The following is a 144,179-nucleotide window of genomic DNA, read 5'->3' as shown; positions in this document are numbered from 1 at the left end:
ACAAAGCCCCCCATTGAGCCAGGTGGGTAAATGTTACAAACAAGGACAGAGTGGGAATGCAGACGCAGCGAGAGAGACAGGAGGACAGGGGAGGAGTGTCTGTTGAGAAGGTCACACTATATTGGATGTCTCCTTGCATTTAGACTTCGTTACGTGCAAATGCTGCAGACCTGAAAAATAATAACTTGACAGGGAGCCATCCATCCACACAGCGCTGGATGGGCTAAAAAAGAGACCAAGCTGGTCTGCAACTCTTAGGGATGGTTTCTCAAGCAAATAGGAATTAAACGTGTACATGAACAGAGTTTCAACATTGTGTTTGAGCAATAAGCCTGCAAAATACATTAGTATAGCACCATGTGTGAGGAGAAATAATGGATTTCAGATTTCATAAATGCAGAGAGACAAAGGAAGCGGCAGGGCGTTTTTTCCAATAAAAGCTTTAATACATACGCAGGTTCAAAGAGGCGAGAATGGACAAGACACATGTGTTTTTTATTCGCCCATCCTTTGATCATTATTCCCGCAGTAAATAGATGCATTATGGTGTTGCATCCACAACAACATGCAGGAAAAACGAATAGCAATCTTTACCTTCAAATTCTGTATGACATGTTTGAAAGAAAAGCCTGATCTTCATGAGCATCCTGATGAGTGTACTTCGAAGACACTCAAGTCTTGCTGTCAACAGTTGTGCTGGATCAACTGTCAGTATTAGCTAGCATGAACATTTCTAAGGGCAGTGGAGAAGTCCTTTTTTATTATCATGGATTTAGCCAGGTGGGGTTGGGGATACGCAGGAAGATTTTTTTCTTAATCCGACATACAAAGCTCTGGTTGTTTGTCAAACTTGCGAATACATCTATAAATGGGGCTGTAACTTAACACATTCAGCATGGATGTAAAAGAATAGCTACATGTAATTGTTTTAATCAAAGTTATAATTGTTTACTGTAAGGTATTAGCTAAATAAACCTAAAAACAAATAGCAGTGCAGTATCGCATTGAGTCCACAAAAAGGCCTTGATAAACAATCGATCACTCCACAGAACGGTCAGTTTTGCCCATGGCTTTAAGCATGCTGGATTAGTTGTATATCCTTCAACAACCTGTGCTCTAAAAAGGCAAACACTTCCTTTACTTTGAAGCTTTTGAGAGAGCTGCCTTTCCAACTGCTGTCTGGCAGCTTCCTTTAATAGAGTGTACCGCAGAGGCCTTGACTCCATCACCGTCATGCACAACCAAGAAACATCTGCAACTGCCAAAACATTTACCCTATAAAGAAGGTGTAGGGTTCCCACTGTAAAATCCAAAGTTGTGATTCCTAGATCACACACATCCTTTACCTGGAACTGCTTCAGGGGAAAGCTCAGCAGCCAAATGAGGCAGAGAGTGGGAGGACTGGGCAGCTTCCAACTGCCAGGCTTTCCTTGGCATGTTGAAACCAGACAATATTTTCAACGTTGGATCACAGATCTGCTGCCCAAAATCAGCATATCGGGAGAACAGGTGTTCTTTATCTGGCACAAAGGCAACAGCATGCAGGCAACCGTAATGAATGTCATTGCACAATGTTTCCACTTGTGGAACTCTTTTTGTCGCAGGTGAATCTCGCTAATAGTACCATGGACTATAAAAGAGAAGTGATTTGTCGACCACTATTTTGAATGGTATTTTGATGGCACCATCTTGGATTAGAGGTAATGAGCTGGAAAGAATAGAGGCCTGAAAACTTTGAATGTAATGCTAGCTTTTTTAGCAAGTTGTATCAATTATTAATATATGGGACCATCATTTACAAAAGTAACACCAGGCTGTATTGAAGAAAACTTGAAAGTAGGGATGATTGAGACTATAAAATCACTGTTAAATGTTTACTGAGGTATCAAAACAAGTAGGAACTTGGGTAATTTTCTCATCGACGTCGATACAATCAGACTCCGATACAAGTCACCCCCTGTTGGCAGTTAGAAAGAATGCAAGTTAAAGGCACCTTCACATTGGCTCTAGTTTTTGCCGCCGAGATAATAGTATTTTGCTATATGCCTATATGTGTCATATAATACATTTACTTCCTCCTTGCCCACACACTAGGACAATATTACAACATTTACAACTATGCATTTGCACAGCAACCTAACTGAAGCCTACAAGCCAAGGTGGAATGTACTTTTATGCCTTTAAATGTTGTTTTCCCGGTATTGCAGAGAGACGGATGAAAGAGGCTGTTTCTTAGAAAGAATGGACTCAAGGTGGCTTTGTCTATTCCACTTAAGTCACATTTTCTATGAGGGTAATTACACCTGAAATTGGAGGAGCCATGAACACCTCCTGTCACACACACTCCAATGTCTTATGTGGACACAGACACATAATACAATCGCACATGCATCGATACACTGTGACACATGTGCACAAAAACTCACACATTAACTTAAATAGACCTTTTTTTTCTCCTCTTTTCTGGCCATTCCTCTTCCCTCCCCTTTCCTTTTCTATTTCCTGAGACCCTCTCTGTGTCTATTAGGTGTGACATTCCATTCGGCTTTTTAATCACCTCTTTCGGCTTTGTCCTCCTGGAGCCAAATAACTTCATATGAAGGTGGTCATAAAGCCCATACATTCCCTGTCAAGAATGTGTTCATGCCCAAATACAAATGCATGGTCCTGGAGTTCACGTGTCACCTGCGCCATCTTTAACCATATTTCTACCTTTCAGAGGCACGACTTTTAGATGTGTATTTTTTTTTCTCACACAAAATACGGGTTCATACATTAGTTCCAGAAGATATTCTATTAAGCAAGTTGAATGGTGAGAAGCTAGGATGTATGTCTACTGGTGATCCCTAATTGTTTTGGCAGGAAGGAATACTTTACCTCAAGCAGCATGTGCATCACAACTCATAACTTATTTGTTACCAAATTTGACCTTTTTGTGCATCACAACATAAATTGATCAACCATTTTAAATATTAAAGATCCCTGTTATGGGGTAGAAACAACCAGCAACCCTTTTGGTTCTGAAAAGTGAATATGGAAGAATGAAACCCACATGTTTTCGAATGGCCAAGTAGAGGACACATCTAGTGGTTGCAAAAGATAAGGAAATGCAAATTAACATTATCTCTGTTTCTTATCCTATATCTAATAGAACTGCTCGGGTCTTGATAGATTGAGGGGGAAGTTCATGAGATCTTTCTAGAGGGTTATCAAGAATAACTTTTATCCAATGACCTTTCCCTTCTCTGTCTGTGTCTGTGTATTCTCTTGTTCCGATTAACCCAGCCAAATCTTTCTTATTGTTTTGTATCTATATCTACGCCGGGATCCGGAGTCGAGGCTGATCCTCTTGCTGTAGTCCTGTGTCTTGGATCCTCTATCCTGAGTTCTGGATTAAGTCGTGGACTTCGGGTCGTGGCTGAACCTGTCTCTGCGGTCCTGCCTTGGGTCTTGTCATGCTGCTTCCCTGATGGCTTCCTCAGGATTGTAGCTGACACCCTCGTGGATTCATCTTCTTATTACAGACACATGCATTTCCTGACATTCGGTCTATATGCAGTAAAATGTATTATCTCTTCGATTTACACACGGCATCTATTGCACGTCTGTCCGTCCTGACAGAGGGATCCCTCCTCTTTTGCTCTCCCTGAGGTTTCTCCCATTTTCCCCTTTAAACTGTGGGTTTTCTCTGGAAGTTTTTCCTTGTACGATGTGAGGGTCTAAGGACAGAGGGTCTAAGGACAGAGGGTCTAAGGACAGAGGGTGTCGTTTTTCTCATACTGATATTCTGAACAATATGTGCTGTTGTATTTGCTGTAAAGTGTCTCTACTGTAGGCTATTTTTATTTTATGTACAGCACTTTGGCTCGACCAAAACTCGTTTATAAATGTGCTATATAAATAAAACTTGATTTGATTTGAAATTACCTTTCCAGATTTCTTACCTGAACAATAAAGTGTGGTCTCAATCCTAGTTTAAAGTCTTCTTTGATAAGACATAATGTTCAGTTCGTCAAAAATTGTCCAATTCAGAGTCAAATACAAATCAAAGTAGGATATGCTTCAAGGCGGAACTAACCGGCAAACAGCGTTGTCTGATTTGTTTGTTGTCGCCTGTGTAATCGTCTTAGACCTTGACTCTTCACAGTTTTTTTTTCAGTTCTCCATAATTAATAAAAATGTCTTGTTAGGTGGTGGATGGTCTGTTCTCCACCCTCTTGTGTCACTTCTGGTTAAAAAAACAAAACAAGGTGGTTACGGCTGAGATCCTATACAATCGAGAATAGAAATGGTAGTCCACGGAGAAATGGGCTATTTCACAGAGTCTACGTCCAATTCTTCATCTCTGGATAAAAAGCTAAATAAAAGAAGACCCTGACACACAACATGCCTCCTTGGGTATCTTTGCTGACGGTTACAAATTATCCCATTCATTCATAATTCATGCCGCATCTTACAGGCCTTGGCTTTCTAACCCGTGTCACATGTTAGTGTATCTGTAACATGACAAGTGGTCTCATGCTTTGTAAGGCGGCGTTATTCAGAGCTTTCTGTCACGGATGAAGAAAGACAAATATAAATGCTTTTGCACTGTGACACCTCACATATGAATTCAAAGTCTCAATCTCAGTGTGGCTGCACCAGTAACACCCGCAGGCGGACGCCACAAACGGCCATGCGAGCACTGCCATGTTGTGTCGAATGAAATCACTCTTATCTCACTCAGGAAAATGTCTTTGGCTGTCCTTGGAGGGCAGCAGTCAGGGATGGAGGGAGGCAGGCAGGGGGTGGTGTGGATGTGAGAGAGGAGGGATGCAGCAGTGGGAGAAGAGGGAGGGTATGCGGGGGCTTCAGGGGATGCATGCATTTGTATTCCTCTCTCATCTGTGACGGGGTTGGATAGGTGGGGAGACGCGGGAGCAGAGCACAGCAGGGGCTTTGGCAGGACTGTGGCAGAGTTTCAGGAATCAAAGATGCAATGTTACAAGGTCTTTCCATCACTCCTCGCTGCCTGGCCTCTGAGGGCAGGGATGGAGATACTGAAATAAACAATGGGATGTCAAATTCAAGCAGAGGGAATATTTAAAAGGAAGGAGCAGTAAACACACTGGAGAGCATGATCCTTCTTGGATTGCTTTTTAGATAGAAGTTTTTTTCGATTGCTGGCGAACCAAATATCTACCAAATATTGAATGTGTGTTTCTCTGTTATTTTGGCACAATGTTAATCATATTCTTCTGCGGTCTTATTTGTAACCCTGTCTGTTGAAGTTATAAACAGAAACTAATCAATATCTCACATCAAAGCATTACATAACTTAACCATCATGCACTCATATGACCTGCATTCAGCTGGATCGCTTTTCCAAGTGTTTCCTCTACGAACCGAGTCTTCAACAGCGTAAGCAAACATTTGTGAGAACCCCATTTTGCTGTTTCTGTTTGGTATTTATATAGAGACTTGATCAGTGTAAATAATACATATTGACCTCAGCAAGAGGACAGAGCCAGCTGTAAATGTGAGCATGCACTTCTCATTTACCTCAATGGTCAATAAATCCTGTGCAGATTCAGGTCTATGACCAGTTCTTTGTGTCACTCCACTTAGCTGATGATCTCAACCAGAATGACTCAGAAATCAATCCTCTAATAGACACACACTTATCCTAATCAGGTTCTTCCAAATGGTTGTTTGACCCAAACTGCTCTTTTCAGCTGCCTGCTTCTAAAACAAACATGTATCTGTGAGGGATGAACAGAACGTAACCCTAAATTGAGACGAGGACGGTGTAAATAATCCCAAAGCTACATTATTGATCTGGTTATACAGCTAAGTGGCTCAAAAAGCCTTTCTGACATCATTTGAACCATTAGTAAACATAATGGCTTTTCCTGAGTGCGCGCTTTTCATCATATAAATTATGATATCATGCATGCACACTAACATATATATATGTTTATAGGCATAGTAAAACCCTGCTCTTGTTACACTGTAGACGTTAATAGAAAAGGAGGAAAACTTCCTTAACCTCAACAAGAGCAAGACCGGTCATCTTTTTTGGACCCCAACCTCCAGCCTCTCCGGTAGATATGCTGGGCTCTCTCAATGAAAACATCCTCCCCTCTGTCATGGACCTTTTTGGAGTGACCTTCAGTAGTACCTTCGACAAGCAGGTCAGCACCGTAGTCAAATCCTGCTTTTTCTAAATAAGACTATTGGCCAAAACCAAGTCGTATTTATCTTTTAAAGACCTATAGAAAGGATTATTGTTACATCAAGACTGGACTATTACAACGCTCTGTATGTGGGTATGGACCAGGCCACAATTAGACGCCTGCAGCTTGTCCAAAATGCAGCTGCACGTCTTCTGGCCTCACTACACTGACTTCCAATTCAGTTCCGAATTGATTTTAAAATGTTTTTATTTGTTTTCAAAGCCCTAAATGGGCTGGCTCCTGCCTATATAGCCAAACTCCTCCATCGCTACACCCCAGCCAGAGCTTTAAGGTCTGCTGACCAGCTGTTCCTGATAGTGCCCAAGACCAGGCTCAAAACCCGAGGTCACCGAGCCTTCGCAGCAGCGGGCCCCAGGCTCTGGAACACTCCATGTGAGGTCAATCGAGACTAGGGTTTTTAAAATCCTCACTAAAAACACACTTCTTCTCCCTGGCCTTCTAGTCAGAGCAGAACACGACTCCTGACATTTCCCTGTGTTTTTTATATTTCTGTTGTAAATTATTGTCTTTTGTTGTGAATGTAGTATTCTGTTTTTATTACATGTACAGCACTTTGGCTCGACCAAAAATCACTTTTAAATGTGCTATATAACTAAAACTTGATTTGATTTGAGGAAGTAGTAACACAATAGCAGATCATTTCTGTAACTCGATAGGGTTTTTTAAATATTCACACAAATTAATTAGTCATTCAACAGAAAATCTACTTTCAATTTGTTGATTCATTGTTTGATTCATTTTATGTGTCAGAAGTCTTTACATTTTCTGGTCCCACATTCTCAAACATAAAGATTTATTCGCTTTTCTTTATTTCATAATACAATGATTTCCAAGTTCTTTGATAGATCTTTTGACAACTAATGAAAAAACAGTATAGCTTGGCTTTTGGCTAACGCTAATTTTAATGCTGATGCTCATTGTTAGCATGTTTAGTAAAGCAGGTACGATGTTTACCATTTCAACCCTTTTAGTTGGCATCATTAGCATGCTAAAATGTGCTTTTTATCATAATTAACAGCTGGGATTGATGGGAATGTCATCGGTACGGCAGGCTACTTGGATAACTAATAGCACCGCTAATACAGTACTTAGATGACTTATTATTGGAAACTATTATAGGTTGTAGACAACATGGTTCATTTAAATAAATCTGATGATGCCCCAAAGGGAGAATATCATTGGAAAGCAGGTACTGCTAAAGCCTAGCTGCACAGACTGCTGAAGCTCTTTCTTTCCGCACTTAGACAGGATTTACTGTCATCCAAATGTCACGGTGAAATATTGGAGTCACGTGTGAAAGTGGCCTTTAACACGCCATTGGCTCTTACCTGCTCCCTCTTTGTATGTCATTCCTGATAACTGCACAAGCTGAATTCCACATTATAATAAAATCCCACTGGGAATTTAAATGAGCCAGATAATATTCTTTTAATAAAGCTTTTGTGAATATTTCTTTCTTTCATGTTTCCCCTTTTGCTCTTTTACTACTGAATCTCAACCTGCTGTCATTCTTCGTTCATAAATGTTCCGAACCTGCGCTCTGTGCTCATTCACAGATTCCATTTGTAAAATACATTTTGTGCCCACATTATGTTCTATGAATGAGCCCACATATTTCAGTCTCTTTCGAGTAGAACAAAGTGCTGCACATCCCCCCCCTGTCTAAATTGTGATCTTCAGATTATCTTGAGACATTAATCTGACAAAATCTTCTCTTGACTTTAGCGAGAACCCTGTCCATGACTAACTCAGAGGGCCACATACGAAGATGAAAACATTAACTGCAATGTAAGCCGACTGCCCACATTTTTTACACATCTATTCATATTAAATCACAGTTATTTAACCCGCCTGTTGTCTTCGGGGCAAATCTGACCGATTTCAATCCATCATAACTTTTTTGTTTTACATTCGATTGCATTTAGGCTTTATGATATCCTTCACAGCAGACATTTGAACATATACAATTGCTGATCACTGCATTTTGGATGATTTAGTCAACTTTGTAACACCCATGGTGTTCTCGGTCTCTCTCTCTCTCTCACTCTCTCTCTCACTCACTCCCTCACACACACACACACACACACACACACACACACACACACACACACACACACACACACACACACACACACACACACACACACACACACACACACACACACACACACACACACACACACACACACACACACACACACTGTCGATATGTCCCCCCCATTATGTCCCCATCCTCCCCCATGGATCACACCTGGCACACACAATACATGTTCAGTGTCTGTTCTTTGTATATTTACTGCAGTTGTTCATGTGTACCAGTAGTCTGATACAATATGTACAGTTTGAAAGGGCGTTAAATGAAATGTGGTGCTGATTAATGTTTTTTGTGTTAATGTAATAGCAGTTAAAACAGGACCGGTCAAATTTGACCGCGAACACCAAAGTAAGGGGGAAACGAAAGACAATAGGAGGGTTAAGTTGTCCTCTGCTGATTTAACAATGTTGAACAGCTTGCATTGAGGATTTAAAACAGTCAGTGATCAAAAGACAGGGAGAGCCATTACTGCTTGAAATCACTTTGTTTTGTACTGTAGCTGTGATTGCTGACAAAAACAGATGAATGTATTAAAATCTGAATTACCTGGAAAGAAAAATGTTTGTCTGGAAAGAAAGAAAGATGTAATTGTGAAATATTTGTTTGTTTCATTACATTACATTACATTGCATTTAGCTGACGCTTTTATCCAAAGCGACTTACAATAAGTACATTCGACCAGGAAGACACAACCTTGAAGAAAACAGAATCATATAAGAACATCAGGTTTCAAAGAGCCAATCGTTTCAAGTGCTACTCATCTGGCTTTAGATAAGCCAGTCCTTTATTAGTATATAAGTGCTCTGTTAGCAGTTCTTTGTTAGTCATTCGATCGCTCGAAGTGGAGTCGAAAGAGATGAGTTTTCAGTCTGCGCCGGAAGGTGTGTAAGCTTTCTGCGGTCCTGATTTCAATGGGGAGCTCATTCCACCATTTTGGAGCCAGGATAGCAAACCCACGTGTTTTTGCTGATGGGAACTTGGGTCCCCCTCGCAGCGAGGGTGCAGCGAGCCGTTTGGCTGATGCAGAGCGTAGAGCACGTGCTGGGGTGTACGGTTTAACCATGTCCTGGATGTAGGAAGGGCCAGATCCATTCGCAGCATGGTACGCAAGTACCAGTGTCTTGAAGTGGATTCTAGCAGTTACCGGAAGCCACTGGAGGGAGCGGAGGAGCGGCGTGGTGTGGGAAAATGTTGGAAGGTTGAAGACCAGACGAGCCGCTGCATTCTGGATGAGCTGCAGAGGTCGGATGGCACATGCAGGTAGACCAGCCAGGAGGGAGTTGCAGTAGTCTAGGCGTGAGGTGACGAGAGCCTGGACCAGAACCTGCGTCGATTTCTGGGTCAGCTGTGGGCGTATCTTCCTGATGTTGTAAAGCGTGTATCTGCAGCAGCGGGTTGTAGCAGCGATGTTTGCAGTAAACGACAGGTTGTTATCTAGGATAACACCCAGATTCCTTGCAGTCTGAGTCGGGGAAACAACAGAGGGGCCGATGTTGATAGTTAGGTCAAGAGAGGGACAATCTTTTCCCGGAAGGAAAAGCACTTCAGTTTTGTCAAGGTTGAGCTTGAGGTGATGAGCAGACATCCACTGAGAGATGTCAGCTAGACAAGCAGAGATGCGTGCGACCACCTGGGTCTCTGAGCGGGGAAAGGACAGAATTAATTGGGTGTCGTCAGCGTAGCAGTGGTATGAAAAACCATGCGGGCTAATGACAGATCCGAGCGAGTTTGTGTACAGGGAGAAGAGGAGAGGACCAAGAACAGAGCCCTGAGGGACCCCTGTAGTTAATTGACAAGGGTCGGACTCCGACCCTCTCCAAGTAACCCTGTAGGTGCGGTCTTTGAGGTATGAGGTGAGGAGGGAAAGTGCAGAGCCTGAAACTCCAAGTTCTTGGAGAGTGTGAAGGAGGATCTGATGGTTCACCGTGTCGAATGCAGCAGACAGGTCCAACAGGATGAGGACAGAGGAGAGGGAGGCTGCTTTAGCAGTGTGCAGTTCCTCAGTGACAGCAATGAGAGCAGTTTCGGTGGAGTGACCTGCCTTGAAACCAGACTGGTGCGGATCCAGAAGGTTGTTCTGATGGAGATAACAGGAGAGTTGTTTAAAGACAGCGCGTTCAAGTGTTTTAGACAGGAACGGGAGGAGAGAGACAGGCCTGTAGTTTATAACATCAGACGGGTCGAGAGTGGGTTTCTTTAGGAGAGGGTTTACTCTTGCCTCCTTGAGACTGTTTGGAAAGTGACCAGAAGTTAGAGAAGTGTTGATGAAATGGGTGAGAAACGGTAGAATATCAGGAGCGATAGTCTGAAGGAGGTTTGAAGGGATAGGGTCCAGAGGACAGGTGGTAGGGCGGGTAGAGGTAATGAGGGTAAGAACCTCACTTGGAGAGAGAGGGGAAAAGGAGGTTAGTGTGCCGGTTGAAGGTGGCTCAGGTGATCCGGCGGTGAGTAGGGGTGAGTCAGAAAAAGAAGAGCGAATGTCGTAAACCTTTTTTTCAAAGTGGTTAACAAAGTCGCTTGACAGAAGGGAGGAGGGGGAAGGGGCTTTGGGGGGGTCCAAGAGGGTGGAGAAGATGGAAAATAGTTTTTTAGGATTGGAATAGGAAGATTGGATCTTATCTTGAAAGAAAGTGCTTTTTGCCTGAGAGATCAAAGCAGAGAAAGAGGAGAGGAGAGCCTGATAGGTTAGGAGGTCGTCACGGTGTTTGGATTTCCACCATTTCCGCTCTGCTGCCCTAAGGACGGTTCTATTAGCACGCAGTGCGTCATTAAGCCAGGGAGCAGGAGGGGACTGGCGAGCCTGCCGAGATGTGAGAGGACAGAGAGAGTCCAGAGAGGATGAGAGAGTAGAGAGGAGAGTTTCTGCAGCAGAGTTTGGAGGCAGGAGTTGGAACGAGTCAGAGGAAGGGAGGGCTGAGAGCACCGAGGAGGCAAAGGTAGAGGGGGAGAGGGAACGGAGGTTACGGCGGACAAGTGCAGGATGCGAAGAGATTAGTTTGTTATGTTTGGAAAGGGGTAGAGAGAATGAAATGAAGAAGTGATCGGAGGTGTGGAGCGGGTTTACAGAGAGGTTAGAAGTAGAGCAGTGCCTTGAGAATATGAGATCAAGGACATTGCCAGCTTTATGAGTCGGTGGAGACGGAGATAGTGAGAAAGCAAAGGCGGTTAACAGAGATGTTAGTTCGTCTATCTTCCCCATCTGGAGGTTGAAGTCTCAACCAATTGTTTCAAATACAAAGTGTTGAGTGGGCTGTCAACTCGAATGAAGTGCGTGTGTGCGAGTATGCATTGTATAGTTATAGTGATTGTGGGTTTGTACGTCGATCAACATCAGTTATTTTCTTTTGTATGGAAATTGTTCACTTGAATTTGCATGCATTTGTGTGCGTACTGTGTGCATGCTGATGAAGTCAGTGGATCAGAAACCCAGCAGCCTGTCTGGAGAAGCCCTGACCTCTGATTCATTGTCAGAGGGCTAAACAGACCAGGGCAACAAGGTGAGTGAACACCATTGGCTTATTAGCATAAAGAAGTACTGCACACAGACACACAAAATACACATCCACACATTTTCCCACAAACAGTATTGTTAGGAAAGAGAAGGATGGGATGAGTGAGCACCACTGGAACCATTTTATTTAATAAATGCTCTAAAGAAAATGACTGTGCCTTGTAAAATACTTTATAGCTGACCCTCTGGTCAAGGCAGCTCAATATCGCAATTTATCCTTTTATATAATTTACTTCAATTAAATATATTGTGAGTGAACAGCTCCCCCGGGCTCCGTTTTTATCACCGGGTGTTAATTATGCTCACTCAGATGGGACATGGCTTTCATCCATTCAAGGGACTGAACAAAATGAAGCTCTGCGAGGGAAGAAGAGGCTGATTCATGTATGCATTGGTCGTTGGATATGCTCCATTGTGGTGCTTTAGCATATTGTCTGGTCACAATTCTACTTGTAGTCTTCTAATAGCAGCAAATGACATGTCTTTTTTGAATAAAGTGTCTATAAACGAAAAAGAAAATATGACGATAAAACATCCCCCATGCAATAAAAGCTGTACAAATGTTCATCTTGAGAGGCTAAGGAAGGCTTGAATGGAAGTGTATGCCAGTTTTAATTCAATCCATTAATAAAATGTCAAAGGTCATGACCTCAGTGCAAAGAAGACTATCTTGGTGCATATCATTTTTATATTTTTAGCCCAGAACACCTAGTTTTCTTTCTTTTTCTGTTCCCAGAACTTTCTCACAGCGAGCACACAGACGGTTCCCTCTGGGGAGGAGCTGTCACATGGATTGCACCCTGAGGGAAACAGAAGAAGTGTGCAGCGCTCCATTTATAACTCAATATCTGTCATGTTAAAGACATTGTATTTTTTGCACACTAAGCACTGCTGGGTTTAATGATTTCCTATTTTTATCCTAAAGGCTTCTTCAGTTTTGCGATAATTTGTCTCTTAGTAAGTTAAAGCAACTGTCAAAGTCTATACAAATCAGGGATGTCTGTATCAGTGGCGTCTTTATATGTACAAAAGTGGTGGGGCACAAAAAACGTAGATTTTTATATCGACAGTCTCCGAGCGACGCTTGGTCAGGTCCTTTGGCGTGCAGTTGTGACTCGCCGAGTCTCCTTCAGCTTCATAAACGGACGCAAAGAGCTTTCAACTGATTGCAATGCATTTCCATCGGCGGAGATATTTGACGCTCGGGGAGCGCTCCAGCTGTCCACTGCAGTTAAGGCGCTGAGCGACCCTTCCCATTGGATAAGGGAGAATGTTACACCTGGAAGTGAGTATTCTCCTTATTGTTTATTGATTTTACAGTGATGTCTGCACAGCTCATTAACTCAAAAACACAAGATTATCCTTGTTAATTAAAGGACATTGATAGGTTTAAATAGTCTACAATGCTTTTTTGTTTCTCCCCTTCAATTCTGAGAAACAAGTAGTTTTCTATGAGTTTTGGATGGCCAAAGACACTACACTACCCATAATCCCCAGCTATCGTCGTAAAGACCTGTACCTTTGCACTTTACAAAAACCTGAATGACGCGCAGTCGCAGTTCTTCCGAATCAAGGTAACAGCATGGGTAACATAGCTATAGCAAATACGATACATTTAGCCACGAATAATAATAATAATCTAATCGGCGCCAATGTTGTTTCTGGCACCTTTCTGAGGGGTATAGTAACACAATAATATAGGGTATTATCCAAATATAACAAATTAACTTAAACTAGTACTCGCTATGAGCTAGCTAGCTAGCTACCAAACTGAAGTTGAACAGCAGAAGGTCAACTTTATTTTGGTGGTATTTTATTTGAAGGGGATATGGATAAAACAATTTGACACAAACAGTTGCCATGAAGATGAACTGGTGTTACTAACTGTTGTTAACTATGTCAAGATGACATCATTTGGTTTGTGAAAACTGACCAAATTATACCTGAGGAAGAGGCCTTTTCACAAGGGCCTAACAGCAAAGATTGGTTTCTGTCATAAAAATAATTACTTTAGAAAATTATTTAAGCTTCAACCCTTGCTTACATAATTTAAAGTTCAAGTATATATATATTTGTATTAACAATTAGGCTACTAATATTAACAAATACTGGTGGTTATACATTATTAATAATTATTAATAATACTTTGTATACATGTGTTTTTATTATTAATAGTAATAATAGTTTTATAATTTGTGTACACATTACTTATTTAAATGACAGGTGGCAGTGAATTTGGGATGGTGTGAAAATACCTTTAATGACAACAGTAGTAAGCATTAATGCACATTCTTTCATGGCAGCCATCTGTCTTCGAAAATGTAGTCTTACTAGTCTCCTTTCAAATACAATTTGATTCAATGGATTCTTGGTTATTAGCCAAGTAGGGAAGTTGTAAACAACAGCAATTGCACTGGTGTTGTTTAGTTTTGAGTTTCTAAATGGTGTTGTTTTCTCTCAACAGATCCTGCCATTTGTTCCCCAAAAAACAACCCTTGGTTTTTCCAAACTCAAAGCAACCCAACGGCACTTTTAAGAGCCAAGTCTCTCTTGTTAAACTGTCCTTGCTGTGTTGTACTTGATAGTCTCTTCCTATCTCTCTCTCTTTCTCTGTCTAACTTCTTCTGTGTCTGTGTCTGTGTCTCTTCACCATAATGAGTGATTCTGATCTCGAGGATCTCCTGAGAAGCGCAGATGAGCTGGTTGAGCAGAAAGAGTTAAGGGATGACCTACGGAGTGCTGATGATTTGCTTTGTAAACTGGAAGCAGCAGCAGCAGCAGCAGCAGCAGCAGCAGCAGCAGCAGCAGCAGCAGCAGCAGCAGCAGCAGCAGCAGTGCCAATGGTGTGCTGGAAGAAGAGAGACAGTGAGGGAAACTTGATCTTTGCAAGACCACGTTCAACCCTGAATGACTCCAATCAGGGTCAGTATAAGATATATATTTCTAGGCACTTGAGTATATTAAATCAATGAAAACATAACTCTTGGTAAGGGAAAAGTAGTACAATTTAAATGGTATATATTTTTTTTCTGATACAGCTGGCAGCAGTCGTAACACTGATCCCCCCGTTGATGCTCCTGACCCTGACTGTGATCTGGTCTTTGCTCCAGCTATCGCTCCAGAGGCTGTTGGTATGTACTTTATTTGGTCTGGTTAGCCCGAAACATATATTCATACTTGTATCTTTATGTGATACGTACTTCATTTCTAAACTTCATCATTTTCTAGAATTAAGAACACAGTAGTTACAGCTTTCAAAACCACTCCATACAGTATGTTTTAAAGACAAATAATCATTGTGCTTTGGACTTTATTGTACCATTTGAACAGAGGGGTTTCTAAGAGATCTCCAGCAGTCTGAGCGATACTACAGGAGATGAGGTGGTAGCACAAACCCCAAGTGGCGTCGACCAACTGGAGCACTCGAAAAAGAGAGCTGGAGGGCAGCGAGATCACATCTGGTTAACACTGACCGTAGTGGCCCAAGCAAATGTGGGAACACACATTTGCCAACAGTGTTGGAGCAAAACGTCTGTTGTCCGTTGCCGGGATTGCCGACCACATCCCTTCTTCTGTGCTGACTGTGATGTCAGCATGCACACCAGACACCCCCTCCACAACAGAGATGTATACCACTGCAGGTTACTTCCAGCCATTGGCCCCAACAACACATATACTAAATATGGCCCTTTGCTCCTGTGGTAAGTTCTGGTTTGTGAATGTACATCTTCTTGCTGGACTTGTTGAGAACTTCATATTGAACATGTGAGCTTCCTCAAGATCTCTGTGATAATTCCCAGCAGTGTGCTTAAGTCTCTTTTTAATGTTCTGATGTAAAGTTAAATCTTAAGTTAAATCCTAAATCTGTCACATAACAATGTTGTATTTCTCAAAAGAGAGAAATTATTTTTAATTCCCATTTAAAAAAAAAAAAGATCCCTGTGTTACACGATTTGTATTTTGAAAAGTATTTTTACTTTTTTTTTTATTATACATTTTATTATATCATAACCTAGTACTTTGTTTAACATATGTAACATTAAGCTGTCTGTGGCTCTTTCCTGCTGTAACGATGCAAATTTCCCCTCTGTGGGACTAATAAAGGTATTCTGATTCTGACACTACACTTTTCGCGGCACACGTACCTACAGCCAATCAGCTCTGAATGATGTGAGATGACGTTTGGTGGGTATGTCAGCACAGTGCCCCCATGGTGATTATTTTTTTGCCGCACACATTGAATAGAAAAAGACTCTGAGCATGGCAGTGTAGTTTTTACAGCACCCATTCACTTAGACAGTGAGAGACAGGGGGTGTTTCTCAATGTCGAGGAAGGCTGCTCCAGGGCCACTGGCCGTTTCTCAATCGCGAGGATGCTGGCTTGGTAGTCGCGTACTTCCAAGTCACTTCCTTCAGAAATGAAGCAAGTATGCTTCCAAGCCACGGCTTCGGAAAACGAAGAAGAATGGAACAGGCTAACAAGTGTGCCACTCTCTCTAACTGTTTCAACATAAACTGTACTGAAAATAAATACCTCACGATGTCTATCTAATTATGAACTTGCTTTACTTTCACGGAACACATTTATGGTGGTAACAAATTTAACAAAGTAACACATTTACCAACACTACATATTTTCTACGCCACTACATACTTACATTTAAATGTGTGCTGCGTCGGTTCAGCCATTCTCCGCAAGGGTTTTTGATCCGTGCGCAAAGCATTGTGGGGATTTTAAGGACACGAAGTCTACCCATGTGCAGCCTCGAAATTTCCCCCAAACCAAGGACTCGGCCTTGGTGGAATTCCAAGTATGCTGGAGATTGGAACAGTACTTCGGCGGCACTCGTTGATGTAGCATCCTTGAAATATTGGCTTGGAAGCCAGTATCCTCGAGATTGAGAAACGGCCACTATTTCAAGCATACTACGTCATCGAGTCCCGCCGAAGGACTGTTCCAATGTCCAGGATACTTGAATTCTACCGAGGCCGGCGTACTTCGTAGCGAGACATTTCGAGGCTGCACATGTGTAGACTCTGCGGTCTTAAAATCCCCACAATGCTTTGCGCACAGTCCAATTTCCAAATCTTTGGAGGAAATCGCGCTCCATTTAAGGCGGGGCCTCGCATATGACGCACACCTGCACACCTGTTAGCCTGTTCCACCATTCTTCGTTTTCCGAGGCTAGGAAGGATTCTTGCCTCGCTTCTGAAGCAACTGACTCGGAGGTACATGTGCTACCAAGCAAGCCTCCTCGACATTGAGAAGCACCCAGGGGCTTGATCGGGGCTTGGCCCACATCGATCAAAACGGCTCAATAGGCACACTGTAGACACTAATTAGAAGAACACAGACTAAAACAGCAATGATGAATCAGATGATTAAACATGATCGTAAAATATATTTTAAGATGTATTTTATTTTGCATTTCTTTGTAATTATTATTTTAATACTTTCTGCTGACACTAGGTGGGGCTGTGCCAGAGATGGGGACTCGAGTCTGCGACTCGGACTCGCACACACAGAGACTTCAGACTTGACTTGGACTCGTGACCAAAAGACTTCAGACTCGACTTGGACTCGTGTGTTGGGACTCGTGAACAATCATTGTGTTTTCTATTTTTGGCGTATTAAAGGTGGGGTAGGTACATTTGAGAGAAACCGGCTCGAGATCGCTAGAATTTGAAAATACACAACCGGAGATAATCTGCTAGAGGCTGCTACTTCCTTATAGAGCCCGCCTCCTCCAACACACACGAACGCGCACATGACCAATGAGGGCACGAGATAAATGGGTGCCCAGATGGAAGGCTGACAGGCAGGTAGGCCATCCAGTTATTTTAGCCGGGCTCATTACGCAGACGTGCGCGCCTCTGTTACTACCTCGTAGTAACACAATAGCGACCGGCGGCACACCTGCGGCTGTACCGCTTGTAATTAGGTTCAACTACAACAACTTCGAACAAAACGCCGGCGGCACCAACAAAAGGAGCGCACACTGCAAAGTCTGCAATATCAAAATCAAGGATGCTGGCGCAACAACGTCACATTTCATCAGGCACTTGAAAAGTCACCCGGAGAGGTCAGTCACATTAACGCATATGGACGGTTAGCAAACATGTTTAGCTCAGCATCAGCTATGTAATGTTAACTTAGCTTGCTACTAGCTTTGTAACTGAATATTTGAAAAGATGAGTGAATGTTTGCTTGTCACACTTGTTTGAGTTGAGTGGCGTTGACATCCAACTCTTGACATGACATAAAAAAGGTCGGTAACGTTAATCATTACCCGCTTTTAAGTACTTTTAACAGTTTCCCTGCGGGGGATTAATAAAGTATTTGTGATACTGATTTCTGATTCTGAAGTGTTTTGCTTATAAGTTGTTTGCATTTAGCTAAAGTGTGATGTTCTTCCTCATATTGCATTGCAATAGCCTGTTTAAAGTCATCATATAACAAACAACTAATCAGTACTGATACTGTATGCTAATAGATATAGGAGTGATAATAACACAGTAAATGCTTTGCATTTCTTAGATATAGCTGTGCAGTATTCTTAACAGACTGGATAGCAGCAGACAATAGAAGGCTTATTACAACCAGAAGAGACATGAGACTTTTATTTTTTTAGAGGCTTGACTTGGACTCGTGACCAAAGACTTGAGACTTGATCAAGTCTCACCCCACACAGACTTGAGACTTGACTTGGACTTGCAAAAAAAGACTTGTGAACATCTCTGGGCTGTGCCACCTGCCCCTAATGACCAGTCGCCACTGTCTGTAATCATAAAGCATTAATATATTCAAGGTTGGTTTTTTGATTTTTTTTTGATTTTGATATACTTTATTAATCCCCGTGGGGAAATTGTTTCTCTGCATTTGACCCATCCTAGTGTTAGGAGCAGTGGGCAGCCATTTTGAACAGCGCCCGGGGAGCAGTGTAGGGAACGGTGCCTTGCTCAGGGACACCTCGGTAGCACTTGGTCTTGCCGGGACTTGAACTGGTGACCTTCCAATTGCCAAGCCAAGTCCCTATCGACTTCGCCACCCCCGCCGGTTTTCATCAGAAATCATCACACTTGAGGCAACTGAGAGCCTGTCGTGTTGACTGTTTTTTTTTTACAGTAAGCATTACTCGTTCATTTAACCAGTCAGTATTGGCTTCATAAACATCTGATAACAAACTCAATTGTATCGCCATTACTGCCAAACTGAACCTGATTAAAGCCCTCATCTGAGAATAGTGAGTAACCATGTAGACATGCAGGATGTGAATAATTTATCACAATCCCTGCACAGAAATCTTCAGATTCCATATCAGGACAACGAAGACTGTATATTGTTGCACTAAGTAGAGAAATGGGGCGAATCATAAACTCATTTGAACTCATATTCTGTACATCGGTCCTCCAGATAATCAAAATTGGATTTTCTTTTAACATTTCATAACAAATGTTTACCATAAAATGTGGCAAGGTTGCTATACTCTTGCAAGAGCACAGAAGGTATAGTTGCAACTGTATTGCTTCTACTTTTTAAGTCCATTACTCAGAGGTATGGTGCGAGACCAAGCTTGGTTCAAATATGAATATGCAGGAACATAAATCTAATTCTAGTCAAATACAGCACAAATCTCATGGTCATGCTGAATTCCCCAGAATTGTGTCTTTGCTATGGACATAAAAATTGCATTATGGATTTAAAATGTTCATACAATCAAAGCACTGGATGTTAAATGAAGACATAAAACAAAGCAGATGTGAACATGTTGAAAAAATGAACAAGGTGTGGAATTTATGTTCGAACATCCGAGGTCAAAGGGTTAAAAAAGATATAACATTTTACTGCAAGGATGTAGAACAGCATAATAACTGCTCGTAATCACGCCACCTGTCAGAAATGAACGGGTGGAATTGTTCCTTTCTCCACGTTGCTCAGAGCTTTGTGCTCAATGTGAGGCTTTCCGATGGCTGCTATCAGCCAAACACAGAGACAAGGAAGGGAAAGACAACTACCTGGAGCTCTCCCAGCTTTCACAGACCATAAAGATACATCTAATAAACTACTGCTGGTTATTGCCAAGGTGGCTGTTTCCCAGAGAAAACACATCTGGGTCTTTCAGTGGGAAATATATGTTTGTCTGGTGTGTGCTTTGCCATCAGGTTAACAGACTAACTGATTTAATCAGTGGAGGGGTGGACACCGGGGAGGTGCATGTACATAGTGAATGCAACACCTACACGGTTTTTCCAAACATATAACGGTATCTCACAGAGTACATTTTAGAATAAGATCCTTGAGAGGGAAATAAAACACAAAGCCCTGCCAGTAAGGATGAATTCAGCTCAATGTTGTATACATGGATGACAATGTTGTTCGATCAAAACAACACTGCAGGCTGATATGTTGACAATGATGGATTGCCATGGAAATGTGTACAGAATTGTAAGTTTAATGATTCCCTAAATGGATCTGTTTTCACCATCAGGTTAAATTTGAATGTGTCAATTACTTTGGTTTATGAACAAATGTATGAAAAACCATCGGTCTCAGCTGCAGTCGGTGTTGATTAGCACATTTACCCCAGACGGGCCACATGGTGAACAGCATATCCGCTAAACACAAGTTAACACTGTCACCGTGAGCATGTTGGCAGATTATGTTAGCATTAAGCTCAAAGCACCTCTGTGCCTAAGTATAGCCTCACAGAGCCACTAGCCTATTTTCTTAAAGGTCAGAAGAAACTTAGTAATACCCATCACAGTTATTTCCTCAAATTGCTTCCCATATCCAAACCTGTACAGATAAATGTCTAACATAGAAAACATGGGACATAAGTAAATCATTACGTTTACAGAATCTCTCGTTGTGGCAGCAGAAAAACTGTCCTCTTCTGATTGACAAATGTCAAAGGAGTACTTCCGAATATTTTCATCCATTACATAAATATATCTATCCATATACAGGTATATTATTTTCTCTTCTGCTCAACAGTAAACATTTAGTTTTTACAGGCAGTCCTCAGACTGTCTCTTCATCCTCTCACTGAACCGTAGTAACTGAGGCGATGTGCTCTGGATTGTTTGGGTCAACAGCTTGAAACAGGTCAGTGCGTCTGAATAACAGGGCCGGCGCTGTATGCCTTCTCCGTTCCAGAATCATATGCAAATAAGACCTTTGTAAGCTCACACCAAGGATGAGCTGCAAGAGAATATCCCGCAAAGTAAGACGAGACCCACTTTTGGATGTGTTGAATATCATTTCATCATTTTGACAACCCCAATGGAGGAAAGTCATCTTCTTTTGCACCTCAAAGTGTGGTGTTAGCTGCAATAGATTATCTTCTTTTTTATGATATGCTCATTTGGAAGTCTTTAACAGACTCCAGCCCCGAAGGACAAGGGTATGAATCCTGCAGCTTAATTGAGCAAGACTATTGAGATCACCTGTCTACTGTTCACGCCACAGGATAAATAGTTTAGCTCGTGCTATGTGTGTAATGAGGCTGTGGTTATAGCTGCCAGTGGCAAGTCATCAACCATTGAGCAGCCTGGACACCCTCCTGTCTCCAACATTACCCAGGACACATCCATCATCTTCAGGATGTAATCATCCCTCTGAAAACCCCACTTATATGGAGTGTGAGGGATCCGCTTCTGTGCGTTGACAAATCCACGAGGAGATTACTTATCATTCACAGCTCCCTGATTGTCAAGTACTGCCAGTCTCTCCTGTTTTTTAAAGGAAAGTCGAGGAACTCTTTTTATACCCGTTTCCCACCTCAGAACATAAAGGAAGATGAAAGCCCATTGTCTTGTGATAATTTCCCAGGGGTAAAGCCCATTGAGTGCTACTGAGCTTTGTCTAATTTGTCTGGGAAGGTGTTAGAAGTACTCAAATGCTGGATGTTCATGTTTAGTGGCATTAGAATCTCACAGCAGATTTTTCCACAACTCAGGCATTGTTTTTCGCGTGTTAACGGTAAACTGTCTGTGTCTCCCAGTGCTGCGCAATATGCTGAAGATAGTAATTAAGCACCTGGAAGAAGAATAATGTTTTCGTACAACTCTAAAGAGAAAATGAAGATTGTATCATGCTGGGGGATTTGTTGTTTCTTAAAGGGAATTTAGCCTAAACAAAGTTACACTAACAGCACCATTGAATTCCCCAATCAATACGCAATTACAAGACAAACAAGTTATTGATATACTAAAGATTCAGGGGAGCAAGCCAAGCGCAACATTAATCCACGAGTCGATTTATAATTTATACAATCACAGAAACACAGTTTTTATATCTCACACATTCACATAACTCAAAACAAAGAATACGTATCATCGTACTATGAACCTTTTCACAACTTTACATCTCAAGAGGTTTGTCAAGTGTTTTCGTTTGCACATTCTAGGAGTAGTATTTAATGGTGAAAATAGCTTTTTCATAAATATTTGGATACTCTAAAACAGGGGTGTCAAACTAAATTGTATCGCGGGCCACATTAGAATTATGGTTGCACTCAAAGGGCCGGTGATAATTAACTTTAAGACTATATAAATATACATAGATAAATATATATAAAATAATGTATTATTTTACAATATTTCCTCTGCATTGGATTATTATCGGATAGGGTAATAACTTCATAATTAACTACGTCTGAAAGCAGAAGTCTAGGGAAAATAATTGCAAGTCTCTTCAGTGGCATCTCACAAAATAAGATGCATTGTGGGACATGTAGTTTATGGGCAACGTGCTCATGTAAAGCGGCACGTAACCTTATAATAAATGTATTATATTCTTTGCAAGCTCTTGTGGGCCACATAAAATGAAGTGGCGGGCCGGATTTGACCCCCGGGCCTTGAGTTTGACACCCCTGCTCTAAAAGGTGTAATACAACATCCTAGTGGAGTAGCTATTGATGACCATACACTTTAAACACATCACAGCAGTATCTATTTGACAATTAATTACCAAGCAGGCCTATCCATGTTCTTCATCTTCAGTTGCTTCCTGGCTGCCTACATCCATATTTGGGAAAACAGTGGATGGGCACATATTGCCCTCCTTTTTAATACTCTGTTTAGAGTGGTGCACTTACCACACAGGAAGGAACATGCTATAAGCAACCATTAGGGTGAAAAGATGTCAGTCAAGACAGAATTGAGGGCACACTTCATCCATTTTGCCTCTGACAAGGCAAGGAACCCCAATCAGCCTGTAGCTATGTGATGCCACATTCCCTGCTAGCATTGCTGAGGCATTAGCATGATAATAGCAGTAATGAAAGAAGTCGCCGGGAAACATTTATCATATTTTACAGCCCTCCGAATATGCAGCACAGAGTATTTTAGTGTGAAACACCCCAGAGACTCACTACGGCTCTTTATAGTTCTCTGCAGCTCCACCATTAAGCTAATTCCCCCCCTACAGTAGATGCCCAGAGCCTTCAGCATCAGCCAGAAGGCGGGCACTAATAGGTTGCAATGAGACCCACTTTTAAGATTGCAAAACTCACCTTATCGTACACCAGACACAGTTTACCCTCACAGTTGGAGACTATGCTCATCTAAGAAACACATTACAAAATAAAAATTAAAACTAAAAATGATATGTGTGTGGGTGCGATGAGGGGGTATCCAAGCACTGTGCCCTCCAGCAAGGCAATCAATAGGAGTTTAACTGTTGGCAATTCTCACCTTGGTGATTGTGTTTTGGAGTAATTAAATCGTATTCAAGGTGAAGCATGACCGACATAATAATAGTTGTGTTGATGCGAGAGCCGGAGGGAGAGTGAGAGGGAAAAAACAAGACATTTAGATGAGTATCACTACTGGCTGTTGCAACACAACAACTACCTTAATCTTAGGCATAGGGTTTGGGAAATGTATGATGTATATTGAAACAACTTCATGTAACAATAACAACATTTGACTTTCAATTGTTTTCTCTAAACAATAGCATTATTCAGATCTATTAAGAACACTCTATTAGCAAGGGTCTGAGGATTCTAACAGACGGGGGGTCTGTTAGAATCCTCAGACCCTTGCCAATAGAGTGGTATGGTGCCTATAAGTATGGTCTTGAATACCAGCAGTCCATTATAAAATAAGACAGTGAGGAGAGACGAGCGCTACGAGTAAATGTTCATTCGTCAGAGGCCATTGACTGAGAGAAGATGCAGGCTTGTGAACCGTGCTGCTCTGATTCCTCACAGTCTCACATCCATAACTACGGTACTTAACAACTGCCGCTCTTGAAACCCACAAAGAGTCAACTTCAAGAACACAACTTAGAACGCACAGAAAGAAACATTACATCTGCGTTATTGTTTCTGACAAATGTTTGCAGGGTTGGTAAAAGTACCTAGATCTTTCAGTACGGATGCCACAGTGTACTCTGTTACAAGTAAAAGTCTTGCATTCAGAATGTAAGTTATGTAAAAGTACAAAACTATAAGCATCAAAATATACCAACATTAAATGCAGATTTTCTGAATAAAATATAATATATCAACGGATTAGAATTATTAATCCAATGTGACATTTTACACTGCAAGTTATCTTATTCCATAATTGTACATCATTCTTATTTAGTTGATTAGTATAGTCTTAAAGTAGCATTAAATGGAAATACTCAAGTTAAATACCTCAGAATTGTACTTATGAACAGTAGGGTGAAAAGTACTCACGTTTCCCCACTGGATTTATGTTGGTCAGAAATTGCACATCAGCAATTCCCATGTGCTTCATCCTTTCATGTTCTCCGTCAAGGCCATACTTCACTCAAGATATATGCCATATATTTCCCTTCAATGCAACTTCAGCAAGGGTTTGGCAGCATCTTAAGCATTCCACACTCGGATCCCAGTTAATAGGCAGTAAATCCTTATTTTGCACGGGTTGACAGTGTGGATTTTATCAATCACTGGGTGATATACTTACTTGAGTTCAAAAGGTAACATGTCGACTGGAGTGCTTCTCTTGCCAGCACATATTAGTCTTCCACTAGAGAGTGACAGAAGGATCACTAAATTAAGACTAGCAGAAAATATGGTTTCAGATATGCATCATCTAAATAATTTACAAGGCTGCAATTTCACTGCTGTTAGATCTGCAAAAAGCAAATACAGTCCGATGAGACATGATTGGATGAGAGGGCCGCCTGCATCTATGACTACCAAAAGAGAAAGAGGCTTCAATTGAGGAAGGGGTTACTCTCGGCCAACATCAAACACTTGAAATTAAATCTATTTCCCTCACCGAGCATACTCGGTTTACTCTGCAATAAAAGCTTTTCATTATTTGTGCAAGTGCGTGAGGAATGATCTTTTAGGACTACTAGAGAAATGCCTGGAATAATTCCCCAAAAAGTAGGCCATCTCAGCCTGGATGCAATAAGTCTGATACATGAGTCAAAAAGTAACTATCCAAATAGTCCAGGTCGCAGCCACCCCAGTCCACTATTGCCGTATACTTGCTATTGCTTTTATACAGCTTTCCCACTTCCACCTCTGACTGTCAGCACAGTGAAAGTATTGCTGTTTTAATGAATTTCTTGGCCAAACAGGACAACCACTTCAGTGAGAAGACACATACAGAGCTCCTCTAGACGGAGGGCAAGCTTCACTACACTGCAATATACTGCACCTGTTACCACTGTCGCCATCAAAGTCTGTAATAAAACAGCCAAACTACGTTTAGCTCATATCTATGCACACCTGCAGCCGGGCAAATGGGGAGACCACACACATAAATCAGATTAGTAATCTGTCCTTGTCCTCCTTCACAGCAGAGGCACACATTAATACTTCATTTCATCTCTGCAGTGAGGAGGCTTTCGGGAAGAAAACAAAGGTGAGAGCCAGTTGCTGGATCAGAAGCTGAAGGAGCTCCAGTAGCTCTTAAAGGGCCAGTTCAACCATATTTAAAAATGGATTATAATGGAACTAGATAGCGCTTGTCTTGTGGTGATCATAGGGGCTAAAAAATACTTTTGAAAACGCCTCTACAGAAATCATGACCTGGTTAATCAAGATGATCCATATACCTTGTTGTGAGTATTTTATTGTAAGAACTATTTTATTTTTACCATATCTATGCAACTCCTCATGGACTAGTGGCTGTCCTGATTGAACTTCGTGAGGTACTGAAGTGGGTCGGTCGGACGATGTGGGCTGGTCGGATAAGTCACTAGCACCCCGCCGTCGACAATTTACTAGCGGTATTTACTTGCGGCACCGAGGTGGCTGTCGGAAAATCACTAGCACCCCCCCCTTGACAATTTACTAGCAGTAATTACTTGCAATACCGAGGTGGGCCGGCGGTACCAAAGTGGGCCGGTCGAGAGTCCCGGGCTGATTTGTAGTCCCAGTCCGCCCCTGATCCCAAGCCTCTCATGCAGTAGTAGATGCATGCTTCCTCCTGATGCTGTAGAAATAACACAGTTCCTTCATGAAACCTCTGAGATCAATGTCTGGTTTATTTTGAGTAGATATCTGGAGAGAGAAAATGCTGTGGAGTTGTTCAGGCACTGGCACTTTGGACACCAAGCCCAGAGGGATCTGGTTCCATTTATTACATCTCCATTGCCCATATTTTCAGCACTCTGCAACTCATACCAACACAATGTAAATTAATAGATGCTCTACAGGTAAGACTAAAAATGAACTCTGCTATTAAGATACCAGCAGGCATTTTGATTGACAGGCATGGTAGAGCAAACAAAGCTGCACAGTCAGACTGAAGACATGGAGGATTGATACCTGCAGGCTGGATGGAGTCCCACGGGGTAAAACGACTTTGTGATGGAGCAGAAATATAACAGTGCCTAAACCTCTACTGTGAATGTGTTGTGTTGTTATCATGCAAATGAATGTTGTCTCAACTTCCTTGGTTTGCTTGCGTGATGGTGTATACTTATTTGAATTGAGAATTCCTTTGATAACAGAAGTGTGTATCACTTGTCAAAGTAAATGCTAAAAAAATCCATTCTCCAAACAAGGTGGAAGCAACAAAGACAGGTTCACTGTCAACAGACTGGACCGGTGTAGGTGGATGCAAACACGATGTCAGTGTCCTTGATGTTTATTCTACTTAGAGTAACCTGGAAACACAATCTTTGTGATGTTCAATAGAAGCCATGAGAGATGAAACTGCTGGCTACATGAACGAAATGAGACAAAAGGATGGTAAATTATTCTTTATTCAGAGTTCATTCATTCAGGAAGTTTTGTTAAGCGTGCTTCCTGTTTACTAGCACTGCTATGCTAGACTCGCAGAGCATCCAGAGTCTTCCGCTGTCTACTTGAGCAATTAGATATTGATTTCCTTGCTTAAGGACCTTGATGAAACAGTTGTTGACGGACAGGACATGGTTACACCTTCACAGATGCTCCAGTCGGGAGAATAACATAAAAAGAATCCTGCTTGATGGCAGCAGGCGTCTGTAGCAAAGCACACATCTGTCTATAGCCTTGACTACATGTCTAGCTACTTCAATCACTTTAGTATGTTTCAACAAAGACCACTGGAGTGTGATAAACGGTATGTTTACCAGGAAATGTCTGGATAAATAATGTATGTGTAAGATAAAGCACCCTATAGGAAAACACATTTGGATGACTTGCATGACTTGATTCTTAAAATATGATGCACTAAAACAACCCATGGCGGTGAGGATATAGGAGTGATGAGAGGCAAGAGGGAAAGGAAAGAGTGAGGGACAGCAATTCAGAGAAAGTCATGTAGAAAAATATATGATTACTTGCTGCCACCACACACTTAATACTCCTTTTTTCTTCCCTCCCCGCATTATTTTCTCAATTAATTGTAGGTAAGGGGCGGGCTTTGTATACATAGGAAATTAACATACACTTCAGAATATGTACAGAGATTCCTTTCTTTATAATACATTTTCAAATGCGGTAAGTCACTTTTCAAATGTCTCCCTTTTGCACAGATATATCCCAACACAATCTAAAGTGAGAGGCTCCATCACTTTCAAATCCTTCAAAGAAACACTTTAATGTTAAAAAGAAAGCTATTAAATCACAAGCTGGCACTTCCACAGTAGCCTGGCACATGTCCCGATGCATCAATACAGTATGAATACTTTTGCTGAAGTACTTTGCCATTCAGAAGCATTTTGCTGTGGGGTGCAGTTAAAGCGGAATTGCTGTGAACAAGGCAATACATAAAGATGTGTAGCAAAACTGAAAAGCACAGTGATGTAGTGATATCACATTTAGAACAAAATAGAGCCTTACAAATTAAATCCAACTTCAGAGGAGGGATGAAAAGACAAATGTTGGTTAAAAAACATTTATATCACGAAAGATGGTCTAAAATATAGTGTATATGTTTTGATAAATTATTCTCTGATGTCTAACCCTCACAGCATTACCTGGCTCTGCGGTGGCATCATCTCCAGCAGCGACTGAGAAACCCGGAGCAAACAGACTTACAAATAAAGTTGTCCCACGTATTGCACACCACGTCAAATGTTTGAGCTGCAGCACATGTCGAAGACATTCAAGTGCACCCAAAGCAAACCTCAGCTTATCTTCTTTGAAAATGTCATGCAAACCTCTCTATCACTGAAAAACATATGGAAATACATTTTATCTAGAATGTGAGCCTTAAAAGTTGTTTAGACTTAAGCAATGCAGCTTGGAGCAAGAGCGGGTAACAGGTTGCATGACACAGTTGAGTTGATAGGGTCAGATAAAGGTTGTAATTACTTAAATTATAAATACCATATTTATTCATTTTTTCTTTTGCTTATTTATTCCTGCTTAATTATTCTTGTATTTTTGTATTCCTGTATTTATAATTTTTTTTACCTATATCATATTCTCCCCTCCTACCAGTGTGCTCGTTGTGTGCACAAAGGTACACGTTCACTCCAAATCACATCACAGCCAGACGTTGGGCGTTCATTTTTTTAAATCCAGAGATCTAGGCATTGGTTTTTCATGCAGGTGCCAAAGGTTCAACCTCACCCACGGGAAGAACATCTTTCGCCTTCTGCTGCTGTATGTTGATGTGAAATCTGGAGAAATTGTCCCCACTTTTTCTAACAAAGTGAAGCCCATGATACATTATATACAGTACAGTTCTCACGGCAAGCGATCTGCCTGCGTGGGCTACTTAGGAGACTATTTGTATTCTTTGAGGTGTTGGATTACAGGATTTGCATTTTAAAGGGTGGCAGCTGGAGGAAATGGGTGAATGCATGCAATTGTAAGCAATGCAATAAAGGATCTGTGATGTGAGGCAACCTAAATGACACACCTGCTCCTGCCCACCAGATCCTCCAATACCCATAGCATGAGTCAGGCTATAAATTGTGTAACCGGCAAAATATATATATATATATCACATACTGGGGTACATGCAGCACTGATGTTACTGTATGTAAAGATTACAGCCCTACAAATGTGATCTGCAACAAGCTTTTTTCTTCTATTAAATAGTTGTTTCCAGAGCTGGCAACAAAAACAAAATGTTGCAGTAAACAACGGACCATCTGAACCCATTGTGCTTGTTTTTTTCTTTTAAAGCTTTTAGGTTTAATGCATTTGTTAAACAGATTAATGTCCCCGCTGGCGTTTGGGTGCAATTATTCCTATTAAGTGCATGGAAATTGCACAGGTACAATTTCTCTCTGTGTGCCCAAAGTGCAGCGATGGCAGGATTTCAGGACAGAAATAATAGATTTTGTTTTGATCTCTGGAGCATGGAGTTGTGTCTCCCAGGAGCCTGCCAGGGTTAAACTGTGATCTGTACACTGTGACTTGCTCAAGGCTGAGTGTGTGTGTGTGTGTGTGTGTGTGTGTGTGTGTGTGTGTGTGTGTGTGTGTGTGTGTGTGTGTGTGTGTGTGTGTGTGTGTGTGTGTGTGGTGTTATTAAAAAGAAATGTTGCTTCATAAAAACCCACCGCGCTGCAGCCATGACTCGTGTTAATGCAGACTGTTGCTGGAGTATGTCTCTGTGAGGGACAATTGGATTATTTTTCATCTGTCCTTTGATTGCAAAGGCAGTTAGTGTTTAGCGGGTGAACCTATGCTCTGCGTCAGAGAGATTGAAAGACACCTTGGAGAGAACTGTTCACTTGAATTGTTGCTTTGAACAATTCACCTCAGCGGATGGTGTAATGAATTTAGCAAGAACAGTGCCCCGAGTTAATATAGGTACAGCATGCCTCTCTATTGTTCATTTGCAATGCAATTTGCAATTAAAACAGTCTGCAGTGGCCATCTGGACATGAGCACACTGATAATGATATAGGACTTTACCCTTGAGGTGAAACACAACATGTAGACCTGCAGTCTTTGAGGTAAACAGTTGTATTACTTAGGTATTTCTGTAAAACAATAATATTGTAGAGTTAAGTTAACTCTGGAGAGAAAGTGGGAATATATTTAAAACACATTTTATTGAAATCCCAAAGTGATCTATACCTGAAATGACTCCCCCACATTTAAGTAAGGGGCCAAAATGGTTCCAAGAAACACCATGTCATGTATAGGCTAATCGTTTTTTTATTTTTCTATATCGGCCCAGATACATCAAGTCCACATCCGGGGATTCCTGAAGACTCTTCTCAGAGGGTGCTCGGAGCTGTGGGTTTTGTAAAACTCTCCAAACTTTCATGCAGCGGTGACTGGTATTCTCAGTAGTCAACAGTCAGCGGGGCTTCACAAGTCCGGTAGGTGGCAGTGAATGTTCTCAGGTAGGGAGGGCAGGTTGTGGGGGGGGCGTGTGTTCCTCTTGCACAAGCGCTCCCATGTTGCGTAGTCTGGAAACCTGACGTGGAGAGCAGCCGAGCGGAGCGGACTGAGTTGCAGCAGGGCAGATCAGAAAGTGCCTGTGGCCGCGCTCACATTTCCTCGCGCACTCCTCTCCGGACCTAGAGTCGCACGAGACTGGCAACACGCTCAGACACCGGTGTGCTGGCCGCGCGTGACCCGAGGAGCCCACTTTTGACGAACACACTCGGGCTCCGCTGGCAGGAAAGCTGGAACTAAACTACATTCATTGACTTGAGAGCGATGCACTGGCAGCATGGCCAAGTGGTTCAAGGAGCACCTAGGATTCAAAACTACCAAAGCACCCCCTCCGGCGCCTCCGAAACCGGACTACAGACACTGTCACACCGGTGTGCCCGGTGCGCCTGGCTACCAACAAACAATCTGCGGGGTCACCTTCCCGAGCCCCGCGCAACCGGACATCCTCGCTGCTTACAAACTACAAAAGGAGCTGGACTTCGAGGACCCGTACACTCCAGGTGGAAATATTTCATTCGGCTCGAGCTTGAACAGCGTGGGGTCGCCGGATATCAAGTATGTGTCACCAAAACACCGACTTATCAAGGTGGAAACTATCGAAAAGCCCAGCCCAGCTCCAGGCGGAGGTGTCACAGTCACCCAAGCTGTTGCTCTGGGGAGTGTTAAATCTCCCACTTCACCTCCCTCGGACCACGACAACAAGGAGAAGGTGGGTGAAATAAGTCCAAACATTAGTCTGTGGACAAGTTTGGAGCTACAACTAAACTTTTAAACATTTTGTAATCTTTCAATTACAACCCCAAATTAACAATTCTTAGTAAACTCCCATATTTAAGTATAGCTTTCTCTCTGAAATCACAAAATATTATTTTTTTCCCCCCTACAAAATGTTTGAAACATGGCCTGTTTATGGAGAAATTGACCTAGAAATGCATCGTTACAACCGGCAGAACTTGTTATCACAACGGCTGTCCACACGAGTTGCGACATCCACCTCTTGTCTAATAACTAACCTGCACTACAGGGAGTGCTGTGGGGGGAGCAGTCTGTCATGTGTTGACACACAGCTCAATGTATCAGAGCTGGCTTGCATTAATACTGACAATTATGATCTTTTGTTACTCTGTGTGTGAAAGTCAACTTGCTGTAAAGTGCATGCAAACTCTGCTCTGCTGGGTGAGCAGCTTATTCTCATGCTACAATGTAATCTGCTTGTTCAACTTGAATATATATATATATATATATATATATATATTCAATGTTATTGAACTAGAAGGATCAATTTAGTTAATGTTATTTTTGCCATGCATGGAAATTATTAGTAGATAGATGGCTCTGATTTGAAACTCTCTTGACACATTTATCTGCATTTACAGCACAAGCCTTACACTTTTTTTTTACCTTGAAGTTGTGGCTATCGCAAGGAGCTGTTTGCACTCATCACCACAACATGAATGTGGAGAACACTGTCATGTCAGGCCTCTCAGGAATTCACACACACTGGGTTCATTTGGAGAAGCCTGAGATGTGTCGGTGAGGACCTTATGATGAGTGTGATCCCACGGAGGAATGTTTCAGTGCGTAGTTCTGTACAGAGGAGGAAGCATGGCTCTGTGAAAATACACACTGTACACACCACTGTTTCCTCTCTCAATACTTGACATTTTTGCGGTCATCTTGATCGCACCTTCACGTTACTTCCTCCTACTCTTGTGTTTGCTTTCGCACCTGTCTTTGGACGTGTGGCGAGTTCACAGTTGGTTTTGGTTTGGCACTTTTATTTATATTGCACAGTGTCTTCAACCTGTCACAAGAGTGTTGTGTACGGGAAGACACAACAAGTGAAACTCTTACAAACACCTTTTATTTCCCACACGCCCTCAACACAGACACATAGAGGCTCGGAAACTATCTTCTATTCCAATGTTTATTTTCCAAAGCCATGTTTTCAGCAGCCCTCATGCACTTAGTATGCAGGTTTAATACTCATACGGCGATGTGTTATCAGTAACACAAGCAGAAAAGCAGAATTTTCACCCAGCCACTGCAGCTGTTCAAGCTGATTAAACAGATTATAGTTGTCTCATGTTAATTGAAGCTTATTTGCTTTTCCCCTGTCAGGAATACAGTTGCCAATGCCCATCTTATTTCCCTCTCCGTGTGCACATATGGCTTAAACAGACAGGCAGATGATTGTTCAGTATGGTTTAAATACCTCACACCTACCAGTATAAATGTTATGGACGATCTCAATCAGTACTGACAGCTGCTGGGCTTAAGCAATATGTCGAGAGAGGGGGTTAAGGGTTTTCTTGCTAAGATGCTGAAGTGTTGAAGTGAACATAGGGGTGGGCGATATTGAAAAATATGTTATCACGATATTTTCAGGCAGTATCACGATAGACGATGTATATCACGATATTTTTTCATGTCGGTTATTATGGTTATTTTTCAAGTTACTTAACAGTACAAGCACCTACAAGGTAACAGAAACTAAAACAAAAAGGAGTAACAGACCAAAATAGCATTTCAAGCTGGTTTTATTTCAGAAATGAATCCCTGAATGAACAAGTGAGCAGTGAACATCAATAAACATGAAAAGGAGGGTAAAACATAACTAAGTAAAACATAAAACATCAATGAGGAAAAGTCAGTGCCAAATAATTAAAATGTAAACTTTAGACTAGACTTGAAGTGTAATAAAAGACTTTAGCATAACTGAAGGGAAAAACATAAAACGCCACAGCGTCAGTTATGTCTTTCCACCGTTTGCTAGTCTTTTCATAAGGAGCCCCTTGATGAAATGCCTGCCCGTTGCTCGCTGCAAAGAAAGGGGGCGGGGACTTTGGGAGCGTGTCAAACAACTCGGACTGAACGCAAGCAGAGGTGCGCTGACATTGTGAAATCGATCGGGCTTGATATATGGTGAAATTAAAATCAGTAGGTGAGGCTGGGGGAGGGGAAGAGGCTCTCCGTCCGCTCTCATAGCCCCCTGCGCCGCGCACGGAGAGCCTCTTCCCCTCCCGCTATTTTTTTTTTTTCAATTTTTTTTTACATTTTTTCAAAAAAAATTTTTTTTTATCACGATAGGACGATATCTCTGAAAAAGCATATCGTGGAGACCTAATATCGTCACGACGATATATATTGTCATATCGCCCACCCCTAAGTGAACATATTAAATATTGGCAGTTTTTTTTTGCATCTGTAGTACATGGTGTACCTCCTCTTCCACGGTGGTGGAAACTATTAAACTGGGCATATCTGGAAGTGTTTTACCACATTAGAGTGTGTTTACATCTATGTCTGAGGAATACAAAAAGCTTCATAATTAATGAATATTTTGCAGAAAAAGCCTGGTCACTAAGAGTTTTGTGAGGCTCTGTGTTTACACTTTTTTGAGGATTACAGTTTGTCCTGAAGCCTGAAGGCATGATAATTGTTTATATATCCTTTTTTTTGAGAGACTCTCCTCTCGAGTTGACAAAGTCCGATTTATAAAGACACTTGTTTCAATGGTAGGAAGCGCTGTTTGCAGTTGGTTTTCACACACTCTCCCTTCAGGCTATACTTTAAAGAGTATTGAACAGACAATGTGTTCTGACGTCTGGACAATGATAACACAATTAATTAGTGGATTACTGATTTATACATAGACACTTTTTTATTATTATTATTTTTTTTAAATGTATTTATTTATTGGTTTTTCAGTTGAATTATACTTAAAGTTCAGGGTAACCAACTGTTAAAAACATATACTGTTCACATTTATTTTTCAATAAATGGATGGTTTCAAAGTAAATGGATAATCGTTTTTAATAATCGTGATATCAATTATTGACCCAAATAATCGAGATTATGATTTTTGCCATAATCGAGCAGCCCTACCTCGCGCCATCAGTGGATAGTGAATGGAGTCCGTTGCATTAGAGAAACTGTCTTTTTAACTGCACTGACTGTTGGAGGCTGAGCAAATAAGTGTCTTAACAGCACTGCGTGGTTACATTGATGTTTTAATTACTTGATTCATGAATGCTAATTATATCACTGCTTACCTAATGCCTGAAACGCCAATAGTGGCTTCAAGTGCATTTTCCTCAGTCTATTTCTATTAAACAGGCTTCTATGTAGGGGGAAAAAGCAAGATGAGAAACATGCTATATTTTCACAGACATTTCATCGCCCAGTTTTCCTATTCTGTGTTGTTTTTGAGTGCAAATCATTATCTAAGAAGAGTCCATTTATTCAGCGGATTTCAGTGTTGGTTTGAAGTTGCACTCTTTGTGCGGAGCGGTCTTTGATCCAACTTGTGGTTTTGAGTTTTCAAGGTATTGTGATGTGTTTTGTTTTTAATGGCGTTAAGCCCTTCATGGAAGAACGAGTTGAAGGAGATGATCAATTATCATCCCGCCTTGGAGCTAATTAAAGGCCTCATCTCCCAGCTCATCACTCTACTCAGCACTAACCTAACTTCTCTCAAGGACACGCTAAAGTGGTAATGGTCTCCACTCTGAAGTGTGTAAACAAAAGCAGTAGTGCGGAGCTGACAGGCTGCGGCATCATTATGAAGTGCAGTCCGCCAGCGTCAGTACCGGTCTTAGCACCTGGGGAAACATCCTCTTCCAATCTAACTTCGGCTCCTTTTATGGCTCGGGGTCTTTTCAATGCAGGGATCCGATCAGAGCCAGCATGCATATTATCTATCTATACCGTTTTGGATCAGATGCCAAGACAGTTGTTGTGAGTCAACAGGGGCATCTGGATGGACAGATTTCCTCTGTGCTTATGCTGCTTAATCCTTTCCACACACCTTATTTATTACAAGACCTGGCTCGGCTTTTTAAGAGAGTAGGCTGGAGGTTGAAAACAATAGAGTGGTGCAGTGACGAGTCCTAAAACCCGGAAGTGAGTTAGCATTTTACCACTACCGGTTCCCTCGTCTCAGTCAATGGGATTTCTCCATAGGGTTTTGGAAAATAGCTCAAAATAAGGTCTGTAGTTGACACACATTTAAGAGACAGATCACGTTTTGTTCTACGACATTAAATACATCAGCAGTAACCCAGCTGGTGATTTCTGAAGAGTTTACGTGTCTGAAAAACGATGGTTGTTACCAAGTGGCTGAATAGGACTAGAGAAGTTGTCGAGGCCGTTGTACGTCATTACATCGAACACATACACATTCCCGCTAAGTTTGTTTTTCCCCGTGTTCCGCTTGAAAGCAAGTCCCTGCCTCCTGCAAACTGTTCAAACAAACGCTTCAACTTGAACAATTTAGAATCTGTAGTTTTGAATATGGATCTTAAGTCGGCGTGACGTTGAAGCAGCGACCCTGCTGTAGTTCGTTTATAGAATAACGTTAGCATTTTGCTTCTGGCGACTAGATTTACGATTAGAAAATGATAAAAGTAGGGTAGACATGTGGAGATTATCCGGCTGAACAAAACGTGCATTTATCAAACAGGTTCGTTTTCCACGTTATTTCGAGCTATTTTCCAAAATGCTATGGAGAAATCCCATTGCTTCTTGTCGAGGGAACCCATGCGCAGTTAATCTCCGGGTAAATACGTCATCCCTGCACCACTCTATTGGCATCACCTCAAAGAGTTAACAGAGTTTAGTGAAAGCAGGTGGAAAGTTAGGCCATAATATAGAAAGTTAAAAGTTATTTTTGACTTCTGTTGCTGGTAGAAACAGCTGCTTGAACCTTTTGGCCTTAAGTAATAGTTTAAGGGTTCAGAAGATATGCTTAGTTAGTTTGTGTGATTGATTGATACCACTCTCATATCTGTTTGTGAACACCAGCAATCATTTTGTATGGCTAAACGTTATCTTAGCTTTCAAATGTACGCACCTTAACTTGTTTGTTTTATCCGTACAAAACCCAAAGTTTAAAAAATAACATTTGTGGTTCTAGAAAGGTTTATGTGTTTATCATTTAATGAATTAAAAAACATGAATGGTTTCAGTCTTGTGTAGTTCCCGGGCTTGAGGTTATGATCGGATGTTTTCATAGTAAATAACACCCTCCCCTACTTGCTTAGTCTGGCTTTATTTGTTTGTGGAAACTGGAAAGGGTGTCAGCTTCCTTCCATTCACCTTTAGCATATGTTTAAATCCATTTGGATGTGTAATGATCACACTTTATTTAAGATGCAGCATTTGAAAAAGCTGAATGACGTCCTCACCTGACACCGTCAAGCTACTATCTTCTGGCGTGGGTAGAACGTGTTGGATCGGCCCGCAGATTACATTGCCTGTAGAGTACAGTTTCATTTCCCCAAAACCTGAATATCTTCCCCTGGCCTTTCACCCTAGCACTCCAGACATCTTTGGGATTTCATAAATGCATCCCAGCGGCCTTTTACGCTTTCATCTCTGCCAGTGATAGGAGAAATGTCGAGCACAAACGTCAATATCACCTGGGTCTGCGAGAGTGGTTTTCTTCAGGGAGCCAGAAAATGGATGAAAACATCAGAGCCCATCATGTTTTCTTATAGCACACCTTTTAAGTGCGGCTCTCTACCAATCATATCAGACGGAGGCCGGTCGGGTTGATGGCCGGCCTGGCTGGATGTCAGTGTGAAACAGGATGTGCCCTTGTTGCTCTACAATTACACAAACCTGTTTTCATGCTCATTGGCTGAGTAAAAGTCTTTGTGTTGGACAATGGGATATTTTCGTACTCGGATTATATAGAATTAATTATCGGCCCGATAATTATCGGTCCGATATTAGGAATTATGACGTCATCCCGATAAACCCTGGAGCTATGTGCAACTCAAGGCATATGCTCGAACCGGAGCTGCCTGGACGCTGCAATCATGTTGCGCACTATCCGTGCTGAGTGTGCTGACTTTTCGTACAATGTCCCACTGTCTGGCTTCCTGCATAAAGTCAAGTGCTCGGCGCAGTTGTGGCGAAATGTCGCTCCTCTGTTTTCATTTAAACAGCTCCTTATATCTGTTAGCGCAGCTAGCTAGCACCAGATGCTAACAACAACAATGCACATAAGGTCTCTCTCTCGCTCGCTTGGGCCACACATACACACACCCTCCCGGTCCTCCAGATGGCCAGTCGGTGCCTGCCGGTGAGCGTGGAAGTGTGGTCTGCCACAAGCGGGCGGCAGGAGTGGGGCTGCTGGTATTTTAAACTCAATGCGCTCTGAAACTACGGGGCGGCCAAGGAAAAAAAATACACATGCGTTAATCGCGTTGAAATAATTAGTGGCGGAATTTTTTGTTTTGATATCGGTATCGGTCTTGAGAAGCAGGAAGTTATCGGTATCGGTTTCAAAAACCCAATATCGTGCATCCCTAATAAAGACTATTTAATACCTCCGGACTTCCAAGCCGTATGAATACATAATGAAAATAATAATAATTTAAAGTCATTTTCCACTGTTGTTAAATGTGATAGTTAAAAACAAATCAACAGATTGGTGTAAAAGCTGTGATTTGCATGTCTTGGATTTTGCAGCTGTTGTTTGTTAATTAAAAAAGAGTTAGTCAGAAGTGGGCCGAGTAGATCATTATTTTTATAATCATGAACAATTGTGTAAATAAATACCTAAGAACATATAATAGCTGACTCATAGTACAACAGTAAAGTCTAGACTGTGATATCGTTCGCATGGAGTGGCAGGTAGGATTGTGAGCTTTCTGTTTCCCGCTTGACCTTCTGTTCACTGAGGTGTGAAGAATGCCATGTATTTCCTGAACTATATTAAGCATCTAAGGCATTTTCTCAAAGTCACATCCACTAGTTCCGGATTACAAGAGACTCAACTCTCATTACCCACAGCTCAGAATAAAACACATTTTACTTTCATGTAAAACACTTTTTAAACTCACTTTTTTTTTTTTACTTTACAATGAATTCCTGGGACCTCAACAAGAATCCTGGAAGGGCACTTTGAGAGGAAGGAAGCAACTCGGAGCCGAACAGCATGTGGGCAGGATGAAGTCATCCTGTAGTGGAGCATGCGCTGGAAGCCTTAATGTCATGGTTATTCAATTGAGCATTGGCTTTTCATCGATATATCATTTTGGTGAATCCACAAATCCTATTACATTGACACGATGGCACTGTAAGCCTGCTTCGCTGAGTGTAATAGCTACTCACGGTTAGGTTTTATATACGGCCATCCCGCCACATGTGCTTGAAAGTTATTGGTCTTGGAAATGATGCCCTTTAGCAATTGTTTGCTTTTTATTTTTCTTTCCCTCCATCTGGGAGTCTTCATCAAGGATTTAAAGAGTCCCGATAGAGTCTCTTGTGTTTGATGCTCGAATCGCTTTTTCTAGCTTTGCACCGGAACATCAGTCACACGATTCCACCAGGTCACAATTAGCCTGCAGAGGGCTGCGCTCTGGCCGCCTGGGAGTTATAGACACATGGCTCTGTTTTGTTTAATGACAGTGTGTGTGTGTACACATGGGTAGCTGAGTCTAGTGGGAAGGCAGATCTTCACGCACTAATCTAAAAAAGAAACAATTGAGCCTGAAGTAGGGGTGGGCGATATTGAAAAAAATATTATCACGATACTTTTCAAGCAGTATCACGATAGACGATATATATCACGATATTTTTTCATGTAGGTTATTATGGTTATTTTTCAAGTTACTTAACAGTACAAGCACCTACAAGGTAACAAACTAAAACAAAAAGGAGTAACAGACCAAAATAGCATTTCAAGCTGGTTTTATTTCTGAAATGAATCCCTGAATGAACAATTCAACATTTTGATGTGGCTTCAAGGCACAGTTTCTCAGTATAAAATGAACTTTCTGAGGTAGCACGAGCAGTGAACATCAATAAACATGAAAAGGAGGGTAAAACATAACTAAGTAAAACATAAAACATCAATGAGGAAAAGTCAGTGCCAAACAATTACAATGTAAACTTTAGACTTGAAGTGCAATAAAATACTTTAGCATAACGGAAGGGAAAAGTTTATTTTTTTATAGTTTTTTTTCAAATGATTTTTTTTTTTCAATTTTTTTTTTTTTTTATCACAATAGATACGATATCTCTGAAAAAGCATATCGTCGAGACCTAATATCGTCACGACGATATATATCATCATATCGCCCACCCCTAGCCCGTCTGAGGCACAAAGGGAGAACCAATATGAAGAATACATTTTTGTAAAATCAGTAGCTCGGCCCTACAAGCAAATTAGATGGAGTAAAATTGCAACCGTAACCAAGTCGCTTTCTTGCATCAAGATACCGTATACTGTAGAGGTCATGGAGATGTGCCTTTTATCCCGTGCATGTGAGTACAGGCTGTTGTTTTTGTGTCACACTGCAGGAGGCAGCCAGACTTCCGTCTTGCAAACAGAGCTGCCCCGTGATCCGGCAGCCCACCAGGAAGCTGTGCACTTCCATTTATTTCTTAGTGGGATTCTAGACTTTTGTTTTATTCTGTGAATGGGAAACACGTCCACTAAACGGCTTTTGAGTGTGCTGCTCACATGAGGTCACATTTTAATGTCTTTTTTTGTCACAGTTCAAATGAACTGTTTGTGATATGAACGCATGTAGAGAATGAAAGCCACTGTCTGCAGTTTGTTTGGTGGAAAATAAGGAATGGCTGCTTGGTTGCTCCAGGATTAAGGAAGTGCTCCCTTCCTGTCAGGAAGTGTTTACAACTTGGTGACATTCCCTTTTTAACTTGACAAGTCTGTGCTCGCCCCTGTGTGTAGGCTGAGTGTTCTGGCTGCCGCTTGCTTGCTAAACCAGAACCAGGGTTTATGTTATCGGCTTCTTCGACATGCGCTATCTGGATGTCGGGAAAGGTGACAAATGGTGACGGCACATAGCTGCTGCATGCCCCACTGAGGGCTCTCTGTGGAAACATGCTGGTGGTGGTTGTCCCTCACCCCTCCTAATATAGCTTCTCTAGCCCTTTGCTCCAGCTCTGAGAGGTGGGAAGCCACGTAGCGATGGCAGCAGTATCGGACTCCACCCTGTGCTTTCGCTCGATTGTCAGTGTAGGCGACGCAGGGCCCTCCGTGCATCCTCCCCACACAGAGGCTATCTGAGGCCACAGAGCTTCCAGACACAATCACAACGTCCTCAAATCACAATCTGTAGCTTTGGCCTGACTGCGGCTTGTTTTTCCCCGGTGGATCTCCTCATGTTGTTTCATGAAGCCCTACTTTCCTAATCGTGTCAGTTCCTATCTTATAGGAGCCGCGATACATAAAAGTGCTTTTGTGTGCGTTGTGGTAACAGCATCTCATGGGAGTTAACTGCATGTCCACAGTTCTTGTCAGCATACCTTTGTGGTTTAAACAACTTTATTATTATTCTTTAAGCCTACTACTTCATCCTGTCATTAAAAAAGAAATGGGTGTTTGCATAATAATTGAACCCGTGTTGATTAAGGAGTTTAGTGTAGCCCACGTTGAGGACAAATTGCTCATTCAAAGGGCGACTATTTTAGGGATTATCATATTTTATAAAATACCAACATTCTTTTGTAGCACCAGAATTATTATAGACTCTTGTGCCGCACACTAACCGTACGTACGGCGCAGAAACACTGCCAATAAATCTATCACAGAGGGTTGGGAGCAGAGGAAGGAAATTGGATTTTGTGAAGCGTGTCGTCGAGTGCTTAATCTTGAATATCTGTAGCATATTAAGAGCACCTTCATACTGTAGGGTGCAACCCACGGCCTCCTCCACTTCTCCTCTGGAGGTCTTAAGTGGCAGTGTGGAGTGGGTTCCAATGAAAGAGGTCCTTAGGGACAAGCTGGGGTGCTTTTTGTGCTTCACTGCCTCAGTGCTAACGTTAGATACATCATTCATTTGGAGAGGAGGGCGGCTAGAGTAGGATTTGATTGAGAAGTAGAGTTATCTAGCTACTTAAAAGTGTGAATGCTGCTAGGCAATTTGTCCTGGTAAATAAAGGAATGGATGGGGAATGCATGCAGGGCACAGAGTTTTCTCCAAGTGCAGTTTAGCCGTTTGTTTGAGGGATCACGTCGACTTCCTTTATAGCCTGAATGATTGATGGTACGGAGGGGGCTTGTAGATCCTTCAGCAGCTCATGTGGATGTAGATACATAAGTAATTCAATTGAAAACTATAGTTGTGACCTTTGACCTTTTAAAAATACACACAGCATTTGTCTTTCAGGGTTTTTCAGGTTACATTTGGCACAAGAAATCCTAAAGAAAGAAAAGGGCTCTGCGCCAATATCTGTTGCAGTAGCCACATTTGATTGATTTTAATTTTATACAAAACAAACGTTTGCATCAGAATGCAAGAAGTTCATTTTGTGGACACCAAGAGTAGAAAACACATCACTATTAACACTTAGAAGTTGTGTATAAGGGCGTTCTTAGATGCGAGAAATGTACTCCTAAAGGTTTTGAAATATATTTTGGGGCAGAAAATAACATCTGCAACTTCTTTATTTTTACCTTTAAAGGGGACCTATCATGCAAAATGCACTTTGTGATGTCTTTTTTACATAAATATGTGTCCCCGGTGCGTCGGGGAACTCACACAGCGTCAGAAAATAAAACCCTCTCTCTTTTCCTCCGTACCCAAATCTTTTAAAAACGGGGGTACAACGAGCTGATACAGATTTGCTGCCGATCTGACGTCAAATCGGCGGCGGACCCACAGAAAGTTGCTATCAGAAACAATGCCTGACGTGTTTTGGACGTAATCTCATCTTTGTTTACATTAGCAAGCCTCGCTAACACTCAGAGCTAACCTGTACTGGAGAGCACATGTGTTTTTAAGGCGAGACACAGCAGGCAAAAACATCATTTTTCAAGTACTGGTCAATTTTGAGATTTTGTGCTATTTTGATTCTATAACATGTTTTCTTTCAGGCTTTTGGAAGGAAAACGTACAAAATACACATTTAAGTGTTTATTTTACTATAGTTTGTCTATTTTCGTCTGTAGATTTCTCCTCAATGCACCAAAAGTTAGCATTCTAACGTAACATAAAGTACCGCGACCGCTGTGTGCACCATGTCAACAGAGATATTGTTGGAAAGCTGTGTCTCTCCTGCACAATCTCATCGGATCCAAATATGGTCATTTCCTTTGTATCAGCAACCAATCGTGAAAGCACAAAGGGGTCTTAAACCAAGAAACAAAATCTCATTGGCTGGTGTCAATTTCTGACAACGTGATTCGTTCAGATGCGTCACGTGGTGTGCTAAAACACTTCCTGGTTAGCTTTCCGCTAGAAATTGAAATCTCAAAATGGCAAAAGAATGGCGAAAAAAACGTTCACAGAGAACACGACAACAATTGTCACTTGCACGAAGCAAGGTTATACAAAAAATAAATGACCCCGAACATGAAATACCTTCACGGAGTGCGTCGAGGCGCAAACTATCATCCAGAGAACAGGAGGGTTCAGCTAGCGCCTCACTGCAATCTTTAAAGGTCGTTTTCTCAAAATGAGGTTTTTCTCCTACTCTTGAGTTCGAAATTTCAACTTCAGTAGCACGTAGAGACACCAAACCTTCCAGTTATATTCCTATCAATATTATGAAGGCTTTTACAGAAGGGTTTGTTCATATATCATTCATAGCATGAATTATACAACATTGTATACCTAAAAACATGGCGGAAATTGATATTTTAGGGCTGTTGACAGTATTTTCTGATTTATGGAGTGATAAAAAGAGATATCCAATATCCCTTCTGTAAAAGCCATAGATACTAATATGGCTACAAAATGAAACAAGAATTTTGAATCTGGCTTTATCCAAAGTTCAGATTTCGATTCCTGAAATGTGTTAAAAAATGTGCATATTCAATGAGATAATGCATAATTTGGATATTTAAACATGCTATTTCAGAAAACTTGTAATACAAAAAACAATTGCCTTATTGTAAGTAATTAACTGGAGAAATGTCTAGCTGATACCTTTAAGTTAAAACAATTACCCTATTCACCTGGGGTGTCTCGCCTTAAAAAGCAGGAAATAAAAAAAGGAACCCACCTTGTGATAAACCCGCAAGAGAAAAAGCATTTGAGCTCCATACTGTTTCAGAAATAATCCTTGATGTGGTTTAGAACAGGATGTCGTTTTATCACAGCAGAATTTAACTTTATCTCCGGTAGAATTCTGATCAGGCATTAGCTCCGCCTCCTCCTCTTTTTTTTTTTTTTTTTCAAGCTAATGACCCAAAATCCGCGTTTCTCTAACAGGGCTTCAAAAGAGGGGTGTGAGCAGCATGAGGCATGGCTACAATGGGTGATCTGTTTTGGTATTTGAGGCAAAAAACTTCACAGACATGTTTTGTATAGGTATGGCCTTACAAAATATGTTTCCAATATAGCATAATAGGTCCACTTTAAGTAACATTTCATTGTGATCGACTGGGACCTCTTGAGTAATAATTTGTTCAGACTGAATGTCTTTAGTAGGTCTGATTAGAAAGAGCACTGATAATGAACACTAGACATCCTATCCTGCTTAAGCCTTGATGGAGAATGTGTGTGTGTGTGTGTGTGTGTGTGTGTGTGTGTGTGTGTGTGTGTGTGTGTGGTGTGTGTGTGTGTGTGTGTGTGTGTGTGTGTGTGTGTGGTGTGTGTGTGTGTGTGTGTGTGTGTGTGTGTGTGTGTGTGTGTGTGGTGTGTGTGTGTGTGTGTGTGTGTGTGTGTGTGTGTGTGTGTGTGTGTGTGTGTGTGTGTGTGTGTGTGGTGTGTGTGTGTGTGTGTGTGTGTGTGTGTGTGTGTGTGTGTGTGTGTGTGTGTGTGTGACCTGATTTGAGAGTTCATGTGCTTTAAAAGCCCCATAATGCACAGAAACCTATACTTACAGTGTTGATGTGGGTACTCTCCAGGTGTACATTATGTTTAACATCCCTTTCCATTCAACGCTGCTCTGATCTCTTTCCCACACGTGTGTTGTATGTTATCAGTGTCGCTGTTTCTGCATCTGGAAGCATTCCCATGCACACCATGATCAACAGCAGGACTAAAGAAAAGACTTTACCCCAACTGCCGTGCGAAAGCCACCCCACATGGGTAGAAGTGCAGAGATCTGAAGAACCAACAACTGAATCCTAAAGGGGAGGGTGTGTGTAATACATAAGTCTGCAGCCAGAAGTGAGTCGTTCTTTGAACATCGCACATGTCGCTGAGGGAGGTGGACACATGTGAAACTGATGGTTGAGTACATTGATGTGCAAAGAATCTTAAAAGCATATCCATTAAAGAATATGTTGCAGAGATAGACTGTAAACCCTGAGCGTGCTTAAGGTAGCTGTTATGGTCAAGAAAATGCACTTTGCGGCTTGAGGCTCAGTGGTAGAAAATAAACATAGAAGGGATGTTTTTAATTAGTTTGTTTCACCTAATTATCGGGTCCTACATTCTGAAGCGATGTGGGAATTGTTGTGTGTGAAAGCTAGGTATTTTGTTGTGCTGATCCGCAAACAAGAGCATGCTTTCAAACACTGAACTGCTTCTCGTGATTGATTCTCCAATTAGATTAAAAGCAAAGCAAATGAATACACCTGGACATAAACCGAATGTTTGATTATCTTCAGTGGTGTGTGGACTGCAGCGGCTTGTGACTGATTGGGAAAAAGCTACTTTATAGCAAATATAGTAATTTGATTAGCTGCCTCTGCAGACTCCTAAGTAGGCCTTTAGAGGAGGAGACACATTACTCTTCCAAGCTCCCAGAGGCAGGACCTCAAGCAGCAACCGTGTCTCGTTGGAAACATTTCAATAACGTTTCATTAATGTCAGGCCTGTATGGTGGGAAATGCACTCCTGCACTGTCTCTCCTTTCGAGGCAGAGCCAATTTTCCATCTGCCTAGTCTGCTTGGTAGATACAGAACCCAACAGTCGCTCTTCACAAGGGGCCTTCAATGGATTGAAACCAGATTTGCGCTTGCTTCTTAGAAACAACAAAGTATTGATAGTAATTGCATTTTGTCAATGCAGCAGTGATCACGCTTGCTTAAACACACTGCCTTTAGGGAGTGTTTCGTGTGCCAATATGTTCTGAAAGATGGTGGCCAAGTTATTGTAGAACGACTGCACTGTCTTACAGCATGCGTCCTATGTTTACAGACAGAGATAAGGTGGAGGAGCTATCAGCGTGCAGAGTTTGGGTTTTACATTTGAACAGTTCTCCATCCAACAGTAAGTAAACATACTGTGTGCATGGCAGCAATTATCTGTAGAACGAAAACAACAAATAGTGTCCCATCGTCGTTCGTCTCCTTCTTCTTTCTAGTGGCTTTCTGTCTTTACAATAGTGGCATTCTTTTTTTTTTTGTATACACTAAAGAACAAAAGAGCAATAGCAGCAAAGAAAAAAGCCTTTCGAAATGCCTTAATGCAATTGAGCTGCTAAGCACTGAGTTGTATGAGGTTATCAGTGGAATCCCTCGTGGCGTGAGACATAAATCACACACGTCAGTCCTCTTTCTATTTTTTTTCTTTCTTCCTCCTTCATTCTGCAGCCTGCTGACTTTTCTGTCTCAAGGGGGCTTCAACCTTGACTAGCCCGTGACGCATACACTCCTTCCTGGACCAGCCATGACATTAATATCATATTCCTGTCTGCACTCATTCAGCCTGAGTGGTGTTTACATTCATCCATGTAAATGTCTAAAGGTGTTTATCTAGTTATCTCTGGCAGCATCGTCAATCTGCTTTTATACCGCGTCTGATTCCGCCTCTAAAATGTGAACACCAGACATGTGATTTGCTCAAAATGCACACAGCAATGTAGCAAAAGCCACTTCCATTATTATATCGAATATTCTCAATTTCCACCCATGCTCAAATTTCAACTCATTTGATTTTTTCTTTTGCTCCGAATTACCCAACGTGTCAGTCGAAACTCTCCATTAACACTGCAGAAGGAAAATTGTTGTATATGTTCTCCCTTCTAATGGAAGACTGGGACCCAATCGAATTGCAATCCCGCTAGCCCCGGCTTCATCAAGATCTATTATTGAGCCAAAGTGGCAGGTGCCTGTTATAGCCTCCCTCCTCTGCTAATGTTCCCCCTCTGTTCCCACTGATTTGAAGTCGGCTTCATCGCCTCAGAGCTGCAGTGCATTTCAAAAAGTCTGCTCTCCTTTGCGAGCTGCCAGAGCTGTGGCAGGTGTAAGACATGGCCAACCTGGGATCTGAGTTGAGTGAATTCTCTCGCTATGCTGCAGACCAGTAAAAGACCCAGCTACCATCCGGGACTCGGCCGAAGCCTGCGAGCTGGCTTTGTGGAATTCATTTGGGCGTACAGCGCGGCTTAGCAAAGACCTGATATATTGAGGCGCTGCAGTCTTGTGCTGAGGGGGAATTTTGCTTTCATGACAAGTGTGGCTTGGCTGCAGTCCTGACACACCCTGGCACGCCACAAGGCAGATGGCGGTTCCCCCGGCGGCGACGCTGCCGCTCTCTAGCACCCCTCTCCTCACTTCCCTATGCTCCTCCTGCTGTCGAGGATAGTACAGTGGGACAGGAAGGACACATTGGAACAATTTGGAAATATGAACCACCTCCTCCAACCAAACATGAACTACGCTGCAGGGGCCGGGTGACGGAGCCTTAGATCATCTTGTTGATGGTTCAAATCCCCAAATGCAAAGAAAGGATCCTTGTGGGCTAAAGTTAATGACATTCTTGCTAATGGTTGAGAATAAAAGAATGTATCTGTTCACAACAAAGCTGCACAATTTGGAAATAATAACTAATTGCGATTGGATATTAGATGGAATTATACTTTTGGAAGCATTATTCACTGTAGCAACGACAAATATATTAAATTGATCGTGGTGTTCTGTAACAAACAAGACTTCTCACAATACTTCATTTAGATATTTTCACATCATTTGCTTATACAATACAATATTGCGCTAACTGCGATGACGATGCCTAAACAGTGAGAGAAATTCCCCATTCATTCAAAGATTCCTTAGTTCCCACACAACTCCTTGATGTTGTAACACAGTTTCCCAACAATTCAAATTGAAAGTAAGAATTGCAAAAGGACGGATGACTAATTTGTATCCAAGGGCACTCAGGCTGGTGACTGGTTTGTCATCAGCTTAAAGTGGCTTTTTATGGGACACCTTGACTCAGCCAGGTGCTGGAATGAGCTTAACTGCCTGCTCTGAGCTAATTATACACATGCCTGTAAAATGTAAATGCTATTTTTGTAGTGTTAGCTGTTACAAGACGAGCCTTCACAACCATATTTAAGTACATAAGGACAAAGGAGGTATCACCATTAAGACATTGTTAGAATATGTTTTCCTTTTAAATCAGTCAAATCTTGAGTGGAGATATTCTCATGTTTTCAAATTGCATATTTCTTTAGGTCATTTTAAAAGAGCAGAACAACCAAGAGCCTGATTGTGATTCCTACTGTTCTTGATAATACATTACAAACCTGTTATACTTTTGTTTAGCCCGATCATGATTGTTTGAGATGGATAAAGAACACATACTTAGACTTTAATTGAAGTGATTTACATATAATTGTCTATCTATTATAACGCTTCTTTACCTATTACCAAACCAACATTTCCAAGCCACAACTATGTACCACTCTCGGACAGGAAATGATATCATGCATACACAAGCATGGCGTTTGATGTTTGATTACGAAATCCAAGCTTTGTTTGCATTTTCTTCTTAATTACACTGAACTCAGTCTGATGCAATCAACATTTTCTTTTCACATCACACCCTGCCCTTTTAATGTCCAACATTATGTCAACAGGAAAGGCAAAAGATGATGTCATGTGTTTGGAGTGGCTCTCCGCACGTAACTCAATAAGTGATTGCAATTATGTCCTGAGATATGCCCAAACATTGGCTCATTGATGTGCATGAAGCGGTAAGGCGGTCTAAGTTGAAGGTGTAATCTATCTGTTTCGTCCAATGCTTCTGGAGCGAATGTGAGATGAAGCGTTTGGAGTGTTTTATCACATTTGTGGGCTATGGTCTCAAACCTCGAGCCACTCTGCTACAGTCTGTGGACCGCAGTCAAATGGCCACTGGCCGTCATCCCACCCATTTAGGTGATTCATATGTTTTTTTAGTGAGGGTGACTTATTCTTAGGTCTGGGCTGTGTTTGCAGTGACTGTATCATAGGTGGGTTCGGCACACGCCATGCTTACTGAGTTACTATGCAACAAGGTGCAACACTGTGGCTTCAACGCATAACATGCACAGAGTTTTGGGGTCTCTGGGGAGGCAAACATGTTGCTTCTCTGAATTGTAATTACATTTCGAGGGAATTATGTATATTGCTGTGGCACAAAAACAAACTAGGACAATGTTTGTATTGGATTTTTCTCTCTGCTTGAATTCACAGAAGCAAAACATTTGAGGAACCCATAATTATGCTGTGGCGGAAACAAGTCCTAGTTATTTCCCCCAAAACAGATGGATAGGGAGTATCGAAGAAGGTGGATGTATCACACAGTAGCCGCTATGAAACACATCCGTGGTGCTTACCTCCGTGCTATTCTTGCCTAATCCATGTATAGTGGAGGTGATCTGCGCAGGACTATACCTGCCAGCATTCCTCTGCCACTAAGCGGCTCATGCTAGCTAGTGAACTTTTTAGCATGTTTTGACACTTCACCTTGATCACTACTGTAAACAAGGTTGATGCTTTCCCAACTGAAGTAAAATACCAGAGCTGGAGGGGTACATCTGTACATTTCACGTGTGTGCGTGTGTGTGTGTGTGTCCTAGCATTACTATACTTGTGGGGACCTACATCTGTTTACAACGTCACGTGTGGGGACTCGCCTCCCTTATGGGGACAAATTGGAGGTCCCCATAAGGGGAATCATTCATTTTAGGGTGAAGACTTGGTTAGGATTAGGGTTAGGCATGTGTTGGTTATGGTTAAGGTTAGGATAAGTCTCCAGGACATGTCCATGTCCCCTGAAGTGATGTATACATGGTGTGTGTGTGTGTGTGTGTGTGTGTGTGTGTGTGTGTGTGTGTGTGTGTGTGTGTGTGTGTGTGTGTGTGTGTGGTGTGTGTGTGTGTGTGTGTGTGTGTGTGTGTGTGTGTGTGTGTGTGTGTGTGTGTGTGTGTGTGTGTGTGTGTGTGTGTGTGTGTGTGTGTGTGTGTGTGTGTGTGTGTGTGTGTGTGTGTGTGTGTGTGTGTGTGTGTGTGTGTGGTGTGTGTGTGTGTGTGTGTGTGTGTGTGTGTGTGTGTGTGTGTGTCCCTCCTGGGTGGCCAGCATAAGGGGTTAACTTCTGGGAAGTGTGCTCCCTCTGTGGCAGAGATGGACAGTGGTTGGTCTCTAGAAAGCTGGCTCTGTTTGACAAACAGCCCGACGGGCACGAAGCACGGTCCAGTTTACCCTGCCCGGCCGCCAACCACCAGATGTGTGATGATGACCTTATGTATACGAGAACAAATCCCTGCCCCTTACACATGACTCATAGGGTGTAATCCAGGCATTTAGCCGACATGCTCTCTTAGGTGTTTGTATAAGAATTTGAAATGTTTCCAAGTTACAGAACATGCGGTGCCCTACACGTCTGTCCACCGACTGGCAGGACCAGACTCTCCGGAGCCTCAACAGAGAAAAAGTACATTTTCTATCAGCAGGCCCAAACCCCTACAGGCACTCCCCCTCATTAGACGGACGGATGGCTCAGATGGGAGTCTGTTTCCCTTCAAATGCTAGATCTTGACTTTTGAAGCAGTGTCCTGGTAGATGACGCAAACATTTAAAGGAAACAAATATCCCCCCAAGGCACTATATCGGCGGACTGTTCCTCTGCTCCCTAAAGGCTTCAGCTGTATTTCTGGGTCCCGGGACGTCCACCTAATTGCCATCTACTGCACAAACTGCTCAGCAAAAGAGCAAGACTGCAATTAGCCATGGCTCGCCGCCAGCTCGGTAAAAATCTGCCAAATTGTTTCTCTTCAGAAAGTTGAGCAGTTGTGGTCTTCCTTTCCTCTACTTTTAAAATGTAGGCCTGTCACTGTGCTATCGTATAATTAGGAAGACCAGCAGTAGCAGAGAGCCGGCTGTAAGGCTTAAAGCCGAGGCATTGTGGTGGTGTGCAGAGCTCTACAGACGCAGGGTATAATTTATGTATGCGTTTCCTCCTTTGTTTCCGGAGCATGGACATGACTTGGTCCTCTCCTGGGCCGCAGCATTATCTGTCAGGCAACTCTCCTGACACCTATCTACAGTTGCAAGAAAAAGTATGTGAACCCTTTGGAATGACCTGGATTTCTGCATAAGTTGGTCATAAAATGTGTTCTGATCTTCGTCTAAGTCACAACAATAGACAAACACAGTCTGCTTAAACTAATACCACACACACAATTATATGTGTTGATGTTTTTATTGAACACACCATGTAAACATTCACAGTGCAGGGTGGAACAAGTGTGTGAACCCCTAGGCTAAAGACTTCTTCAAGAGCTACTTGGAGTCAGGAGTCAGCCAACCTGGAGTCCATCAATGAGACGAGATTGGAGGTGTTGGTTAAAGCTGCCCTGCCCTATAAAAAATACACCACTTTTGAATTTGCTATTCTGAAGAAGCATTGCCAGATGTGAACCATGCCTCGCACAAAAGAGCTCTCAGAAGACCTACCATTAAGAAGTGTTGACTTGCATAAAGCTGGAAAGGGTTATAAAAGTATCTCTGGAAGCCTTGATGGTCATCAGTCCACGGTAAGACAAGTTGTCTATAAATGGAGAAAGTTCAGCACTGTTGCTACTCTCCCTAGGAGTGGCCGTCCTGTAAAGATGACTGCAAGAGCACAGCGCAGAATGCTCAATGAGGTGAAGAAGAATCCTCGAGTGTCAGCGAGAGACTTAAAGAAATCTCTGGCACATGCTAACATCTCTGTTGACGAATCTACGATACGCAAAACACTGAACAAGAATGGAGTTCATGGGAGGACACCGCGGAGGAAGCCACTGCTGTCCAGAAGAAACATTGCTGCACGTTTGAAGTTTGCAAAAGAGCACCTGGATGTTCCACAGCACGACTGGCAAAGTATTCTGTGGACAGATGAAACCAAAGCTGAGTTGTTTGGAAGGAACACACAACGCTATGTGGAGAATCCAAAGGGTTCACTTTCTCTTGCAACTGTATGTTGTACTGTTCAACAGAGCAAATATTCCCGTCCTGCTGTTTCACTTCTCCCTCCATTTCACCTTTCCTTGTTTTTCCCCCTTTTCTTCTGCAGCTCATTATCCTCGAAGACTACGCGGACCCTTTCGATGCCGAGCAGGCTGGTGGCACTCAGACCAGCACGGAGAAAGTGACGACCACGGAGAATGACGGCTACATGGAGCCATACGAGGCCCAGAAGATGATGGCAGGTAGGTTTTCAGTTCTCTTAGATCTCCAGCTGCTTCCGTCACCTTGTGCCTTTGATGCTTTCATACTGTAAATCACAGTGGAGCATTCATTAGTATGCAGTGAGATTTGAGCACATGTCCCCAACATGGGAATATATAAAGAGGCTCAGGTGGCCTAATGCAGGATTACATGACAGGTGCAGCAGAGCATAAATGACCCGCATGTGGTGAAAGTTGTCAAAACATTTCCAGAAGCCAGAATGACTTTGTCCCTAGAAACCATACAAGCCGGAAAGTGTATTTAAATACACACTTCAGAGGTCCAATGAAGAGAGAACTTTTTTTGTTTTTTAATATGCTTTCCCCCCCGCTGATCTGTTTGCATGTTGAGACAGCTACATGCTGGGATTTCCAGGAAGGCCCAACAATAGCTGGGTGCTAACATAAGAATTTCAGCCGAGCCACATTCCCCACACGGCTTTGTCACAGCGCACATTCATTCTGTGGCAAAGTTAGCACAGCGATGACAAAGAACAAAGAATGTGCAGGAAGAAAAAGAGGAGAAATGATGAAAAATATAGAGAGAACAGAACATGCTGCTTTTCCTCTCCCTAAAAAGCATTCGTACCCAGGAAAGGAATGTTTGTGTGACTGTCAAACCTCAAGTGGATGTTTGTGGATGACACGGAGATATCAACACCTATACCTCGATACACCGATACACTCATATCACCTACAATGGGTACCACGTAGCCTCCTGCACATACTGTACTCTTACACACACACGCACGCACGCACGCGCACACACACTCTCTCCCATAAAGGCAGGACATGAATGTCTCTGTCCCTCTTCAGCAATTTTCATTTAATAGGCCTCCAGACAATCTCTTGTTTTCATCTGTCTTACTGGTTTGACCTCTGGCCCAGTCATTGCCTCAGCAGAGTAAAAAAAAACCTCAAGATTTATCGCTTCTCTCGGAGGTTGAGGAAGCTATAGAGAAAAGCACACTCTGAACAAGGCTTTTGTTCTATCACTTTGAATCTTGAACTGATTCCAGGTTTTTTGTGTTTTTTAAGTTCAACTTGATATAGTTTTACACATGGCAAGCTAAACTATGCTGGCAGCAGTTGTCTGTTTGATCTGATGAAGTCTTCACTTGGGTTCCTGTTGTTGCTTCCGTCTTTAAAACCTGAAGCGGTGTTGTTGTCACGCTGGATGCTTTTATCTATCATATCTATTGATTGCCATTTTTAGTTTTTCATGTCTGCTCTTTTGACTGAGCTGGCAGGGCGTTGTTTTAAATAGAGCCGTTGGATTTATTTGGCTCTATCCTGTCATCCTTTTCATTTTCATAATGATCCATGGATTAATTTAATAGATTGCTGATTTCACAAGCACTAAATAATACATGAAATTCCAACATGCTGGCACAAAGGTAGGAATGCCATTACTTGAAGAGGGTATAATTTCACAATGTTTGATATACTCACCTGCAGGGCATTATGGGAAATGTCCACATAATAAATCAAATGTCTGAAAGAACGTCAGACAGGCCATATTGATGACTGTGGGTTTGAATGTTCTGTAATATGAATCATGCATATAACCATATATACATAATAATGGTAGTTGAAAATCTAAAAGTATAATCATGGTTAACTGCGCCTAAACCAAAATGCTATGTTTCTCTGGCTCCCGGTAGCATATGAAGTGTTGCTGATTTTTACTCAACATTTCTGTATCCAAGCACTGCTTTTTTTCAGCAACACCTGGCTCCAGATTCACAAAGTTTCCCACAGTTACACACCACCACCCATGTAAATGTAAAGATTAAGTGCCCAAGGATGTACAGTGTTTCCCACAGATCTGAAATATACTTGGGCGGGTGGTGGCGGGGGGGGGCCAGCATGTTTTTTAACAACATGTTTATTTATTGACTTTTCATTGCTGTATAATCATTTTGCGCAAAGATGGCACTGTTTGTCAGAGCACTTCATCCTTCTGGGATTTCATGAAGAACAGCTCCAACGCCTGTGTGTATGGGAACGCCTCTGGTGCTGGTCCATTAACTGCCAGTGTTTCCCACAGATCTGAAATATACTTGGGGGGTGGTGGGGGGGGGGTTGAGGTGACATGCAACAACATTAACATTAAACTTTCTGTTGGTCGCTTGTTAGCAGACCCTTCACGCGATGGCAGACCCTTCACGCGATGGCAGAGCGAACAGGTACAGGCAGGGCCCATAATGATAGCCCTATAGTTTAAATCTACTACCCACACATGAACATATGGAAATGGGTTACTATTTAAAAAAATAAATGTATTTAAATGTATTTAGGAACCTATCCATGTGATTTTTAGTGGGGGTCGACCTCAAATCCTCTAGGGGGGTCCAGGGGCATGCCCCCCCCCCGGTAAGATTTTTTATTTTATTTTGGAGTTAAATGCATCAATCTGGTGCACTTTGAGGGGAAAATAAAGAGACTAGATCTATGGAAACACCTATATTAAACAGAACTGTATACATTTCAATAATCATAAAATATTGGCCATAACCAATAACATACCATTTCCAATATGAAAAAAAACACTGAAACTTGTTGTTGGTTCATTTATAGTTGTGAGTGTGTCTGTGCTCCTGAATCAGCGTCTCCTGTCTCCCTCCTCTCCCCCTGCTCCTCTTTGAGGCAGCAGCAAAGACTAGTTTTCTCTCAACAAGTTTTAAAAGTGTATCTTACCTTTTTTCACCTAGTTAACTTTTTATTTATTTATTCATGCATATTTTACTAATCACATTACATTTCATTTAGCTGACGCTTTTATCCAAAGTGACTTATAATGACCGATTACAGGGACATTCTCCCTGGAGTAACTAAGGGCTAAGTGCCTTACTCAAGGGCACACTAGTGGTGGTGTTCCTGGCGGGATTTGAACTCACAGCCTTCCGATCTTCAGCCCACCTCACTATCCATTAGACCAATCACTACCCTCTCAAATCGAAATATGTGTTTTCCATACATTTGAGACCCACTGAGAACTTAGACTAAGTTAACTATCTAAACACTCAGAGAGTCCTTTACCTCACCTGAGCTGAGGTTATCCCGAGCTTGAATGACACACAGAGACCAATCAAGGGCTTTGATTTATGATCTGTATGACGGTGGCCATGTCGGCAGGCCACATCATGTAGACAGCCAGTCACCCTGTGTGAGGCAGGCCACTTAACAGGCCAGAAGGAGGCGAGATCAGAGCAAGGGAGCGAGGGATCATTGTCCACAAGTGAATCGATCGCAGATGGCGTCGTGGTCACGGACGAATAAAAAAAAAAATTATAAAAAAAAAAAAAACCTAAATGGGTCGCGAAATATACTTGGGCGGCCGTTAATATACCTGGGCGGCCCGCCCAAGTATAGTCTATGTGTGGGAAACCCTGATGTATAATCTCCAGTGGGAAGGTCATTTATTGTTTCCACACACATTACAAATACACACATGCATAAATCCGTTACGGATTAAGTCTGAATACAGATATGTACAGATACATGCATTTGAGAGGTGTCAGAGCCGAGAGACTGCTAGGTTGTTTGGCTCTATAGAGAGCAGTTGGGGGTTCAGTGCCTTGCTCAAGGACATATTGTCAGTGCCAATAAGGCTAAGTGTCTGGCACCTTTCCCCCCAGTCCAGACTCCATACCGGCTACCTTTCGGTTCCTAAGCCAAGTCCCTACAGACTCAGCTCCTGCCGCCCCCAAATAAGGGTCAGGCAATACATCAATGTAATATCCGAACCGCGATATGAGTCTAGATATCACCTTCGGATATTCTAGATCGTATCATTGCATACGTTTCTTTTTACGGGATATGCAGGCTGCATTACAGTTAAGTGATGTACTAAAATTACGGACTGTCCCATCTTTTTCAATTTATATCCACATCTAGAATGTACAGTATCTTTGCAATATTGATATCAATGTATTTAGTTATAAATATTGTTACGTTTTCTCTCCCTATCTCCCTTCACTCCAATCTCCAATATTTGTTGGTATACTCACAGTGAATAAAAGTAATTGCTGCATCTTCCTCTCTGGCGGCGTATTGGTCAGGCAACACAAACTGCACTCTCAGACCTTAGTAGGTGAAAAAGGGTAGAAAGAATCCTTGGGCTGCTGCACTGAAGTAAATAAATGACCAAACCGCTCATGTGAAGTAAGAGGCGTTCATGTCTCTCTCTTTCTCATTCTGTCACTGTTGCTCTCTCTCATCTATTTCTCTTTCCCTTCCCAGGCACTTTGGTTCTCAATGACAACCTGCAATGTTGGCAATACCTGCATTTCCCTCTTCTCAGACTGTGGGTTGCAGATAACCGTTTCTCTTCCAGCCTTCCTCTTCTCACAACTTTCTTTCACAGATGGGTGTAGATGGACACAAAAGCCCCAAACATGCCAACACAAGACACGTTTTTATTTATGGCTGTCGGAGCAAGTTTTTAATTTACCACCAGCCAATTTCATATCATCTATAAAACGCTAAGTCTAACTCCTCATAAAAAGGCCTGTCTGAACGTGTAAAATTCAAAGGTGTGTAACCCATTATGTCTCGTAAAAAGTGTTTCGAATTAATTCTAACAAGTAGCCTGAAGATAAACCGCCTGACGTTTTTAGTTTGTCTTCACAGACGACCTTTACGTTTCAAGTTTCAATACAAGCTTTACTTTGAGCTGCTGTCGGTCTGGATCTCACACACAGTCACTCAGTTACACAAAAACACACTCCGATCAATCTCAGTAATTGAATACTCCTACTATACATTATCATTTCCTACATACAGTAAGAGGCCCCACGTATATCCTTGTTAATCTTACATATTATCTAGGGAACTGCCTTGTTTATAGCTCATATTTCTCATGCAGAAGCCTTTGCATGTCTTAACCCTTTGGAAGTGGACGCCTCAGATTAGCATCTTTAGTGTTGAGTAATCACTTGTGGTTTTTGCCCTGCACTTACCAGAGATCAGGGGGTGTCAGCAGGTACTCTGCAAAGTAACACTGTGACTAAAGCTGTACCATGAATGCTTAAAAATAAGTCTTCATTACCATCTCATTTACATTTCAGAATCAGAATCACACACATACGAGGAATTTGACTTGATGTCATGGCGCATACATAAAATATAAAACAAGAAATCTAATGTAAAACAAAAAATCTTTAAGGACACCGTAATAAAATAAAGCAGTAATTTACATGGAAATGCTATGAATGAATTATAGGATATGAAACGAGACATATGTTCAGTAAGCAGTATGAACATTGTGTGCATTAATGTAATGCATATAGAGTGTACGTTGTGTCAGTGGGGGGGCCGGGCCTTGTTTAATTAAGAGGCCGGTAGCGGAGGGGAAGAAACTGTTCAGGTGGCGAGAGGTTTTGGTCCTGATGGAGCGCAGCCTCCTGCCAGAGGGGAGGGGGGTGAACAGTTTGTGTCCAGAGTGGGAGGGGTCGGCCACTGGCCTGGCCGCTTGAGGACGATTAAGGACGCTTAGACGGGGCTACCCGCTGCAGTGGAAATGTGCCAATCTTCCCTACCCGCCTCAGGGTCCTGGAGGCGTGCAGGTCGTGGAGGCATGGCAGATTACAGCCGAAAAAGTGGGAATTCTGCTTGTAAAAACATAACGTTTCATGTGTTAAGTTGCAGTGAGTGAGTATGGATTAGAGCCTCTATATTTTCATGCTATTACTGCAATGGCTTTCCATAAATATGTTGAATACAGAGACCTTTCTTCCAAACCTAAAGGTTAATGAGCTCAATTCAATTCGTACATGATGCGTGATTAGCAAGTATGAGGTCAGCCTGAACTCATATGCTGATTAAAAAAGGCTTTTGTTTTCTCAGTCCTCTGCTCTGTTGCATTTAGCTTTTTATGAACCATCACTCGATTGATTATTATGCTTTACAATGTGCTCTCATCTCAAATTATATACAAGCTACAGGAAGGCCATTCATTTTATATGGAGAACAAAAAGCTTGTAGCGCTATAATCTCCACTCCCCATAAACGTCCAATCAGATGTCGGCGTGTCCTATTTTTTTCCCTGCTGATTTGATTCCATTCACTGAAGGGTGAATCCTTAAGGGACATCCCCACAGTCTTTCAAAGCTACTGATCCTATATCACTCTATTGTCCACTAGAGAGGACATTTCAAGGCACAGTGTTGTTTAGTTACACCTGCGTTTGTTCCATGTTCCTCCATCCTTTTTTCTCCACAACTTGAATTTGAAAGCGTACAGACTAGAGCTGAAAGGATCAGTTTAGCTTCTAATCGTTGAGTTGATCGACTGACAAAAAATGGCAGCAATTTTCACGTATTGGCTGCAAAAAAATATCTAATGATTACTATTTTCTTTGAGGTAATAAAAAGGAGTATCCAACTATCCATACTTTTTACAACAGGGTTATTATGCTCAGAACCTAAAAAGGTATCAATAACCGATACCCAGCCCTATTGCAGTCTGTATGTTTTTGTATATTTAGACGTTAGACATTTTAAGGTGTCATGTTTGGCACTGTAAATATGTTTTGGCCATTAGTTGATGTTCGCAGACTGAACATTTATTGTTGAATTGAAAGAAATCATCATCAGATCATTCATAAATGCACCAAGCATTGAGACTCCGCCCACAGTGGATTAAAAACAAAATGACCGATTAACAGTGTGCCATTGTTTTCAAGCAACTGGTGTTACTAGTGGAAGTACAATTCAGTTGAAACCGGATGTGTTACTTATTTCACAAATACAATTATAGTTCCTTCATTACACACACTATTCACACCTTCAACACACAAACACACAAATAGACCACATAGTGGGAGGTGTGGCATGTAAGGCCTGAGGGCGGAAAGTGCCACAGCCGTTTACATAACAGAGTGCAATCCTGTGTGTTTGAATGTGTGTGTTTGCTGGCACACAAACCGTTGTGGATGTGTGGGTGACTTTGTATGTGTGTGAGCTGAAATTGCAAATGATAATTCATCTGTGTGTGTGTGTGTGTGTGTGTGTGTGTGTGTGTGTGTGTGTGTGTGTGTGTGTGTGTGTGTGTGTGTGTGTGTGTGTGTGTGTGTGTGTGTGTGTGTGTGTGTGTGTGTGTGTGTGTGTGTGTGTGTGTGTGTGTGTGTGTGTGTGTGTGTGTGTGTGTGTGTGTGTGTGTGTGTGTGTGTGTGTGTGTGTGTGTGTGTGTGTGGTGTGTGTGTGTGTGTGTGTGTGTGTGTGTGTGTGTGTGTGTGTGTGTGTGTGTGTGTGTGTGTGTGTGTGTGTGTGTGTGTGTGTGTGTGTGTGTGTGTGTGTGTGTGTGTGTGTGTGTGTGTGTGTGTGTGTGTGTGTGTGACATGTCTCCCGCTCCCAAGAGCCATCCTTAGTGAGGTTGAGCCGGCTGATTTATGGGTCTGTTGGAGGGGCATGTCACGACTTCCTTAACCTGAAAAGCCAGCCCCACCCCCGCTAAGCTACTCCGCTCTGGCCCCAGCTCCACCTGCAGTAATGTGTGAAGACATGTGCACAGCCACTCCGTCTTCACAACGTTTCCTGCGTGTGTGTTTCCTGAGTGCCTCGAATGTTTGTCATGTCTACACGCGTCAGCTACTGCATGTATCCTTGTTAGTGTGTCGAACGTGTGTGTGAGGACCTTTTCCCCCCCTCATAGTCAGATGGTCTTCTGGCATGTTGAGTTATTGTACTGAAGAAGTATATGTTGCATGTAGGGCTGGGCGATATGGCCTATGAATAGAATCATATCGAAATGTTGCGGTATTAACGGTATATCGCAATATTTTATAATCCCTTTCCTTCCCTTTCACACCAGTATGATGATTGTTATACTAAGATATCTGGGGATATTCATGATGCCTAACCCCTGCCCTGCTGTGTATAAGATAACATGAAAAGGGATGATAAAATATTGGATACACTTTTATTGACCCCAGAAATTCAGTGGTCATACAGCAGAAGAGAGAAAACCACACAGGCTAGAGCAGGTAAGAGTACACATATACAGTAGATAATAAGGACAATACATAAACAATGGTGAGTAACAATATACATTACAAATGATAACTATTATATGTATCAAATATAATAACCATTTTAATAACACACTAATTTCACACAAGCACATCATTTTCTTATTGTATATTTTTTTCCCACAAATAAATACTCACAGATGTATTCAAGATACACACACACACACAGACAGACAGACAGACAGACAGACAGACAGACAGACAGACAGACAGACAGACAGACAGACAGACAGACAGACAGACAGACAGACAGACAGACAGACAGACAGACAGACAGACAGACAGACAGACAGACAGACAGACAGACAGACAGACAGACAGACAGACAGACACCTCTTCATTCAGCTGTCAGCATGGCCATTCGTTGCATACCTCAACACAAGCAGCGAAACTAAATCACAAGCAAAGCTGTCGGAAGAAAAAGCTCAAATTGACTTTGAATGTGACTTTATCTCCTCTGCTTTGCGTGTCTTTGAGTTCATGGCTTGTTGTAGCTGTTGAGACTTGTTGCACTGACATGTACAAGAAGGGGTTGGGCTAGTAATGCACTCTGCGTCAAGGCATTTCTCCATGAGCACACTCTCGTCACCCTTCCCCGTCAGACGACCATGTGAGAGATTTCCCACAGTGCAGAGGAGGCCTGTTGTGCAAACATCTTGTATGATTGAGCCCCCACGAACACGACCGCCGAGTCTTCAAGCCATAGCCACAATGCTGCATCGAGTGTGATGATGTCTGTGAATGTGCGTGGGGGAATTAGACAGAAACAACGCCTCTGGTGCGAAATACTTTACGTCAGTGGTGAATTTATTACAACCGGTGTCAAAGTTGTAACTTCAATTTGTCCTCATCCCGTCTCTCAGGTCATTTAGCGTCAGGAGAGTTGAACTGGGGGGAAAAGCTTGATGTTTTCCATAATGCATTTCTCTCCCTCTTTCTGTCTGAGACATGTGCTGGGAAATGTCTCCGGGCACTGGCACCACGTGTTGCACTCCGAATGATGTGCTGCGTAGCATCCAGTGCCAAGGAGATGAGTCATTAGCAATGGAGTTGATTATTTAATTACTCATGATAGATCAAGTTTTATTTATATAGCACATTTATAAACGGTTTTTGGTCGAGCCAAAGTGCTGTACGTAAAATAAAAATAGCCTACAGTAGAGACACTTTACAGCAAATACAACAGCACAGATTGTTCAGAATATCAGTATGAGAAAAACGACACCCTCTGTCCTTAGACCCTCACATCGTACAAGGAAACACTTCCAGAGAAAACCCACAGTTTAAGGGGAAATGGGAGAAACCTCAGGGAGAGCAACAGAGGAGGGATCCCTCTCCCAGGACGGACAGACGTGCAATAGATGCCGTGTGTAAATCGAAGAGATAATACATTTTACAGCATATAGACCGGATGTTAGGAAATGCATGTGTCTGTAACAAGAAGATGAATCCACGAGGATGTCGGCTACAATCCTGTGGAAGCCATCAGGGAGGCAGCATGACAAGACCCAAGGCAGGACCGCAGAGACAGGTTCAGCCACGACCCGAAGTCCACGACTTAATCCAGAACTCGGGATAGAGGATCCAAGACACAGGACTACAGCAAGAGGATCAGCCTCGACTCCGGTTTGAGGGCGTGGTGCTGAGCCCCCTGTTGGATCCAAAGTGTAGATGCCAGGAATATTACCAGTTTGGCGAAATCCTGAGTGGGTGAGAGAACAAGTCCAGAGGCGTTTTCTGAAAGAGGGATGACGAAGGGAAAGGAAAAGTTGTAACAAGACAGAAAGAGAGTGGAAAGCAGAACCACACCGCCAAGACAAAAAGAGAAAAGTATAGAGAGCAACCTAGAGGCAGAGCGAGTGGGAACACATGCATGTTTCAGCACCCGTGTGTGAGTTTATGGGGACATTTTAGGAGAACAGAATGGAGGCATGGTGTGCTGAATGGTTTCCATCTCCTCCTCACTCACTCACCCCCGGCGACAGCAGGTACAAGTTGGCGGCACATTTCTTGGCCTCTAACCCTGCTTTTACTGCCCAGAGCGGTGACTGGAGGCCCATCCGGAGCATGCACCGACAGTGGCACTTCTCAAAGGTTTTTTTCTTCTTCTATAGTCTGTGCTATTAGTGTAGGGGTTTTGGTTTACATTGTCGTAAGTAAAACATATTGCTGCAGTTATCCTCTCATCTGAGATTTAGCTCACGTCGAACATGGTGATTGCTTAAGATGGATCTCAGCAGCACATTTATGCATTACCCCAGCTGATTATGGACAGCTATACATAAGCATAGACTGCAAGGCCAGTAGCTGAAACCGGGACAGGGAGGTGAATAATTAACACCCTGCTCTCTTCTCTCATGGCTCACAACTGTTGATATGTATATTAGGGCCATGCAAACTCGCCGCTGCTCTTTGTACCAGCTTAACTTATTTAAAACTTTAATTTTTAATGCCAGCTTTTATTTATTGTCATATAATAATAATAATACGTTTTATTTCGAGGCGCCTTTCAGGACACCCAAGGTCGCCTTACAGTGCATTTAAAAGTTAAAACGGCTAAAACAAAAACGGAACACAAATTATTCGAACCGACAAGGCAATACAGCAGCATAAATAAAACAGGCAAGACAAGAGTGACGGAGTGAGAGGAGGATCTGTGATAGCAGGTTGAATGTGTTTTAGAGTAAGTAGACCAGTCCATAATATGTACAGACAATACCTTTATGTGGTTTCTTTTATAATGTCAATTAAAGACAGTGGTTGACCATAATATTTCCCTGATTATATCACAGCATAATGAACAACATCAACTAACAACATCAGTACGATGCAATGAAACAATAGAGCACATCAAGTGTTTATTTTATCGCACAAAAAGTATGAAAAGTTTCCATGTAGGAGCCACTTTGTTTAAAGGGCGATAAGGGCAATGCCACAGAGCATCTGAATGGCTATACTGCATCCTCCAAACAAAATACCTTGACATCAAAACCCTAAAATCGCATCTTGAAAAAAACTGCGACTTTATTATCAAGGCAGCTAAAAGTGGGATGTTTATTTATATTTTGGGCTATATTCATGATTTACAGATGCATTTAGTTTACTCATTTAAGGAAAGGTCCCCAAAAGAAGAACTGTAATTACATTTTGGCTCTGCTGCAGGGCTTGCTAAGTTCAGGCCACAGCCACAACTGTGCAGCATTTATTTGTTTAATGGTGACCTAAGACACCTTGCAACCTACTGTTTGATATGTGTCCTAGTCTCCTTGTACCGTACTTTTCGGACTATAAAAGCGCATCTGCATATAAGCCGCAGCAGCTAAATTGTTCGTCTGTCTTGCTCTCGTTCTGTCTCTCGGTTCCACTTTTACTTTGGCGCGCTAACTATGGCGCTACCTGTCTCACTCTTTTCCGGCCTCCAGCAGGAAAAGCTGGAGGCCGCTTAAAGGTGGCGGGCGCGGACCGGTCATAGAGCCCATAGGGTTAAAGGTGGTTAATTTTACCTGTAAAATCCATAGATCTAGGAGGTTCCCTAGTGGCCGTTAGCTGTACAAAAAAAATGGGGGAAAAAGTCGCGGTTTATAGTCCAAAAAGTACGGTAGTTAAAAACATGGCTCCCCGTTCACAACAACACGCCTGCAATCATCTTGTCTTCTTAAGATGTTCTATTCTCTACTGTGTGTTCACTTATTTAACAGAAAACAGTCCGCTGTTCCACCTCGCTCCCCAGTCGTTGCGTCTACGCCGTGTTGCCAGATTTAGTCAGAAGCGAGATACCCACTTGTCACATCTACATGATCCCATGAGAGATGACTGACAGTTATTACGCTCTGATCTGACATGGCACGGTACGGGATGCGAAACCAAGGCTCCACAGTGCCAGAGCTGGAGTCAGGTGCTTTCTGTTTTGGCTTGCCGCTTTTGTTGAACTCATATTTTTGTAATGTTTCAAAATGCTCTTGTCAACAAAATGCAGAGTGTAATAAAAAGCAGAGCTGGAGGAAAAGCAGGTAATGAGATCCCCGTGGAGTGAAGCACAACTTCAAACTGGAGCTCAATTTAGCTTCAAGAAAAGTTAGAAATCTCTCTAAAAACATTATTTATATCAAGCTGTTAGATGTGATAGCGTTTCACTCTACTGTTCATAGAGGTTTAGCCTGATACACACGTTTACTGTTGGTCCTGTTAAAACAAATATTAACCTAGCTTGCTTGCTACATAGCTTTAACATAACACACACTTTGTAAATGAGCACAGTTTTCCTGCTCTCCTTGGTTTGAACCGGTGACTCAGCAGAACATCTCACCTCATTAACTGTTGTTGTGGGAGGAACTGAAAACCAGTCATGACATTTTTTAGAGCCATGTGGGGACTACTATGTATTCTACTCCAAAGAACAGAGGTGATTTCGATGTGAAGCAGAGTGGCCAGAACACGTTGCTCTCACTGAGCTCTGTAACTGTGTTCTGTTGCGGGGAAAAAATCCTGTCTAAACTGACGGTTGTTTCCATGACTTTGACTCTGACAGGGTTATGGCTGCGTGTGTTTGTGTCACCGGCCTGCTGGGTAATGGCCAGCGGCCTCTGTGGCGTGTAGGGTCATCTGGCAAAGCTGAAGAGCGTAACGAAGAGGAGGTGGGAGGAGAGGGGAAGAGCAGGGAGACTGGCGACTTATTGATGAAAAGAGAAATCTCCAGCTCCAGTCTGATACCCTCCTCCTCCTCCCCCTCGCTTAGTGATGAACGCTGCCCTGCACAGTAGCTCAGACTTCACACACAGCTTTGTGCATGGATTTATTGCTAGACAGCTGTTAATAGAGCTCACATTTCCTCACATGGGTGATCTGGTTGGAGCACAGCACTACTTTTGCTGTGTATGCCGTCTTAAATAAACTAAGACATCTTGCACAATTATGCTCACTAAATGAGAGGGGGAACATGTAGCCTGAAACTTACTCAAATGTATTTATTTGGTTGCATCACTTTTGATCAAAATATGATCACATGTTCACCCAACACAGCACGAGTACAATGTTTTGAACAGCTGGTTTCTAGTGTCAAGCACATTTCCAAAGTGCATTCTCGATACAAACACGATTACAACTACTAAATGCTTTCTCCAATGCCGACACTGAACTTACATTTGGTGCTTAAACCGGCCAAATGGAAAAGAGAGCATTGTTTTTGAGTTTATAAATTGTAGAAAGCTGTGCTACCGCTCAGCGTGGACCATGATTAAACAGAGACCTCAGGAGCAGCAGTTGCTATAATTGCTCGTTTGACCGCAGTTAGCCAACCTTTATAAGAAGGGGTATGCATTTCTACAACAAACTAGCAGAGACACACACATGAGCACACACACACACACACACACACACACACACACGGAACAGAAAGACAAGACTGGCTGAGGAGTTGCTGTCTCCTGGCAAGCGCATTCTCCCGGCCCCTGATCTCCTGCTGTGCCAGGCTGTGCCAAGCCAAGGATGGATAGGATGGCAGACCCACTATCCATCCGTTACAGCTGAAGAATGGGCCGGGGGGGGGGGGGGTGCAATGTGGGTTAGGGAGGGGGGGTTTGGGGGGGTACTAGGCAGCCTCTCAGGCGCAGGTTGGAGGTCCTGAAGTCATTCATTTTAAAAAGTAAGATTAATGACACCATTAATCCGTGTCTGGGCCACTGCAGAGGAGGACGAGGCAGAATTCATACCCGCTGCTGGCTAACTGAGCGCCTGCAGCACACACACATGAGGTCTGTGTATGCACACACACAAATACAGATACATGCATACACAGAGTTATGCACAGAGACACACTTATGCCATTTGATATGTCAAGTATCCTTCCGGTCTGAAGTTGTTGTTGTTGAACTAAAGGCTGCAGCTTGTGTCTTTGTTCGGGCAGTTACTTGATGGAGGTGATTGGTCGGATTTGACTGGCTGCTGAGACAGAGATAGCATGACAGACTTGGTGAATACGTAATATAGACAGGGAGGTGGCTGGCACCAATCTAATTGCAAGTTTTTTTTAACGGTGCTTACAGTCAAGCTGGAGTGGAAATCTGGCCTGTTGACACTCTCATGCGACAGAGCTTTTAGGTGTGAGTGAATGCGAGTGGGCGGTTACCACTCTGCAGCTGTTGAAGGACACGACAGGAACAGATGGGCACACACGTAAAAAAGGAGACGGGAACACCAGATAGACACTCACACGGACACAAAAGCACAATTCACTGAAACCAAAACATATCGGAGTGTGCTGGGCTGTGTGGGAGTAGAAGGCACAATCATGCTTCATGAAATAAGTTTACCAAGTCTAAGCAATGTTGGACGCACAGGCAATGGCAGGATTTATTAGGCTGAACATCAGAAAACTGTACTTTATTTTGTATAAACGTTAATAAAATAAAAGCAGGGGCAACATTGCATCTAGCTGTACAAACTATGATGGTTGTAGTCCAGGTTCAGAGCCATTGTGGGAGTTTATAACCTCTCTGTTTGGGACACGTTCATCTGCAGTCTGAGTGCATCAGGATCAATACCCCTCGATTCACCTTGTGCTTCTGTTGTTTGACGAGGCTTTTCAATCATAACCCACGACTCATATCCCTTACTCTCACAAGAGCCTGTCTTGGACTCTTTGTGTGTCTGTGTGTGTGTGCGCTTATGAAAGAGAGATGAAATGAAAAAAATAGAGGAGAGGAAGAAACTTAAGGGCAAATTCTCAAAGAATGAATTGTGGCTGCTGATAAAACCATGAATTGCACATCATTTTCTGCCTCTCTCAAGATCTGATTTAGGAAAGACATGGCGCTTATTTATTCAATTCAATTCATTACATTCATTATAGCGCTTTTCCAGAGCTCAAAGCGCTTAGATACGCATTACACACATATCAGACATGTAACGGTCATGTACCACAATACCCACAGGAGCAAATTCAGGTGAAGTGTCTCGCCCAAGGACACAGCGGTCGGACGCAGTGGCGGCGGGGACGGGTTTCAAACTGGTGTTCCCCAACGGCCCCTTGATCTGATGATCAACGCACAGCCCACTGCGCCACTCCGCCCCGTATATTACAGCACAAACATGCGCATTCAGTTTTGCAGCCGAGTAAAATGTGCACTTTTATTTTGTGTCTGATGGCAGTCATGTGAAAAAGTACTGATGCAGAGGCAGAGAGAAACATACAAATGTTTTGTTAGCTGCCGGTCCCGTTTGATTCGGTAAAGAGGCTTTCATCCAAACTTCAGGCAAGGAATTTAAATGTGACAGAGAAAACGCATTTGGCATGTCAGTTTTTCAGCCCCTACAATTCTCGGAAGACATAGAAGAAATAATTTCACTCTAACTGCATGTCGCTGTTAAGGCAGAGCCTTGTGAATTGGACTGTTTTGGATTGGCTTTTGCTATGAGGCTCATTTTCATAGAAAGTGGCCAATGATGTGCCAAACATGCAAATTACCTCATTTAAAAAGGTGCAAATAGCAGGAGCCGTGAAATGCTGTCTGTGTGTGCTTAGTGGGTCGCACAAGCCTCTTTTACTGAATCAGGGCTTTCACTTGTTTACATGCAAGAAACCAGGGAACACATGGTAATCAGAGAGTATGCTTACATAGCACTTAAATATACCGGTTACTGTCAATCTGTGGATACCCGTTACCTTCACATGTTCCCCCATGTGGTTTTATTATATTAACTAGGAGTTAAATGCTTCCTGTCTATCAGTAGCTCAAACAATCTTCCTTTAAAGGTGGGGTAGGTACATTTGAGAAACCGGCTCGAGATCGCTAGAATTTGAAAATACACAACCGGAGAAAATCTGCCACTTCCTCACAGAGCCCCTCCTCCAACACACACGAACGCGCACATGACCAATGAGGGCACGAGATAAGTTTGTGCCCCGATGGAAGGCTGACAGGCAGGTAGGCCAATTTTTCTATGGATTTGTTGTCAAAGCACTTCAGATATTCATTGCTATCGGGATGTTAAGAGCATTCCATGGAATATAACAAAAAGTGTATCTCGAGCCGGTTTCTGAAACTTACCTACCCCACCTTTAACTTCAAGTGGCTGTTCACTGTGTCATGTACAAGATGTACTACCCCAATGGCTTTCTATTTTGTTGAGTGAAACATGGTGCACCTGTTGGGGTGTGTGTGTGTAAGGGTTTGTAAGAAGGTGCCTACTAGTGTTGCTTAGTCATGGTACCTCAGATTGGGCATCGTAAAACAATACAGAACATTTCAACATTTCTCCTCGATATGACATTTTGTTAAATATGTTAATTGATAACAGTTTGAAAATGACAGATTTGTTGTTGTTGACATTTGCAGGCAAAATATATTGCTACCATTTCGATGCACGCTTCACTATTGATATGTTGCCTTAACCTCGGCTGGTAGGTGGAGCAGCATGTAACTACTGTCGCAGTGAGAGTAATGAAGGGGGGAAGCCTGTTGACACACGGTTTGTTTGAGATCCAACTCAGTGCAGAGATGAAGCCGTCATCTTAAGCTTGTCTGTATTTTCTTTCTTTTTCTCTCGTCCATCACATTGTGTTTTGTTCTCTTTCCCCCGCTTCCTACTCTTTGTCTTTTCCCTTATCTTCCTGGCCCATATCCTTTTATCTGCTTACTTCTTCTTGTCCCCATCTATTTTATATACATTGAATTGTCTTTCCCCTCACTGCTTGCATCCTTCTCTCCGTCTAGCCAGGAGGCAATAGTCTGGGACATTCCTGTTTTCTCCGTGATAGACTATGAACTAAGCCCTTTCTATAAGAGCCTTGTTGTCTTGTAAAAACAACCCTGGGGTCTTTCTTTCTCTCTGGGAGCCAATTTATTTGTGACATTTATTCAGGAGTGACCTTCTCTGGGTCCGTCTTCCAGAAACACTGAGCGTTATCTTTCCTCGCAGGGTAATCCAACCGTTATTGAAGCTCGATATATGCTCGTCTATATACATCTCAATGCTGCAATGAACACACGTGTGTCTTGTATCAATAAATGCTTTATCACCCAATGTCATTTTCAAACTTCCCTCCCTCCTCACAGTTATAAAGGAATGTCGTGCTCACACTTGAGTCGACTAATTAATTAAAATAATAAACTTGCACCATAAAGGCACAGGGGAGATTATAACCTTATCAGAGCATGTCAAGTGTTTGTTCCAAGACTCAAGATCCAATTAGCCAGATGGATGGTTCCAGCACAACACACTCTCCCTTCCAAGTGGCGCATTTCAAGCCTGGTCAGGAGCCAATCAAAACGCATCTTTGGATGTTTTCACTGCCAAAATACTGGCATGTCAAATCGTAAGCTTGACGAATGACCTGCGTATTTGATTAGTCGAGCACTTAAGAGAGGCCTTGAGAGTCTTTTGCAATAATCAATGTTGTTTCGAGGAATACAAAAACGGCTATTCTTCACTTAAGCAATCTGTGACCTTTTCTCCTCATTACATATTCCATCAAGAGGACAATTACTCATTGGAAAGGCTGATATGTTTCCTTGCAGACAAAATACAGATGTGTATACTTTAAATGTGGCTACTTCTGTCTCTTTCTCTCTCCAGCCCTTCTGTCTTTGTTTGCACCACATCTTATCCATCACAAAGTGCGAGCGCCAGTGCGATGAGGTGAGGCGCTCGGCCTGCCTAGGGCCCGGCTGTTGGGTTTGGGTTATAATGGTTTGGTGCAGCCTGTTAATTTGATACGCTGTGTGGCTGAGCAGCCTCATTAGGGACAGCAGAGCACAGAGGGATATTAGGCTTTCCATCACCACCAGGATACCACTGGCAAGAGCAAAATGGGATTGAGGCAAGGGGATGGAAGAGAAAGACAGGTCATTTGGAGAGGAGGATGAAAATGAAGTAGAAGACACTATAGATCTGTCGGCAGCAGAGCAGCATGGGTCAGTGGAGAGGGGAATGAGGACAGAGAGGAAGAGAGCACCAGGAAACCATAACAAGTAGACCAGCAATAGGCATATCCACTTTAAAAAAAAAACTAATGTCGCAACAGGATTTAGAAAAACGTGTCCATGCTTTTATCTTCAGTAGACTCGACTACTGCGATAGTGTCTTCACAGGGCTCACTAAAAAATCTATCAGAAAGCTGCAGCTGATCCAGAACGCTGCTGCTCGAGTCCTCACTGACACTAGAAAAGTGGATCACATGACTCCGGTTCTGAGATCATTACACTGGCTTCCAGTCTGCCAAAGAATTGATTTTAAAATACTACTGCTAGTTTTTAAATCTCTAAATGGCTTTAGGACCGAGGTATATAGACGACCTCCTGCATAACTATGAAGCATCCAGGAGTCTCAGGTCCTCTGGGTCGGGTCTGCTCTCTGTTCCGAGAATAACCACTAAACATGGAAAAGCAGCTTTTAGTTATTATGCCCCGACAATCTGGAACAAATTGCCCAAATCGTGCATGTCCGCCGAAACACTTCCTATTTTTAAATCCCGACTAAAAACGCACCTATTTGGCGCTGCTTTTAATTGAGCTGCCCATACTCACACAGCAGTATGCCTTTTTAGTCATGTGTTCTGTACCTGCTGTGTTTATTTATTTTATTTCATTACCTTTGCTTATTATGCCTGTTTTTAAATGCCTTTTTAATAATATATTTGTTCTTAAATGTCTTTTGCTTTTAATCTGTAAAGCACTTTGAATCGCCACGTGCTGAAAAGTGCTATATAAATAAAATTGCCTTGCCTCGCCGTGCCACTTTAAATTGGCATGAATCTTTTGATATGAAAGTCAAAGACTATAGTCATTGCCGTCATTTATCCATTAATGTTTTTATTTTCAACTGGGTCGCCGGTACAGAGAAGAGCTGTTGGACATTGAGATTTTGTGACAGCACAGGAAAAAGCACAGGAACACAATCACTCGACCAGAATGAATACAGAGCTGGAAGAAGAAAGAAAAACAAATAATGGCACAGAGGGAGCAAAGAAGCAGAGAAGGAGATGAGAGGTTCGTTTCCATTCGCACTTTGCATTTTCTCGCCTGCTGTGTGCATCGGTGTGGTCCCACTCTAGCACTGAGGGACATTAGATGCAGCGTAGGGCCTGAGTGAATTATTAATGTAAAGATCTGCTTCTCCACTGAATCCAATAAGTTGCTTATGATTTGAATGTCAGGAAGATTGGTGGCCTGGATAAGGGGAACTCTTGGATCACGTGGCGCCATGACTTCTCCTCCCCTGGTAATTGACTTGTGGACAGTATATTGACTATCTGGTGATGGTGATTAAGGGTGTCTGGGTCCCCGGACCTCACAGCAAGCCTATCCTGGTTAACCTTTGTCCAGAGCTCAGGCCGAACGGTTAACCTCCAGCTCAGGGATCTGGAAGTACTGATCGCTGTACTGATGTGGAACAGTGGATGCCGAGGGCTGCCTGGGGTGTCTTTCTACATCCTGTTGACTCTTGTTCTGGCTTCTTCGGTCCCTCACACGTTCTGTCTGTAAGCTGCTTTCACACGAAATCTAGTCTAATTGGCTGATTGGGAAAAAAGAGACACCTCTTAAGCCCTAGTTTGATATATTCTTGCACACAAACTTTGTTGCTGCTTGAGGGGTTTCTTTCCTCTCTTAAGTCCCCCTCTGTATTGGCCATTTCTTATTTTCATTTCTATTTCCCCCTTTGTGTATTTCCCCTAGATGATATTTTCTTAAGACATTTGTTTCCCAATGAAACTGTCTTGTACATGTTCTGTCTCCATGTTAATTGCACAGTTTATGTTTGGAAGTTGCACGCTCATGTCACTGGTAATTATTGATGTACCAATAAAGTGAAGATGTAACAAAGGATGATGTTGAAAGCAGATTCCTTTATAGAGCAATGGTGTTGTGAACACATCCAAACCAGCTAAGGTGTGAACGAGCAATCCAATGCCAAGATCTACCAGAGCCTAGGAAGATTTATTACACCTGTTTGAATGATGCAATCTTACCACGCCCTCTGTTATTCACATAACACTTGATCGAAGTCCACTGAGTCCCGAACACATATATCACATTCACATGGAATCATACAATATTTTTGTATCAAAATCTTTGCACATCTTGTGTGTCAAGGATGAGTCATGACTGGAATGACCTAGTGGATGGTCTAAAGTTTGAGCACAGAGGGAGAAGGTGAGAGATAGGAAAATAGATCAACCGAATATGGGGGAAAATCTGAAGAATGTGTGATTTTCAGTGGAGTGTGACTGAGAGAAATCCAGCAGTAAGGCGACCTCTGTTCATGTGGGACTTCAGGGGATCAAGCACAGGCAGTCTGACCTGCGCCTGTGGTGAACAGTTTGACTTTGTGATTGCAGCAGTATTGATTTTTACAGGGATAGACAACCAAGATGGACAGTCACATGTTTTTCTGTTGGTGTATACGTGTGTGTGTCCACCAGGATTTATTTGTTAAGAAGCCTGGTTTGTCATACGAGTTGTTTGGTCACCATTCTGTGAAAAAGCAGGGAAAGTTGTTTTTCAGCCACAATTTTAAGTCCAACGTAATGTTGCCTACATTTGACGAGTGTGAATCACATACTTTCAAGTTTAGAGTGTTTTTGATATTGCAACACTACAAAACAAAAAGACATGCCGTACTTCCTAACGCTCTCAAACTATTTGATTGTACCACTGATTAAAACGAGTGTTCAATCGTTACTAATCTTTGACTTAAGAAAATTGTAGTTGGAAATTCCATGTCCCAGTCAAATTACTAAGCTTTTATTTATTACACATGGTCTCATACCACACATGAATGTCTTTTCCTGGGAGATCAGTAGCCGTTATTATTTCAACGTTAGCCCTTGTTACACTGCTCATCAGTGTTGGCTTAAAAGTGAATTATCAAGCTTACTTTTGGCTTATTTTCAAAAGAACAAAATTGACTGAACATTTTCAACTCAAGGCCCACTTACTTGTTTTGTTAGAGCTGAATTTGAAAGCTTTGGAAATATCTAGTTAGTGGACCTTGAGAAGTCGACCTCATAGTTATTTGACTGCTTTTTTTTAAACTGCCACCGCAAGAAAATTATAAATCTTCCCAAAGAAAAATAGGATTAAGAACAAGAAATGAGGTTAAACCACAACACACTGTAGCGACTCCAAATGACAGTTTAATTATTTTTGTATCAATATGGACAGTCACTGGTAGATGTTGAATCTTTATTTTAAATTCATACAGTTACTCCAGGCCACATTACACGGCTTTGGGAGTGCACCACTGGGCAGTTAAGAGTAAGAAACCCTGGGTACTTCATCCTAAACCTTTTGCACATTTATTTTACACCCAGATTATGAATGCGTCTCAATCAGACATTCAAAGATTATACCAAGTAACGGCCTTCCTCTGTAAGTCTGTGTAATCTGCTGTTTGGATGTGAGTGACATCAGTCTGACATTGGACAAATATGTGTCCTTGTTTAACTAGCCAGACATGTCATCTATGCTCTGACTCAGCTAGCCGCTGAGCAAGCAAGGCTGAACACGCACACACACACGCACACACGCACGCACGCACACACACACACACACACACACACACACTCACTCCCTCACAGTGGCATATAATAACTCCCAACAGTTCTTTGAGCCTTCTTGCTGTGCGTCACTGATACGCGCTGCGGAGTAATCAGATCAACACAAGCACAGAAGACCTGAGTTACATAAATAATTCCATTTGTTTGTGTTCTCATAAATGCTAATACCTTCTCTAATCTGTCGCACTGGACCGCTTCTAGAAGATGTGTCATGTACATAAATCTGAGCGGTTGCAATCTGTTTAGTCTACTGCTCCCATTTGGGTTCAGTGTTTAAACTTTATCTCATCATGAACTAAAGCATCTTATTGTCTGAAACAGGCTTGATGATGTTGTAATTTCATGACTGCTATTTAAACATTTACATGCTGTCCACCTATTAAGATATTGTTGTTGGCTTCCTGCTTTGTAATCAGAGCCTCACGGCCCGTCCACACAGCGGCGTGCGTTGACGCTTGCCGGTGGGCGTGTCTGAAACTCGACCAACAACCAATCACATGAATCTCCCGCCCCTGACACACAAGCAGCGGTTTGATTGGCTAGAGCTTGTACTGGCATATGAGTCGATTGGCTGACGCTTCTGCCGAGGCGTCAAAAGTTGAACATTGCTCAACTTTTGCAGCGAGCCACGCCAGCTACGCTCCACGTCGCTTCCCACAATGCAGTTCGGCGAAAAGTGACGTTACCCCATTCAAAGTGAATGGTGAATCTTTCAACGCACGCCGCTGTGTGGACGGGCCGTGACACTAGAAAGCGCAGACACTAGTTGGGGAGTTTCTAAACTAAATGTAGCATCTGAATACCCTCCAATCGGCTGCTACCGTACATGGGATTACTAGGACAACTCCAATATTAGATGAATGTACAGTAGCAAGCATACCGATACCCATGCTGATGTAGATGTTGTTATACACCACTCAATACCATATGTCTAAAATTATATATAATATTAACACTCAAAATAAAGAGTCTAGTTTGCCAATATAAATAAAAACAGTTTGATACAGTATGAATCGATCTTTTGATAGGGACCTGTTGGGCAACAACACCCACGGACATCAAACATGGAATGCAACATCCTGTCCTACATTAACGTCAGAGGATATGTGTATTGAGCACTGTCGGCCTGAATTAAATGTGGACTTGTGCGTGACTCATAGTAACCCCGACAAGCATCTGAAGCTTTGGGGGTGGAGGAGTACAAGTGGGGAGATAGGCAATACATATCTTATAATCTCAACTGGTGACGTTTCCGCTTCTCAGGCCTCTCTGAGAGCCTAAGGGCATCCTGTTAAGACCGGCTTTTAGAAGTGCAGCAGCATGTTTGTTAAAAATGTCATCCAGTGCATAATAAGTGCAATTTTGCATTCTACACACGTCAAGGTATTTTAAGGTAATGACTGCAGACAAGATGGCTGACAACATGTCTACATGGGCATATACACATCGTCTTTTTTTCCACAAATGCGGGCACATCAGCGTGGTGGTCTCGGTAATGACTACTGACAGCATACGACCGTCTGTTTTTGGTTTGTCCCTTATGCAGAGAGGAAGGAAAGCTCTCCTCTGCTGTTCTCTGCAGGCAGTAATATCATTATCAGGCCTCAGAGCTCATTAGGCCGAGCAGATGTGGCGGACAAAGAGATGTGTCGCTTACACAAGCAGCAGGTGAATTACAGAGGCGAGCGCTCTTTGCTGCAGCGGTGGGGATGATAGTGCTGGTCCGTATGACTGTTGGTGAGGCAGCTAGTATTGATTTGCTTCCAATTATATAACTAGTGGAACAAAGGTTTTGCATGACAAGGTTTGCATATCCATTTGAACTGTTTTCAACGTGTTTCATTCTCATCACAGCTTATGAAAATGCAACATTTCAAGTTTTCAAGAGAAAAAATACACCGGGTTCAGATATTGAGCTGTAAAATTCTAATTTACAGAAAGATCAAATACTTAAAGTCAGTATTGTGCTGACAATTGACGTCTCTCTTTGAACATTTGTAAGGACAAATAGGAACACAATATACAAAACCATCCCAATACAGGTGCTTAAGCATATCTGGTATCAGATGGTCTTTAATACCAAACAAAGGACTCTTATAAACACTATTTCTATGCATTAAATAACGTTTTGTTTAGCCGCTCAAGTATATCTTATCAGTGTGTCATTTCTTGCTGATGACAAATGGATTCAGCAATGGCATTCTTTGGAAGTTGATTAAACATTAATTACATTGTGGCATCCAATGATTAGTGCCGTGTGAATATAATCAATCCCGTTGTTTACTCAGGACAATTCCTGTGTCTCTTTTTCTCCTTACACTGATTATGTGAGGTGATTGGAACCATGTTATTATTCATGATGATACCAGAGCCTCTCAGTGATCAGAGCATATGCTTTTATCACACTCATCATTTCAAAGAGATTAGAAACCAAGGTTCATTTGAAAAACACTAATCTTTCCTTCAGAGACTCTAAAGGTAACGCTTCAATTTGAGTCTTTTGACTGTTTGTATTCTGCTATGATGGATATATTCCCCGTGCAGTGAAAACATTCAAGCCACTCTCGGTTTTGAAGTGAATGATGAACTTATTGCACTCCATTATTCTCTGTCTGTATGCACCTGTTGTTGCACTCGCAGACAGACGAAATGTAAAAGCATCCCCCCCCCCCCCCCCCACCATGCTCCTCTCAGCTCCCCCTCGGTGCTCCGTCAGCAGGCCCACATGTCACTGTCAGCTGGCTTCTTGCGGGGCATCCAGGCTGGGACACCGAGCCCATCAACACCTCCCTGGGGTCCCTGAGGTCACCCGCAGGGTAGCCGTGCCAGGTCAGGCCGGGCCAGCCGTAGGGGTGAATGTAGGTGGATTCTATCCCAAGGAGAAGGGCTGCGGAAGGAACAGAAGCTCAGATTAGACCATATGCTCTGCACAGTTATCCCGGAGCCTGTTGGTCACCTCTGAATGAAACCCCCCATAAGAACAGCCATTGTCACTGTGTGCGATGCAGCGAGGCTCTGTCTGTCCTGGTTGGCAGAGCCTGGCTGCTCGGCGGGCACTGGGACGCCAGAATGAGCGGAGAACAGCTGGCCCATTCAGAGCAGACTGCTGCCCTGCAGGCAACCCTCTCCATATTTTCTCAGCCTAGTTCACCAGCACCCACAAACACACGGAGGAGACTTGGCTCGGTGTCTTCCCCTTCTTTTTCTTCTGTTTTGCTGCCGTTGTGTCCCCTGGCTGCCTTCTCTGTTTGGATTTTGTAGCAGAATAAACGGGACGGATAAATCAGACCTAAGTGAATAACTTCAGTCAAAACAATTCTCCGCAGTTATCAACACCAGAAACGATGTGATTCATAGTACCATCTGATATTCAATGTGTGATTTTTGCATATGGGCTTGGTCTCGGCACTAATCCTAGAGCTTCTGAAAATGACGGAATGAGAAGTCCAAGTTGTGTACGATACCTCCTGTATGTGTTGTTAATTAGTCAGGCAGTGTGTTAGCTCACATTCTCTTCTCAACGTGTGAAGAAATGAAGCAGGCTAACGTGATTCCACTGATCAAATGAGAAGAGAGACTGACCGCAAACTCCTTTTCCTGTGGTTCTCTGAAACACAATTAAAGCAGTTCGCAAAGGCAGTCTGATTTCAAGCCAAGACTGCTTTCCCTCGTGACGCCTGTGCACACTATAGCATTGCATTCGCTGCTCTCATTTTCTTTCCTTTTTCACCCTCGGATGGGTTTTCACCCCACTGGAATACCCTCATGCGCTCCCACAGCTGCTCCACTGCTGGTGCATTAATGCATGGTGCTAAGATGAATGTCCCCGAAGAGAAACTTACTTAGACTTCTCAGGGGTAATCTGAAGAGACCCTTACCCTCTTCTGCCTCTGCTTGGTAACCCTCTTTGTTAAGAGGCAGTATTCAGCACAACAAAACACTTGAGCTGTAAAGCCTCTATACTTGGATTGCACCAGGTGGGTCGTTTCCTGACCAGAGAAAGGAGTGAGGACCATCACAATAACAATGGGCTTTTTCCATCCTGTATTTCACCCAAAGCTCACTGCAAGAGATTACAATACCAAAGCCATCTTGAAGGGCATCACATAAACATGGCCAGCAGCGTTGAGGGAAGTAAACACAGAGAGAGACTTGATTCCAGCTTCTTTGATCACTCTTGAGAAAAGCTTGAGAAGATATTGTCGAGGTGATGAGGTTTATTTGAACATGGATGGTAGTAGCCGAAAACTCAAATAACTGCACTGCTTTCTAGGTATTTCTCAACACAAGGTTAGTTTTTAGTATTTAAAAAAATGACTACGTCGACCTGGGCAATTTGCAGTTAAGCATTTGCATATGCCACCTGTCGATCTTGTTCATGGTGAGAGGGACTTGTACCGTGAGATCGGCAAGCAAATCGGTCAAGCAGTTACATTTGTAGTGAAGAAGAAGCTTATCCTTTACCAGTGAATCCAACCCTTTACTTTGCGTAGTGACCCAACACACTAGGGTAAGGGCCACCTAAAGGATCCAGTAGAGGTAGTTTGGGCATCTGATTAGGAAGGATGTCTCCCTTTCACAATACCCCAGGAACTGAGAGGAAACCCCAAGGCAGGCCAACAATATGATGGCCATTAACTTCCCATAAAGGAGCTGGAGGAAGTCGTTATGGACAGATGGATGGTTAAACTGATGTACGTTTTCCATTCGATGTAATCACGTTACTACAAGACCCTAGTTTCGCATTCTACAATTGTGTGTGCTAGAAAGTAGAAGGCATATGTAATGCATTCGGTTCCTCATTGCCTTGCAGCAGAGCAGCTCAGCCCCATTTGTATACATCCCCAGGTGAAATATAGCAGCCTTTTTCCTCATTACTTAAAAGATGCATTGCATTTTAAGAGGCCTCTCCTCTGCAGAGCTTTTCCTCGTGGAAGTCTATGGGGATTGTTTGCTGTGGTTATTACATGTATGTATGCAGGTAGCGATTATGCAGGCAAACAGTAGGGAAATCTGTGTATGCACTTATGTAGGTGTATGAACAGAGAGAACAGACTGCCAGAGCGCCTTCTGAAATTGGCATGTTTATACCCGGAAAGACTGACTCAGGAAAGTCATGTTTCCTTACATTAGACAAAAGTTCTGTGATGTTAGATTGTTCATAGATAACCCATCACAGGATTGCTTGAACATTTTACGCATCAATATAATCTGTGGTGTCACATTGGCGTAGACATCTTACCTATAATGCTGATCTGCATACGGCAGCAGTTTCATCTTGAGTAATTGCACTCTTTGGGCTTTCTTGGAGCAGTGAAGTGCTTTGCAGAACATCTCTGCATTATCAGTCAGCAGCCTCTCTCCGATGCGTCTGACCTAGTATTTCCAGAAGCTGCTGTGTACTCTGAGGTAGCAGACAGGGGCTGCTGGGGAGTTTGGAAGAAGAGGAGGGGGGTTCACGCAAAGCCACCACAGCAGTTTCACTTTTCGAAACCTTGCGACTTGCCTTGTGTTCTCCATTTCTCATTCTAGCCTCACTCCTTCTCCCTGGGGAGTTATGTTATCACCCCCTATATTTATCAAAGTTTCTTTCCAGTTCCGACCAAGCCCCCTTTTCCCCCCCATCTCTGCCAGCTCTGCAGCCCGCTTGATGAAAACTTCTGAATCTGTTGGGGACTTTATTGAGAGGCATGGGCCTGTGACGCCAGGTGGGCTGACTTTGTGTTTACCTGTCGACTGGCACAATTAGGAGAGCTGTGTGGAGGCGTGTGGCGACAGACTGGCCCTGTCTGTGAAGTAAGCGTGTAAATGGAGACGGAAGCTTCCCTCCCACCCACACTCTCTACATCCGGACAAAGGAAAGCCACTCACTGGGTCAGACAGTGCCAGACACTTTTGAGGATCGCCCCTCATGCACTCCTTTCATTCCTTCCCGTCTCTCATTCTTTCTCTTCCCAATGCCACTTAGCCTTAGTGTTTAGAGGAGAATTGCATAAGCGCTGGACGACTTTTCCTCCTGGCAGGCGAGGCATTTTAATTGAAAAGGAGATCCGGAATGAAAACTCCCATTCCCCTTCAGGGCCTCTGTTCTGTAATAGCACGGAAATGTACCCGGGGAAAGAAGACGAAGTGTACAGTGAAAGAAATAGGTCATGTTCTTAAAACAAAATGAAAGAGAGGAAGTCTGACATCCCGCCTGTCTCCGCAGTGCCTATAATGATCCTGGATGTTTTCTCCCTCCCAGTTGATTCCAACAAAGTCGTTTTGTGCCGCATTATTTTCTGTCCAGAGAAAAGGAAGGTGCTTTTCGCAATAAAGTGCAACAAAAGAGTTGGTCTCTTGTGTACAGAATAATATAAAAGGATCTGAACCATTGTAATACACACTATTGCAGATAACCTTATGGGATGTAGGCTGAGATTTATGGGTTTTTAAATTGAGTTCATGAAAGAGACGGGTATACTGGCTTTATATATTTCTCCCCTGTTTGCACAAAGTGGAATTGGTGATGACAGATGCAGATGTTGTATACCGCTTTAAAAATCATAATCTCGATTATTTGGGTCAATAATTGATATCACGATTATTAAAAACATTTATCCAGTTACTTTGAAAACATGAATTTATTGGAAAAAAAAAAAGTGAACAGTATGTTTTTAACACTTGATTACCCTGAACTTTAATTCAACTGAAAAACCAATAAAAAAAAAAAGTATTATTATTAAAAAAAAGAATAATAATAAAATAATCGTTTTATTTCGATTACGTTGTTTTCGTAATCGTTGCAAGCCATAATCGTAATTGCGATTAAAATATGATTAATTGAGCAGCCCTACTTTAAAATACACTAAAGCGTTCTCCTACAGTATATTAGTTAAGCCCCTGTCACACTGTCCCGAAATGTACACCCGATGGACACACGAATATTGAATTGTGAATTTTGCACGAAGATGGCCCCGAACCACACACGACGGCAACATTTACATTACATTTAAGACATACAACTGCAATGAAAGTACCAAAAACAATTATGTTACAGTACTATGATACTGTACTGATATCTTCAGACTTTGTTCTTTACTTTATCCGTCTTTATATGTAGAAGATATTAAGTTTTCTCCGTCATGTTGTTTCCATAGAAACAACAACTTCCTGTCAACTCTCCTTCAAAATAATATATTATATCCTTTTCATTTTCACAGAACACAAATTGGGTTATTTACATAAGTTTACATGATTTTGTTGTGCAATAAAACAACCCGATGGACACACGATAAAGGAAATGTTCATATTTGGCTCTGATCGTAGCAACATCGGGCCATTCGTGAGGGCATCTTAAGCCATCGTATGATCGCTGGTGGAGTTTCTCAGGCTCCGGCAGCAACTTCGTGAGCGGTGGCAAAATTTTTGGCATGCCAAAAAATTGCCGAAGGACCTTGCGAAGGTTCATTTTCGTGTTGAATTCGTGTGTCAATTTTGCCCTTCGTAAGGCCATCGTGAGGGCATCTTGTTATCATCGGTGCCATCGGGCATTCGCCCCGATCAGAGTGAGGGCGAATGCACCGATGATAACACGAAGATGACACGATTTGACAAGATGCCCTCACGAGTGCCTTACGAAGTTGCCGCTCACGAAGTTGCTGCCGGAGCCTGAGAAACTCCACCGACGGTCATACGATGGCTTAGATGCCCTCACGAATGGCCCGATGTTGCTACGATCACAGCCGAATTTGAACATTTCCTTTATCGTGTGTTCATCGGGTGTCAATTTCAGGACAGTGTGACAGGGGCTTTATAGAGGAACTCCCATTTCAATATGATTTTCATTCCTGAACAAGAGTGTGTTATTTCTGTTGAGTGGCTCACGGTCGAGCTTTCACTTGCCTCAGAGGAGCTGCTCTTTATCCAGCAGTTATATACTTGCTGCTTTGGGCATGTCATACGTGAATGTGAAACAAGGTCGCACTGCCAAAGGGCATGTCTGCTCTGTTGCACAAAGAATTAAAGCATCTGTTTCTCCAGCGGTCTTTCCTTTGAGAATACTAACCTGTTTGTCTGTGCCTAAAACACAGTCTATTGTCGATCTCCAAGGCTCTGATCCTTATACCTTTGTCAGCATACTGATGATGTTTGCTAATGGGATTGCTTGTCCACTGATGGAGGTGTGGGAATGGATCAGCCGATGGTTATCTGCGCTTTCCACAAAGTCAGGCATTGCTGCAGGTACATCTTGCAGCAGCACCCCAGAGGCCTGACTAAGTCTAACACAATAAGTGTGTGCTGCTCTCAACACAGCAGACCTTTCAATCTACAAACAGCACTATGCAAACACAAGATCCCTTTGGCTGATAATTTATTCAACAGAACTGAAGGCCTTACAAGGTTAAGAGCCACAGAGTCAAAAGGCTTCTTTGCCTATTAATTGAAATAGCTAAGGCGGACCTTGGAAAGTGTTGAATCAGAGTGATGGGGTGATTGCTGAATGCTTGCCTTGCTAAAACATGTCAGGAGGACACTTGGAGAGATGTGAAAGCAGCCAAGTATCTGGAGGCTTTTAATCCGTACTTTTATAATAATCTATGCGTTTAAGAATAGCTTTCCATGTTTGAAAGACAAAAGATGTTATGCTGTCTTGAAGCCACAGCCTCACATAGCCTCACATAACTCGGACTATAGTGCTGTTGGTGCGACCATGTCTATTCCCTCATGTGCCTTCAGATTGATGCACTCTCGCTTCACAGCAGGCTTCAGGTGCGTCTTGTACTGAAGTTCAGACTGGTCCTCTGGATATGGGGCAGAGAGCCTGTTTGGCAAAGCCACTCTTTGAACAACTGTGCAAAAAAACCTCCCAACTCCGCTTCAATAGGCCAGAAAAGATGTGTTCATCGAGAATTGGGAATTGAGCAGTTCCTTGAAATGTTGCATTGACTTTTTTCGACATTAGCCCAGGATTGTGATATTTGATTTCATATGAATGGGTGTTCAAAATCCTCTGTTTCAAGACACATCTTTGTTTAAAGATTAAAAGATACATTTAGACAATTTGTTATGACATGCTTTTCTTGCATGTGGTATGGAATTCATGCTAGAAACATTATATACGTGTTGGTTGTTGCTTTGCAGAAGCTTGTTAATTTGAGTGTGTTCACCTGCGACTTAGTCATCATCGTATACATACACAATTGATGACTGAAAATTACCTGTCGGTTGTTTTCATATATAAAAAAACATGTTCACATTGATGAAGTGTCAGTGCTCAATGTGTATGTCTACTGCCATAATTATAAATTGTGACTCTAGCTGAATGGCAATTAAAAACTGTTTATTGCCCAAAGCAAAGACCTGACACACGACAGCAGAGAAGACAGTTTGATGCTTTCTAAATAAAAGCTTTATTTGCTGCAGGTAGACACCATATATTATAATATGGTAAACAGTCAACGATTTGATGTTTGCTTACAGACAGCCATAATCGTGTTGTTCCAGCAGCATTCCTGTCATTCTTATACCAATCAATCCCGTTTTTTGATTCGGCAAAACTCAAAAGAGTGTGCTCTAGCATGACGTCAATCACCCGAGAGCCATTTGGCAAACATTAGTCTTTCCCTTTGAATTCCCAGATTAATACAAGGTATTCTAATGCTGAACCAAAAAGAAAAGTACACACACAAACAATTATGTTGTCTTTAGATACTTTGTTGGAAGGTAATACACAAATTAATTTGCATGTTTTAATATCTTATAATGCTAATTTAACATTGGCTCTGTTTAAGCCGTCCACACATGGAGTGATGACTCAGCGTTCTCGTGAATCACAATAATCATAATGTCGAGTCATGGCAAACACTACAGAGAAGTGAAGGTGAATCTACAGAGCCACAATAATGGCTTGCAGTTGGCATGTTTCCTGTAATTTACTGCCATGCATTACTAAAAAGAAAATGTATTGCCACCCTTGTGTTTTGCTCTTGTTATCCAATATGGTAAATATAACTCAACTGGTGCAGGAATCATTTTAATGAGCAATTCTAATGAGGAATATTGTCAACAACGGGTACAGGATAAGCACGTATTGTTGATAACATTGGTCAAAATACAATACTATGCTATTTACGATTTCTTGTGCAGTGGCAACATCTTATGTGGAAAATGGGCAACGTTTTAAAATACTGGGAAAATGGTCATTACGTGTCAATTTCTGTCCATAATGCAGAGGTCAGTAGTGGTTTTATGCTATTATTAGACGCTTCTGACACATCAAGTGGATGTATTTCTCTCCCATCTGGCTTAGTGTGTAGCAGCCAAGTTGGTTTCTATATTGGCAGCCCTCCTTCATACTGTAGCTGTTTTATATTCATAGTTTGTCCTGCACAGCCCTGACCTTACACTTTCATGTTTGAGACATGGGCGCTGCGTCCCTGTTGTAGTGAAGCGGCCTGCTTGATAAACGCTCGTCCTCCCACATGGACATCAACGTAGCGATCATTTTAATAAAGAATAAGCACGACAGATGTTCTAAATAAAGCACAGCGCTGTGGTGTGTTTTATCATGCTAATTATAAGTCATTTATTCCTATTACTCAAGTTAAATCATTTCATAGAAACACAGCAGCCGGTCAACAATGGGCCCGACCTCATCTGAATGTGAACTGGTCAGTATGTCATCGTCTTGCTCATTATAACAATGCAAGTCAAGGCTACTTTATCTATACAGCACATTTTAATAACAATGCTTTTCTAAAAACAACCAACAAAGAAAAACCTTGAAAGCATCAATACAAAAGAGGGGAAAACAAAAGAACATGTAAGTACAAAACAGTCATTAAAGAAACAACTGATTAAAGAATCTGAGTTGTAGCAGACTTGCAGTTTTTTGGGGGGTTTGTTGCAGATATGTGGTGCATGAACTGAACCCTTATTTATTATTTTGGACTCGTTCTTGAATGTTCATACTTTAGCAGAAGATCAGTATTGTTGGCGTATTCAGTGCTTTACCAAGGCAAGGCAAGGCAAGGCAAGGCAAGGCAAGGCAAGGCAAGTTTATTTATATAGCACCTTTCAGCACAAGGCAATTCAAGGTGCTTTACAAAAATGAAAGATATTCAGATAAAGGCATTTAAAAACAGTAAAAGATAATAAAAGAAACATTAAAAGAAAAACAAAAAATGAAAGACATTAAGAAAATGGCATTTAAAATCAGTCATTAAAAAGAAAAGCTAATAAAATAAACATTAAAAGATAAAAGTTACAGTGCAGTCTAAGCCATCAGTAGTCAATTAAACATGATTCTTTGGAATACAGGAAGCAAGTGTGGAGATCAAATGCAACAACCCCAGAAAGTGAAGGTTGATAATGAAGTTGCAGCTTTAATAGTTCCACTCTGGCACAATTCCGTGTTTTCTGAAGGACACGGACAAGACGTATTAGTGGAAACACATCAGTTGTAAGCTTAAAAACCGTGACCTTTCACGTTAGGGTTACTGTCTTGCTAGTTGGCTTTCATACAACGAATGATAAAGTGAGACCTTTCATTTCCTGAGTAAAAGAAAACACCTTTGTATCCGATCAATCAGACTTCACAAGTGAAATAACGATGGCTTTGATCCGACTGCACTCTGACACTTCATGAGAAACCTTCGTCAGACTTCTTTGAGAATCTGTCCCTTCCTTACATGGAATTGATTCAGTGTAAACAGGAGCAACGTTTGTCTACATCAGTTCTGTTTTGCTCAAGTGCTTCAAGATAAACTCCAGGACACTATCGGTTCTGCCTGATTGGGTTATACGATAAGGAAACAATCCTGAAGTCAAGTGGTGAAACTATGACCTTTTAACATCCTTACCCTAAATGAACAAGATACAACGTTGATGTAAATCAGTAGAGATCATTATTGGTGAATAGATGGATAATGTATTTCTAATATGAATGATTTCATGTTAATTTTACTTTTAGGTAAACGGTTAACATCTGTGAAAGGTGGTTTCACTCGAGCAGTAACCACCACTAATCTCTAAATTCCACTACAGATGAATCTTTAGAGTCTTCAATGAGGTATAATAACATATGCAGATATATCTGTTTTAGCAATTAGCCACAACGTGTTGGAAGATATTGGCAAAATGTCCCTCTCATGCATTCATAATGTTAACCAATGACGTGATTTTCTTCGTGTGAAATAGCACTCAATTAGCATCTGTACAGTAGGTAATAAGCTAAGCCCATGCACACCACTTCAACATGTGGAGAAAGAAGCTTGAAGAGCCCATACAGCGTCTCACCGTATTGCACTCATTACTATTACCTGGTCTTTTCTTTAGACCCACCTGCAGCCCCCCAGGTGGCCCTCCCTCTCCTCACCAGCTCACAGCAGGAACCAAACCCCCTGTAGCTGTTAAGAATTTGAACCAGCCACCTTTCGTGCCAGGTACAGTTATACTGCAACTATGCCACCTGACGGACCCTAAGCACTTTTAAATTCTAACACCTGATCACTCAACACACATTCAATTAAAATGTCTTCATTTTACAACAGTGCCGAGTCATTTAGATGTGATGGTACTATAATGCTGAAGAAAAGAAGCTACAATGAGATTGTTCTGCTTTCTTGAACTTGTGCGATTGGATGATTGGCCGTGACATCTAATGGCACATATGAAAAGTTCCGGGCATTAGCATCATCTTCTGGGTGAGAGCGGGTGTAATTGAGACATGGCACACGGTCACACATTACGGTGAGCTGTGTTTGAATGGCAAAGAAATGCAATACTGGGCAGGCTCCCTCACTGCTGATTGTGTTACTCCGACAACTGTTCCGAGCTGAGATGAGAATAATCCCGTCTGGTTCACTCAAAATGAAGAGGAATATTTTATGTTTATTTTATTTAGCCTCTAATTGGCATGAGAAACACGCGAGTTGCAGGTGCAAAGTAGAATAACAAACATTTGTAGAAACAGCATACCTCTTTCTCCCTTAGCAATTTGTAACCAAAAGTACATTTTATAAAATACAACATGCTAATGAAGCTACTCCGCTAACGTCATGAAAGTCATTCTCATATTAAGTGCTGCAGTGAGCAGGTTTTGAAGATATCAATCTAATTTATACCGTTGAATACTTCTGGATTATCGGTCAACCCCCCCCCCCCCCCCCCATAATGAGTAACTCACTTAGCGTTGATGTTTATTAGCAGTGTAACAGGAGGATGAGACGCAGGCCTGAGCGGCGAGCAACACGCGCTGTGTGGCTGCATATCAACCCGTCACTGTGACAGAGAGGACAGGAACACTGAGAGCAGCTGCCCCGACCTATTACAGCAATCAACAGTGCGGGGATGCGCTCACATACACACACACACACACACACACACACACACACGCACACACACACACGCACACGCACACACACTCCTTTTCTGACACATCTAGCTGTCTGGCCTTCATTCTAATGGAAGAACTGGCCTGGCTTTTAAAAGTGGTCAATTAATCCCAATTGAAGGAAGGAGGGAAATCACCATGTTACTTAATGAATGTCAGGAGACAATCAATTATGACATGTCTGGAGAATGTGACGCCGGCATGAGAATGAGCTGATCCAGACTGATGCATTAGTGAGGATAGAGATTTCTGTGATGGGGATGTGTCCGTCTTTAGCATGTACTCTTCTGTGGAGCGTGACTTGTGAATATTACAGGAGGGGAGGGTGGCGATTAGAGAGGTCACCATATAAGCAGAAGGTCACAGGTGCAAACATGAGTTTCTCTTTTTTATTGCATGCTTGAATATGAAGAGTAAAAATGCATACATGTTTCTGTATGCATGGATGATGTGTTAAATGATCACATGAGAGCAGACTGTAGCATGCAGCGTCCTCAGTATGATTTATATTCTGCACAGTCAGTTGCTGTTTTTGAATTCCAGAAAACAATATCTATTCTGCTTTTAGAGTTTTTCTTATCCTTTTTCTTTTACCTCGTACATATTCTGAATTTCAATTCTGAAGTCTTTCAATAGCAGGGAACAACTTTCACTCATTAGGCATGCCTTTTGTATTGGTCCATTGTTGCTTTGGACTCCTTCAAGCATTCAGTCTGGACAAAATTGCCCGACAATTTTTGTGTCAAAGAGAACACGAAATCTTTTGAATTCAAATAATTGTCCTTTTTTAATACACATGCCCCTTTTTTTTACATCAGTTTGAACAAAACCACGGTCACAGGCAATGGTGTTGCACTGTTAATGCTAATACTTTCTCTCTTCACCTCTCTGTCTTCGTGCTGTTTGTGAAATATGTTGAATTTGCCCCTGGCCTATTTGATCTGCTTGCTGTCTATTCCATGAAGTCAGCCCAGGTAGTTTTTTTTATCACTGTGTTCTTTAGCTTTACCTTTTATCTTGTCATCCAACACTTCTAAGCTTGAGAGAATTGAGGAAAATATATACTTTCAAATGTTATATTTTTATCAAAACATCACCAGTAAGTACCGTACTTTTCGGACTATAAGCCGCGACTTTTCCCCCCATGTTTTTTGTACAGCTAACGGCCACTAGGGAACCTCCTAAATCTATGGATTTTACAGGTAAAATTAACCACCTTTAACTCTATGGGCTCTATGACCGGTCCGCGCCCGCCACCTTTAAGCGGCGGCCTCCAGGAGAAGCCCCTCACTGCAGTGCGCAGTACCTCAAGCCCCTCCTTCTCAACCTTTGAGGCACATGACTAACGGCCCCTCCTTCTCAACCTAAGCCCCTCCTTCTCAACCTTTGAGGCACATGACTAACGGCCCCTCCTGACTAACGGCCCCTCCTTCTCAACCTTTGAGGCACGTGACGAGCTTCACAGTTCTGTTCTGTTAATCATAGCGTCTGAGTATGAACTATTTTAACATATTAATATAAATATATATATACCTTTGAGACACGTGACGAGCTTCATAGTTCTGTTCTGTTAATCATAGCGTCAGAGTATTAACTATTTTAACATTTTAATATACATTAATATATATATATAATGATACCAATGATGATGGCGAGTGATCTGTCGCCATGGCAACGACATTTAAAAATGTAAAACTCAAATTAAACACATTAACAGCCTTCAAAGCATATTTTAATGTCTATTTGCATGTTAATTGCCTCAATTATTTCAGTTATGACTTCAAGAAAGGGCCTTCATTTGATTTTTGACTTTTTAATTTAATTTTACGTGCCTCAAAGGTTGAGAAGGAGGGGCCGTTAGTCACGTGCCTCAAAGGTTGAGAAGGAGGGGCTTGAGGTACTGCGCACTGCAGTGAGGGGTACTACGCCTCCAGCAGGAAAAGCTGGAGGCCGGAAAAGAGTGAGACAGGTAGCGCGCCAAAGTAAAAGTGGAACCGAGAGACAGACCGAGAGCAAGACAGACGGACAACTTAGCTGCTGCGGCTTATATGCAGGTGCGCTTTATAGACCGAAAAGTACGGTAGTTTCTTTCTCTGTGCCCTTTCTGTATTATAAGAAATCAATCAAATTAAAACAAATTAGGATTGCATATTTTGAGTATGTATGAACACCGTTTGGATAAGGTATGATCTCCTGGTGTTATTACATTGAGTAAACACACACTGATACTGATGCTTTTCAAAAAGACACCAACCTCACTTGAATATTAATGACCTATAGTTTGGAGCTTCCATCCAGCTCCCGAGCTGTTCATTAGTTCTGTTTGTAAATCACTAGAAGTTGGAGATGGTGTTGTTCCACTTAGCTCGAAGTCATCTCTGTCCTCCTGCCAGCCATCAGCGTTGTACACACAGCACTACTTGCCAAAGTACTTCCACAGATGGCTCAGAAGCACTCTGCCTTGTTGTTCCTGTGTATTCAGCACTGCTCATCCCCATAATGAAATAACTTCATTATAGCAATTTGCACTCATTCAGCATTCTGGAGCCGTGTGCAGATGTGAAGTTGCACCGGTAAGCGTTTAGAAAATGAAGCAGTCCTTCGCAGTCAGTCGCGTGACACTGAACACTTGTGTTTGTCAAATCGATTATTAAGGCCTCTCTGACACATGTCCAGATATATGCATGTGTTGTTCCTGTTGATTATGTCCCAGCTGACTTATACACTGAAACGAAACACTATAAAGTTCTAGCGATGCCACAACAGTGATCATTTACAGAAAAGTTGCTTGTCTAAAAAGCAGATTTTCTTTTATCTCAGTCCCCAGCCCATTACCTTCACAAACAACATGCTCACCCCCTAACCTTTACCTTACCTTACACATGTCATAGGCCAGTTCTAGTAAGTGTCTTATCATGCAAATACTTTGATGTTGCATGTAACCAAAGGATATGTTTTAGATGTACTAAGAATGTGCTTACTGTGATGTCTACCTCTGGAAAATAAGGCGACAAAACAGCAAAGGTGGGATTTATAAGAGCCAAACAAAAAATGGTAGTGTGGCAGAAATACATTGTTAAAAAGTGTTGGTTACACAATAAGTACTGAGCTGTTAGAAAACAAAACAAACTATTTGTCCATTGATAAGGGAGACGGGACACTGAATGGTAAATGAATTATTTTGTTTGTTCAAACTTCAATGTTTTTACATTAATCCTAATCCTAATCTTCCTTCCTCCTTCCTAAACCTAAACCCCAAAACCTCTCCTACTGTAAGAAATTAAAATCAATGTTTATACTACATGGGCTGTATGATGTAAATCTCGTCAATTCGCTTTTAACGGTGGTGCCTCTCAGCCACCGTAGTGTCGTGTCAGGTGGGCGTGTCGTGTACCATCGTGTACCGCCGTGTACTGGCCGCGGCCGCAGCTAGACCATATTGAGGTTTTCTCCGGTTGTGTATTTTCAAATTCTAGCGATCTCGAGCCGGTTTCTCAAACTTACCTACCCCACCTTTAACAAGGTCTCTTTCGGTTTGAATATTCTGTGTACTTTCTGCGTTCTGTGCGTACCTTTGTTTATATGTTGTGCCTTGTTGATGTTCACTAAATCTTCTTTGTATACCCCACGTAAAGTAGCTGGTAGTTCTGATGGCATTCTTTTCACAAATGTTCCGGCACAACAATCTTCAAACCACACAAAATACTTGTGTCCGTCCTCTTAAAAAACACCTGATGGCCGTTCCCTAAGCGCACTGTGCGGGATTTGTTTCATGGTCTTCAGAGCCATCGTAAATTACCAAATGATTAAACAGATCCGTGGTGATGTGTCCTTCAGGGAATAATGTTAGTGTAGGAGCCACAGGTGTGGATGGCTCGAGGGGAAACCCCCATCTTTGATTACCGTGATAGTCATTTGTTTTAAGTGACCATCAATCTCAGCTGGTGAGATTAAAACACGCCTTTGTAGCGCTCAGCCTTGCTGCCAGGCTAAGCCCCCCACCCTCCACCTCACAGCGACCTCTTCAGTCCCGGTCACACCCCCTGGCAATTGACTACATCCCCTTAATAAAGATTGGTGTTTAGACTTTAAAGCACTGTGTGCCGGTGCCGCAATACAGTGTTGTCAAAAAGGGAATACAATAAGGGAATAGTTTGAAATGCAGTCTTAGGCGTAAGACAAAGTGAGTCATTGTCAAAATGTCTCTCTGCCAAGACTCCCTGGTTGCTCCATTTCCCTCCTAACATTTCACCTGTTCCTTTGTTGTTGCTGTTAGAAGTACAACAACTAATCTGTATTCGGAAGAAGATGGGAAAGGAATGACATTCTTACATTTCAATAGGTCATGTTTGTTTTTCCTCATGGGGAGATTGGGGGCATACTGTATTTTCTTTTTTTAAACCGGTTATTTATTTGTTGGCATTTCTGGCATCCAACAATAGCTTTAAATATCACCATGTCAACCATGCAGTATTTGTCCCGATCCTGCTCTCACCCTGGAAGGATCTGGAAAGTAATTTTCCTATTTCTTAAAGGTCATTTGAGAACCCTGTCATATATAAGATAAAGCTTCACGTCTGTCTCCATTTCCCGTGCCTATAAACAACCAGGACATTGAAAGTAATATTTCTTGACAGTATGGCAAACCTGTCTGAGATGGGTTTTCCATGACATTTGAGTATCCTCTACTATCCTCCTGCTTCCTTCACTTTGGAAAATATCATTTCTGTTGGGCTGGTGCAGACTTGTTTTACAATCTGTATTTGAATAGGATTCATTCATTCAGGAGTGCGCTCTATATTTCTCATCAGCGACAGCAAAACACAGAACTGTTTAATACATGAGAGGATCAAGGTAGACTTTGATACAAGGCTGTTAAAAGACCGTCTTTCCACTTGTCCACTGATGGAGAAATGGTGATTCATGTAGAGGATGTGCTCTAACAAGTCATTTGTTCTTAGGATGCACAGTATTGATATGTTTGCAGGCAACTGAATTTTCTACATCTGTTTTTTCACAAGTGCAGATTACCTATAACTAGGGATGTCCCGATCACCTTTTTTTGCTCCCGATCCGATTCCGATCATTTGATTTTGACAATCTGCCGATACCAATTTTTCCCGATCCGATCTTTATGCAATGAGAAAAAAAAGGTAACAGATAACGGCTGGTCATCCAACGCAATGAATTCAGCTATCTTGGCTGTTGTTTTTTTGGCCTTTTCACTGTTCTGGGGCAGTTTCTCTTTCCTTTTAAAAGTGTCGGTTGTTTCAGTGCCGTTCCCCGAGTGGCCGCTGTGTACTCGTCGTGTTGTTGTTGGTATTTGTTTCTCAGGCGGCGTGTTAGATTGGTCGTGTTGAACGTAACTCTGTTCTTTCCACCACGCAGAACCTCTGCCTTGCAAACATTGCATCTAGCTGTTACACTGCCTTCGCTTTCCATTTTATAATACTTCCAAACTCCTGACATTTTCTCTGTCCCGACTCCCGAGTCACCAGCTGAACGTAGCCTCTCGTTAGCTTACTGCTACTATTAGACACTGCGCCCTGCCCACTCTGTTGCCAGATTTCAGAGAAATAAGCAAATGAAAAAAAGCCCAAAAGAAGCAACACATACATGATGTTGTGTCATTTTAAATCAAAACTAAGGCCTCAGGATGACTTTAAGACGTGAACATGGTCATTTTAGTTTTGTAACATTAAATAATAAAAAAAAAATTAAAATCCCGATCCCCGATTTTTTTCTCCCGATTCCGATCTTTTGAAAATCACGTGATCGGCTCCGATCCCCGATCACGTGATCGGATCGGGACATCTCTACCTATAACACTTTTACTGTGCGTCTGGTGCAGATGGAGACATCTCAAGAAATAGTGAATACAAATGAGTGCTTGGCTTATTGCGTTCCAATACAAAATGTTCTAAGCATAATATTCCCAATCAAACATTTTTCAAAGCAGGCGGTTCCTTGAAAGCATTAAAACAGCAAGGCATTCTGTGTTCGTACAGTAAAGACATGAATACACCCATGTTCCCTCTAACCATGTCTTCCTGATTGAGTCTTGTAATTTAATTTTTGCGCCCTCAGAGAAACTTGGATACTTTTTTTTTTGCTTGACCCCATATGTTTAGCATTCAGGGTCCAATAAGAAGGCTGTTCGATGGGCCTGAGGGCTTTCGCAGGGAGGCAGATGGTGGAGTATCCAAACAAGCGGACACATTACCGAGGATCCCCCTCTGTGCCGGGACACTGTTGAGAGCAGCAGACCTGCCAACAGTGAGCCGCTCACACACTGCCCTTTCTCACTTCCTGGCATCTTCATCTTCTATCCATTTCCCTCATTTCCCTTTTTTCATTGTCGACTCTTACTCATTCCTCTCCCACTTGGCAAAGTCAGCATACACTGATTTTGGAAGGGTTTTGTGAAGCGCGATTCTCTTTTTTTGTTTGGGTGGAGAGTTTTCAAGGACATGTTTTGATGATGATTTAAAGTGAAGTCTGCAGATAGGCTTATTTTGGATTGATTTCATCTCCCTCTGTTGCTCCCTTAAGGAAGCTGTGCAATCATGATGAGAGGGCCAACAAATGGCCCGTGTTCAACCAGAATCTATTGTAGGAGAAACAATAAAAACAAGCTAGTCAGTGCCATTAATTCTGCTGGGCTCCATTTTTAGGAGAGGCACATACAAGGCTAATCTCATTTACCACTAACAGTTCTGGTAAGCCATGCGTCACCTTCCAGAAAATGTACAGAACGCTTAATCTTCTATCGTCATACAATAGACCTTAATGGGGATAAATTATGCTTTTAGGACGTGAGTCTTGAGTCTTAATAGTGATCAAATGCCACTCTTCTAATTGCATTGTCCTGCAGGCATTACACGGCCTGTGTAAGTGTATCAGGACTGGAGCCAAGGGGAGGCTGCAGAGTCTGCTTCAAATAGACCATGAATGGCTAATGAATGTTATAAATGAAGCCTGCTAATGCAAGCGGACAGCCATTCAAATGCAACCGTTTCAAGGGATCAAAAAACATTCGCAACAACTGCTTCATCCATTTCATCCATCCATGTGTTTATTCATGAGTTCTCGGAGTCGTCAATATTCTTCGGCCGCATCTGCCACACGCTATCAGGACTCGCTGGTGAGCTGAGCTCCCTGTTTCGCAGGCTGCCAGCAGAAAGGTCAGCCATCATTTAGCCAGCAGAGATGTTGCCGGTGCCACATCCTCCACAGTGTGTCCACAAGAATTTACACAACAGCAATAGAAAATGTCAATACACAGAGAGCTTGGTGATAAAACCGTTCCGACATTATTCTACCTCGTTGTGACTTAGAGGAATTAGCGATGTGCGACTCATGCTGTTTTCTTCATGAATGTGTACTCTCAGTTTTTCCTTTGGCTCTCGCGTGTGAAGGAAAGACTCACAAGTTCTGGAGAATCTGAGCCAGAAATGAAAACGGCCCCTCCTGTTCCTGACAGGATTCTGGTAGCTTCCTGTGTCTCAGCAGGAAGTGCAATAAGTCAGACTTCTTAGTCTTTCATCTCCACGCCCACAGGACTGGAGGCTCTGTCTCCATGTGTTGGCGGCTTCGTACACTGCTCCAATATTCTGCCTTCATATGTTAGTGCGTCTCTGCCTGTGTGTCTGACTGGCTCACTGCACACACACACACACACACACACACACACACACACACACACACACACACACACACACACACACACACACACACACACACACACACACACACACACACACACACACACACACACACACACACACACACACACATAGTATTACAGACACATGGTATGGACTCCAAACTCCCATTCAGCATAAATCAAAAGTTTCTTACATTCACACACACACACACACACACACACACACACACACACACACACACACACACACACACACACACACACACACACACACACACACACACACACACACACACACACACACACACACACACACACACAGTATTACAGTACAGACACATGGTATGGACTCCAAACTCCCACTCAGCATAAATCAAAAGTTTCTTACATTCAGACACACACACAGAACACACACACAGAACACACACACACACACACACACACACACACACACACACACACACACACACACACACACACACACACACACACACACACACACACACACACACACACACACACACACACACACACACACACACACACACACACACACACACAGTATTACAGACACATGGTATGGACTCCAAACTCCCATTCAGCATAAATCAAAAGTTTCTTACATTCAGACACACACACACACACACACACACACACACACACACACACACACACACACACACACACACACACACACACACACACACACACACACACACACACACACACATACACACACACACACACACACACACACACACACACACACACACAGTATTACAGACACATGGTATGGACTCCAAACTTCCACTCAGCATAAATCAAAAGTTTCTTACATTCAGACACACACACACACACACACACACACACACACACACACACACACACACACACACACACACACACACACACACACACACACACACACACACACACACACACACACACACACACACACACAGTATTACAGACACATGGTATGGACTCCAAACTTCCACTCAGCATAAATCAAAAGTTTCTTACATTCAGACACACACACACGCACACGCACACGCATGCACTGAACATTTCCTCGTGCCTAATTTCCTGTCAGCCCCTTAGAGACTCCTTATCCTTACTCCTATGTTTTATTCATTGGAGAAAACTGAGAACCCGAGTTAGAATTACACTTGTCAGAGGTTAACGGCACAACTGCGCGTAGCTGAGAGATTATGCCTGTTCCACATTCACCCACCTCACCAGTGTGGAATCCGGTGTGTGTGCTCCCTGAAGAGAGCGGATGAGCAGCCGTCTTGAGGGAGACAGCAGGTGCAAGAATGTGTTGGCAGCTCTGAGCGGGATGGGTCTTGTCAGCCCACCCTTGGCATACTGTAAGGACTGGAGGGGGGTGCGGCGACAGCATGACGTACCTCCATGGGTGTGTGAGCGGTTGTCTGTCCCCCTGGTATGCACCTTGTGTATTGTACGGACATTTATGCCAGTCATGTGTGCCCTCACATGTTACTACAGGCCTAATATTAGTGTGTGAGCCGGCTGACCTTTCGCTAACAGAGATTTGTTTGAGTGTCATCCACACAGCTGGGGGAGGAATCCAGAAACCTTCCATTTGCTGCTTCTCTCACCAGCTCTGTACCAGGCCAGCAGCAGATATGTATCCTTGTGAGGCCCTGCGTGGTATTTCAGACCTCAGTAATGGATGGTTTTACTCTAAGAGGTGGAGTTTTTAATATGTGCGCGCCTCTTCGTGTGTATGTGAATAATTATGGTAGAAAATGGGTGGTGTGGTTCTCCTTTTCGTACAGCATGACGTGTAGAGGGAGATGGCTTGAGTCAACACTGGCATTCCTTTACGAAACACGCTCGACAGCTGCTCATAACCCTGTGATAAGACGCTCTCTGCCTTAGTGACAGAATGAGCTTCATCCCGCTCAACGGTCAGCCTCGTTGGGTTTCGCTTGCATCCATATTTTATGAAAGAGGGTTTGGCATTGGGGAAGGCATTCCTGCTGGGGTTGAAGGATGCAGCCAGACCACATGGAGGATGATTACACTCCTGAGGGAAACGGCGGATACAGTGAGAGATGGAAGCCTCGTTGGGCACATCACCACCGCTTGTTCACCTACCTCGTTTGGGTCATTTTGTTTATCTTTTCTTTCTGGGTTTGTCTTTAAAATCATCAAAAAGTAGATTTCCTGATACATTTTCTTCATTTTGAAACTGCATGGTCATGAGTTAATGACTATTAAGCAAGTTATTTTTGAATTGTGCCACATCAACCACGGCTGCTACATCAGGAGTTGACCCATAGCTGGGAAGCTCTTATCAACTGCAATTCTTCTTTCCACAATGGCAGAGGCAAGTTATTGGATCCGGGAAGGGGATGAGGCAAAGATTACTCACTCTGCATCATACATTGTTATTGGCACGAGTGTTTTTATGGGATTGAAATTGACTTTTTAAATGCTTAGTCCAAAGATACTCTATGGAACAAGATTCCAGTCAGATGTGTATGACTGTCCTGCAACAGTGACTCTGACTTTCCTGAAATCTTGGGCTGGCAGAGATCTCTCACAAAGTCGTAGTTTTCTTGCAGTGTTTTTTTTGTTTTCTTTTTCGGGGCTTGGGCTATAGAAGGCTGACGGATGTTTGGCAGAGTTTCCCTAGCGACTGCTGTTAGTGGAGAAGCCCACGTGGCGCGCTGCAGCCACATGTCTGGGGCCCGGCCAACATAGAGGCGTCATAAATGTCAGGTATGCGGCCTTGCCCAGCAGCAGACACTGACATAGTAGTATTACGGTGTAATCATTGTTCAGCTATGAGACTAATGAAGGCATCGGTTTGTCTTTCCTGCAGGGATTTGTTTTTAACATTTTACTATTACATTTTGAACAACAACACTGAATACAGCCGGTGGAAAGCTAGTTATTGATAGCTGTTAGCTCGTAGTAGCAGAGTTTCCATATTGTTGTTACGGTGTATTCAAGCTCTATTCAGTTAGTTAAAGCATTATCATGATTTGTTCAATGTAATGTTGTAAAATTGAGTTCTTTGAAGTGTAAATATAAATTAGACGGGAGATGATGGCCCATTTTTAAATGGCAGTATGGAAATTGTAGGATTGTAGAGGAATCCATGTTGAAGTACATTAGAAAAAGTGTTTTTTATTATTATTGAGCTGGTACTGGCTACTTAATCCTGGGATTGTGCAATCCCTATTGGTTGAAGGACCTCTTTGCTTAACACAATCATATACATTAAGTAGCTGTCTTATGACAATAATTACTAGTGCAAGTGTTAACATTTTCATATAGGTGACAAATACGAGTTAAAGACATCCTGCCTTCAAAATTAAATATGCTAATTCCAATGGCTTTTCTATTACAAGCTAATATTGGCGAATCGGTGCTTTGATCCGAGGTCACTGTGGAATACGCCAAAAATCTTTAAGGCTAATTCCACGAACCATCAATCAGCAGTCTCTAAAGCAGTCGTGCTCCTGCAGTGTATCAACTGCCATATGTGACCTCCCGTGTAAGAATGGCAGTGCAGCGGGAGGTGCTAAAGGATGTGCTCATTAGGCAGCAATAGAACTCGCTTAGTCCAGGTTTACATTGCAGCCTGTTTTTTCCCGGGTAATCACTTTTGTTTACAAGAGCTCATTTTCTACCGGGCACCCTTGGGGACAATTTGCATTCATTGTTCAGTCTTTTGGACGTTTTGCCGTGTGGTTGATTAATTAAGGAAAATGAGATTGCCTTTATTGGACAGCTCTTTGTAGAGTCTGCATAAAGCAAATTTGAAAAATATTTAAATTAGGAAGTTCGTTCGGGGGAAACGAAAGAGATGTTTGTTACATGCTGTCATGAAAGCGGGATTTGTGTTTTGTTCTCTCGTTTTATATGCCACCGTAAGCACGCGTCAATGTTAAGTAGTTTACTCGTATATCAGCCTCAGTTGGCCAAACAACAACATACATTCGCAACGGAGTATAAACGTATTCTTGACAATCGAAACGACATCCTTTCTTTTTCCTAGTGTTGTGTCTTGTTCACTCCTTAGGGAAAGGTACTCAGCGGTATTGATGTGTAAGCCCTCCCCATGCATTTTAAAGACCTTTGATTAACACTGAGCCATGTGAAATACTGAAGACATCGCAGACACGCAGCCCATGTAACAATGATGCATCTTCCCATGCCGTGTTGTCAAATATTGACTTAAATGCCAACAAGGGATCTTGATTCTGATGAGAGCAATGAAATGTCAGGGGTAAGAAAATGTAAGAAAATAATATGAATTGAATGACAAGATGACGGGTTTAATAAAAATTAAATGCAATACATGCCACTCATGGACCTTCTGCAGTATGTATGACATGTTTATAGCCAGAGAACAAATGGTATAATATAATATTCAGCATGGGAGTTTATTTCCAAGAAAAATAAAAAGCGGAACCATTTGCCACGACAGTACTTATGTTGAGTTTTCTCGTTGAAGTAGTTCAAAACATGCTAAAATACTGAACGTAAAGGTGTTTCTAACTTGTGGTGCCTGCATTATGGTTTGTTTCTATTTCTTCAGCGTCGATGCATCTTAAAAGTGTGTACAGTTGAGCTTGAACTCAATACCCTGCATATGTCCTCAGACACATTGGTGCGGAAGAAAATAATGCAAATGACCATCTGCTACTCTGTGTTCGTTCGTCCCGTCTGTCTCTGTACTGGTTCGCACTCAACTGCCCCTGCATGGAGCTTGGTTGGCATGTTTCTGCCAACTGGTGGGCATGTGGGTGAGACAAATCAGGGGAGGACACATAAGGACTTTTTTTTTATTTTCTTCACCGACATTAACATCTCCGTCTAATGTCATGATGTTTTTAAGACTAATCTGCTTTGGTTACATAGCAGATATGTTTACTTCACTTCTCTGAGTATCAGTAGCGTTCCTGTTATGTCTGCTTTGTTTAGTTTTGTTTGTAAAGTTGCGGGTAGGTCATATTTCGTCTGCCTCCCCTGCACCGCTCTCTATGCGCTGTCAGATTGAATCAGCTTGCACAGAGCTGAGAGGTCTGACTGGACTCCAGAAGCTTCTCTCCGGGCTGTCGGATGTCTGATGTAATGGAGGCTGAAGAGGACATACTGCAGAAACACACACACACGCACACACACCAGCACATCAGACTATTGGTCACCAGGTACACAACAGGGACCAGAGTGGGCAGATATTGTTTAGACAGAGCAGTAGAGAGGTGAAGTGTATCATATTTATCAGCATGCATATTCAGCCTTTTGTGCAGATGGAGATAAGCTGGTGTAAACAACGAAACAGCCTCAAGCGAGATCCAGACATTTGTTCAGTAGGTTTTAATTAGACTGGCCAATTGCAGCGTCTCATATCTGAGAGTATGACTGGATGCAGTGGATGTCAGACATTGAGCAATGTAGTACATCCCATAAAACATGCAAAACAAATGAACTTTATCCAGTCTCACAATATTGAGTTGGAGTCTTGTCTGGCTTCATATTCTCAACTAGAATACAATTTGTACAGGCCGATCTTATAGATTGTCTGCATTGAGGTATATATTGTGTCAAAGACGGGAACAAAAGCATAATCTGGTTTTCAAACATCCTTCATTTAGGGTTGGTCCATATGTTGGTATTATATTAATATATGGATCATATTATCATGATATTGAAATAGTGTTCTCTTCATATTTTTTAAGGCTGCTTTACATCATCGTCATTATATCCACTTTACTGATGATAATGTATTAATTGCCACTGTGTAAATATGTTATGAATGCACCAATACTCAACCCTAGCATATTGTTGCAATGTCATTATCGAGGTATTGATAAAACATATGGTGATATTTTATATAATGTATATTGCCCAGCCTTAAAGGTGAGGTAGGTAAGAATGAAGAAACCAGCTCGAGTGCGCTAGAATTAGAAAATACACAGCCAGAAAAAATCTGCCACTTCCTCACAGAGCCCCTCCTCCAACACACACGAACGCGCACATGACCAATGAGGGCACGAGATAAGTTTGTGCCCCGATGGAAGGCTGACAGGCAGGTAGGCCATCCAGTTACTTTAGCCGGGCCGGCTCAGATGATTGGTCGTGCTTTTTACAGCGCCACGGCTTCCACAGGTGACATTTCTTAATGGATTTTTTGTCAAAGCATTTAATATATTCATTGCTATCGGGATGTTAAGAGCATTCCATGGAATATAAAAAGTGTATCTCGAGCCGGTTTCTCGAAATGACCTACCCCACCTTTAACTCTATCCATTATATAATTCTACTCCCATAAATAATTTCCAGTGTTTTAAAAAAATATTTTGAGCACCCTTTGAGGAAACACATAGTTACCATTTAAAACATTTGAATGCCATATTTTGCAAAAGCAGACATTAATCAAATGATACTTGAGATGTTTGGCAACACATCTGTTGCTCACTGACCCAACAACACCTTTGTGAAAGCTGAGGCTCGACCTCTCCTGTGGTATGAGTTGGTGTCAGAGTTCCCATTGTTTAATCTGTTTGCGGTCGTGTTGGGTTTTGTTCGCTCAGACTCCAGGTGACGGGGATCAGGTCACACACAGTCGTGTAAACAGTGTTCGCAGCTTACAGTGGTAATCCACCCTTACTGTATTTACCTACTGCCCGTACAGTCACCTGGGGACCGCCTACCTGAACACCTGCTCTAATCTGAAGGTCAAAACAGAGAGCGAGGTCACTGCTATGGAACTATTAGCATTGCTAAAGCCCTATAATTCCCCGAGGACATGCACGCCCTGTGGACTGGAAGGATTTGTAAACGGGTCACAAAGCTGCTCCAGCATAAGTAGCCTTCTCGGATAAAGGGAACAAATCAATCACAAGCACCTTCCTATCTGTTACCTTTTAGCCCGAAGATGCAACCGTTTCTTACGCTGTTGAACTAGTTGCACTATTTTTCTCTAATTTGCTGCAGTTTCACCCTCTTGTTATGCTTTATAATGAGCCATGGCTTTGAAGTTCAGGAACAGTACGAGTGGCATCATGCTTTATTTTGTAAGTGCTCTTAGGGTGTATTTCTAAGAGTCTCGAGAGATTAGCCATGCAGGCGTAGAGGACATAGTAAAACCGAGGTCATACACAGTTCAGGTTGTGTAATGTTGCCACAAAAAAGGATTTGCCGCTGTCGTCGGTTTTAACCCAGTTTGTGAGTAAGACGTGTCAGCGTTTGAGCACGCTTCCATCCCTGCTAATGAGAGGCAGCCCAAGGAGAGCAGAGTGACTGGCAGCTCTGCTCAGCGTGGAGGTGATGGGACTTAATTTCCCTCAGATTTCTCGGCTGCGGCTTCCGTCTACATTGTTGTGCTGCAGGGAGAGATTATCAGATTATCTGACAATAAGGAAAAGCGACTTAAAAGTATCAGACTCTTCCCCACTCAGCACAACGCCTATTAAAGTGTACAGCTGTGTGGGCGCTTTGTTCGAGTCGTAGCTTTGCAGATGGCTGTGGAGAGAAATCGGTGGAGATCCAGCACCAGGATGATGTTGCGCTCAGACTGCAAGATTCCAAATACCATTGTGTGGGAGAGAAGCTTTTAGACTTTGCAGACCATTTACATGCATAACAATCGATACTGTATAACACACTGCAGGAAAGGTAACCCCCCCCCCCCCCCCCCCAAAAAAAACCTTATAAGGCACCAAAACATATTAACCGAGACACGGCAGATTAAAAGCTAACATACTAATATCTATAGTCACTGTGACTTCATACAGACACGACCTCCGTCTGACCGATGTCTGCATAATTCCAAATCTCTTACAGCGCTCCACTTGTGCTACAAATTGGCGCAATGTCATATCTTTCTCAATTCTCTTCCCCACAGAGAAGAGCAGTCTTTACTCCCCCTGAGGGAGAGTGAGTGAGTGAGGGAGTCAGTTGAAGGTTGAAGCAGGGAAGTGGTGGGGGTGCAAGTGGTTCTTTGCCGAAGGCCTATCACCATTAATGGGCTATTGCCCCCTATGGGGTGGGGGCATGAAGTGACTATTCATCATAGCCACGTCTACGTGTCATCAGACCCCCCTCCTCTGCGACCACACACCCAGATTAGGCATCGGGACAAGAGGCGCTCAGTGGCACGGCTCACTCGTGCTTCCTTTCCTTTCTCCTCGCCTCTGTTTATCTCCTCTCCTCTTCCCAGTTCCCTTCCCAGAACCAATCCCATTCCCATGCTGCGTTCCCCTTCCAGCAACCATTCGCAACCTGAACTCTGGTTGCACTCTCCTCTAATCCACCGCCAGTCTTATCTCAGCGCAGGAACAATAGCCGCAGCTCAGAGCCACAGCCTGCAGACAAATAGCTCCACTCCCACAATGCACCGGGACCCTCTGCATCCAACAGTCACTGCTTCACGTGAAGTCTTCCACACAGCGTGTCGAGTACAGATTCCAGCTTCTGTGTTTGACTGTCGTCCAAATTGCATTTCTATTTCTGCAGTGCAATTGACGGCAGCGGTGAATGACTAATCCTCTGTACTTATGTCGCCTTGTCTTCGTGTTGATCCACTGCTCGTCTCTTTGTTGTTACTACAGAGTTGCGAAAGTTAGCTGCGAGGCAGGACTATTGTGATTCATGTCGGTCGACGGGCACCTTTCCAAGCAGCTGTCCTCATTCATCTCCTATTAATGCGCTTTCCCCTCAATCCTAACGAGCTGTAATTGCGAGTGTGCCCCGCATAGGATCGATGCCACCGTCCACGCAGGGGCGCTGCGGTGGAAAGGCATTTGCATAGGTGAGGCATTGCCAGTGTTACACAGCCAGACAGCATCAGATCACAGGCGACCTCTCAAGGGCATTACATCATTCTCCGTTACACAGGAAATCCAGTTAATCCCTCATTACCGGATGTCTACTTCGTTAATTAGCAATCCTTTCAATGATAACAGGAAATAAATGATATCCCAACTTTTTCTTTCTTACCTCAAACCTCTCTGAAAAGTCCTGTTTATAGCTAGTGGCATTCTCAAGGGAGGGGCGGTCCTCTGGTCGACATCAGTCAAATATCGCTATGTGATGGACTGCCGTGACATTTGGTACGGGATGTGCAAGTTCCCTCGGGAATTGATTGAAAGGATTCTGGTGATCCCCTGACAGCAGGTCAAATCGTTCCCCTGTGAAACATCTCTATACTTGATTATGTTGAATGTTTGATCTATTTTCTGGACATTAGATATAGACATTCAAGCTCCCAAGAGTACACATTGTGAACACATTGTTCTCCTGACCTTTCAACTCTGTGCCAGGATCACCTACTTAGGGTTATGCCAAAGTGAATGCACAACTAATGACTCACGCCTCGCACATGCTATTCGGAGGACGGCTGGCGAACGTGACCTACGATGGTAAACATGTTAGCATATTAGCGTTCTAATTTGGGCATTTCCTTTTTAAAGAACCATGCTTACACACAGTCTTAAAGATAATTGATGTGTACATACCTTTAACGTGGCTTTACGCAAAGGGATGAAGTTATCACACAAAGAACCAATAAGGCTTCACTGAAGTGTTGCAACACGACCCAAAACTTTGGAAGCATCCCTTTAATTTAATAAAGTGTATTCCACGTATTGGTCTGCGAGTCCTGCCCCTCATAAGTAACAGTTCTTCCTCAGAAGTGAGCTTTCCACTGATGTGTGTTCATTATCTGCTGGACACGGAGGACCCTTCACTGCTGTGCATAGTTATTATTCTTGCCACTCTCCTAGCGAGTCTGTTTCTCCCACTTTCTCTTCCCTTCACTCCCCTCGACTTCCTGTCACAGTGGCTTTGTTTATTTCTCCCTCAGTGACAAACTTGCATCACCTGCCTGTCTCTAATTTTCCATCGTTCCCTTCCCTGTTTCGATTCACTCGATGTCTCCCTGCAGTCTCCTCCGACGCTCCTCTCTCTTCCTCTCTCTCTGTGTCTCTGTTACTTTGTCTGGCTTGCTTCCGTCATCAGCCGCCTCCTTCTTGTTTTTTGTATTTGTTTTTTTAAGTCACCTCTTTAGGCTTACTCCAGTAAGGGAATGTCAGCATATTGAGGAAGACACCCTTCAGCTTCTTTTCCCCCAGGACATCTGGGAGAACAGCAGATTTACTCAAACACGAGTGCACAGGCCCACACAGGCATGCATCTACTAGGATGGTACGTGTAACTGGCTTTATTAGTTTCTATATCCTGTCTTTGAGCAAATTGATACGTTTTTGTTGCGTGTTTGAAATGAAGACCCGGTTCTCTAAGTCTGCCTAAAAGCGCCTTTCAACATCTGTTATGTGTCAAACGACGGCTTCCAGCTGAAATAGAAACGGCATTTTTGAAGAAAGCACAAACCAAAAATAGTTCCACAAGACCAAAATATTCTCCTGTCTGGGCCAAGCATGAATAGACTGTCTGAGCTTTGGCTCCCAGGCTTCCCAAAAGTATTCGAATACGTGTGTGAATGTGACAGACAGGCAGGCAGGCAGAGACCTCGCAGTGTACCCAGTACCCAACGAGAGCTCGGCACAGTGTGAGCCAGGAGGAAGAGGGAGACGGAGAGAACAAACAACGTGGCTGCTTTTGTTCTGTCTGCAGGAGGCTGATGGAGAAGCAGCAGCGCACTGACAGACGCACGCCCGTACGCACGCACGCACACTTGCAGATGGACAAACCTGTGACAGAAAGACAGGAGCGTGTCAAAAAATCGAAGCTGCAATTGCAGACTTCGTACAAATTGTCTCTAAATATCAAATAAGGAATATCTAAATTATGCAGGCGTATGTCAAAAGCACACATGCTAATTCATTCCTTTTGTCTTTGCTGCTTTTGTTCCTTCATAACACACGAGACGTGAAAATGAAATCAAAATTGGAGCGAGATTTGAGCACAAAGCTGACAGGCCTGTTTTGTCTTTGCTTATTGTTACTATTCTCCCAGTGGTCTTTGGAGGATCGTGTGCGCAGAAAGCCTCCTCTCGGCTCCAGTCACGACGCAGAAAGCCACTCAACGGCAGGCCGCCACGGGTCAACGAGCAAACGCCTTCGCTTGTCAGCCAGCATCTCAGCCTGACACACAATACCTGTGGGTGGCCCCCCCGATACGGCTCAAACCACTGACTGAGTTTGACTCGGCTCACTCTTCACAGACACGGAATGAATCAAAGCTATAAAAAAGTCTCACTGCCGCATATGAGCCTGCTGCAGCGGCTTTGTTAATCAACCCTGCAGCCTGCTTTAACATGTGGCTTTGTCACGGACCAAGCTTCAAACAGTCACCCATAGCTACGGTTACTACAACACTATTAATGAGGAGCTCAGCGAGTTCAGTTATTAATGCTTTTAATATAGGGCTAAACAATTATTGTAACAATGTAATATTGTTATATTTAGTTAATGGAAGAAATATTACAAATCGTATTCTACACATTTAAGAAGACATTTTAATACTGCTAAATCATCATATTGCTATTTATGGTTCAAGTCATTTTTTTCCTGAACATTTCAATCCGTGTGAATCAGAAAAAAAGATCCCAATGCATTTATCTTAAGTCTTTACTTTATAGACATTGATAGTTGCACTTTAATGTACACTATACTCCTTGACCCTTTTCCCTTTTTTTATTATCTTCAGATGAAGATCCAACTTGTTGATAGCCGCGCTCTCTGAAGCAACAGCTTTCGATTGTGTGAGTGACTGAGCAGGGGACGAACAGGCAGAGCAAATCCTTGAGGCCTGGATATTTGCTGGCTATTGTTTTCCTGGGGTGCAAAGTCAATCGCATTTAATCCTTCAGTAGTGCACTGAAGATCCCCTCAATCAAATCCAGATATTCCCTGTGTCTCTGCCAGCGCTTGCAGCTGCCATTTCTCTCTGGCTCAGTAGGAGTGGGTGGCATTCAACCACAGAGGCAGATAAATGTGTTTTCCCTTTACATATTTGAAGCAGGCAATAAAAGCACACTTTGCTTGATACTTTCTTTCAAATGCAATCACTTGTTGGCCATAATGGAGACGGAATCGGAGTGGTCTGGACGCTGAGGGCAAATGGATGGGTCAGTCCTTTATGTGCAGCCTTGTTGGTTGCTGTTAATGTTTTTGATTTAATCCAGAGCTATCTTTCTACCCCCGCTCTGCCATGATCATATGCCCAGAAGGCTTCATCTTACATCTTGTAGTAAGTGGGACAGTAACCCCCCTGGATTCAAAGCATGGACATTTTCTTTTCTCTCCGACATCTCTCTAGTTCATGAACCAGAAAGAAAGATGATAACAAAGACTGGATCTGTCACTTTCAGAGCTTCTCCTCACTGCTTCTGATTTCGTGGGAGCTTATATTGAACCCGCTGCTGCTTCACAGTTGAATCTTTATGAAAGTCAGTATCCGTGTCTTTTCTCATTAGGGAAAAACGGTTTGTAACTCCAATGCAGATGTTTGGTTTTACAGCAGTATGCTCTACTATTCCCCCACAAACACGTATTTTCTAGTGGCACTAAACAGATGGTTGTGGTCAGTGCTGCTGCTGCTGCTGCCGCCGCTGCTGCCGCTGCCGCTGCCGCTGCTGCCGCTGCCGCTGCCGCTGCTGCTGCCGCTGCTGCTGCCGCTGCTGCTGCCGCTGCTGCTGCTGCTGCTGCGACATGACTGCTGAAGCCTAGTGGAGTGTGGCACACTTTCTGGATGTTTAATTGTTTCTTGAAATACACTTTGGAGCAACAGCTTTCTGGCTGCATAAATGGTCTTGAAATATCTCCTTTTCTTCACCTTGTAAAAATACTGGGACATTCAATTAAATACTTTCAGCTTTTGGGGGTGTGAATGAAGGGGTTGGCAAATGGTATTAGAGAGGAAGTGCAGCATCTGGACAGGAACTCTGACATCCGGGGAGGGGCAGGGTGTGGTGTCTGCCCTCTGACCCTGCACAGAGGGTAGAGGTCAAACACAGAAGATAGACTGCAGCTGTGTTGCAACATGCAACCCCACTGTCATGCCAATCACTGTAATTTACCTCGACAGATGTATCCCCGCCCAGTTCACCAAGCAGGCCTTAACAGGAGCTGACAGAGACAGAGAGAAAAGGAGGAAGGAAACAAGGAAGGAGGATGAAAGAAATGTAAAAAGACGGTGCAAAGAAGGTCGACACGGCTCCCATCTGCACACGCGTGCCTCATTCCAAGGAGCTAGCATGGGGTCTCAACCCACCGCAGCAGTTTATCGAAGGCAACATGCCTCCTATTAAAGGGTTCTTCCCAAAAGGTTTACTCACCAGCACCACCAGTAAGGCCCTCCTCCTATCCCACTCTCATTTGACATCTTCTGGCAGCATTCCTTCGCTTCATTCAGCCTCTTCCAGAGCTATTTGTTATTCTGCGGGGGAGGTAGCGCCTAATCATGCCAGCATCTCGTAATACCAAGTCTTGTAACTGCTGGATCAGAGAGTGTGAGTAGCGGGATTACGCTGAGATACGGGACCTGGCAACCCCACTTCACTCCACCCCCCTGCCTCCTCCTCCACCACCAGCGGGTAGCTCCATTAGGCTCAACGCGTTGCTCATTTTTCCGCTAGAGCTCCCTTGGGCTAAGAGGCAATTATGCAGTTCCGTGGCATAATATTTCATTCGCTTCACATTGCATTACTCTATGGAGGTGCTGGCCACTAACAGCTTCATGTGGCCCAGGAAGATGGGTGCAAACTGCTAACAACTTTGTATGAGTAAGGGGTGAGGGGGAGGGGGGGAATGAAGACGAGGAAAGTTTTCAAGGGCACAGCGCTTTATCAGGAATCAGGTCTATTTCTACTCCTAAGCACGCATCTTAGTTTAAGTCACAGAATATGAATACAACAACATTAATACTAGGGCTGTGGCGATACACTAATCTCACGATACGATACGATACACGATATTCAGCCAACGATACGATATATATCACGATATTCAGCCAACGATACGATTCGATACGATTCGATATAATTCGATACACTTATATCATTTTCTGAAAGATTTTAAAGGGACAGTGGGATTTTGGTGACATCTTGTGAGTGTTCCATTGACTTGGATTGAATTAATTCAATTATACAATATATGGCTCTGACAGAGAGTCTCCAGCTTGCAAATGCTGGACAAAATGAATCAAAAGATGTGGTGAGAAAATTAGTTTCATTTATTGAAACAGTGCAAACTGTAGCTGTAAAGTGCAGTATCACAATGGACAATGGAGAATTAAAAGGTGCAGCAGGTGGCGGAACACGGGGGATTTGAATGGGACTTGTTAGAAATTAAAATCAATGTTTTGATGGCATAAAGTACCATAAACATACCGTCAGTTTAAATGCTGTTTTATACTGAAAAACCAGAAGTTGTTGTGCACAACCAGTTGAGCTTTTATTCTGAAAATCCTTCATCTCCGGTTAGCATTTAGCATGTGGCTAATATACAATTTCCTATAGAGGTGAATTTAGTAGCGATATGACACGGAGTGTTGCACACCGAAACCTACTGATTTCAACACTACAACTATAGACGTCGAGATATTATTATTGCTGAATATTAAATGAAGGTACAGTTTATTTGAATACGTTTGTTTACAGACGTGGGTAGCATGAGACAACATTCGGAACTACCGGAAATGATACCAGCCGTGAGGTATTTTTGGAGTATTGATTACAGCATTTAAAATGTATTAAATGAAAAGTCATGAAAGAGATAAGGACGAGAAAAGGCGTGTTTAGTTATATATTTAATGTGCAATGTCTGAATCCTCTGTAATGCGTAACAACGAACATTGGAGACGTGGAGGGCCGGTCCCCAGCAGCGCCAACCGGCCCACAGGGAGGATTCAGCAGAGGATATTTAACAGCTGGAAAGGTGGAGCTTGCTCTCTTCCCTTCGCTCACGAGAGCCAGAACACAGCTGTTTTTCTGACTGAACAATCATTTGCTTGTAACATTACCGCGCTTTTTATTAATTAAAGTATACATTTGAACCTTCTCAGAGACTCAATTAGTCTCCTTTTTAAAGCTTCTCTCCTGGACGCGAGTATAACGAACACAGTTATCAGACTTAATGTATCGATACCCGCGGCTGAAATATCGATACTTTCTCGGAAAACTAAATATCGATATATATCGCAAGATCGATTAAATTGTACAGCCCTAATTAATACATTCACATATTACACATTAGTGAGTCCAGTTTTCCGCATTATAGTAGGAAATCATATGCAGGCAAAAGTTTGACATTTTCAAACATCTTTGAATGTGATTTAAGTTCTCTGAAATATGATTTTCACAGCCTCTTTGAAAATGTTCTAGATAAGCTTGGCTGCTGTATGAGATATTTAATGTCATACAGCAGCCAAGCTTATCTAGAACAGGCATCCCTCAAGGCAGTCTTTCTTATTCAGGCTTTCTTATTATGTTTACAACAAAGGCGACATTAAGTCCAAATACACAGAAACTAGAGATGTGGAAATGTTCCAGGTGCATGTGCTGAGGAGCCTTTCAGCATGGTGTGAGGATGTCTCAAGGTGAATGTCATTATGACCTCATTCCCTTTTGTAGACTTTGGTTGGTGAAGTCCTCGTCACTTTGAGATGCAGCTTATGTTCTGGCACTGCGAGTCCTCTCCTGCAGTCCATCTTTGGCTGAGTAGCACACGCTGCTAAGGAGCTGCTTCAGAGAGGTTGTACTTCAAGCTTTTGAGTTGAATATATTGGATAGTAATACAGTAGAGGAGATCTCTAACCTCCGTCTTTGGTTTGAAAAGGTTTGAGGAAATTGTCCATCTTGAGGGCTTAAGTATACAATGTTCAAACTGCAAAATATATACCGTACTTTTCGGACTATAAAGCGCACCTGCATATAAGCCGCAGCAGCTAAATTGTCCGTCTGTCTTGCTCTCGTTCTGTCTCTCGGTTCCACTTTTACTTTGGCGCGCTACCTGTCTCACTCTTTTCCGGTCTCCAGCTTTTCCTGCTGGAGCCCGCCGCTTAGAGGTGGCGGGCGCGGACCGGTCATAGAGCCCATAGAGTTAAAGGTGGTTAATTTTACCTGTAAAATCCATAGATTTAGGAGGTTCCCTAGTGGCCGTTAGCTGTACAAAAAAAATGGGGAAAAAAGTCGCGGCTTATAGTCCGAAAAGTACGGTACTCATTCAGTATGTATTGCCTACTAAATTAATACATACATATTGTATAACTGCAGATTGTTGATACAGCAAGATGAATGATACTCAGTGTTCACTTTTAATGTTTCATAATGTATCATAGTTCCCAAACTAGATTATTAACACTGAGGAACGTGGTGATTTGGGACACTTTTTGATGCTATCGTAAAATAAGTTAGTTTATCTTGATTTGATATCTTGAACATATTAATACTACTAACATGACAGGTGAGAATTTATATTCAACAGCTAGAGACTTTGAATGTTTAGTACGATGTTCATATTTTTGGGGTGGGAACAAGGTTAACATAAAGCGCTTTCTCTTCATCCCTGTTCTGACTCAGCAGGCATGTGCCGCCCGGGGCCAGGCTGTTGTGTGATTGTCCTGTACTTGGGGGGGGTTACATGATGTGCTTTTGCAGGTGCTCAACCCTGCAGGCCCCCCGTCTTCTCCCCTTTATTTCAACACTCACTTCTGCCTTTCGCTTCTGTCACCAGTTCAGCAACAGCAAACTGTCACCGTCATTCACTTCATGTAAGAAGCCCCTTCTCTACCACTCGAACATCCAACCAACATGTAGAATAGATATGTCAGGTGAGGGTGAGAGATGCCCAACATCCATTTATATTACTGAAAGGCTTTGTACCTTTTACTTTGGACCTTTTAGTCCTATGTCATCAAGATTTGAAATCCCTTGCTATTTGTTGTTGTTTGTATTTAGGCTATAGTTTGATTGTGATGCATCCAGTCCATGTTCCCAGTCCACGTTCACTTTTCATTGATGCAGCTCAACACTTGGCCATTTTTGGACAATTTCAGTGGACACTTAATTTCCTCAGCAAAATAAGTTAGCCGAAAAAATTGCAATTTAATAGTTTATAAACGTCGTGTCTCCCTTTTGACCTTCTTCAGTTTATTCTGCGATGCCCAGGAAGTGTTCATTACCAGCCATAACAAGTGACATGTTTGCTTGGATTACAGCTGCTGTCTCATTTTAAGACACGCAATGCTATTAGTGCACTTTAGCCTGACAACTGTCATTGGCTGTTTAGTTACAGAACAGCAAGTATCTGGATGGGCATTCGGGCTCCTTTGTCGAATCAGTTGAAATATCACCAAACATTCATCATATGATACAAGAAATGTGCAAGTCAGGCTTTGCAAAAAGTGTTGCTTTAGTGTTCTGTAAGTGCATCTACCGTCATCAATCTTCCTTTCTCACATGCTGACGGTGTTCTGCCCCTTGGAGCCATTTCATCTATAAAGTTTTATTGCAGAAACCCAGCATTAACGACCAGTCTTTCTCCTTGTTTGTAGAAATACGATCTGGGGGGCGAGGAAATAAGGAAGGATCGGTGCGGCAGCTGCCCCTGTACGACACGCCGTACGAGCCGGCGGAGAACGGGGGGGACTCTGACCCGGACGTGCGCTGTCCCAGAGAGAGCCGGCTGCCCCAGGATGACGAGCGACCCCCCGAGGAGTACGACCAGCCCTGGGAGTGGAAGAAGGAGAGGATTTCCAAAGCTTTTGCAGGTACGGAAATAACCACGAACATAATATATGACACAAGAAACCAAATCATATAAATACTTTATTTCTCCAGCGGGAAATTGGGCTTAAGGAGAAGTAGCTAAAACAAAATGACTGTAGAACATCACACTCTTTGCTCATAATGCATACACATAACAGGAGCGATTTGTTCTTGAAACATACAGATGACAAGCTTTTTAAATCCCAATCAAAACACATGTATAGTTTAAATAGTTGCAAACTCTTTCAGCTCTTCCTTTTACATACAATAAGTACTGTTGTCAGAAGCTTAGACAGTGAATATAACCGTGTAAACTGATTCATGTTAGCGATGATTGCATTTCTGTAAGGGTTGCCTTTTTTCAATTTCAAGCTTTTAACACGGTTTACTTTCTGCTTTACTAACCCAGGTGTCTGCTTTCCCAGCGCTAACACATTCAATGTTGGCTTCTGTCAGGTTGTGAGGGTGCTGCTGCTGCTGCCGCCTTTACACTCCCTGCTAACACTTCTTTTTCTCTGCCTCTGTCAAAGCACCAGCTAAGTCCTCTCGCAGGTGTCCAGTCTTCTGTTTGCTGTTTTGATCCAATGGCTGCTTCCTGTTTAAGCTAAGATGATACTGCTCAGGCGGGCATGGTGCAGGTGCATGTAGGTGCAGGTAGTCGCTGTGGTTTCAGAGCTTCAGCATGGCTAACACAGCCATAACATCAAACAGGGCTGTTCCTGGAAAGAAAACGGCTTTGGAATATAAACAGTGCACCCCAAATTATGAAAAAAGCCTTTTAACTGATATAACAACAGAAAATCAGCAACCCATGACTCGATTTTTCATCGCCCCTTCTCTCTTTATATTTGTCTTTTTATCCTTGAACAGCTCTGCTTTGTTATGACTGCATTAGCTACGAGGGTTCTGTAAGTGGCACTGGACCAGGTCCCCACGGAGGAAAGGACTGCAACTCTAAACCCCTCACAGGTACCATTGGAGACGGGGCTGGGGAGTGTCTCTTGTCTGTCTGTTTACTCATCTTCGACTTTGATGTCTGCGCCTTGTATGGGTTGCGGTGAATCTTGCTTTTTCAGGTTTATTTTGTACTGAACTCCTCAGCACACAGGCTACACAGTCCTTGATGTTAAAAGCATGTTTTGCAGATAATAAGCTGTTGTAACGTTTTGCTAAACACTTCAGAAATTATCAAATTCAAATCTACCAGCACAAAAAGTCAGCCACTTCAAATGCAAATGGCCTTGATTAAAATGACATTATCAGGATGCTTCCACTGTGCTTTAAGATGACTAAAGTGTAGCAATATTCTTTAAATAAGCCTTTCAGTAGACACATAAGTGTAACAAGTATAGTAAAACTTCTTGGTGCTGGAGCGGAACTTTTGACCCCACTAACTTTAAGGCTATTGTGGACAGAAAACACTTAAATTAAAGAAACACTGAAACTGTACTTTTATTGGGATGTTCTGCACACAAACCTGACTAACTCACCAGGAGGACTAAATCATCCATCTATGAACTCTTTCTTTTTAATTACAGCTGAGGCGTTTGGGGAAATAAGTTGCCAAGTTTGTGATTAGTTTTTTCTTTAATCTTCGGAAGAGTAATTGCGCTTTTCCGAGGTGTAAATGTAATCTCCCCGAGCAAGACACAATATGAAAACAATGGGTATTTATCTTCATTATGTTTTTGATGACATTCTATTATTTTTTAACTACAATTGTTTTGTTATTTCCATGTTTTTGTTCATAGTGTGTCTTTTTTAATTTCCCTTTCTGTTTTCTGTGGACACAGCATTCGATTTGTGACACTTTAATAAAGTAGCATGTTTTAGTAGAGAGGATGAGAGCGAGATTAAACCCCTGAGGTGTTGGATGTAGTCGGATTTATCATTGTATAAATATTGGTGGGTAATATCTCCAAAATATTTATATTATATTGTGCGAAATGTTCAAAAGCCTTGAGTCACTAAATTATAAATACCAACTCAAGGACGCTAAAACACCCCCCACTGTGAGTGTATTTAAATATGAGTATTTTTGTATCTCAACTCTTAGCTTAATTTTTTATTTAGATCCAACATTTAAAATTGGATCTTTTCATGTTTTGGCTCCTCTGATAGCAATTGTGTTGCTTTTGTCGAGCTGACTTATGATTGTAATTCTCAATTTGTATATGTTTTATTAGTTGTTACTTTCAGTTTCTAGCTGCTAATGTGAAAAGAGGCCGATATGGTGCTATGGTGGTCTTCACTGTAGGATGTGATGCGTTTAAATGTGTCTCTTATGAGGCATTACACGGTAGCAAGCAAGGAGGCGTAAGGGAGTATTTAGTGCATACTTGCAAGTGATGAGCTTCATACCAACATACTGTACCTCCTAACTTAAGATAGTAGCACTACTTAAAACCGACAAGAATAGATGACTTGATTTTTCCCTTTTTGAAGACTCTTATGATTTACATGTTCAGATGGAAAGAACCAGAGCAGGCTTTATCTCTCCGAATGCACACGTCACATGTCTGTCTATTCTTTACCATCGCTCTATGTTTTACTAATGTTTCCGTCACCCTTATTTGTGTTACCTGTGTATATCTTGGCACTGAGGTCTTCATATGAGTCGCTCTGTCCTGCCTCTGCCAATGATTAGCTAAATAAGTGATGCTGCATTCTTAATCACTTTCTTCCTCTCCCTCATTATTTCTACTCCGAAGGGTTTGTGTGGCGCGCTGTTTACTAACACATCCCTCTTTCAACCCCCTCTTTCACAGATAGCGTCCCTCTTTTGATGATGATTAATTGAATTTCCTTTCGATGTCAAAGTGTTGGCTGGGAATCGGGGACGATACGTCTTTAGGTTAAGAAGAAAGCCGCGAGTCCTTTTTTGATTTATTGCACGTCTTCATTCTGTGTTTCATTCTGGCAGATATAATTACCCTCTATTTGGAAGACAGGAAGAATGATGGGAAAGGCGTCTTTGGGACGAGCCTTGTCAACATGGGCTTGTTTCTGTTGCAGGTGTCACTGTAGACCGGTCTTGGATCCTGACATCAAGAGGCTTAGAGAAAGTTTCCCACCTTTCAAGGCTCGAGCATATGCGCCTGCACCCGAGGCTCTGATCTTTGCAACCAGCTTACCTTCAAATGTCAAGACATTATACACTACTTTAGCATTTAAGTCCACTTGTGAGCCAGTTCTTTAACAATGTTGACAGTCCCAGTTTACCAATCAAACCCTTCTCACCCGTCCCTGTCTATAACAACCAGAAACCATTAAGAACAAACTGGCTGAACAGCTGTTTCACAACTCTGAATTAGTTGATGTCATAAAAACTTGAAAGTCTTTGGTATCGCATTTCTCATAGGGGCAGTATAGAATTGTCTTGCATCCGTACTCAAAGCAGGGTTATCTGGGGTTTATGAAATGTTAGGCTGCAGTCATGAGGTCATGGGCTTTACTTTAAGTTCCGGCTTGATGCGTCTGGACATGTTTACCCAAGTAGTTGTGACAGCCAAGTTGGGATTGGATTATGGTTGATTAAGAGTTGCTTTCTGTTGACAAATCTGTTACTAGATATTTTTGGTCTCTCAACTTAAGGCCTTTAGTGGTTAGGCTTTTTCAGAGATACATTTCCTGAAGATGTTTAGGTGTTTGAGCCCTTTTTAGGAAAGTAGTCCCTTTTTGAGACTATTTCCAAAAAAGCTTAATGTGAGTTTAGTTTGGGATACACACCAAAAGCGCAATTAAATTAAAAAAAGATGTGAACATGTAACATAAACCACCTATTTATGATGGATGATAACGCATCGTTTTACATTTGTATCCACTTTATTTCAGTTCATTGAGATTTCTTGACAACCTGTGCGGTTATCCGACGGCCCTTACGGCCCGTCCGCACGGCGGCGTGCGTTGAAGCTTCAACCCTTCTGCCCATTCCCTTTGAATGGGGTGATGTCACACTTTGCCGAACTGCATTGTGGGAACGTCAGCCAATCAAATCATGTGCCAGTACAAGCTCTAACCAATCAAACCGCGTGCTTGTGGGTCCGGGGCGGGAGATTCAGGTAATTGGTTGTTGGTCGAGTTTCAGACACGCCCACCGGCAAGCTTCAACGCACGCCGCCGTGTGGACGCTGCGTTACTGTTTATTGTTTCATTGGACCTTATGTACTCCAATATGGTGATGTTGCCGTGTCCCCAGATGTCAGCAATTAAGTTAGTATATATAAATATTTTCAGGCAACTAATTCCGGCCTGATTGAAGCACTTCTGTCGGCAGAAAGTCACTAAACTACACCAAAGCTCCCTGAGCAATTTCCCCTCGGTTATGTGTGTAGTTGCTGGGGCGCTTTATGACTGGGTAATAGCAATGAGTAATGATACTGCTCACCGTTTGGATTTCAGGGGCACTATTCTGCGCTCATCAAAAACGTGCACAGTTTATATTCCAATAATTACGTTGGGAATGAAAGTGTCTGCAAACAAAGTATTAGCTGATAATAAAAAAAGATGCACAACCTTCCCAAGCCATTGAGTGGTTTCAGAGGGGGGTGGGGGATAAAAGAAGTGCTGCCTACGCCCTCCCACCACAGTCTAATACCATCTGCGTAAAATACTATTTGTCTTCATTAATGATGGAGGAAGGAGAGCAGACTAATGCAGCCTTTTTCCTCGGCCGTCTCTATCGCTGCGCCACTCGCCTCTTCACAACACTTACGTTATGATTCACTGCCGTCTATCTACTAACAGCTATGCAATGGAATTTGAATTCCCTGCCTTGTTAGGGTGTTGGGGGGTTGTGTACTTGCGGTTTGGTTAATCACTCATCCCCGCTGTCCCCCCAACCCAACACACTGAACCCACACTCGCCACAGCGTCTCTCCTCCTCCTCCCTCATGGCTGCTGAGTGGGTGATGGATGAGCCTTAGGGTGAGCAGTGAGGAAGACACATTAGAATTTGACCACATGACGAAGCCTGCATGTGGGCTCCGCATGTCCGTCACTGAGCCCTTTTTGCATATGGCTCGCTCACTCACACACCCAGACATGGCCAGGCCGCCATCGGAAATCTGAGCCTCATCTCATCACAGCAGGATTGGGATCGAGGGCCATTGTCACTTAATCTCCTTGCCCTCTGTTACCTGCTACTAACTCCTTCCCCTTGGCCCCCAGCCAGCCGGGTACCCTGCATTTAACACGGGAGATAAGAGAAAGCGCTCTGGCTCGCTCCCTCAGGTCTTGGGGAGCTTTATGGTTTTTTAATGAATCTTCATGGGCTTAACGACCCAGAAAGCTGAGGCTTAAGTCTAATGTCCTAAAATAAATAATTGATTCAGTTACAGTCCTGCGCTGGCTTTGCACCGGGGTTAAAGCCAGCTGTTTTGTGGGTGCCGTGGCTCGGTTTCTCTCTGCTGCCTGTCACTCCGCAGCCCTGTGTCGTCCTCCTGGCCTCTGCAGCAACACCCTGCTGATAACCTTCCTGACAGACGTTCTTTTTACCCAGCGCTGCCACACGTCTTATCTTCACTCACACACATTGGCCACACACAACCACACTGTGAACTTCCCTCACAAAGTATGGATGCTCCTCCAGCGAGCCCCCCCCCCCCCTCCCGAAAGCTCCTGCTGGCCGGCCGTCACCAACGCATCTCCTCCGTCAATCTCAAGACAGAAGAGCAAGGAAAAGGCCACTTTTCATTTTGAATGCACACACACCGTCTCTCAAAGCAGATCTGTGCTTTGAGAGAGAGCAGGACCGTATAATGTGACGGATACAGTATGCAGAGAATTATGAGGTGGCATTTCAGTTCCCCCGGAGCATTACACAGCTGTTATCTGTGATGATTTGGGTGTCGCTGGGTGGAACAAGCACATCTTCAGAAGAGGCTGTTTTGTTTCCCCAGCTCATCTGCTCATAATGTGACGCATACACATCGCACTCTTCCAGCTTGTTCTGAATATGCATGCAATTAGCCAACCAAATTAAGCAGAACTAAATTAAATGGCGTTGGTGGAAACAAGCATAGCTGGTGATTTATGGTGCCGCACTTTACAGTGATGAAGTGCCATGGGCTAATGAAAAGCCTGGGTAAACAAATACCTGGCCTCAAAATAGATCTTCTCCTGGAAGAACAAAGGGAAGGTAAACACAGATTAAAGAGGGACCCGTGTCCATTCATTGTTCAAGTATTCTCTGGTTCTGTTGATGAACGGTAGTCAACACACATGCTGTGAAACAAATAATTTTATTCAGCTGCAGCAGTGTGTTTATAGCTGACTGAATGCCCCCCCCTCCCATCATGCTGCTGATCAACCAGTGTCCAGTCCACGTGACATCCAGCCAACAACACACGTTTCCAAAGCAACACACTGTGTTCCAATTCGAGAATCGTCAACAGCAGGCGATGTGTACTAATATAGATCCAGGATTTTGCAGATGAGAGATGGCATAGTGATCCAAATGCAGTCAGATGGCATGACAGAGTTGTAGAAATCTATTCATATATATGCATTGTCCTCATTAATTTGGCTTAACCTTATTTCTGTGTCTTTTCATTAAAAGGAAGCACCAACACTGCTGCCAATAATTCAAATAATTTGGGTTAAATTGTATATCATATTCATATATTTGTACAGCTATATTGTGCCACATAGGTTTGGCTTGAAGTTCTTTACAATGAAAAGATTACCAACCAATTAAAAGACAGAAGGTCACAAGATTCATCGTGAGTGGAATTAACTTTTTCCACTGATATTTACATCCAGTTCAACTTGACTTAAGTCCCATCCCTGTCATTTCCAGTTATTTTAATACTATTTTATACTTGATCTTATTATACATTTGTATTTCTCTTGCTTTGTCTATGTTGGCACCATTATACACCAAAGCAACCTCCTTCCATTTAGAAACATACTTCGCATTAAACCCAACACTGTTCTGATCCACAGAGCTGATATATAGTGATTAAAACAGCTGTAAACCGTTCTGTGATATTATGATAGCTTGTATATTAATGTGTGAATCAGCTTTACTGATCTGCTGTTGGCACCTAAGTCCTGAATTCGGATAGATAGCTACAGGTGTGAACAAGCACTCATCCATGAGGCACATACGCATATAAAGCCAATGATTATTCCAGACCTTAGGGGATGGCAGAATTGTTTTAATGGCGTTACAAAGTGAGGGAGAATGCAGTCACCTCGAGTTTAAAAAAAAAAAAACTGAATATTGACTCAGCCTGCCTTAATTTCCACATTTCTAAATACTATTATTCCGCTGTGCCACGGAGCGAATCCAAGCCCCACTCGCCCACATCGTCTCACAGTGAGTCTGCAGAGTGGAGGCAGCCTTCTGCTCCCCAAACAATTACACGCTAATCTGCAATGTGAAATGAGTATTAGGCTTTTAATCTCATACGAAGAGAGTCCCCTACTTCACCCCAAAGTAGTGGAAGTTATATTAGCTGCTAAAGTTTCTGACCTTCTGTCTCCGTCTCCCAGCCTCCAGCCACATCTCTGCCATCAGTTCAGACCCAGACACCTTTCTTCAGATTATCCCTCTGACACCGCGGGCCGAGCTATTTAATTGCTTGTCGGATTGAATATTCTCCAGTTTCCCCTTCATCTAGCCCGCTGATATTGCTTCTCATTAGCATGTCCCGTAGCACTGCAGCTGCAATTCCTCGTAGGGTTGAAGGTGGACACGTGAACATTATGCTCTTCTGCGCACTGAAAACTAGCCTCTATACGAAACGTTACAACACAGAGACACACTAATGGTTACTATGAATACAGATGCATTATGTTCCTGAAGTAGCAAGGACAACGTAATTGAAGTGATACTCAGTGGAAAATACTGACTGATTAGCAATCTTGTGGCTTTTTTTCTCACATTTTTATATTTTTTATTATGTACATTTATGTTTCTCTAACCAATGAATGCCGAACAGATCTACAAAAATTATAGAATTCCAGAATGTATTGCCGTGTCCCAAAGTGCTCCTGTATTTAATATGTTCTTGCTGATTTGCTTAACTGCCAATCTGTTGCTACTCTCCGTCAATTCGACCTCGTCCAACGCGGCGGCCAGCTGTCAGAAACTTCAGATACGAGGGGAGACTAACATTGAAGGCTTTTTTGCTAGTGTCATCCCATAGTGATCTGTTTCATTAACAAGCGTAATGTGAGCCATGACTTCTTGTAGAGTTATCCTGGGTTGAAACCACATTTTCTTGGTATATTATTGTGTGTTTTTCTTTTTTGGTCCCTTCCCCGTTGTAGTTTTGTTTCTATTCTTTTGTTTTTCTTGGTTGGAAACTTGTAGTGTTTTGTAAGCTTCCAGCTGTTTGTGTAGACTGTAAAGGCATTGGCTACCATCAGTGGAAACTGTTTTGACGAAATCACTCATTTTAGCTTCTTCTATTTTCTTTGATCTACTGTAGCAACATCTCCAGCACCATGGACAGTGACATTACTGCAATGAAGATGTATGTTAAAAAGAGTGGTATAATTAAACAGGCCACTTAACTTTCAGAGGATGACGAAAAGCCTCCCATCTCCATCCTATTTATAAAGTATGCTCAGCTACTAACAAGTGGCTTGTTCAGTGATAGATATGCCTTTGCTAGGGCGCTCAATTCACCCTGGTAATACCCCGGCTGGACACGACGAGGCATACATTATTTAAAGGGCAAAGCCGGGGAGTGTCCACTGCCAGGATGGATTGCTGTGAGGTAAATTCCACTGAAGGATATTGTCTACATTGTTGTTTATCTTAATATAGAAGCCTTAGGTCCTTTTTTTCAAAGAGTAAGAGCAGAGTGTATGCTGAACTGTATCAGTGACCATCTGTAGCTGAGCTCAAGGCAGTCCTATATATCACAGTCTGCCCTTTGAAGTACAGCATTGTATTCTTGAGGCCTGCCTCTTATGTAAGTCTGTCATACAGCACATCATGCATTACTTCTTCTTTTTTTGTGACCAACTTTTTATTGTTTTTTTTTTTTGTTTTTTTTGCCCTCACAAAAAGGACGTATACAGATACAAATACAATAAAAAAAAAAAAAAAATGCATTACTTCTTATAACAGTAGCAATTGAGAACTGTGCATTGCCATGTTTTCTAATGTATCTCTGTTGAGACTTAAGATCCTCAGTCTGGATTGTCGAGTGAGAGCCATTGGAAAGGGGAACTCTTTAGGTAGGGTTGGGGTTTATTAGCACTGTATAGAATCTAAATCTGCTTTGAAATGTGGTTGTTGAGGCCTTTAACATTCCTTCTAGGAGTTAAGTTTCAACCTTTGTAAATACCAGTTGACCATTACACCGTAGCCCTTCAGAAATCGGCCTAAAATGAAATCCACAAAAGCACCTGCTATCAAAACCCAACCCTACTTACTCGTACACTAACTTGAATCTTTTTCCAGTCCTGTTGTGTTCCTCTCCTTTTGTAGTCCACATCTACTGCTGATTCTTGGATTACCAGCTCTCTACTACAATGCTCTATCTATTTTTCACTTCCTCCTTTTCTCTTTTTCCTCCTTGTTTCCTGCCATAACTTCCCTTTCCTCACTTCCTTTGTGGTTGTCCATTTATGCCTCTTGTTGCTGTCCTCTCCTTCCCTCCATCTCTCCTCTGGTGACTTGGGGCGACACTTGCAGTAGAGATTAAAGTGATCAAGGACCTACCGTGGCCCCCCCCTGTCGGGCAGCTCAACACCAGCCCTCCCCTGGTGGAGGGGCTGGAGTCTCCCTCGCAGACGGCTCAGCCCTCGCCAGGACAGACCAGCTGTGACCAGCACCACCATGGTGGGTGTTGGTGTTCACATTGTCCAGCGTCTTTCCCATCATCGACCCCCCCCCAAACCCCAACCCTTTTCATCCGCCAATCCATCAACCATCCAGTCATCCATCCAATCCCTTTAATGTCATTATATATCCATCTGTAAATCTGAGGAACGGTTTGACTGGTGAAGAGTGTGCATGTGTACGATAAATCAGTTGGACTTATGTGTTGCATATCCGTGCATTTACAGTCGATAATAATTTAACAAAAATAACAAGAACTCTTTATTGTGCATTTCTTGTTCGTCTTCTGTAGAGAGTGGGGTTTTTTTTAACAGTCGGAACACTCTCAAAACACAAAACATGTAACCAGCAGATACAGGTGTATACAACAACAACAACATCACAACAACTGTGTTACTGTGTGGTAAAATCTTCTGCCAAAGCGAGTTTTATTGCAGAGTAGTTGTAGTGTGTAAATGCAACCAGAGGGGTGAAGGTTGAGGCAGGGGGATGGCAGAGACTGTGTGATATGCTCTGTCAGTGCTCTGTGAGGGGTGGGGGTGTCGGAAGGCCTATTCTTTAAAAATGCATATTGGTGATTTGCTTGCTTGTTTCCATTAGCGAGGGTGAGTCTGGTGATATAGGTAAAGTACCGTACTTTTCGGACTATAAAGCGCACCTGCATATAAGCCGCAGCAGCTAAATTGTCCGCCTGTCTTGCTCTCGTTCTGTCTCTCGGTTCCACTTTTACTTTGGCTCGCTACCTGTCTCACTCTTTTCCGGCATCCAGCTTTTCCTGCGCGGACCGGTCATAGAGCCCATAGCGTTAAAGGTGGTTAATTGTACCTGTCAAATCCATAGATTTAGGAGGTTCCCTAGTGGCCGTTAGCTGTACAAAAAAAATTAGGGGAAAAGTCGCGGCTTATAGTCCGAAAAGTACGGTACATCATATTGGGCTTGCGGAGAATATCACCAATACTATGATTGCATTAATAGGTGATATGGATGGGAATCTAAGATAAGATAAGATAGGACTTTATTTATCCCAATTTGGGAAATGTTTGTGTTGCGGCAGCATAAACGACATGGCATTGGACAATAACAATTAAAAAGACTAGAAATAAACAAAAAAGTAGAAAATATACATGTTGAATTAAAAAAATTAACTAAAACTAAAATATAAAGCAAGTTATCATATAGCCCCATATGTGAGGGATGGAATATGAAACTGAATATATAAATGTAAAATGTACAATCAAAACAGTCTTTAGGATAATTCTCTCACGTCTAATGTGCCGACACTATAGTCCGTTATTACTGTACTTACTGACAGAGTCTTCTAGAAGAACTGCGCAGTGTGGCTTTAGGTAGCAGCTCAGTAATGACTGCACTCCTCCATCTGGATTACATGTGGCAGAAAATCACTGATTCTCATGCAGGTTTTTAGGGCTGAAGGCTCATTAGTTTTAATTGTACTAAACTGCCTTCTGCATGCGTAATTGCCATTCGCTGTGACCCCCATTTCCTCTTGTCAACATACTCATAACTGTCCCAGATGTCCCCCTGGTTCACTGTTCTCCACTGTTCTACATGATGTGAAAAATGAAACTCATTAGAGTCCATAACGCTTCTTGACTTGAGTCTCTTTACCTCAGGTTTTACTGTCATTTACCATCTTAGCAAACAACACGCACGTAATCGTGTTTTTTGTCAACACCGATTGAGCCATCGGTTGATTCCTGAAAGCACACGTTTGACTGCTGTAATTACCCGGGGAAAAGAGGGACGTGCAGCGGAACAAATGCCAGGAATGGGATTTCCCCCTGGAAGAGCGGGAAGACTTGCAGTGAGACCGCGTAAGAGGACACCGCTGTGTGCTAAAGCCGAGGACAGGGCAAGACGTTGATTTATATCCATAAATCCATGGGAAAGGTTCTGGTTCCCTCCGTGATGTCAGCGGGTTTAAGATTGGCGTCCAGCTGTAAAGTGATCCTCTCTCTGTCTGAGCCAGTATGGCCCCACTCTACATCATGGGGGTCAAAGGCCAGTGTGGCAGACAGGGGAGGGGGGCGGCCTCCGTGACCCCGGCGAATACAGTTACAATGCACTCTCTTGACCTCGTCGTACAGGCAGACCCTCAGTCACACACACCGAGACATCCAGGTTGCTAACATTCTCCAGATCGGCTCGGCATGTTAAATAGCTAAGGTTATGTATGTGTGTGTATGAGGTGTGCTCCAATAGAAACCAGGAGAAAACAATATCCATTATAGTTCAGGGAAATCTGGCTTAGCCGTCCAACCTCATTATCAAAATGTAAATGCGTCTCGACAAGCCAGATATCACATCTACATATAAATGGCGGGCTCTTTTCTCTGAGTATAATGAGGAGCTTTTGTTTTTTGACATGAATGAATTATCCCACGCGTTTGAAGCATTCCTCCTACCTTCTCCTGCCTCTAATCTGAGAGGACTTAAAAAAACAAAGTAATTAAAAGTTATCCCGATATAATTTAAAACGAGCTGTCACTTTGCAGGGTCATTACATTTTTCTTGAGAAACCTTATCCGCAGATAATTTGGGGGATTTATGTAAAAGAAGAAAGCATATTCTTCGATGGCACAATCATCATAGCTTTACTGGATCCGGCAGCTGCAAAGAGGCTCTAAAAATATCTTATTAAAATCAATTTCAACAAATCATTATTTGAATTCCCGATGCACATAATTAATATCAACATAAAAGTGAGTGATTTTTAAAGCTGCCGGTTCCCGGGCTATCGTTCCACGCTGAGCTCTGTATTCAGTGTGCGGTACATTCTAATGAGAAGCAGACCAATAATCATCTCACACGTCCTAGCTAATTTTCACCTCACAAAACGGCGGTCGGTGGCACATTTCACCCTTCAGACGAGTCATCCTTTTGATCGGAGTACCATTAGTAAATGAGAATTAATTAGCCAGCTTAATTAGAGACATTTGCTCAGGGATGTGTGCGGATGAGAAAGAGGTGTAGCCAGGCTGCTCAGAAACCTCATGTTCTTTATTGTAACTTCATTTTAAATGTTTATCTTAATTTATTTTTTACATATTGTGGCCCGAACACTCATGAACAAAAACCCCATTACGTTTAATAGTCTTTCTTTATTTAAGATGTTTTTTACGGTGTTTTTATGGCCTCTATCAGTCTCTCTGTCGATGACATTATTGCGCCTTGTGTGCTGTGCTGAATAACATTGCAGACCTTCATGTAGTGTATTGTTGCAGTGTAATCATGGAAATGTCATTTTGACCTCTGTGTTTATCTGTGTCCCAGCCAATCAGCTCCCGCTCTCACACACACACACTCTCCCTCCTGAACCGCCGCTGTGTTTTATGGATCTTTCTAAAGGAAGCTTTGTGTTTAAAGGGGGCCGGTCTTCCAGCCATCCGTCACCATCTGACTGACAGTTCAATCTGATACGCAGATTCCATTTGCTGTGCTTTACAAGCAACAATACCGATAACACACACAGATGCCCCTGCACATTTACATGCACGTCTTTGTGTGTATGTGAAGGCGTGTGTGTGTCGACTCTCTTAAGCTGCCGCTCAGGGGTTTTGTTCTCCTCGGGGCCAATTCTCTCGTCAATCTGCTGTCCGCCATGTCTCAGACTGTGCTCCAGAGAGAGAAAGGGGAATGAGTTCGGCTCACTCCCCTGATGTTCAGCCTTTACAAAAAGTTCTTCATCTATTTAAATCTATAGTGTTGGTCGTATGGCTGACAATCAAAGCAGACATGGGTTAATTAATTGTTGAGCACATATACCGATTCTTTAGTTTGCAGGCTTTCCCTCCCTTAAGGTTAATACTTTTTGTGTAGAACGATGCACTCTGTCTGTGGAAAAGACTCTGACAGGTAAGGTTGATGGGGTGGGCTCCTCTGAGAAAAGCCACTCAACCCTTGCTAGCAGGTGAAGGAAAAAGGGTTTAATCATGGTCAAATAAAGCACTGATTGTGTTGAATCAGGGGAAGGGGAAGAATTAGTGGGGGCACTGGGAGAATGTTGAAATTGCGAAGAGCTGAGGTCAGGCGGATGGCTGAGTGGGCTACAGATACACTGAGAGATGGACTGTGTGGGAAACCAAGATAGCAACATCCATCGTCATGCCACACGAGCAGATACATGTTTCCAGTATTTGTTAAGATCAGTGTTGGACCTGATGAAAAAAGTCATGTTCAAAGTGAATATGTTAACCAATTTTGATATGTACATATGGAAAGTTTGAAATGTGTGTTGCAGGATCAGAGAGTGACTGATAGCCCGGCATTAGGTCCATCAGACACAGTGGAGATAGCAGATCAAAGCTGTTACTGCTCTGTCTCCTTTCTTTCTATCAGACGACCAGACATTCCTCCACAGTCCGTTTCCCACTATCTTTTCCCGTCCTTGATAAACAAAAACACAGAGAAAAACACAGAAAGACGGACAGGACCGTAGTCAGTGAGATGGAAAGATCAAAAGAAACGGTGAGGAGAGGAAAGAGAGGAATTGAGAGCGAAGAAGGGAAAGAGAGAGCAATTGGCTGCGTCTTCATGTTGTGATCTGTCAGCGTTGACAGGGATGAGCAGAGCAAACATGCATCTCCCTTGTCCCCTTGGTCAGTTTCCATGGAAACGCTATTTTTTACTCTTACACATGTACTGTATGTGCATCCTACTGGCACTGTATTCCCAGCAGCCAGCATGTGGTTGAAATGGACTTTATGAAAAAGGAGAGGACTAATGGTTTCTTTCATGTTGACTTATTTGCAATGCAGGATCACAATGTGACCGCCCACAGTCCGAGCATCCGACCCAGAGGAAGTGCAGACGCAGATCATAGTCTTCCCCAGGTCTGAGGTTAGAGCCGCAATTTCCCCAGCCGCCATGCAACGGTACAATTTAGCTGTCATTTCAAGACTCGCCGTAGACCTATTACGGACCAAAGGGCAGAAGCCAAGACAACAATGGTAGGCGGTGTCATTTGGAATAATCACTTCCATGAGATGATGTTTAGGGAAATGCATCAGTGAGCTCAAGGCCAGCGAGTTCAGCGTGGAGTAGAGAGGAGATGAAGGGGACCCCCTGGTGGTCAGAGCTGAAACAGCAGCGATGTGACAGTGTTCATACCTTCTGTTAAACCATACTCCATAGAAAAAAGTACTCTGATCATTAACTTAATAACACCATTCAAAATGTCTGGCATCTCATCTTGCATCAAGGGTAATATGAGTAAAAGTACAGTATTATCAGCAAGATCTACTATAAAAAGTATCACTTAAAATGGGCCCTCTGGCTTATGAATTGTTGTACATTACATTGTTTTATGATTTCAAATAGCATATGGTTTTTTGATGACATGGAGCTCGTAGTTTAAGCGAACTATAATAGATGATGTGGTTCCTAATTTAGGGCTGACACCGCTTCCAAAGGGTCACACGCTATATCTGAATTGTAGTGAGATGATTAATTATGACCGACAAACTTGTTTTCTACTTTTCTTTTGGAAATATTGGGAGAAGGAGACCCTTATAATGTCTTAAATTATTGTAAGTACTACAGCCTTCGTCATAGGCCACAACTCAAACATTTTGAGTTAAAACTCTATATATTTCTCTCTCAAATGTAATGGAGTTCAGGTATAGAGTACTTCATATGGAGATGCAGTACTAGTACAGGGTTACTTTCTCAGTTGGAGTTAATGAAATTATTTGTCCAGTTCCATCATCATGTAACTTGCTTTTAATTCTATTATCTCTGTTTAACCATTTACAGTATCTGCAAAAGGTCGTTCGTTTTCCTGTTAGGCCCCACTTAGGAGTGTCCACAATCTCAATGAAATCTGTCGACAAGCTGTTGTCTCGTCCAGCCCAAATTGATTGATCGATGCTGTCAGCCTTTACTCTCAGTCTGATACAGGAACGCTTGGCGAGCTCACAAACTGTAAAGTGTCATGTAATGCGCTGACTGGAATACTAAGTCTAGACAGACCCATCTTTATCGACATGTTGTGAAGATCACAGTGCACGTCTGTCAGGACAGTACCTGCCATGTTCAGCCCAGGTAATTAAGCACTCGACGCAAGAACGGCCATTAGCAGGAGCTGGAGAGACGGAGGCAGTGGCTGTGACCTTCATAAAACATGAACTCCTTTCCTCGAAGCCTCAGATCTAAAACCTTTAAGTAGCCAACGATCTCCAGCTATATCTTGCCCTATAAGTGTGGCTGTTGAGAAGCTGACAGTGGCTGTAATAGGCCTTCCCAAAGAGAAGAGTGCTATGACATCAATTATAGTGATGGATTGCGGAGGGAAATGGCTCAAACACACATGTACACACACACAGACAGATGACCACTCCGTGACTCCATCCTCCCCCATCCTACAGTACGTGTCATTCTTTTGGCCTCCATGACCCTCTTACAGAAAAGAGAATTCACTTTCATTCGGCCTTGTGGACATTATCTCCTTTTTTTCTTCTTGTGTTAGCTTTTGTAAATTACGGTAAATGTTTTTCTGTGTCCTGATTGGCTGTGAAGCTGCTCAGTGACCTCCAGCAGTCATGTCCTGAGCACAGGTCACCCCCAGCCCCCGCTCGGCATCAAACACTTCCCTGTGAAGCTGCCAAGACAGCTTATCATGTCCACAGTTGACCGTGAGAGTTTTGGAAAGCAGGTTTAATGTTTAACTAGCAGTACCTGTGCGTGGGATTTGTGCAAGTGTGTGTGTGTGTTTGTACGTTTGACTTTCCAATTCGGCTTATTTGCATGACTGCACATATGTGTGTGTGCAGTTAAAGAGTGTAAACTGCTGACATAGACTGTAGTGTGTTTACGGATGCCTGTGGTTGTTTGAATAGTATGGAGGAAGTTTGTGTGTATGTTGTACGGGATGTGTGCACAGTGTGAAAGGATTGATGTATGCCTCCTCCACTGTGTGTACATGTCCTTCAGTTTGTTGAGTTACACTGTGTGTGTGTGTGTGTGTGTGTGTGTGTGTGTGTGTGTGTGTGTGTGTGTGTGTGTGTGTGTGTGTGTGTGTGTGTGTGTGTGTGTGTGTGTGTGTGTGTGTGTGTGTGTGTGTGTGTGTGTGTGTGTGTGTGTGTGTGTGTGTGTGTGTGTGTGTGTGTGTGTGTGTGTGTGTGTGTGTGTGTGTGTGTGTGTGTGTTCCCACACTCACATCTCATTGCTCTGTTTTAGTTCAGCAGGTACATGTAACAGCAATGAATAACTGTTATATATATTCTTTTCAAGTGACCCTAACCTGAACTCTAGCTGAAGTACACATAGAGAATATGTTGTTCTATTACCAGAGTTGTGAAGAGTCTTATTGTATTCTTCCAGAATCAAATATTTCAACTGTTTCATTTTCTTTTTATTACAGTCCAGTTTGATAGTGTGGAGAAGTCTCGAATGTCGCCTACCAAGGATGGGAAAACCCGCCCGCTGCAGCGACACTCCAGCAGCTGTCTGGTCAACACGAAGCTGTCTTCACTGGACCACTGCGGTTCCTCTCTCGGGGAGCGCATCGACCCCACCATGCCCCTGGAGAGCCAGTTGTGAGTCAGATTGGGTTATTCCAAAAAGCACTTCGGCCATTCATCACAACATATCACAGTGGTACCCTGATCCTGGTCAATTACTGAAAAGAACACTGGCATTTTCGTTAATAGGGTACAGATGGTATCCATCATCAATACCCCTGCACTTGACTGCTTTAGCCGCTATTAAAGCCAGCATTATTCAGTAGCTCTGTTTCAGACCCAGGGTAGCAACACGATTTATGATGACTCTTCAGCATCTCTCATCATTCCTTTGTTCCTCTTCTTTCTCTTCCCTATTTCCTATTGTTCACTGCAGCTGGTACCATGGAGCGATCAGCCGGACAGACGCAGAGTCTCTGCTCAGGCTGTGTAAGGAGGCCAGCTACCTGGTGAGGAACAGCGAGACCAGCAAGAACGACTACTCCCTCTCCCTCAAGTAAGGACCGCACTTTCTTTTCCTAGAAAAACAATTAGCCACAAACACGATAAACTAAAGCACAAGAGGACATGACAGTTTAAAATGCGATTTCACCTACTAAAGTGTCCTAGAGTTAAGAAAAGTATGTGTACAATTCAGTATTCATTGTCTTAAAGTGGACCTATCATGCTATTTTTGAAACATATATTGTAGGGCCAAACCTATATAAAACATGTCTGTGAAGTTTTTTTTTCAAAATACCAAACAGATCACCCATTGTAGCCATGCCTCATACTGCTCACACCCCTCTTTTGAAGCCCTGTTAGAGAAACGCAGATTTTGGGTCCTTAGCTTGAAAAACATAAATAAGAGGAGGCGGAGCTAATGCCTGATCAGAATTCTACCGGAGATAAAGTTAAATTCTGCTGTGATAAAACGCCATCCTGTTCTAAACCACGTCAAGGATTATTTCTGAAATAGTATGGAGCTCAAATGCTTTTTCTCACACCTTTTTTTTATTTCCTGCTTTTAAAACACATGCTCTTCAGTACAGGTTAGCTCTGAGTGTTAGCGAGGCTTGCTAATGTAAACAAAGACGAGATTACGTCCAAAATACGTCAGGCATTGTTTCTGATAGCAACTTTCTGTGGGTCCGCCGACGTTACCACGGATGGACACGTCAGTTCGGATGGAAATCTGTATCCGCTCGTTGTACACCCGTTTTTAAAAGATTTGGGTACGGAGGAAAAGAGAGGGTTTTATTTTCTGATGCTGTGTGAGTTCCCCGACGCACCGGGGGCACATATTTATGTATAAAAGACATCACAAAGTGCTTTTTGCATGATAGGTCCCCTTTAAGTGTCAAGAATGATTTGCAACAGGCATTTCCCCGGCCTCTGTGTAAAAGGTTTTTAGCAGCTTTACATGCTTACCAGGAGTGCACATGGTGGACAAATCTAACACCTTGCTCACAAAGGTCCTTGTATACCTGTCCCCAATATTCTGCTGACTCGACCTTTTCAATATGGTAATAATGTTCACCTTTCAGACCTCTATCTCGCAGCTACATCCTGCCCGTCCCTTGTCCTGCCTTTCCCCCCGGTCACCCCTCTGACACCGTGCACTACTTGATTTGCTGATGTGCCCACAACACAGTTAATATTGCCCTCCATCAGCGACTCATGATCCCTGCCGCATCCAGCAGAGGGTCCAGGGGAGCCCCTCTGATTGGTTTAGTCCCGTCTGACATTAGGTAGAGGTTACATTAGCTGAAAGGCCTCGCGGTGAAGTCACTTCCTATTGTTTTGACGGGAGTGTGTGTCTTTGGAGGGTTTTTTTTATGACTTTGTTGCCAAGTGCAAGTTCTAGGTGGCACAATCACAACCGGCCCTGCCAAGATTACATGTGGTAAATTAGCTTGAGCCATCAGTTTCAAAATCCTTGTAACTTTCCCCATTCCCTTCATATAAAGTCAGTTTTACATTTCCTGGCAGGCTCATCCATATGACATTTATAGAAATCTCCACAGCTCAAGGACAGCCTTCAGATGAGATGAAAGTATAACATGCTCAGAGACGTTGATTAGCCTTCATTATTACGGCAGAGCTTTTCTAGCTGGAGGCTTATGTGTCTTGGCAGGGAAACATAATGTTTTCCATTGCTCACATTCTCTGTTCATGCTACTGTAGCTGACTGTCTAACTGTGACGGATGACTTTCTTTTGCTTGTGTGGCTGGTTCCCTTTTGTGCTCTCACTCTGACGTTCTGTCTGACTACAAACCTAAAACTCAAAGCCTGTATGACTCTACTACAATACTGTATAGTGTTTTTAAAGTGTTTTACTTTAAATCATCCATTACATGAAGCTCCTTTGAAAGATTTCCATCGGCAAAAGGAAGGTACCTTGGAGATACGAATAGTAATCATATCACTCAAAAAATCATAGATACTGTAGGAATCAATATTTATTTTTAAAATGCCACGCTATATAAGAAAGAATACATGATCAAGAAATGCAAACCAAGACCAAAAGTAATAGTTCAAAGCTACATACACTAATAGTTAAAATACAGATTTAACACCAATATTGTTCAGGATTAAATGATCACTATAAAACAGATATAAAAGTCTTAGTGGACTAGAGTTATACAGTATTTCCAATTAATCTTGAAACAGTTTTACCCCTATGCTGGTAAAGTTAGTGATAGTAAGGAGTGAATTTGATAAAAGCAGCTCCAATAAGCAACTGTTCAATTTTGCAGCATGAACTTACTGTATGAAGACATTCTTTTTTTGTATAGCTCGAGAGAAATTATCCACCCGTCCCTCCATTATGTGAGGAAGTAAATGACCCAGCTTTCGGGGCTTTACCTATCCTAATGAATTGCTTATTGCTAGATTAATTAAATGAAACGTTTTTGAGGGAGAAAGTCCAGAAGGCACAGAAAGTAATAAGAGCAAGGTATTATCTCAAATAAAAGTTTCACTTGATAGAATAGAATATACCGTACTTTTCGGACTATAAAGCGCACCTGCATATAAGCCGCAGCAGCTAAATTGTCCGTCTGTCTTGCTCTCGTTCTGTCTCTCGGTTCCACTTTTACTTTGGCGCGCTACCTGTCTCACTCTTTTCCGGCCTCCAGCTTTTCCTGCTGGAGCCCGCCGCTTAAAGGTGGCGGGCGCGGACCGGTCATAGAGCCCATAGAGTTAAAGGTGGTTAATTTTACATGTAAAATCCATAGATTTAGGAGGTTCCCTAGTGGCCGTTAGCTGTACAAAAAAAATGGGGGGAAAAGTCGCGGCTTATAGTCCGAAAAGTACGGTAATCCTTTATTGTCATTAGACAGGTACAATGAGATGAGTAGATTTAGTGTGTGGTAATGTTTTAACCTTCTATTTTAGGAATGGCCTTAATAACATTCATCTAGCCACACTAATTCACATCCCACACTTTTATACCTGGTTTGACCAATGGACTATTTAGTTACATGTTTATTCACCATATTCTCCATGAGCATTAATTCATCAAAAATGTACTTACCAATTGCCTGCTTCTCTTTTCAAAAACCAAGAGCAAGGCGTTGGATGACACCTTATTGACACCCTAGCTAATGTTTCTGTTCCTTATCCACAGCTTTTTGAGGCCATCATTGTATTCAGCTGTGATCTGCTGGCAAACACGAGTTTGATAGTTTTGGAAACGTTGATCAGCACAAAAGGCAGAAGTACGCAAAACCCTAAATATCGAATGTTTCTTGAAGCGTTGTGCTTCTGTGTGTCGACTCACGTGTATATTTGTGTAAGTCTGCTCCCAGCAGACACCGAATGTCATATCGTGTGCCTTTGGCATCAATCAGATCCTGCCTGGATAACAGCGGGCCAATTTGTGGGAATGACAGGTGCCACCTCACTACAGGCAAAGGTTACTCTGAGTTCAGCTTCCTCACACACGCCTGTCTCCCAGGTTGCCACTGCAAATGAGTAGAAACCCAAGGTGAAGATCCTCCATGTCTGAGGTTGCTGGAAAATGTATAAGGCCATGAGGTGGCACGTATGTGTATTGCATTATTGATAAAGACAGCCGTCGCAGAGAACTGCAGCCCCCCGAGTCCTCTGGCCTGAAGGAAAGCATGTTGCCCTTCTAACCCCTTTCTTCTGTTCCCTCTCCCTCTGCCCCTCCACTCCCTTTTGCTCTTTTTCTTCTGTCTCTGCTGAGAGAAACCCTTTTAGGTATTTGAAACATATTAAACCCTTTACAAGTCTGTCAGAGCACAGTGTCATCCGGTTCCTCTGCTCGCGAGAGAGCTCTGCACAGCAGGCTCCCACTGGCTGAGGAGCGAAACAGTTAGTGGTAGAATCACATCTATCCTTTAGCATCTGTTTGACGCCACAACACAGACAAGCGGAAACTACATACCCATTTGAAAGAACAACCAGAACGTATTTGCTTCTTCGATTTGACTCCTCTTCCCAGGATATGTCATGCTTTTATGGTGTCGGAGATTTCCTTTATGTGGAGCAGACGACACAACTAACTGCATATAACACAAAACAATGTTAATATTGTGTGTTTTTTGCATATTTAGCCGATCAAAGCTATGTTTTCATCATGCTATATTCCATTAACCAGATCGGATATGATGTCAGATTGTCTTACTTCACCTTCTCAGTCTGATTAACACCAATAAATGAATCCGTTGTACGTCATTTGTATTTTACTGAATTATTGGGCTCCTCCCAAGTAGACTCATTCAATTAGTGCGCATATGAAATAATGGGCGAACAGGATAACCAGTAATGTCTATCTTTTGGCAGAAGGCTTTGCACTTTCTCCACAGAACCATAACGCTGAGAGCATCATTCAGAGAGCAATCCAATATGTTGAAGGAGATAAGCTGTGAGTGCTGCCAGGCTGCTCTCAGAGCGACAGGGTTCAAGTCAAAGTCACGAACCCCCGTAAACCCCAGTGAGATTAATCAACAAACAAACCGGGATATGACAACACCACGAAGGCTTGTTTTCTCAAAAATAACCCCATATTTATGTTACCATCAGCATTACGGCTCCATTGCCCCGGTCTCTGCAGGACTGTAACGTGATAAGCGGCCATGAGCACCGCCTGGAAATCAGATGGGAATCTAAAAATGATGCTATTGATGTGTTTGCCTTTTTAAGTGTGGCTCTATGTAACCGAACGCCTGTGTCCCAGCGCGCCAACAGTGAAGACTCATCGGGTGCACTTTCCATGAAGGATTTTTTTATTTTATTTTTTATTTTTTTAATGATCCCTCCTGGCACCACTTGCAGAGTGGAAGAAGGATGCGAGTAAAATGTGTCCTCTTCTCCTCAAATCATAATTCAATTGTTAATGATACAAATAAATATCGAGGCCAAAAGCGATGACGGTAATGGAGAAGTCTTATCGTTTTGTTTACTTCAGTTTTACAGCCAGCGAGCCTGCAGCTATCCTCTTCAGCTCGCCGATGGAAAATAATGTGAGCATTTCAAATGAAATCTCCTCCATCGGCTATCAACAATACCTACGACTCAAACCTCAGAGAGCGGATAGATCATAGCTTTATCTGGCTTTCTGGAATAATAGTATTTATCACACTTATATTAAGAAAAGGATTGGTCTCCTCTGATGACATAATCACCATTTATCACTTTGCCTGTATTCTTATTCCTGATGGATGTCCCTGGGTTGAACCCTGTACATCCTGAGCTGTTTTCCACTTCAGCGTTATCTCTGTGCCGGCGTCTCTCTGTGCATCGGGGAGCGAACACATCTGCAGGCTCTACACATGTAATTATGAGATAAGAATGGACCTTCCTTACGTTTAAGGCGCCTACAGCCCAGTTCATGCTGCTGCTCGTGCCAGATAATGGACACATCCACAAATACCTGCGTTTATTTACACTTGTAATGTACTCACTATAATTTATGAAAACACATGATGATCAGGAACAGATAGAAATACACATGGAGGAGAGGAGCATGGCATGAGATGGACCTCATCAACACTCTTGACCACCGTGTTTGCACCTTATCTTATCCAAACAGAGATACGTGCATATTCTGTTCAGAACGATATTCCCACATCCTAGTTGTGTTGATAGAATGTATATTATCTCTTCTAGTTCCCACCTTGTATGCACTTATCTTGCATATGCACATTCCTCACGAGAGTCCTGTTCCACACCGTCATTGACACATACAGATTGTGTCGTGCAGATAACACTAAATGGTCCCATGAGTCAATGCGTCCGCAGCTCTCATGCCTACCTGATTTTCTTGGCTGCATGTCACAGCAAGATTTAGAGGAGGGGTTTCATTCTCCTCTCTTTCTTCTAGTGTAATTATCCTCCTTCTTGGCATTTCTTTCGCATTTCAGCAACAGGGGTTAGGTTACATTTCAGACTAAGGAAGTCACACATATGAAGTAGAATAAGTTGTTAAGTGTGGAATTTTTTTTTGACTATAATGCCAAATCACAGCGAGTGAGTCCATAGTACCGTACTTTTCGGACTATAAGCCGCGACTTTTTTCCCCATTTTTTTTTGTACAGCTAACGGCCACTAGGGAACCTCCTAAATCTATGGATTTTACAGGTAAATTAACCACCTTTAACGCTATGGGCTCTATGACCGGTCCGCGCCCGCCTCCTTTAAGCGGCGGGCTCCAGCAGGAAAAGCTGGAGGCCAGAAAAGAGTGAGACAGGTAGCGCGCCAAAGTAAAAGTGGAACCGAGAGACAGAACGAGAGCAAGACAGACGGACAATTTAGCTGCTGCGGCTTATATGCAGGTGCGCTTTATAGTCCGAACAGTACGGTATTTGAGCCTTGCTGGAAGCATTAGCTTCTGATTGAAAAAGCTATTTTGCTAATGTGTTTCTGTAAAGACAGATCATCAGAACAATATGTTTACAGCAGGATATAGGGACAATTAGATCCTTGCTAAAGCTCACTGTTGCATCACTTAACTCCAAACAAAGTAATTTTCTATTTGAAAGCAGGAGATTACTGGCAAGCTGTAAAATGTATTGATCCAAGGCCCCGAGAAATCCACAAGGAGCTTTTAATTTGCCGTGCATTTATTGCTGTAGCTTAAGTGATTTATCCTGGGGGTTCATTAGCTTTCTCTTTATGCTCTGCATGTGAAACCCAGCACCTTAAGCAACCTGGCTTTTAGTCTTCTCCCATGACAGCTCCAACGTTATCAGAGGTAATCCAGCTTTCACAACATTGTCACGTACTGTAGGGAGCGACTACTCTGGGAGTAAATGAGGAAGGAGCTGTCAAGGAAGGGCAATCTGCTGAGTCCCCATATATGCAGGCTCCTGACATACCTCTCTCCCTAAATTGGGTTTGAGCCATGCTACATGGCTCCAGGCACAGCAGTGATGGTGGGTTGGGCCACAACTTTGGTCCTGACTGAAATATCTCATCAGCTATCAAATGGATTGCATACTTGTGCCCATGTTTCCTAGAGGATGTATCCTTATCACTTTCCATGTAGCTCGTCAAAGTTATGTCCGAATGTCTACATGATGGATTAGAGTATTATTTGTTGAGACATTCATGGTTCCAAAGAATGGTTTTGTGATACCGTTACTTTTCTTTTTTCTGCACCACCTACAATAAATATGTATAGATTGTGCGTTTATGAAAACCTAGAAAATGATGGCATTCCCATTAGTTTTAGCTTAGTTTGTGCTAACTAGCAAACGTTCCATGTTGTGTGGCCCATTGCATATTTGATTAACTCCCCCCCATGTGGTTCTGCCGTGTCCATTAGAATGATAGAGCACATGAACATGGCTTTTTTTAGGCTCGGAGAAAGTTTTAGGTAAGAACAAATAAATTGAACTTGTCCTGTCAAAAGTTTTACATAAGTGGCATTGATATTGGTTTATGGGGAAAATGCTTTTCGTAACGCAGGGTATTTTTAAGCTGCAGTTCTCGCTTTTTTAATATACAAGATGCTGATATTAGCATTTTTCTCCAAACTGTCTCAGAGCTGTCTGGTTCCTCCTTGGTTTGCACAAATAATTGTTTTTCATGCCGGATTGAAGATGAAATCTGTAACTTAATGAAATATAAATGTATAAAGCAGTCTCTTCGTCTTGTTTTGATATAATAAATAAATATTTTCTGTCCCTCCCTTTTTGTTTTCTTCTGTCCCCAGGAGCAGCCAGGGCTTCATGCACATGAAGCTGTCACGGACGAAGGAGAGCAAGTACATCCTGGGCCAGAACAGCTGCCCGTTTGACAGCGTGCCTGAGATCATCTATTTCTACTCTAGCCGCAAGCTGCCCATCAAGGGTGCCGAACACATGTCCCTGCTGTACCCCGTAGCCATCAGGACACTATAGTGCTCCGGGTCACCGGCAGGCCCCTGCCGTACCCACCGGGCAACCCTGTGGCTCCACACTTCCTGTCCCTCTGGACAGTGCCCAGAAGGCTCATGGGAATTCGAACAGTGACATCCCAAAACTGCTGATTCTAACTCACCTCACTAGCCGACGGATTCCAGACCTGTTTTGAAGGCCTACTGCATATTATCTTACACATGCTGTACAGACTCAAGGAGGCAGAAGGCTTTATTATTTTTATTATATTTATGACGGACACCCACTTCATCACATCACAGACTGACCACCTGATGAACATAATTTCACTGATTCTTCAGCTGATTTCCCTAAGCACTTATCACTCATAGAAAAAGAGAGGTACAACATTGTCACATGTGTCACTGGGGTGTACCTTTTCTCCGAAAATGTTTTATCCTAAAATAGTGTATGCTCATTTGGTTAGGCTCTGTTGATTCTGTAATTGTTTGTAAGAGGACTTGAAGATTGTAAGAGCTGTGTAAGGGAAGCAAGATGTATGAGGCCTGTTGAGGGATATTGTCCACATGGGCCTCATACAGCGGTCTGGATATTGAATACACTGGCCTTGTATGAATAGTGTGTCCCCAGCTGTGTGGAAATAACAGGCCTGTGAGCAGTGCACGCTGATCTCTCTATCTTGTCATAGTACATGCTGTCTGCTATCCATCACCGAGGGGGTGTATCACACCAATGACGGTGTAAGTACCATGGTGGCGAGACAGGCAGGAGATCATGATGGATGGGTCAACTCATCTGACACAGTACAATTGGCTGAGGCTAGAGACCAGAGCCTGTCCAAATGGACCAAATTAGCTCGGCGACCCCTCCTTAGAATGGCTTTGCATCGGGAGAATGAAATATGCCTGCATTGTCTACCTCAGAAAATCAATTTCATTCGCCCATCTGCAGATCAATAGGTACAATGGGATTTCAGACATCGATCTGCTCTCCCTATGACATTCCCAATTCCCTTAAAATGACATCATCAGTTTATGGATATGTTTTTTAAATAAGAGATTTCTTTTTAATGAAAAACTAAAGTAGATTTTTCAGATCAGCAATTGTATGTATAGTAGTCACTAATATGAAACTGTGTGATGTCAGTAACAGATGTTTGGTTAATGCCTTATAATGCATGGGTCGAATCAGTCCGCTAGATCAGCTGATTTCCAGTTCTGCTTTTAACGATTGTTCCGTGACTGTAATTTATTCTGGGGTAATTATTACTGATGTGTTGCTCCTTTGTGATGGCCCGTCGGCCCCTTGGCCCTCATTGTTCTGTGCCGATGTGATCGTGTTTTTTGGGACTACTCCAGCCTCTTTACCTGTGGTGCTTTGCATTTTTGTTGTTCCAAGTTCTGCTCAACGCACGTTTGCCTCAGTGGCCTGACTTTGGGAAACAAGTCACGGTGTCTCCGGACCAAGGGGGTTGTCAAACCTCACATGAGAGACGATCGCATATTCTCCTCCGGACCAATCACAGCGCAGCCTGTTGGAACCAGAAAAAAACACGCCTACCTTCAACTTTTCATGCTTCTTCTTTGCATTAAAATGGCTCAATCATCTACCCTTTCCTACCAGATGTGCATACATGTGTGAATGTGATGAGTATGCATGTGTCCAACCCGTCCAACATGAAATGAAAAATGTTATGTATGCATATGAGAATGTGTGCGCATACATTTTGAGTTCCAGTGTTTTTAATCCTGCTGGTACAAACTGGGAACAGCCCTTTCTTGAAGTCTTTGGTTGTCAGAACCGTATTTTTTCCTCATTGGAATCAAGAAACTAGAAGTCAGCCCAATGACTCGTTTTATTTGAATGGCCTCTTGTATTCTATTACAACCACATTTATATTTAAGCAACTCATAGGACTGCTATGTGGGCTGCTCTCTGATGAAATAATACTACTTCTGACGAATAACTACAACAGAAAGTGCAGTCTAAGCAGAGGGCCTAATGTTTGTAGCACTACACAGGACACCCTTTTCAGTCCTATGAGTTGCACATTTCTGTGGTTTAATGAGCAAATCCCAGTTACAAAGAAAATGACGGGGGGCTTTGGTCCAAGGTGAAGACACTATGAATAAGAAACAGACTTAAGCGAGCATGACCACTGTAAATACAAAGTCAATACTTATTGACACTGCTGTGTGCTATGCAACTTTAAACTGCTGTCATTGAAGGGAAATGTATTGGAGTGTGTGCCTCCACCAAATGTTTGACAAATGTGATGGTACCAGATGTCCACCGGGAAGAGATTTATCAGCAGAATGTTTGATATGTTAAAGAGAATAGTCGGCGGAAAGACGTTTATTTAGTTGGTGTAGTAAGTGAGCAGACATCGGATAGTAACCTGTGCGGCTTTATTAAGGAACGGTATGTTGTTGAAGTGGACCTATGTATTTTCTTGATAAAAGATATCCTAAGAAGAAATGAAAATGAAATAAACTATGTGTGATGTATCCTCTGTGTTCCCTGTTTAAGATAACAACGGTTGAGAGTAGAGGCTCCTTATTAAGTTACTGCTGCTGATGAAAATGACTCTACTAAAAGGAAAGAGCCTGTGTGTGACAGCCGCACTGCCCCGAGAGAGGCCTTAGCTATATGGAGAAAGGGAAATGGATGTACAGTAAGGAGGGGAGACAGAGGGGGGGGGGGATTTGCTGCAATCAGCAGACCCACTCTTCTAATATGTCTATCATTAGAACCTGAAAGAGCCCTCCCTGAGAAGTGTCTTAAAGTGTGCTTGTGTGCATGCATAAAGACGTGTGATCAGCCATCAGCCCCGTGTGTATCTTGTGTTTCACTTTACTGTGCTAAAGTGGCATGTATGAGTTTCCTTCGTGTACATGTCCGTGCCACGTATGTATGCACTACTATAACATATCTCTGTACAGTCCCTCATGGCCAAATGTATATACTGAATGTAATGTATGGGGACAAGAGGCATCAAGGTTCAAAATAAATAAAAATTGGGTTTATGAGTTAATGTGTGATATAATGTCTGAGCTCTATTATTTTCAAACACATCATTACTAGTAAGACAAAAAGCTGCTCCTGTATCTTCACCATCACCAGTAACCATGGTGAAGCCCTTTGACACATAATGGAGAGCGACCATTGTTTGCACCAAGGACAGAGAGCAAGAGCTATTATCTAGCCAGTACTCCAGCACTTGTTATCCTCTATTGATCCACTTTGTAGCAACCCTTTTTTTTTTTGTTCACTCCGTTGTTCATCCCAGAAGCATTTGCTCGATGTGCTTCCGTCTGAAGCGCGCTCCAGTAGTCCATATTTCCTGCAGTAAAAGTAGGCTCCCTGCTGCGTCCAGGAATCTCTTCTCTGCCCTTTTGTCCAATAAAGAAAAAGTTTATAGCAGCATTTTATGAATGCAGGCTATTTTTTTCCACACTGTAAATGTAATGAAGTGCAAAGCGTATATTATTCTTGGCTTTTGCAGAACGCATTTGCCTGAAGTAACAGATTGAGAGGATATCTCAACCCAGAGGGGACAGAAAAGTAGTGTTGATTTGTAATAGTAACACTTTATTTGATAGGTCTGTCAAATATGTCTCTACAAGAAATGAACTGGAATAACCCTGGGCTTGGATATTGATTATAGGAGAAATTAAACCAAATTATTTCAAAATAACTTTTTTTTTTATTATTGTGTGCTTGGCTGAAAACACATTTGGGCCATCTAGGTTATGTAATCAATGTTCTTTTAATGCAAAATTGAAAAGCCAGCTAAATAAAAGTTATGGATGCTTTGCAACATCAACAAAAATAATTTAGTTGGTGGTTTAAATGTATCTTTTAGTTTTTTTCTTTCAAAACCATACGATGTGTTTTAAGTACCTGATTATTTTTCGGTAACTGGCCATACTTTTCAGTCAGACACATCACGACAAAGAACAAGCGATCACACACTGGATGTTAGTGCTACATGTAAGGTAACCTGCTTGCATTCAGGTCTATTGAAGGCCATTTTAACATTACATTCCTTAATATTGTGCCTTGTCTTAGAGCTGTTGCATTGTAACAGCAGAGGGAGTTTCTACACACCACTTTCTGGTCATAAAACATCTGGCAGGCTTTCAGGAAGTGCACAGGGGGTTGATGTTAGGAAACGTTGACCATTCACTGCCTCTCAAGTAGTTCAATAGCAAGGCAATGAGAACTTTGTCTATGTGGATGTGATGACAATCTGTGGATACATTTGTCTGTGTGCAATAGTACACGTTTTATGATATAAAAGTGAGTACAAATGAAACAAATAATTGCTCCATTTCTTATGTTGTTTTTTTTAGACTTTTCTCTTGAAATGGCAGTGTACATCTGTCAAGAAATGACTGTCTACACACATGCTCATGCACTGAATGTCTTGTCTTTCTAATAGCTTCCTCTTTTGTACAGCTACAGTAAGTCAGCCCAGTCCACATCTCCTGACGAAGTGAAGTTGCTATTTTAAGTTTCTCACACCGGTTTGTTCATGATCTCTACCTCTGTTCGCCTCCAGAGAAGCTCCTTCAAGGGTTAAAGCGCCTGGAATTAAATGCATCCCTTTTATGGAGAAAAAGAGTGCTGAAAAAAAGGAAGAATAAAAGCAAGGCTTGAAAGCAATGAATGGCCCACACGGGGATAGAAAGGCCTCGTATCCATCCGAGGCGTATTTCATATTCCGCTCACACCAGTCAGAAAGCAATCTCAGGTAACAGACCTTATGTTAATACCACATGAGTTGCCTCCTTTCAGAACGCGCACTGAGGGCATTATGCCAACCCTCTCCTTCCCTGTTCCACTGGCACGTCGGAGGATTTCATCTGGAGAGAATAGTGTTGTCATTGTTCTGCTTGTCTGTGAAGGCTTGATTAGAGGAGCTTTTACACCATTTCTAAAGGCCTGGCTTTGATGCTTTCTATTGGCTTAACATATTACCCATAATGAGCTGGTGCAGCACCTTGCTCATTACCTGGATCTCAGGTCACTGTGGGAGTAATCGGGCAGATTCGTGCCAGCTTCAAAGCCCCAGACTTTATTCATTATAAAGGCATATTTCCAGTTGTTTAAGCCATTTCCTGTTCCTGCTCAGAAGTGCTTTTTTCCACACATACTGTACGTCTCATTATAATAACAGGTGTTAAAGAACACAAAGAGAAAGTCTCATAATAATGTCGTTGTTTACAGCTATTCAAATTTTCTGTGACAAAGCCCAATAAAGAGGGACTATATGTATCTACAAAAGATGAAGTGGTAGGTGCAGAGAAAGAGACATAAGAATGTTTTAATATTATTTCCACTCCCTCTGAGGTTGCCAAAGTTAGTAGTTGACTTGCCTACAATGGGTGTCATACATCCATCCATCCATCCATCTTCTCCCGCTTATCCGTGGTCGGGTCGCGGGGGCAGCAGTTCCAGCAGAGAGCCCCAAACTTTCTTTTCCCTGGCGACATCAACCAGCTCTGACTGGGGGATCCCAAGGCGCTCCCAGGCCAGCGAAGAGATATAATCCCTCCACCTGGTCCTAGGTCTACCCCTTGGTCTCTTCCCAGCTGGACGTGCCTGGAACACCTCCCTAGGGAGGCGCCCAGGTGGCATCCTAACTAGGTGCCCGAACCACCTCAACTGGCTTCTTTCGACGCGAAGGAGGAGCGGCTCAACTCCGAGTCCCTCCCTGATGACCGAACTTCTCACCTTATCTCTAAGGGAGACACCAGCCACCCGGCGGAGGAAACCCATCTCGGCCGCTTGTATCCGCGATCTCGTTCTTTCGGTCATGACCCATCCTTCATGACCATAGGTGAGGGTAGGAACGAAAATGGCCCGGTAGACAGAGAGCTTTGCCTTCCGGCTCAGCTCCCTTTTCGTCACAACGGTGCGGTAAAGCGACTGCAATACCGCTCCCGCTGCTCCGATTCTCCGGCCCATCTCACGCTCCATTGATCCCTCACTCGAGAACAAGACCCCGAGATACTTGAACTCCTTCACTTGGGGTAAGGACTCATTCCCTACTTGGAGTGGACAGTCCATCGGTTTCCTGCTGAGAACCATGGCCTCAGATTTGGAGGTGCTGATCCTCATCCCAACCGCTTCACACTCGGTTGCGAACCGATCCAGTGAGTGCTGAAGGTCGCAGACCGATGAAGCCATCAGAACCACATCATCTGCAAAAAGCAGTGGTGCAATCCTTAGTC

The 144,179-nt window shown here is 42.7% G+C and overlaps 1 protein-coding gene across 4 annotated transcripts; it reads left to right on the top strand.

The window, feature by feature from the left end:
- Window positions 1-30,368: 30,368 nt before the first annotated feature.
- LOC117440560 (SH2 domain-containing adapter protein F-like) lies at window positions 30,369-139,547 on the top strand. Of its 4 annotated transcripts, XM_034076798.2 has the most exons (8): window positions 30,369-31,339; window positions 51,832-51,967; window positions 112,116-112,331; window positions 113,200-113,298; window positions 121,985-122,131; window positions 129,513-129,687; window positions 129,989-130,108; window positions 137,778-139,547. In XM_034076798.2, exons 1-8 carry the CDS (start codon window positions 30,908-30,910, stop codon window positions 137,962-137,964), a joined length of 1,512 nt encoding a protein of 503 aa, XP_033932689.1. In that variant the 5' UTR covers window positions 30,369-30,907; the 3' UTR covers window positions 137,965-139,547. The 4 variants fall into 4 exon arrangements, with proteins under 4 accessions (XP_033932689.1, XP_033932694.1, XP_033932701.1 ...); XM_034076803.2 differs by lacking the exon at window positions 113,200-113,298 and having other exon boundaries at window positions 30,370-31,339; XM_034076810.2 differs by lacking the exon at window positions 121,985-122,131 and having other exon boundaries at window positions 30,372-31,339.
- Window positions 139,548-144,179: the final 4,632 nt, after the last annotated feature.

This window comes from Pseudochaenichthys georgianus, chromosome 3 (genome assembly GCF_902827115.2).
Source record: "Pseudochaenichthys georgianus chromosome 3, fPseGeo1.2, whole genome shotgun sequence".
In the NCBI taxonomy this organism is placed as follows: Eukaryota; Metazoa; Chordata; class Actinopteri; order Perciformes; family Channichthyidae; genus Pseudochaenichthys; species Pseudochaenichthys georgianus.
This window is presented reverse-complemented; position numbering and strand designations above follow the sequence as displayed.

Coding starts and splice junctions, on each gene's coding strand:
- LOC117440560 (XM_034076798.2), top strand. CDS start 30,908: ATGGCCAAGTGGTTCAAGGAGCACCTAGGATTCAAAACTACCAAAGCA. Junction 129,688..129,988: donor ATGCCCCTGGAGAGCCAGTT/GTGAGTCAGATT, acceptor TGTTCACTGCAG/CTGGTACCATGGAGCGATCA. Junction 130,109..137,777: donor GACTACTCCCTCTCCCTCAA/GTAAGGACCGCA, acceptor TTCTGTCCCCAG/GAGCAGCCAGGGCTTCATGC.